Source organism: Sabethes cyaneus, chromosome 1 (assembly GCF_943734655.1).
Source record: "Sabethes cyaneus chromosome 1, idSabCyanKW18_F2, whole genome shotgun sequence".
Lineage (NCBI taxonomy): Eukaryota > Metazoa > Arthropoda > Insecta > Diptera > Culicidae > Sabethes > Sabethes cyaneus.
In genome coordinates, this window is record NC_071353.1 from 61,884,937 (window position 1) to 62,029,115 (window position 144,179).

General features: G+C 39.5%; 6 protein-coding genes across 11 annotated transcripts in view; 4 read left to right on the top strand and 2 right to left on the bottom strand.

Annotated features, from left to right (window-relative positions):
• The window catches only part of LOC128734997 (uncharacterized), a 21,895-nt gene extending 17,365 nt beyond the window's left edge, over positions 1-4,530 (top strand). Inside the window, exons 7-9 of one of the 2 annotated variants that reach the window (XM_053829447.1) lie at positions 1-907; positions 1,412-3,000; positions 4,334-4,530. The exon at positions 1-907 is cut by the window's left edge and continues 562 nt beyond it. In XM_053829447.1, coding sequence (XP_053685422.1) covers positions 1-907; positions 1,412-3,000; positions 4,334-4,380 — 2,543 coding nt within the window. In that variant the 3' untranslated portion in view covers positions 4,381-4,530. The remainder of the gene's footprint in view (positions 908-1,411; positions 3,001-4,333) is intronic. The other variant, XM_053829455.1, reaches the window with a different exon arrangement.
• A 4,098-nt stretch (positions 4,531-8,628) lies between these two features.
• On the bottom strand, positions 8,629-16,461 carry LOC128744109 (ER membrane protein complex subunit 1). Its single transcript, XM_053840934.1, has 6 exons — positions 16,259-16,461; positions 15,093-16,204; positions 10,601-11,410; positions 10,381-10,533; positions 10,151-10,321; positions 8,629-10,089 (listed from the first exon to the last, which is right to left on the bottom strand). Exons 1-6 carry the CDS (start codon positions 16,372-16,374, stop codon positions 9,695-9,697), a joined length of 2,757 nt encoding a protein of 918 aa, XP_053696909.1. The 5' UTR covers positions 16,375-16,461; the 3' UTR covers positions 8,629-9,694.
• A 2,923-nt stretch (positions 16,462-19,384) lies between these two features.
• On the bottom strand, positions 19,385-48,201 carry LOC128742162 (zinc finger protein 675-like). Of its 3 annotated transcripts, XM_053838428.1 has the most exons (7): positions 48,154-48,201; positions 47,122-48,086; positions 47,017-47,067; positions 26,854-26,991; positions 26,586-26,789; positions 24,125-24,434; positions 20,022-20,087 (listed from the first exon to the last, which is right to left on the bottom strand). In XM_053838428.1, the coding sequence occupies exons 2-6, from the start codon at positions 48,078-48,080 to the stop codon at positions 24,152-24,154; spliced, it is 1,635 nt and encodes a 544-aa protein (XP_053694403.1). In that variant the 5' UTR covers positions 48,081-48,086; positions 48,154-48,201; the 3' UTR covers positions 20,022-20,087; positions 24,125-24,151. The 3 variants fall into 3 exon arrangements, with proteins under 3 accessions (XP_053694386.1, XP_053694394.1, XP_053694403.1); XM_053838411.1 differs by lacking the exon at positions 24,125-24,434 and having other exon boundaries at positions 19,385-20,087; XM_053838419.1 differs by lacking the exons at positions 24,125-24,434; positions 26,586-26,789; positions 26,854-26,991 and having other exon boundaries at positions 19,385-20,087.
• Positions 48,202-53,770: 5,569 nt separating this feature from the next.
• On the top strand, positions 53,771-75,319 carry LOC128733971 (uncharacterized). 3 transcript variants are annotated; one of them, XM_053827909.1, is made up of 4 exons: positions 53,771-53,889; positions 58,611-58,848; positions 70,050-70,218; positions 72,072-75,319. In XM_053827909.1, the coding sequence occupies exon 4, from the start codon at positions 72,688-72,690 to the stop codon at positions 73,825-73,827; it is 1,140 nt and encodes a 379-aa protein (XP_053683884.1). In that variant the 5' UTR covers positions 53,771-53,889; positions 58,611-58,848; positions 70,050-70,218; positions 72,072-72,687; the 3' UTR covers positions 73,828-75,319. The 3 variants fall into 3 exon arrangements, with proteins under 3 accessions (XP_053683884.1, XP_053683875.1, XP_053683893.1); XM_053827900.1 differs by lacking the exon at positions 58,611-58,848; XM_053827918.1 differs by lacking the exons at positions 53,771-53,889; positions 58,611-58,848 and adding an exon at positions 54,050-54,153.
• On the top strand, positions 65,177-68,726 carry LOC128745748 (uncharacterized). Its single transcript, XM_053842824.1, has 3 exons — positions 65,177-65,225; positions 65,267-66,777; positions 68,697-68,726. The coding sequence occupies exons 1-3, from the start codon at positions 65,177-65,179 to the stop codon at positions 68,724-68,726; spliced, it is 1,590 nt and encodes a 529-aa protein (XP_053698799.1).
• An 8,546-nt stretch (positions 75,320-83,865) lies between the features above and the next one.
• LOC128734473 (5'-3' exoribonuclease 2 homolog) lies at positions 83,866-114,653 on the top strand. The gene is made up of 4 exons (XM_053828732.1): positions 83,866-84,084; positions 84,341-86,276; positions 98,781-99,251; positions 113,817-114,653. Exons 1-4 carry the CDS (start codon positions 84,010-84,012, stop codon positions 114,320-114,322), a joined length of 2,988 nt encoding a protein of 995 aa, XP_053684707.1. The 5' UTR covers positions 83,866-84,009; the 3' UTR covers positions 114,323-114,653.
• The last annotated feature ends 29,526 nt before the right edge of the window (positions 114,654-144,179 follow it).

Below are 144,179 nucleotides of genomic sequence, written 5' to 3' on the forward strand. Positions count from 1 at the left end.
AGGCACAAATTATTCACAATCATCCACCGCCAAGTCAGGTGAAAAGAACCACAGTTACAAAGGATGATACACAAACAAATTCAGAAGACCAAAATCACTCTCAAAGCCATTCGACTAATTCAAATGGTGATCAAAATCGGACTATTCCTGAAACCGATGGTATAACAGATTACAAATTTATTGAAGAAGGTTCGAATAAAATTCTTATATGCCGAGGATACCGCTACTGGTACACGTGGATACGCAAAGATGGGAGCATTTACTATAGATGTGCTGAGGTTAAAAGGCTTCAATGTCCCATGGGTACACTATTACTATCCAATGGAAAACTTGTGCGGGCGAATGACCACTGCCATAATCATGCCCCCAGTCAAGATGAAGCAGAGGAAGAATTTCTTGGATTCCCGGTAGATACACAATCTTCAGTAGTAGTCCAAGAAGATGACCCATTAGAGCAACATCCTCCTCTTCCAATACCTTCTGATGGAGACGATGATTATAAAATAGTAAAAACATCACGCGGTGAATCGCTGATTTACCGTGGATATCGTTATTGGGCGAAAAATCGACTGGCAAACGGAATCATTTCACTATGTTGCACTCGAAAAAAGATGAAAAAATGTCCTGCAATGTTACGGCTTCTCACCAATGGTCGCATAATAGATCCTGTAGGAGTCGGTCATACACATTCGCCAAATTGTGATGGCAGCGGCATGCCTGAGCTTTCTGTATCGTCAACTCTAGTACAGGCATCACCTATGCAACCGATTAAACTTTCAACCCCAAAAGAACAAGTTAAATCGAAGATGTCTTCGCAAGTAACGCCCAAGCTTCCAGCATTATCATTCAACGAAGAATCCGAGGATGAGGCCGAGCAGGGTGATGAATCGCTTATTGGATCAAGAAGGCAAGTATTTTAGGTCAATCTAAAGGAACTAGACGAAAAAAAAACATTTTTCGCTTTTCTCAAAAGGTAGATTTAAAAATTATTACTATTATTATTGCACATAACTTATAGTTAGCGTTCTTACGACACCAAAACATAAATGTATCGACGCAGTGATGCCCAACGCTGGGTAATTACTTACTCCAAACCAGTTGTTAAAGATAATTGTTTTAATGTTGTAAGAACGCTACGTGTTATGTTGTATGTTGCATGATAATAGTGTCGATATTTCTTAAGTTAGTTCATAACCGTAGAAAATCTTGGTATTGGTATTGATTTATTAAAGGGTAGTTTTAAATATTGATGTTCATATACCACTTCGTAGTAAAAGCTTGAAAGTTATGCTCAATGATAAATTGAGAACCAAATGCCGGTCATGTTCAAACTTTGAATGCTGTTGCGAAAATATGTTATATATTTGTGCCATGTTATATGTTATCGATAATTCTTTATATTTTCTTATAGATATATCTTTATGAAAAGCTCATCTCAACGGAATTTCATCGTATTTGAAGGCTTTGTGTACGACTTTGAGCATAAGCAACATGATGGTTGCGTGTTTTATCGATGTAAGACTAACGAAGCTTGTCCAGCTTCTTTAATGCTACTTACAAACGGTCGTGTAATGAACTTGGATGATTCTTTGCATATGCACGAGAAACCTGATCTTTCTAATCTACGAGAGGTGGGACGAGGTTCTAAGGAATTCAAAATTGTGCAGAACAAAAATGGAAGTAACATTTTAGTGCATCGTGGTCATAGATATACTACTCCTCGAGCAAAAACCGATGGAGCTGGTATTTGGTACTGTCACACTTACGTGCCATCGATTAATCGTCGTTGTTATGTTCCCATTGAACTGCTTCCAAATGGTCGAGTTGCGCCAGTGAGCGAAAAACAGCATCACCATTCAGCACCGTTCAAAACCAAACAGGAAATGTCAGCCTCTCAATCTACTGACGCGAAGAACACCAGTGTCATCATAAAAACTGAAAACGTAGATTCTGACAGTAAAAGTGATAATCGTATGCTTCTACTAGGAGGACATCGATACACCTATGCCCACGAAAGAGACGATGGAGCTGTGCTTTGGAAGTGCGCAAAAAGCTCATGCAACGCTTCTATGTATCGTCTTACAGATGGCCAAGTAGTGAAAGGGCCTGATCACAATCATGACAAATTAGGAACTTCAGACTCCCCTAGAGGTCACAAACGTAAACATGCTGAACTTGAAACCAAACCAAAAACATCTAGTCCAATTGTCTCCGGGGGTGATTCTAATACTGGATCGCCAGTAAAAGCTGATCCACATGGAAAACATCCTTACATAGGTCAATCAATCACACACGACGGTTACAGGTATACTTTCTATTTAACAAGAAAAGACGGCTCCGAACACTGGAGATGTTGTCGTCGAGTCCCATTGAAATGCCGGGGAGGTATTTTTAAACAAACTGACGGCACTCTAATTCCAACAAATGATGAGGGCCACTCCCATCCACCTGGAGAACATGATTCCGATGAAACGGGATTGAAACTATATACACTCCCAGAAGATGTATCACAGGATTCAATTGACTCTCAGGAACCCGAAGAAGCTACGGATTCTGTTTCTTATCTGGAAGATGAAGGTTCCTATGATTATGAATTGGTTGACGTTAAAGGTAAAAAAAGAGGGTTTTATTTGATTCATAAGGGAGCAATGTTCGTGGCCGGTCACACGAGAAGAGATCGTGCACGGTATTATCGTTGTCGGACGGTTGGTTGCAAAGTAGCGATGTTATTGCATAGGAATGGACTACTCGTTCGGACTAATGAGCACACACACGACTGTCAGAATGCTGTAAAAACTGACGATGCCGACAAGACTGATGCTGATGATCATGACGAGGAGCAGATTGAATCTACCAACAGTAAAAAGCAGCGGATCGCGGAGGAAATTGAAGAAGACGAAGAAGATGATGATGATGATAACGATAACGAGAACATGGGAGAGTTACCTGAAGTAGCTCCGCAAAAAGTGATCGAAGATGACCATGTCACGAACGGCAGTGGTAAGTTGAAGTATAAACTAAACTGTTTAAAGTAGACTTTGAAAGCGAAACAACGAAAAGCTGGTACTGGTTCGTATTTCATTATACTGGATACCAAGTTAAATTTTTAAAAGCTATTACCGTGCAAGCACCATATTCAAAACATTGCCTAATTCCGAACAGTTGCAAATGTTTCATAAATATTGACAAAATTCTAGCTATTTAAACAATTCAATCACTACATCTGATGATTTTCTTTTTATTAAAATGGTTCAAATAGCTAAAGTGTTGTCAATATTTAAGAAAAATTTGCAACTGTTCAGAATTAGGCACTGTTTTGAATATTGTTGTTGGTATGGATCGCCTAGCTGAAATTCTTTCGAAAAAATTATCGCACCACAGCAACCCATTTCAACCAACTACTTCAAAATATTTCCGTTACCACCGTCTCTGAACGTCAACCAAGTTAGCAGCACCATCTTCTACGCCGATATACGGGACCACCAAACTTAGCTAACAGTATGCCCTTTAGGTCCAGTTTAATCATTCGACTTGAATCTGCCGTTCTAACGGACCAGAAAGAATAATGAAAGTACTGGTGAGATCGTTTTAAAACTAATTTTTTTTAAGTTGTTTTATGCAACTACATGGACGCAATAAGTAAATTTATTTACTTTATTATTGCTTCCTTTTGTTGTTTAACAAATTAATTGGTATATTCTATCATGTCTTTGGTAGCGTTATGGTTGGTATATTTGATCTATTTTGGAGAGCAAAATAAGGCGCTACACCCATCCGGAATATCACTTAACCATTATTAGCAGAGATACTCGCTATGAAAACAAAGTTAAAATTACTCAGAGATGGTTGGTACGAGACGTCCCGGTTTCTTCATCACCTTGTTGATTTAGAAATGCATCTCTGTATGAATAAATTATTCACACAAGATTCAATTCGTATAATCGTCTTAGCGGCAATACTTCACAATTGGCCTGACCGATTAAACATTTGCGATATATCATTGATATTTTGCAAATGTTAACACTGACGAAAATAATTTGAAGTATTTCTATGATTAGAAATAATTAAAATTATTTCCAGGAATCCTTAATTGTGGCTGTGATGGTATTAATAAGATAAGATAAGATAAGATGAATGGTAAAAAATCAGTTTGTATTGGGGATTAAAGTTACAGTAATAAAATTTTTTGAATTTGACACGCTATAGTTTGACCAACGTTGAGCAACATTATTTTTCGCATTTACAGTACAGCTTATGTTTGGTATTTCAAAATCTAATCAAGCCAGCGTACCATTTAGTGAAAGTTGAATATCTAATTTTTTCTTTTTATTAGCAGATGATGTCGTGGTTGAAGTTAAGGAGGAACCTGTTGATACATGATAGGCTCATCCGTACCAAGGTAGTAACGCATTTCAATAGTTATATGTACGTAGAACTGCTGTTGTTCTTATTTAATAGGTAAGTATTTATCCAATACCTTCTTGTATTTAAATTATATGCAAAGTCGATGTATTTCATGTATTCGAAGCAACAGCAATAGTGTAAAGAAAAAGTGAAAAAAAAAGATTTCGCAAAATACTTGAATGATTTATTTTTTATGAACCTATTTGAAGAATACAATAAAGATTTCGTCTCTATAGATTGAAGTAATGTAATATTGACGACTCCTGAACTCAAGATATCGCTGTCGCTGCAAGCACAGATTTTCTTCCAGAACCATACAATGAGCTACGCATGGTAGTTTGCTCCATACATACCCTGTTCCTAATCAATTATTTATCCACCGCCTTGAAAGTCTTATCTCAAAAATCGACAATGCTCGGTGTCACCCAAGAATATTTCGGAAAATTGAAAAACTTTTTAATATAACTGAAAGGCAAGCTATTAACTTGCCATCATTTAACCCTTAAATGCGCACGCTGAAAAAATTCATTTATAAAGAAAACTTGCTTATCTAAAGGCGGTGAACATAATTTACTCTGGGGATGTTTTTCACTATGTTGTTTTAAAGCAACATTGCGCATTTAAGGGTTAACCATATTGGCTTCAAATTGTACGCAGATGACAGTCTTACCGTTGTCGTTGGACATAGTAGAAGGTTCGCATATACACATCAAAGGACGATACTACTATACAGACTATGCAGAGACTATAGATTGTAGAGGCGACAAGGCACTCAAAAACCGCCAAATTTTGAATCAATGCGGGGAGTACCATTGTTATAGCTTAGATTACTAAAGGAACTAGATATGCCAGTCTTTGATTCTCTCAGGTATAACATAGCATAGCATAGTTTGACCGCCCGTGTGTTGCCCGCGATTGATTAAGATCAGCTGGAAATGCACAAAGAACCCTCAAATGATGCCCGGGAGTAGCATTCCATTTTCAGTGTGAGTCTTTGATTTTCTCAGGTATGACTAAAAAGTGTGCCATCAGCACTATTTACTCAATGAGGTTTAAAAAGGTGTGGAAGAAGAAGACATTTGGTGGTATCTTCTCAGGTGTCTGATAGTACCGTATCTTCTAAGGTACTCAGCAGATTTCCCTATTCGTAAAAAAAAGATGGTTGCGATCACTAACATTTATAATCAGTAGTAATTCCCTTAGGATGAGAGATGGCGTTAGTAATATCATCCTTTGCTGTGTATATACCTCCTTCAATGCCCAGTCTTGAGTTTTGGAGTCTTCGACCTTTGGTCTTGGAGACCAAAAATACTCTATCTAGAAGACTGGCAACTTTGCTGAAAGTCGAGAGACAGTAACAGAACTAATACGTATACTAGTGTGTGTCTATTAAGATATGGATGTACACAAACACGTATGCAATGCATTGCCACGCCCGCACACCCACATCTTTTCCCACCAATACATGTACAGGCAGTTTAAACTTTTGTTGGGAGGGGTGCGCTGTTACTTATGTTACTTGTCATTTGTATAGGCGCGAGCAAGAGATGCCAGTCTTCTTGATGGAATGTTGGTTAGACGTATGAGGGCCCTCGCTGAAGCTGTTTGCAATAGAATATTTATCAATAATAATAAATTCCAAACACCAGAGCAAGGTTAGTTAAGAGAGGTTTTCTGATGTTCAAATTTGTTTATCACCCCCGCTGAATTACCCTTGACGATCATCGAAATTTTCAAAGCGAAAACTGTTGAATGTGTATAAACAACGTCGATGGTTGCTAACCACACGCTCCGCGCACGTCTGTTCTACAAACTCTGAAAACTAGATCACCTATTTTAACTCACCTTGCACGTTAGTTACTTATTCAGCCGAGAGCCAGGGTGGTTCTTGCCGTATCAAGAATTCCTCTCCATTCTACTCGGTCCTGGGCTACTCGTCGCCAATTCGTTGCGCGTCTCGACACACGCAAGTCGGCTTCAACCTGGTCGTGCCATCGTGCACGTTGAGCCCCTCTATTCCTTGTGCCGGTAGGGTTCTTGAAGAGAACGGATTTCACTACACAGTCGTCTGGCATCCTTGCGAAGTGGCCGGCCCACCGTAGTCTCCCAACTTTCACCAGGTGTACGATGGGAATCTCTCCAAGCAGTGCCTGTAGCTCGTGATTCATACGTCTCCGCCACTCTCCGCTTTCCGTTTGCACTCCGCCAAAAATAGTCCGCAACACCTTTCATTCGAAAACGGCAAGTGCACGTATGTCTTCCGTAAGCAAAGTTACCGTTTTAAGTCCGTAGAGGACTACCGGTCTTATTAGCGTTTTGTACATCGTCAGCTTTGTGCGGCTTCGTATGCTCTTAGATCGAAACGTCTTGCGAAGGGAAAAGTAGGCTCGATTTCCAGCTTGAATGCGTCGTTGGATCTCCTTACTCGCATTATTGTCGGCGGTGACCAGAGATCCCAAATATACGAACTCATCAACCACTTCCAGTTCATCGTCAATAGTCACTGTCCGTGGGAGGCAAACGTTACTTTCTCGGGAGCCTCTTCCTACCATATATTTGGTTTTTGACGCATTAATTTGTAACCCTATCCTCCTAGCCTCCGTTTTTAGTCTGGCGTAGATTGCCTCCGCCGTCCCACGGTTTCTAGTAATGATGTCGAGGTTGTCTGCAAAGGCTAGGAGTTGGCTACTCTTGCTGAAGATCGTTCCTCTCGTTTCGATGCCCGCTCGCCGGATCACACCTTCAATAGCGATATTGAATAACATACAGGACAGTCCATCCCCTTGTCGCAACCCGCTGCGCGATTCGAAAGGACTTGAGTGTTCCCGAAACGCGCACGTGACACATCACTCGTTCCAGAGTAGCTTTGATCAGCCGCGTCAGTTTGTCCGGAAAGCCGCACTCGTGCATTATCTGCTATGGCTGTTCGCGTTCAACGGTATCATATGCCGCTTTGAAATCCACGAAAATATGATGCGTTGGCACGTTGTACTCTCGACATTTCTGAAGGATTTGTCGGAGAGTAAAAATTTGATCCGTAGTAGCACGGTCCCCCATAAAGCCCGCCTGATACTGCCCTCCGAATTCTCTTGCTATTGGGGATAGACGACGCAACAAAATCTGGGAGAGCACCTTGTAGGCGGCGTTGACCAGCGTAATACCGCGGTAGTTACAGCAGTCTAGCCGGTCGCCCTTTTTGTAGATGGGACAGACTACGCCTTCCATCCACTCCTCCGGTAGTTTCTCTTCTTCTCAGATACTTGAAATCAGCCAGTGAAGTGCCGTTGCTAGCGGTTCTTGGCCATTTTTGTAGAGTTCAGCCGGGAGTCGGTCCTTTCCGGCGGCTCTATTATTCTTCAGCAGACTGATTTCTCGCCGGATCTCTTCGAGATCGGGAGCCGGTACGCTGTTGTCATTTGTAGGTACTCCGAGATTAACTTCCATTGCGTCTCCTGCTGCTATATCGCCGTTGAGGTGCTCATCGAAGAACTGGTTCCACCTGTCGACCACCTCGCGCTCGTTTGTGATTAGATCCCCTCCCTCGTCCCTACACATGTCAGGTTTTGGTGTGTGGGGTTCGCGAGTTTGGTTCACCTTCTCGTAAAACTTGCGGGTGTCATTAGCCCGGAATAGTTGTTCTAGCTCCTCACGATCTGTCCTCCTTCTGGCGCTTTTTCCTCCTCAGGATCGTGGTCAACTCATTCCTCGCTCGTCGATACTTCTCGGCCAAATTCTCTTTCGTGGATATGCTCAGTTAGTTTTCCCAAGCTCTTTTTTCCTCTCTATCGCTTCTTGGCATTCCCCGTCAAACCAATCATTTCGTGCACTCGAGGTTTCCACACCTAGCACCGCGGTTGCGGCCTCGTTGACGGCCGAGCGTATCCTACTCCATCCGTTTTCGAGGTTCGAAGCATCTAGCTCCACAGAGGAAGGCAGAGCTTCATCCAGTACGCGCGCGTAGTTCTCAGCAGCTCGCGGGTTGTCTAGTTGCCGAATGTTTAGCCGAGGAGGGCGACTTTGTCGTAAGGTATAGCACCTTGCACCAGAGTAAAGTTTAATCCTATCACAAAGGTTCGATTTTCATTTCCTATTTCACGTGAAACTATTCATATCCCAGCTGTCAAGGACAAAGAATTTACAAGCTCAACATTTTTAAATACCTGGTTTGTTAGTTGTTTTATGTTCTTATTTTCAATAAAAGAAGTTATTTCTTAATCTAGTCACCTTTATTTTCCTACGTAATTCTTTTGAATTTTTATTAAAGATATTCTGCGTGCTGACTTTCGTCACTTTCGGAGATTTGACTATTATGAAGTATTCCACCACGCACACATATAAAGATTTTTTAGCATTAGCTGGGGCCCTCGCTGAGGTTGTTTGCAGTAGGAATAATATCAACAACATCAAATTTCAAACTCCTGGATCCTCTCCTCCACTCTTTGCTCCCCTCTCATTCCTATATAAACCAGCCCCAGCTAATGTCATTCTCGTTAGTGACGAAATCGCGAATTACTTCACTGCCGGTGGAAGCATAACTGTCCCATGTTACATTTGGTCATTTTCGACATTTTGTTGTCTAACGTTATAATTCTATATATATTTGAAGTTGTGAAAACCAATGAAATTTTGAAACTTAGGATTCATTTTAAATATCTCCGAATCACTTCAAAATTAGCTTCAATCAGCATCAGCGAAGCAGGGTGCAATAAATTCATCTTGACGACGGCCATTAATATTTTATTTATACTTTTCTATAAACAATTGGGCAAAAGACTAGCAAACTCGCTAAAAAATTAATTGAAATTGATTCACAATTTCGATTCCCTTAACATGTTGTTATTGAGTCTACATTTTTTGAAAAAATCACCAGCTCGCTTGTAAGGTTCATTAGAAAAACGAATCAAGTCGTTTCGTGTTTAAAACGGTTGTAGAGAAACTCCGTAATATTTATTTGTTCCGACGATGTCGGGTCCTGGTCATGGCGAAGACAACAAGGCGCCCGCTCAACTTTCATTCTTATGACTGCATGAGTAATCCACGTCTTCCAGCAGCAAAAATTAATACTTAAATCGAAAATACATTCGAAGCAGTATTGCATAGCTAAACAGTTACCGTGGTGTGGTGATCAAATGTGGATTTTTGTACTATACCATAGGATAGAAAGGGTTGAGATCTCTTAGTGCAATTAAGGGCAGTAAAACGAAATATAGTTTAAAAGAAAAAATCACCCAAGAAATAAATTATGTAATTTTCCTAATAGAAACAAACATTTTCTAAATTTTACAATTATTCATTTCCATGCTTGCTTGATGGCTTTTTTCGATGCGAAAAGTTTTACTATGTAAGATGTGCTTGTAAGAATGACTAGCACTACAGTTATTAGAAAATAGTCAAAGTCTTCTTTTAAAAGATCAAAGGTTTTCGAAGGAGCTACTCGCGTAACAAAAATATCTAAACCGTGAGCAAAGACGAGACAGGAGCTTTCTAGTCCGGAAGGCGCAGTGTAGATTCCTTTTAAATTGCTAATTGATTGGTTGTAATTAATGATAATCTCATGAGGCATTGGTAGTTCAGGCATGTACGGGATGATACCTTCTTCCCGGGCCTTCTCCGGTGAAGTTATTGGACGACGAGGGTCCAACAATGCCCAAGACATTTCAGCAATTGCACCAGTACTAAGGCCAACTAAAATGTTGAAACAACGGGAAGCTTATAGATGAATACACGAAAAATCTGATTTACTCACTTAGAATATGTTTGCTTGTGATGCCTTTTTCAGTGATTGTCTCTTTCATTGAAGCTACCGCAACTGGGAGGATGTAGGTTTGTCTTTCCACCAATGGCAGAGGTGGAGCATCTAGTGAACTCCAAACGGTACTGTTTGCTTGTGTTTTGCCCTCATACAATTCTAAAGAAGCTGAAACAATAGGAATTGCTATAGTTTCAAAAACTAGCTAAGGGTTTAAAAATTCTTACAAACTTCCGTTCGACGCACTTTATCGTTGTAATAAGCATAAACAAGCCAATTTTCCGAGTGAACCATGTGCAATGGCGGTCGAACACGCTTGTGAGACATGGAAAATACGATTGATCCAGAAACGACATCTAATAGATGAATGTTCATAATATCTGTAAGAAACAAAAAGAATCTATTGTTTTGACTTTTTTTGATGAAGTAGACGAAGGCAAGACTTACATTTGTGGATATTATCAGGTCCATGAGTTGCTACGGCAACCAAATTTGGGTTGTTATATTTATAAAGGACCGATCGATCAGCCAGCACTCGTCCTTGGGAATGCACGTGTTCAATTGGATTTTTACCTTCAATTGCCACAATTTTCTGCCCATTGTTTAATCCTCCAAGATTTACAGTCCATATCGGAGTGGTACTAAGTTTATTGTTATGAAATTCAATTAAATATCCATAAATAGTTGCCTTCTCTTGTTCTGCACTGAAAATGTAAAAATTATGGGCGTATTTTGCGGAACTATCTGGAACAACATGAGCATCATTTTTTTCGTCCAAAATCAATAATCCTTTCAAAAAATCTGGTCCAGTTTGATGCAATAGAGATATTTGGTGAATCTTATAGGGCAACTGAATGATTCCACCGTTTACAGGTTGTCCAGTAATAGGGTTGAATTGGTAGAGGATTCCATTTTTCGTTTGTCTGTGCCTGCCGAGTACCACGCATTGGGCGGCCAAAGGGTAGAAACGAGATGTTCTTTGTACCAGCAATTTTATGCTTTGATCGTTAGCAAAATTGGTTACTTCTGGCATGTACCGCACCCAGTGTTGCTTGCCGCTCACATTATCGATACCGAAAATTTTACCACTAGTTGTAACAACAATGAGCATTTTATGCAATCCAAAATCATCTCGAACAAGGCCAGCTTTTTGTGCTTTAGATGGTGCTGGGCCCAACCCAAGTACATGAAGGACCAAATTCTTCACGTGACCAATTTGACTGGCGATTCGTCGCTGGAGAGCGCCTAGCACGTCCCCTAAATATAGGTTGGCAATTTTGGAAAGGGATAAAGAGATTAAAATTTAAGCATTTTTGAATGACAGTAGAGCAATTCCAAGTGAAATGAGTAGATGGTACAACTTGTATTCTGTGAAGGAAATCACTCTTTTTTCACAGATCGATTGATCATTAGGGCTTAAGACCCAGACCCAATGCATATGGATTGCCGCAACGTAGTAAAATCTGTATGCATTGTGCCTGGGCCTTTAAGACTTAGTCGATCAATTGGACTTTCAAAAAAAGTACGCTAATGTTTTTATTTCTTCAATAAAGTTTGAATTAAATTAAATTGAAATTTCAGGTCTTTTCTATTCCATGATTTTTTTTTGTTGAAAATACTCAAAGTGAAGAATAGATCTCTACGATAGAGTAATCATTATAAAATACGGGTTTGAGGAAAATTTTTGGAAACGTTCTCCACTATTTGAATAAATTAGCAGCACATATAATTAATATTATGCCAGTCTTCATTTAAAACAAAATGCTTTAGTTCACCGACTAGTAGGGATTATCTCTTAGTTGAGTTCGGGCGAGCGGTAGCGAGTAAGATCAGCATATACCCAACATCTGTGCGGGTTAAAAGCAGCGAATATTTTCGGTCAAATATAACATTTGCTCATTCGTATTTCAGACATTTGTGATTCGACCCTGAGATCTATTATGCCATTTGTTATTTCGACCATTTGTGTTTCTGCCATTCTTAGGTAATCCTTCGATAGATCATTACACTGGCCCCGTAATCTTCCTGTACTCTAACAGCCGGCTGCGAAGTTTGTCGATAAAGAAGGGTAATATCTAATGACGAAACGATGGTTCTACAATTGATGAAGGGACGGTAGGGAAAGAAATGAAAATTTTTTGGTGAAGGTGGGGAAGAGCGGAAAGGAAGGGGGGGGGGGGGGGGTATTGGTAGCTATGCTTGACAAGTAGTCATTTTGACTCCCACCTTTTGTCCAATACTGGAAGGTGCATGAGTCGAACCAAGCTGTAATCTAAGATTACAACCGGATTCGAACCCACAACACCCGCCAGGGCATGTGATTCGCTGGTACTTGTGCCCACGGTTTTGCTTTTTTAGGTAATCCTTCGAAACAGACTGTTTAATCTTTCTAACTGAAATATCAAGAAATATTTATTAGAAGACTTTTATTAGAGTGGCAAAATGAATGTTTATAGTGCCTGTCTAATAAATAATTCTTGATAAAATAAAGAAAATATCGTGTAGGTACATAGAAACTAATATTTTTGTGGATGGAACATTACGACAAACATATGAAAAGGGAGTAATTTCATAGAACAATAAATTTTGACGAACTAGACAAAAAATTTCGAAGATTCTTAATTGTAGAAAGTTAGTCACTAAGAGCATTTTATTTTAATTTTTTAGCGCAAAGAGGGTCTGAAAAAACAGCAAGAAATATCTATACCTTCCATGCTGCGCATCCAAGAATAAAAATAATGCTGGTAAAATTAATCCTAGCGACCAATGCCGTGTAGGGAGTTAGCAGAAAACCCGATGTACGGAATCAAAAAAATCCGATCATTGTAAGCGAACAACCTACTGGTAAAAACGCTAAAATACGTCGCGGTGAGAAGTGAAATCCGCGTCCTAAAAATTCACCGAAAAATGCGTTTGCAATCAGATTAAATCCTCGGAAGTAAGACTCCTCTCGTTACTGTCGCGCTTACTGCTTGTGTCGAATCCAGAAATGGCCGATCAAGACCCTGTAAGCAAAGAGGAGTTGATGGCTTGACTACGGGATCGTCATATTGGATTTCCATCAAGAACAACTGCTCCTGTATTGGCTTTGTACAACCCTGACAGAGAGACCGAATTACATTGTGATGCCAGTGCTGATGCCAGGAGGGATGCTACTACCGAAACAGGATGATGGGAAACATCCTGTCATATCGCATAAGTCTCACAACGGACTAGATGGCTGAGAAAAATGAGGAAAAGCCCTTACGTAATTATTGCACGGCCCCATAAAGCTAAATTATACAATAGTGCATTTTACAACTAAAACTGCATTTATCATTACATTACATTTTACACATAGAACTAACATGTAAGCAGCTGATGAAAGATTCAATATCCAATGGAGAAAAATGTTCGTTACAAAAAGCGCTTTAGTTCAAAATGAACTAAGGGATTTTATAGTGTTTAAAAGAGGAGCAATTTAAAAAAAGGTAAGTAATGTAGTATCGTAACCATCGCAGAAACACTTGTAGCGTCATTACCACCGCAATACAATAAACTGAAAAATACTGCAATAGCGTATCAGGGCAGTGATCGGCACGGATGTGCTATATTTCGTCTATTTCGTGTCTACTATACTACAGTAATCATATGTGCTAATTTATTTAAATAAATGAAATTTGAAAAAAAAAAAAAATTTCTCTAAAACCGTATTTTGGGAAGATTGCTTCATTCTTCATTATTTTTCTTATGACTTTGAGTATTCTACGGAAAAAAATTAAAACTCGTAAGGCCTAGTAATGTCAGGTAAGACTTGCAATTTTAATTTTATAGTTTTTTTTAACATTAAAGTTTACACTTAATTATTTCCTTCATTGAAGACTTTTTGAAAGGTACGTTTTTTACGTATTTCATTTGGAAATGCTCAGTATAGTTTACAACTATGTAAATAAAAATATTAAAAACATGCTTTGGTTAGTGTGCTTTAAACCTTGACGTCATTGATAATAAGTGATAATAGTTTGAATTATTTTGATATAAAATATTTGGATTGCGCTACTTTTTTCATTCGATTACCATATTTTCTATTCTATTTTCTATTTCCATTTATTTAATATGAGTAAAGGATTTCCATCAAAAGGATTCCTGCTTTCATCAAATTCAACAACCATAAAACATAAAATATTCATTTCACAAACAAAAATAATCACTTCAGATTGTATTTTTCGAATATAAAACTGTAGATTGTTTTCGTATGAAATCGGAACATGTTAATGTGCTTTTGCAGATTTTGCGCAGTTTGCAGAGAAGTGCAATCGTCGCCAAGTTTTCCCCTCTTGTAAGGACATTTAGGATGATACTTTGATCTACTGGATACATTGTTTAGGGTTCTCAACGATATAAAACCCTTCACTAGAATTATTTGTTTTACAATGATTAAATAGAAACATGTGAATAAGAAATGATTATTAGTACCTATCTGTCGTGAATAAAATTAGTAATGGAATTTGATCGTGAAAAATTTTCTTTCATTCAATTTTCATTTTCAATTCCAATAAGCCGCATTTTAAAACTTTGGTCATCCTAATTATGTATTTGATTTAACGAATCTTGCATTTTGATCGTGCAGATCGTGATTTTGTATGTATGTATAACTCACTGAACTCTGCAAACACCCTATCCCTTAACAAGTTCGTGGTATGCATTTTTTATACTATGTATTTCAAAGTATTAGGAAGACAATTTCATATAAAAAATAAGAAATACAACGCACAGTAAATGAAAAATAAAACTACAATACACAAATACTAAATACAACATGGCAACAAAATACAAACAGAGTATTAACTCACATTCCAAACCTTCGTCTTCTGTTAGATATCATAAAATGGAAACAAATGATTAAGATACGCCTTTTAGCCCCGTAAAAATGTCATTTTTAATTATGAAAGTCACGTACCGTTTTTGTTGTTTAGCTCCTCTTCAATTGCTCCTTCAGCATCGGATAAAGTTAGGTCAAGAAAATCGGCTGTTTCCACGCTGGCCAAAGCTTCCTCACGCGTCCATTTGATTTTGGCCGCCTGTATCAAAGTAAGCGCACCATCCTCACTGGACAGCAACAATCTACATGCAAGTTGACCACGATTTTTACTGCTTTCCGAGCTTGTTTTGCAGCGTACAGCAGTTAATTTTGGACATCCCAATGTGTCAGGATAATCTGAGACAAAATTTATCGCGTCGTATGGACTGCCGTCGGCTACTTTTGTAGCTGATAATTTCAATGTATTTTGTGTACGGTTTACTGAGGCGTGCAGAAGCAACTGGTCACCGTCGAGAATGCTGTCATCGACAAGCACCGTATCCTCTAATTGCAATTGCATCTGACGTTCCGATGTTAACCAGTATAACTGATGATCTTGAACAATACCCGGAATGCCATGGAGAGGTGTAGGAGAACCCATTGCGAGGGACTTTAAGGGTCTGGCAATAATTTGTGCATTATCCGACAATAAGTCTATTGCCATGATTTGATCTTGTAATGCACAAGCATAAAAAGGAGCAACAAGAACACATTTTTCATCGCGAATCCAGGCGGCTGATATGCGGGAAGTAGTCTGTTTTACTTGTTGGCCACTGGTTGCGATGTATTCTGTTACTTCAATGTGAGAACCCAAAACGGGAACAACATGGTACAAATTTATTTCATTTTTAAACCATTGACCCCTTTCAGCTTTTTCTGGAGACGTTGGCAATATTGACCATTCCCATTCCAGTGCACCGGTATTCGGATTCCAACCTCGAATCAGGGTAGGGCTGACTCCAGACACAGTTATAATATCCGATGCTCTGCTAAAACGATTTCCAGTAGATTGTATTTCGAATCCTTGTGCTGGAACATGCAACAATTTAATGTCCCCTCGAGAACCTTTTTCTAGTACCTGACGCCACAAAATCTCGCCTGTCTTGGCACTAATCGCTGCTAAAACATTACTTTCTGTGGCTACTACTATTCGATCCATAGAACCTGAATCAAAAGTGCCATATTTCAATTTACCAACATAATGCTGCAACCTAGAATTAATTTAATGAGCAAAGCATAGTCTATTATAGCTGACGGGAACATACCAGTCGAATTTTCCTATTTGGTCTTCGTAGAGACAAAGTACTGCATGCGAATTCAACAGGAGGTATAATAGACACTTGGTCCATATATTGTTGAAACGGGTTATGCGGAAATTCATAACTTACAAATAAAAATGATCACGCGATTTTGCCGGATGCACGAAAAATCGGGAAACTCTAGTGATTTTTCAATTTTTTGACAACTCGTAAACGCTGCTGACATGACAATGACAACCTTTGTGTTATCATTAGCAATAAATAAAAAACTAAAACGGCGAAAAGGGCGAAACTCAATCGCGAATAATAAGAGGACGCAGCCATATTTTGTAAAGTCATGTTTGAACATTACGTAACGTCCATTTTAGCTCGCTTACCCGCTTAGGCGCGTCCGGCAGAAATCGAACAAAAATCTGGCAGCGAAAAACTTTCTGCCACACATTGAGCTTGCTGACGTTTATCATACGCACACATCGACGCGCGGTTTGTTGTTGCTGTTGTTAGATTTTACATTGATTTTACACGTTTGTTTTTATCCCCCAGGTATACCCCGGTAAAAAAACATACGTAAACGATAAGTTTTTGTAGCCTTTTGCACTGGGCTTAGCAAGATCTATTATGCCGGATTTCTGGCCGCCGTCACCCGTCACCCGTGAAAACTAGCAGAAATGCAACATGCGATTCGGGCAGAAATTTTCACCCAGGTTTTCTGCTGGATTTGTCCGATTTCTGCCAGAGGTTTCGAATAAAAACCGGTTTTGTACCGATTCAGCTTTCCCTCCTTTTTTGACCACCGATTAAACAGATTAAAAATGTTCAGATTAAAGGTCATACTAACGGGGGTACGCGGTAGTTCACTTTGTAATGACGGCCTAGGACAGGACGTGCCAAGTGTCAACCGCGACGTTGACCCAAAATTGACCCGATTTGTGATTGGCTGAAAGCAACGAGCAACCGTTGACTGGAAAATATAACGCGGTATCGCTTTCAGTGTTGCTGAAACTCATTAGTGGGAATACGACAATAAGTTCCGAATTTTGATTTCTTTTGTATTCTGTAGTTCTATCTTCTATGCTTGGTTCTACATTAGTTTTGTTTGTACACGAATGTTAATTTTTAAAATGAAATGCATAACATGATTTTGGTCGCATAAACTGTGGCGTATTCGGGAGCTGTTCTTCGGCAAACGCAGTTCCTAAAATAATATGTGCAGGCAACAGTGGGGCAGAGTGTAACGAAGAATATTCAATCGGGATGGGTGTAATAATAAGAAGAAGAGTAAGAAGCCAGTTGGCACGTCCTGTCCTAGGTTCCAAGTTGTCGCCGTCCATGGATGTTTAGTCCGCTAAATTTTGACAATTTTACACCCCTGGTGAAAACTAGCAGAAACAAGGGAATGCTCCATTAACAAGAGCAGCGAGTACAACATCGAACAATGAAACTTGATGTTTTGCTTTTTTCTTTTTTTCTCGCTATGTTACTGCATTGAAAATTGACACTTTTGGAAGCGCGATGTTATCCTCTGTCAAATATTGTGCTTTGCAAGAAATCTTTTCATTCTCGGAAAGTTCATAGCAAGCTGTCAAAATAATTCTGTATTGAGCGAAGCTGACGAATTTTCGTTAATTGAATATCGATATTTTTCACATATCGATACGTATACTCAGCTGAGAGCATAATCAGCAAAAATGCTCGCATCACGTGACGATCTGCATTTTACATTTGTTTTATAACACTCCGTTTGACTTGTTTTATAACGTGTTAACATTTACAAAGCTGTTATATGCATGTCGCAATCAACTATTTCGAAAAAAAACTATCGAGATTTCGTTCACGAATATCGGTACCAGTTATATCGATACATTATCGCCCAATGCTGACCTCGCCAAATATTGAAGGATGTGCTTTTGTCCAGAGCTGCCATACAAATAGATTAATTTCTATTGTTTAGATATTTGCATTTGCAATTTGTACTTCTTAAATTTTGTTACTATATTTACACATATTTTTATACTTATGATATTCAATGAATTTATATAATACATATTTTTGAATGTAAGATGCTAAAAGACGTTTTTTATGTAGTTTTAGTTGCTAAAGCATCAGTAACAATTGCACATATAAACCAAAAAATATTTGGCCACCTTTCCTTGTTCTCGTTGCGGTGATGTACGATGCGGGTTACCGCCGCAACAGGATGAAAATTTATGTAAATAACCGCAATACATAGCGAGGGATAGCACAGCGCATCCCCTCGAGCAGAAATGACACATCCGATTCAGGCAGAAATTTCGTCTCGGTTTTTCTGCCGGATTTCTGTTCGATTTCTGCCAGAGATTTCGAATAAAAACCGGTTTTGTACCAAATCAGCTTTCCCTCCTTTTTTGGAGGGTAGCAGCAGCGGACTGTAGCAGCACGAAGCGTGCAATAAACAGGTTAACAATTAAATTATACCTGCTTTGTCATGTTCCATATTATTCTCTTACCTTTCGCCCAAAACTGCAAAACTGATAAACCGGATAAACCGCTTTTCTCCTGCCTCAAACTGTCACATTTGACATAAATAGAATCGAGCGAAAAATGAAGACTGGTTCTGTTCGATTTCTGCCAGGCATCCGAAATTTTCGTAAGCGTCAAACAGCTAACGCTCGACACTTTGATAAGCCTTTTCAGTACTGCTGTCGAGAGCATAATGGTCGAACTGGTCGAACCTCGAGCATAATCGACCAATAGGGTGTATGTATAGTTACTATATAATATATATAGTAACTATAGGTGTATGTATATTGTTGCATACCTCACAAGGAGAAGTGATAGATAATATTTACAAAAAAGTGTCCAAGACTGGTCACATTTTCTCCCCGATACCGAAGAGTGTATAATACGTAGAACAAAAGATGTTTTCGTTTTTCTTTCATTTCTTTTCGGTGCTTATGTACCACTGTATCAGTAACATGTCGCAAGACTGGTAGCAAGAAAAAAATGGTATATGCCTTGAAATTTTTATCGCCAACCAGTACATTTTATACGTCCCTGGGTAGACATATTTAGATAGATAAATTGCATATTTCTTGTGGTGATATATAATAAATAATGTAAAACATTCTTACGATTTTCCTGTTTTTTCTCGGTATAGTTTTATGGACAATCAAGAATGGTCATTGGCTCCTGAAGGTCATAATCTCTATTGCTAATAGTAATAATGCGGGTTCCGTTTGCAGCCGTTGTAATTGTTGACTCATGGGGAGATGGAATATCGTCTGGTTCTATACCAGCCTTTATTCTTTGCAGCTTTTTTTCCTGCTCCTGTTGCTCCTTCATGGCAGTCAGTTCATCTGGGTGTCTATTTTTCCGATGTGTATAAAAATTAGTGGAACTAGCAAATGTACGATCGCAAAAATTACATTTGTAATTATGTTTTTCTTTTCCGTGTTTTGTACTAATGTGAACTGTTAATGATCGCTTGTGCTTAAATGTGCTGCCGCATTTTCCACAATAGAAAGGCCTTTCTTCCTGGTGATGAGTAATTTTGTGGCGTCTTAGAAGCGATTGTTTTTTCGTCGTATAACTGCATTGATCACATTGCACATTCTCCTTAGAATGCAATTGCATGTGAACTTTAAGACAGCGATTGTTCATAAGCCACTTAGAACATTCAGGACATTGCATTAATCCTTTTTCTCGTGGTTGATGTATCGTGAGCATGTGCTCTTTGAGTCCAGAGCTAGTAGCGAATTTGTTGGCGCAAATCTCACATACGTGTGAGATCCTTGGAGATTGCGGATTGACATGCACATTTTTCTTGTGTGCGGAAAGACCACCAGGAGTGTCGTATCTGTAAATAAAAAAATAGTATACCAATTCGACAACTTAGCAGTTCTGAATTTAAAAAAAATCCTACAAAAAGTTTTGTTGCCTGAAAAATGACTTGTTGATTTTTTTACTCGATTGGACACCATTTAGTAACTAATCAGAGCGGCCGAAACCTCTCATATGTAAATTTTCATGACGATCGGTTTAGTGGTTCAGTAGTAGCTGAGAGTTTCGAGTTTTTCACATACAATAAAGTAACCCGTTACCGCCCTTCTTTGCTATTCCACTGAAATAGAGCTCGTCGGTACAGAAGCAGTATCCGTACTCGAGAAAACTTTCATTTAAAATTTTTTACTTTTTCCGCTTTGTACAACAACCTTTCACACCCTGGTACGCCATTGAGGTATAGTAAATCTGATGCCACTAAAAACTTCTCGTGCTTGAAAACTATGCTAATTTTTTTGCAATGACCGGTTTAGTATTCTTTATATAATCCTGTCCTAGCGGTAAACACAAGTTAACTCCTTGACTCACTTTAATTTAAGAGCTTCGACCATCGAGGACGGATAGGATACGTTCAGCCATTTCACAGACAACCTGACGCGATTGATCAAAGCTATTCTAAAGCCAAATATGTAGTCAGAAGAGCCTCCAGAGAAAAAGTTCGCCTCCATCGAAAATGACTTGACGACGATGAGCTCGAAGTGGTAGATGAATTCGTATATTCCGAATCTCTTGTTGCCGTGAACAATAATAAAGAGTAAAAAGCTTTAACGACATGTTCAAGTTGTGCCTATTTTTGTCTCCGCAAAACGTTTCGATCGAGGAGCATTCGCCGCCAGACAAATTGACGGTGTACAGAACGCTCATTAGACGGGTAGTCGTTTAGGAACTCGAGACTGTACCTTGCTTACGTACACTTGTCGCGTTTGAACGAAATGTTTTGCGGACTATTATTGGTGAAGTATAAACGAAAAGCGGAGAGTGGCGCGTGTGAAGCATGAGTAGCTGCTAGCAGTCTCATCGACATCTGACAAACGTCGGGCGGCTATGGCGGACCGACCACGGCGCAAAGACGCCGGACGACTGTGCAGCAAAACCTGTTCTCTTCAAAAACCCCATCGGCATTAAGAATAGAATACCTCGGTGTACACCTTGATGAAAAACTCTCGTTCCGTAGAAATTTGGGATTTATATTCCGAGTCACCAATGAATTTCGGGATCCTTATTGCCTGCGCGCTCTGTACTATTCTCTTGTGCGATCGGTAATTGAATACCCAAGTGACATTTTTGTGGTATAATAGCTTATTAAACTATTGTTCAGCTGATTCACGTGGAACAAGTGCTTGATAAGCTATTATACAACAAAAATGTTACTTGGGTATGCAGCCGTGGTGTGGAGCCCTTACACAGGTTCACAGGTATGTGGTCGTCCAGATTGGAAGCCATTCAGCACAAATTTATTCGATATGCGCTTAAGTATTTCCCATGGAGAAGCACATATAATCTGCCTCCGTACCAAGATCACTGTCGTTTGTAGAAAATGGACACATTGGAGAGAAGACGAAAAATTGAAAAGGTCATATTAACTGGGAAGGTTTTAGTTGGTGAATTGGATTGCCTCGTCATCTTAGCTCAAATCAACGTCAGTGCCATCCCACGCCCGCTTCGAAATACTTGCTTGCTTAGGTGGCTTGCCGTCCTAAGACAAAGCCTTTTGAACAAAATTTCTCCATGTAACTCGGTTGAGGGCTACCGCTCTCCAATTCCTCGGACACCGAGTACTCTCCGCCAGATCTCGCTCCACCTGGTCTAACCGTCTTGCTCGCTGCGCTCCTGGTCGTCTTGTTCCTACCGGATTTGAGGCGAACACCATCTTTGCAGGGTAGTTATCCGGCATTCTTGCCACACGCCCTGCCCATCGTATCCGTCCAGCTTTAGCCACCTTCTGAATACTGGGTTCGCCATAGAGCTGTGCGAGTTCATGGTTCATCCTCCGCCTCCATACTCCGTTCTCCTGTACGCCGCCGAAGATCGTTCTTAGCACTCGTCGTTCGAAAACTCCGAGCACTCGCAGGTCCTCCTCGAGCATTGTCTATGTTTCATGCCCGTAGAGAACAACCGGTCTAATAAGCGTCTTGCACAGGGTGCACTTTGTACGAGGACATAGTCTGCTCGACCGCAACTGCTTGTGGAGCCCATAGTAAGCATGACTTCCGCTGATAATACGCCTCCGAATCTCACGGCTGGTATCATTGTCCGTTACCAGTGAGCCAAGGTAGACAAATTCATCGACTACCTCAAACTCATCGCCGTCGATCAATATACTACTGCCCAAGCGGTGTCGTTCGGCCTCGATTCCGCTGGCCAGCATGTACTTTGTTTTAGACGTATTTACCTTAAACCCAATCTTTTCTGCTTCGCGCTTTAGTCTGGTGTACTGTTCAGCTACCGCCACAGATGTTCTGCCGATAATATCCATGTCATCGGCAAAGCAGACGAATTGACTAGATTTGTTGAAAATCGTGCCCCGCGTGTTGATATCCGCTCGGTTCATAATACCTTGTAGCGCTATGTTGAACAGCAGACATGAAAGACCATCACCTTGACGAAGCCCTCTGTGTGATTCGAATGAACTTGATAATCCACCCGAAATCCGAACACAGCATTGTGTACCATCCATCGTAGATTTAATCAGTTTGATGAGCTTCCTGGGGAAGCTGTTCTCGTCCATGATTTTCCATAGCTCTTTCCGGTCGATGGTATCATATGCGGCTTTAAAGTCAACGAATAAATGATGCATGGAAACTCTGTATTCACGGCCCTTTTGGAGGATTTGCCGCAGTGTAAATATTTGATCCGCTGTAGACCGACCTTCGGCGAAGCCGGCTTGATAAGTTCCCACAAATCTATTCGCAATTGGTGATAGACGGCGGAAAATGATTTTATAGGCGGCATTGAGAACGGTGATCGCTCGATAGTTCTCACAGTCCAACTTGTCGCCCTTTTTATAGATCGGGCAGATAACCTCATCTTTCCACTCCTCCGGTAGCTGTTCCGTATCCCAAATTCTAACAATTAGTTGGTGCAGACAAACGGTCAGTTTTTCTGGTCCCATTTTAATAAGCTCCGCTCCGATGCCATCTTTTCCAGCTGACTTGTTGTTCTTTAGCTGCATGATGGCCTCCTTAACTTCGCCTATCGTTGAGGCTGGCACCTCTTCCCCGTTTGTTGCACCGTCGAAATCGCTTTCCCCGCCGCCATGGCTCTCCGCCTGGGCGCCATTCAGGTGTTCGTCGAAGTGCTGCTTCCACCTATTGGTCACCTCACGATTGTCCGTCAGAATACTGCCAGTCTGATCCCGACACATTTCGGCTCGCGGCACAAAGCCTTTGCGGGATCCGTTCAGTTTCTGGTAGAACTTTCGCGTTTCCTGAGAACGATGCACCTGCTCCAACTCTGCATATTCCTGCTTTTCCACGTAGCGCTTTTTCTCCCGAAAGATTTGGTTTCGCTGCATCTTCCTCTGTTTGTGTCTTTCCACGTTCTGTCGTGTGGCACTGCGTATCTTGGCCGCCTGCGCAGCGTTCTCCTCCTCCATCACTCTCCTACATTCATCGTCAAACCAATCGTTCCGCTGATTTCGGGCCACATGCCCGATGGAGCTCTCCGCTACACTGCTGATGGCTGTTTTGATAGTGTTCCAACAGTCCTCGAGAGGGGCTTCGTCCAGCTCGTCCTCTTCCAGCAATGCAGCTTCGAGTGAATGCGCGTAATTTGCGGCGACGTCTGGCTGCTTCAGCCGCGCGATATCTAACCGAGACTGGCGTCGGTACCGAATGTTGTTCACAATGAAGAGTCTTGGGCGCATCTTAACCATCACTAGGTAGTGATCCGAGTCAACGTTAGCGCTTCGATAGGATCTGACGTCGATAATGTCTGAGAAGTGCCGACTGTCGAATAAAACGTGGTCGATCTTTGATTCTGTCTGATTTGGTGACCTCCAGGTGTACTTATGATGGATTCTGTGCTGGAAAAAGGTACTATGTACGGCCATACTCTTGGAGGAGGCAAAGTCGATAAGTCTTAGGCCATTTCATTGGTCCGCTGGTGTGCACTGAACCTTCCAATCACCGGTTTGTATTCCTCCTCCTGGCCGACCTGAGCATTGAAATCCCCGATGACGATCTTGATATCATGTCTTGGGCAGCGGTCGTATTCACTCTCCAACTGCGCGTAGAACTCATCCTTGTCGTCATCGGTACTTCTGAGGTGAGTGCTGTGCACGTTGATGATGCTTATATTGAAGAATCGGCCCTTGATTCTCAACCTGCACATTCGAGGATGATGTTTTTTTACCAGGGTATAACTGGGGGAAAACAAAAACAAACGTGTAAAATCAATGTAAAATCTAATAACAGCAACAATAAATCGCGCGTCGATGTGTGCGTACGGTAAACGTTAGCAAGGTCAGTTAGCAATCCTTATAGCATAGCACAGACAACCGTACACACCATGGGTGGCTGATATGATGTACCCGTAAGTACACCATACACCTGGCCATGTCCTTACGATTGTAGAAATGGGTACGTTCGTCGAACACCTACTTATAGGATGCGCAAAAACTCACGCAATCTTCATATAGATGTTCATGTACCCAATAATATACGATATGAATATAATATGAATATATAAGCGTAAAAATACAATGAAATGGAGCATAAATGAGAAATAGAATAATCTCACCAGCAATCCGTGGAATGAAATATAATTGCGTCATTTGAGTTTCCACCAGTGCATCTAATATCCAATAATTTATTTTTCATTGTGATATCCATGTGCATTATTTAAACTTGTCACGGCCAAAGTTTTCACTGTACAGTAGGAGGTGCTTGATGGGCTAAAACGAAACAAATCGTTAGAATACCATATTAGGGTTACCTGGCCGTGTGGCTCACCCGTCTGCCCAAAATAGCAGTTTTGAAATCAGGCAGCCGGGAACCTCGCACCTCCTAGCTTAGTTACTCAATAGAGCATTACCGGGTATGGCCGCGTGGAGGCGCTAGGTAGGGGCTTGAGATGACAAAAGCTATGTTGGTCGCTTTCGTGTTTGCCTTCCCCATTTCATACCCGCCAGTTTTAATTATATTATTGCCGAAATATTATTGGATTTATATGTAACAGGTCCGCAGCTGATTGTGTCTACGATACTAATGCCATAACTAGTATCCAGCTTTTTACGCGCTATAATGGAGGACGCTATAAATTGTGTTCGTAGTATGCGTACAATCTTTTTGACAACTCTGCATACATCAAAACTGGGCACTCTTCTCCTGTACGGCAGTGTCGCTCTTTCTTTCGTTTACGCAAAAGTGGGAGAGCAATAGTTTTGTTTACATTTTACACATTTTTGCTCTCCTTCTTTGGCGTAAACGAAAGAAAGAGCACGGTAGTGTTGCAAGAGAAGAGTGCCAGATTTGATGTATGCAGAGTTGTCAAAAAGATTGTTCGCATATTACGAACACAATTTATAGCGGCCACCATTATAGCGCGTAAAAAGCTGGATACTCACCCGGTTTTATATCTATACCTATAAAAATAGATTTCTGTGTCTGTCCCATGTTCCTTCGAAAACTACTGAACCGATCGGCGTGAAAATTTGCATATAGGGGTTTTTGGGGCCAGGGAAGGTTCTTATAATGGTTAGAGACCCTTCCCTTCCACTAAGAGGGGGGGGGCTGCCATACAAATGAAACTCAAATTTCTGCATAACTCGAGAACTAATCAAGCAAATGGAACCAAATTTAGCATGCGGGTGTTTTTATAGGCAATTTTTTTTCTATGGTGAATTGAGACCCCTCCTTGAGGTAGGAATTTTTTTATGATGGTTTGAGACCCCTCACCCCTGTGGAAGGGGGATAAGGACTCTCATACGAATAAAACAGAAATTTTTGCGTAACTCAAAAACTAATCGAACTCTAGAAATTTTAGACTCATAAAACATTAGTCAATAACAAGACCACCAAAAACTATCAGTAGTAACATTAGATAATTCAGCGCGAGACGGCCACAGACCGCGAATGTTGCCGGCGACCTACCGTCGGAAGCGCCGGCCACTGCGGGAGGGCAGCCCCCCGTAAAGATCACCTCTATCTAGGTTTATTTATTTTCCTAGATCTACTGACCTCTATTACTTTCCTTCAGTTGGGTCACCTCTGCGAAATGGTACTTTCTACGAAAAGATTTTCCGTGAAAAGGTACATACCGCGTAAGGTTTTTCGCGAAATGGTATTCTGCGAAACTCTATATTCCGCGTTATGGCCAACCGAGAATGGGGCGAGATGTTTTCTGCTTTGCTGTGGGGAAAATTTGACTATTAAAACACCCATGAACTCCCCAGAAGCTTGCAAAACTCGAGTTTGTAACAAAGGTCACCCGAGATTCACGATTTATGTACAATACAGTTTAATTTGTGGCAATATGAAGTTTGTCGGGTCAGCTAATGTATAATATATCTTACGTTTTACCACAAGTAGGACACGTATAAACAGCTCGCTCTTCAGGTGCTTTATGCAAGTTTAAGTGGACGTGAAGTGCACGTTTCCAGCAAAATCGTTTCGGACAGTGATGGCATGCGTATGGTTTTTGATCCTCTGGTAAATGTGTCTGTCGATGTGAAATAAGAAATCTTGGTCTCGTGACCATATAACCGCAAATATCACACCTGCAAGTTATTCAAAATTATAGAATGTCCGTAAGTTTAAATAAGCATTTAAAATAGTTATTACTTAAAAGCTTCTGGTTGAATATGACGTGCCATATGCATTATAATTGCTGGATACCGTAATAACTTCGTTTGACAGCAGATAACATGTCCCTCTTGATTGTGAATAGTTTTCTGGTGTGAAAATAAATCTGGAAAGGTTCTGAAATAAAATAAAATAATGCTATGTACTTTTAGTTTCAATGATCTATTTATATCCAGCCAGTCGCCTAATAGCGTACAAAACTCTATGCCGGGTCCTTTTGTGGTTTCATCATTAGAGTATCAGGGAGACCTCAAGCACCAGTTCTACCTGACGAGACAGCCAATGTCGCCCATGGTGGCGTTCTGGTCCTGCGTGGACTTTACGAACTGACTCTGAGATTTCGCTTAGGCCGGAATGACATATTTTAAATATAATAGGCCGCATAAATAAAATAGTTTGCTTTACTTTTTCCAAAAGGTTTTCACGGCAAAAACAAAGTAAACTGTTTTGTTCATACGAGCTAATGATGATGATGACGATGATAATAATAATGATGATCGCAGCACGACCTGGGCGTTCGCGGTAGTCGACAGAAGCTTTAAACCATAGAGTCGCACCCGCCTCCCAACCCTCGAGACCAAAGTGCTAGTGCGCAGTATTTATAACGGGAATCCGTTACCAAACAGCAAAAACCGACTGCTTAAAATATTATTATTGCGAATTAAATGTAATATATACCACTGACGAACTGACATGACACATAGAAGCAAATTCTTCAAAAACCACCGTCCTACACATTTTGCTTGCACACTAGTGCCCTCTGTTATGCATGTTGCGGAGTAGCTTGCATTTGCCAGGGTTTTATACTGTAGGTTTTTTACATTTGCAGGGTTTTATACTGTAGGTTTTTTACATTTGTATGGTTTTATACTGGAAACTCGAAGCAACACTCGAGCACCACGGTGTGGACATGTTGCGAAACATGCTTTTTTGAAAAATAAGTTGTTTTTGAATGGACGATGGAATTAACGCGAGTGTCTCGTCTGTTTGTCTGTGTATATACTTTCAAAATTAACAAAATTTTCGCATCTGCTACCTTAGCATTACTATCATTGTAGAATGCTTCTTCGGTATCCAAACCGGATATGATATCTCGCTTATGTACCCTTACTAACCCGAAGCCCCGGACCGACCCAATTAATCCGACACTTTTGGAGATACCGTGGACCCCCGTTCGTTTGAACGATTCCTCATGCAAACGATGGGTCCAATATTTCGAGGTATTAGAAATTCTCATATTTTCAACCAATCAAGTACAAAAGTTCCAATGTTTGAAGACCTCGTGCCATTAGTGGCCCCATTTCAGCGGTAATTACTCAATAAACTTTCGTGTGGAATTTCTTTGAAACAACCCTGTACTCATTAATTAACTGGTGATTTTTAGGGTGTGAACCATTTCGTGAAATTTTAAACTTTTTACTTAAAATTTGACAATTCGATAGTTATTTCCTCTTCTGTCGAAAATAACCCTGCTCACAAGCATCAAATAGGAGCAAATGAACATCAAAAATTCATCCAATTCCAACCCGGACTGAACAAATAAATTCGCTACAGATACCAGCTAACTGGCACCTTTATCTTATTTGCTTTGCGTTGACAAGGGCTAACATCACTGCGGGCTCAGGAGTCGTGGGCCCTAGAGTGACTATATATAGAGTGGCGACAATGTCAAAATTGGAATGATAATTATCTGTCAGTTTCATTCCAATCGAGCAGACGACCCGAGGGGCAAGACACTGTCGAAAATATATTACTTTTCCCTATGGAAATATTTTTCCAACCTTAATATATTGACCTTTCCCACCCATAATATAACCGAAAGCCCTATAAAGTTACATTTATTTATACATTTATAGGGTTTTAATAGAGCCTAATATATTAATATTATGATAATATTATGAAGTGTCTTGCCCCTCGAGACGACCAATCCAACGCGTATGTGGGAAAGAGAAAGAAAATACGCATTGCATACTTTTAGGATGACATGTCGCCACTCTGTATACAGTCACTCTAAGCAGTGGGCCCCACTGACAGCTGAAGAGCTAACTTGTGTGAAGAGTGGCGAATATATGATATCTCGTTTACGCTAACATGTTGGCATCGAAAACATGGCCGGCCTGCCAGCTACTTGACAGAAACATATCTTCATCCTCATCTTAGATTCTCTCATTGAGCAAAACAACAATCAAACTGTCAAATATGAAATGGTTCGCATTCTGAACTGATTTTAACCACTTGAGGCGAAATACAAATTTCGCGAAATGGTTCACAGCCTTAATAATTGAAAAACGTAAAAACAACAAATGAAGATAGAATTAACAAAAGGGCGAATGTCGCAAGCGTAAGCAAACCGAGTGAGGGTTGATTTTCCTATGCTGGTCCAGCAAAAAATAACTCTCACTCGTTTTGTTTACATTTGCGACATTCGCCCTTTTGTTAATTCTATCTAGAAATATTCTTTATATGGATTAAAGAAAAATATAAGGCCATACTCAGGAAAAACATTTAGTGGGATTGACCTGCGATTATTTTTAAGATGGGAGCATTTAGCTACATATTTTTTTCTGACTTTTTGGAATAAAAACGTTTTTGAATTCTTCATCGATAGTAAAGCAAGAAAAAGAGAAAATCTGATATAAGGTTTCGCACGGGCGAACATAACCTCACTTCTTTGACGTCTATCAGTGGTTTGTTTACATGGACTTAACGGCAAGTCAGAAAAGCACAAAAACTGCCATTTCGAGTACTGAGTAGTTTGGAGGGCGACACTGCTGGATAATACGCTTTTAAAACGTTCAACTTCCATTTATGCATATCGCGTTCACCTAACAAATAGTAAACAAACCACGAGTGGATGTCAAATGGGTGAATTGCGTTCATTCCGGTTCATTAGTGACGTCACCTTGCAAAACCTTATTTAACTCAAACTGTGAGAAACGATGAAAAGGCATATGGGACTGATATACGATTATAGGCAGCAGCCTTTGATGAAAAAATTAGTTGACCACCGTATTTTGATCGAACGTTTGTTTACAAGCTAGCATTAGTTAGAAATGGCAACTATGTATTCCGTAATAATAAAATTTATTACGAGAATAGAATATCCGCTGGAAACATGTGGATATTTTTAATTTTTCAATTCCCAGTAGTAGTTGTCTATGCTGTTTGTGCATTTTTTTTCTTTGGAAGAGTAAACTCCATGGCTTTAGATAACGCGTAATTCCGTCTGCTGCTGTTAGCCCTCTAATGCCATGTAATATACTGTGAAAGCACCAGTCGCCGCGCATGTTTATGGCGCCGTGCATTAAGTGATATTTTCATCAATTTCGTCGAATTGAGGCCAAAACTTCTAATTCTATACATACAGTTCTGTTGTCGCAACAAACCGACATGTATTCATTTGCGTGAATAATTTCAATTTGCAAATACAGGGTAACTTCGATATAACGTACCCTCGATACAACGTCACTCGATGTAACGTACAATTTACCTCGATATAACGTACCGTATTTAATGTTTCATTTACAATAATTTAAATACCCTGTCAATCTTACAGATTCACAATAGTCATCTAGTGCCTCGGTAAAGGTTCCTGAGTTCCAATCCGGGCATTTCACAGCACAGTGCTGCCGAGTTGCAAAAACGCTACCGTTGCTATTACGTAAAAAATGCATAATTTTTCAAAACTGTGTCTTTGGAGATTATTATTAAAATACAGCGCATCTTATTACACTATTAGTGTGACCGGGAATCTACCCATTAGGGTGATACAAACTTTTGCTTTTTTTTTGACGTAGGACTACGTCTTTGTTTACTATATTGGGACTGGGTAGCACTTTGTGAAAACGAAAATAGAAGTGTAACGTTTTAATGAAAGATTTCAAATGCTAATAACTACTAAACTACTGAACGAAACTAAACATATGTCGTTGGATAGATAAAATGACCAGCAATTTTATAGGGGGGTAAGAGAGCAATTTTAAGGAGGGTGTAAGAGGGGGGGGGGCTCCTATACAAATGATACACAAATTTCCTCAAAACTCGAGAACTAATCAAGCACATGGAACCAAATTTGGCATATGGGGGTTTCAGAAGGCAGGATTTTTTCTACGGTGTACTGAGACCTCTTCCCTTTCTAAGAGGGGGCCCCCATATAAATGAGAAACAAATTTCCTCAAAACACGAGAACTAATCATGTAAATGGAACCAAATTTGGAATGTAGGGGTTTCAGAAGGCAAGAATTTTTTCTATGGTAAATTGAGACCCCTCCCCTCTTTAGGAGGAGGGCTCCTATACAAATAATATACAAATTTCCTCATAACTCGATTACTAATCAAACAAATGGAACCAAATTTAACATGTGGGGGTTTTTGGGGGTAAGATGTTTTTCTATGGTGTACTGAGACCCCTTGTTATTCTAAGAGGGGGGGCTCCCATACAAATGAAATACAAATTTCCTCATAACTCTAGAACTAATCAAGCAAATGGAACCAAATTTGGCATGTGGGGGTTTTTGGAGGCATGAATTTATTTATTTTATGATGGTTTGAGACCCCTCACTCCAGTGGTAGGAAGATGAGGACTCTCATACATATAATACAGAAATTGGTCATTCATTACCATTTCAACCTTTATGATGCACACAAGTGATTTTTAAAAGAAATCTCTATGTCTCAAAGGTTGCAGGCGTTGTACTTATGAACCCCCGTCCACGTATTTTCAGAGCCACCATTCACTTAAACAATGGCAGTCACAGATTCTTATAAACATACATATGCCAGAAATGCAGTTTACATTAGTCTTTGATGATCTAATATAGTTCTACGTCATTCTTTCGTACAACCCTTAGGGCTGTATACCTTGTAGTTTTTAATTTAAATCCGATGAAATTAAATCTGATGAGTTGAAAATCAGCAACTTTGTTGAATAACTATCTATCTCCTAGTGTTTGCGAAATATGATTTCTATGAAAAGAGTAAGTATACAGGATTGTATACAGGAAAAAACACGAAAAAGGTTGCTACACCCTTCTAGATGGATTATACTATCATTATTTATTAAACATAATCAAGCAGTAACAAAATAAAGTAATATGAGCTATATTTTTGAGTTCTTTTTGTATGCTACGATATAACGTACATTTTGATTTTCAAAACTTCCCCTATATCGATGAAAATATCACCTAGTGCGCGACGACTTTGACGACTTTAAAATTTGACAGTTCGATGGGTTTTCGAAAATAACCCTGCTCGGGAGCATGGTTAGTTTTAACCGTTTTGACCAAGGTTTTGACAGTTCGATGGTTCACATCGAATGAGATGAGCCAATGAGATATGCACAGGTGAGGAAGAGAGCTTCGACGTGTTTCACTGATTTTTTTACATTGATATGGATGCTTATCGCATAATAAATTTGTTCAAACAAACCGAGTTGAAATGATATGAATTTTATCTATCAAATAAAAGCAAATGAACATCAAAAATTCATTCAATTTTAATTCGGACAGAATTAATTTGATAGAATTTGATAGATAAAACACAGAGAACAGACTACCAGGTAATTGACAAAAAGTGTGTAAAATGTTTTTATGTAATCTACGAGAAATCTTTCAATAGAGCACCCCTCGAGCAGTAAGTGGCAAACTAAATCTTGATGTCGCTGCCGTCACTGCTATGTAACTCCAGCACAAAGAAATATTAATAAAGGTACATGGATATTTTTTGATGCGTTTGGCAAACTATTTCTGGAGGGCGCTACCGACAGATTTTACACACAAAAAAACGATTACTTCCTTCGAGCCTGTTAATCTGTTCTCTGTGGATAAAATTTATCTCATTTCATTTCGGGTTGAATAAACAAGTTTGTTATATGTTAAACATCCATACATTGGTGAAAAAAAATTCCAGGAAAAATCAGTGAAACACATCGAAGCTCTTTCCTCACCTGTGGCATATCTCATTGGCTCTCAGAACTTGGTTGAAACCGTTAAAACTAACCATGCTCCCGAGCAGGGTGATTTTGGAAAAACCATCGTACTGTCAAATTTCATTTTTCATTTTCATTTTTTAATAGGGAGTTGATAGATCGGAAAGTAGTGGATAGCTGAGGTAAAGCTGAGAATAGCGATGAATATAAAAACAGATTGAGATTGCAGCGTATAGATGATACAGATACCGTGTAGTTCTCTTATCGAAATGGTGTTGGGGAAACATACCCTACCTTTACCTTCTTCTTCTTCTTCTTCTTCAGCAGCATAGAGCCGGGGTGGCTCGTGCTGTTTTAAGCACTCGTCTCCATTCAACTCGGTCTTGGGCCACTCGTCGCCAATTTCCTAGTCGTCTCAGAAGTCGCAAATCGCTTTCGAACTGGTCGAGCCATCGTGTACGTTGGGCCCCCCGTTCCTGGTGCCGGTGGGGTTGTTGAAGAGGACTATTTTCGTCGCACTGTTGTCCGGCATCCTTACGACGTGTCCGGCCCACCGTAGCCTGCTAACTTTCGCTAGATGTACGATGGGAGTCTCCCCAAGCAGTGCCTGTAGCTCGTGATTCATACGCCTCCGCCACTCTCCGCTTTCAGTTTGTACTCCGCCAAATATCGTCCGCAGCTCTTTCCGCTCAAACACGGCAAGGGCGCGTATGTCCTCCGTAAGCAGCGTCACGGCTTCAAGTCCATAAAGAACTACCGATCTAATAATGGTTTTGTACATTGTTAGCTTCGTGCGGCGGCGTATGCTTCCTGATCGTAGCGTTTTACGAAGGGCAATGTAGGCCCGATTTCCCGCTTTTATGCGCCGCTCGATCTCCTTACTAGTGTTGTCCGCGGTCACCAGCGATCCCAAATACACGAACTCCTCTACCACTTCTAGTTCGTCGCCGTCAACGGTTACCGTCCGTGGGAGGCGCGCATTTGTTTCCTTTGAGCCTCTTCCTTTCATGTATTTGGTCTTCGACGCATTTATTTTCAGCATAATTCTCCTAGACTCCGTTTTCAGTCTGGTGTAGAATGCCTCCGCCGTCGCAAAGTTCCTGGCAATGATATCGAAGTCATCTGCAAAGCCTAGAAGTGGGCTACTCTTGGTAAAAATCGTGCCTCTCGTTTCGATGCCCGCTCGTCGGATCACCCCCTCAAGAGCGATGTTGAACAGCATGCAGGATAGACCGTCACCTTGTCTCAACCCTCGTCGCGTCTCGAAGGGACTCGAGAGTGTCCCAGAGATGCGTACGAAACACATCACTCGATCCAATGTGGCTCTGATCAGTCGCGTCAGTTTGTCCGGAAACCGTATTCGTGCATTATCTGCCATAGCTTGTCTCGATCGACTGTATCGTATGCTGCTTTGAAATCAATAAAGATGTAATGCGTGGGCACGTTGTACTCCCGACATTTCTGCAAGATCTGTCGGATAGTAAAAATTTGGTCCGTAGTTGCGCGAGCCCCCATGAAACCCGCCTGATAATTCCCTACGAAACCTTGTGCTATCGGTGACAGCCGGCGTAACAGGGTCTGGGAGAGTACCTTATAGGCGGCGTTTACCAGCGTAATACCACGATAGTTGCAGCAGTCCAGCCGATCACCTTTTATGTAGATGGGACAAACCACTCCTTCCATCCATTCCTCTGGTAGCTTTTCCTCCTCCAAATCCTCGAAATAACCCAGTGTAGAGCCTTTGCTAGCGTTTCTCCGCCATGTTTATAAGGCTCTGCCGGTAGGCGGTCCTTCCCAGCGGCTTTATTGGTCTTCAGCAGCCTTATTTCTCGTTTGACTTCTTGGAGATCAGGTGCTAGGACATCACTATCTTCCATGAGCGCTCCTAGATTAATTTCCGTTCCGCCTCCTTCTGCGACTTCGCCATTGAGGTTTTCATCGAAGAACTGCTTCCACCTGTCGACCACCTCGCGCTCGTTTGTAATTAGATTCCCTTCCTCGTCCCTACACAAGTCAGGTTTCGGTGTGTAGCCCTTCCGAGTTTGGTTTCCTTTTGGCGCTTTTTTCTCCTCAGGATCGTGGTCAACTGGTTCCTAGCTCGTCGGTATTTGGGCAGGTTCTCTTTAGTGGCATTACTTAGATAATTTTTCCAAGCATTTTTTTTTCTCCTTCACCGCTTGTTGGCATTCCCCATCAAACTAATCATTTTGTGTACTCCGAGGCTCAATACCTAGTGCGGTAGCGGCCTCTCCGATGGCCGAGCGTATTCTGCCCCAACCGTCTTCGAGTGCCTCATTCAGTACTCGCGCGTAGTTCTCGGCAGCTTGTGGGTTATCTAGCTGCCTGATGTTCAGCCGAGGAGGGCGGCTTTGACGTGTCCGGTATACGGTGGACAGCTTTGAGCGCACATGTACTGCTACTAGGTAATGGTCAGAATCAATATCCGCACACCGACGGGAGCGTACGTTCGTGATGTTACAGAAAAACCGGCCCTCTATGAGAACGTGGTTAATTTGGTTCATTGTACGTTGGTCAGGTGATCTCCAGGTGGCTTTGTGGATATCCTTGTGCGGGAAAAAGGTACTTCGGATCACCAGGCCTCGGGAAGCTGCGAAGTTTATACATTTACCTACATACCGGAGGATAACTATGATACTCCCTACAAGGTGTGTGAAACTTCACGCTCCGACTGGGAGAGGGGAGTTTCTATGGTTCGTCAAGGCTCAACGATATTTTTCACGGATGGCTCAAAAATTGGTTCAAAAACTGGTGCTGGAATCTATGGCCCTGGAACAAAAATATCAGTGGCTATGGGACTATGGCCAACTGTGTTTCAGGCGGAGATCTTTGCAATAATTGAATGTGTGAATGTTTGCTTGAGAAGAAGATATAAGCATGCAAATATATGCATTTTCTCTGACAGTCAAGCAGCATTGAAAGCGATAAGCGCTTGCAAATGCACATCAAAAATAGTCTGGGATTGCATTCTTTCATTACGGCAGCTATGCCAAATGAATACAGTAAATCTATACTGGGTTCCAGGGCATTGTGGCATTGAAGGCAATGAAATAGCAGACGAGCTAGCAAAAGCGGGCTCCAATTCGGAATTCATCGGTCCGGAGCCTTTTTGCGGTATATCAAAATGCACAATCAAAATGGAACTTAAACGCTGGGAAGAACAAAAGGTGACGGCCAATTGGATGGCTGTCAGAGGTTGTAACCAGTCAAAAAGATTCATTAATCCAAACGTAAAAACTACTAAAAAGCTCATAGAGCTCAACAAGAGAGCTCTGTGTACATACACCGGCCTAGTAACAGGGCACTGTCCGAGTAGACATCATTTAAAGAACATGGGTCGTGTTGAAAATGATGTCTGTCGCTTCTGCAATCTTGAAAGCGAAACGTCGGAGCACCTGCTCTGCAGTTGTAGTGCGCTTTACACGAGCAGAGCTAAATTTCTTGACAAGAGATGCTTATCTCCTAGTGAAATTCGGTCTGCCAATCCCGGGAAGGTTATCGGTTTCATAAACCATATTATACCTGACTGGGAGCGTGCAGGAGCAAATGACTAGTTGTCTATAATGGCAATTGGCTTGCATGGCACGTACGGTAAACAGGGATATACTACAAAAGTTCAAATTAATGGACAAAGTAGTCAAATCCCATTCTAAAAAAAAAAAAAAAAAAAATACATACCTGATATACCTGCTATATAGCGTACCTGGAGAGGTCTTCGCTACCAACCTCCGTTTGCCGGTCCTATTTTGTAAATTTGTATCTATTCCGGTACTCTTCCTTCCTTCCTTCCTGTCTGTCTGTCTTTTGCGTTCTAGTTCTAGTGTACTTGGGCTGGTTGCTTTGGCGTCCTCGAACATCTTAGAGCGGAGTCTGACTTTGTATGTAATTAGAATCCTTCAAAAGTCTCAGATTCGAACTGCGAAAGTCGCATTTTGTCGTCACTGCTCTCGCTATCGGAATTGTTGCTGGTGGGGAGCTGAGCATTGCTTGTAGCTGCTTTTTTGATTATCAGATACATTCTGTTTCTTTTTCATACTGCAGATTGCCATTTCGCTCAGTTGGTCTGGGTGTAGAAAACATCTTACATCGGAGTTTTTCAGAAACGGCATGATGCTCATTACAACATGATCTATTTGTGATTCGCCCTTTTTGTTGAACCACTTGACTCTGACAGATTTTGAATTAGCGAAGGTGAGGTAGTTTTTCAATTTCAGACAGTGGAGCAAGAATTTTAGCTGTAATCTATTTTGATTCGGTTGACTATGCATCAGGTTTGGACCTATCCATTGTTTATCATCTTCAGTGATCTAAAAATAAAAAATAAGAAAACTTATCCAATTTAATTTTACTATGTGTATTTTAGTCGTATTTTAGTGTATTCAAGTCGTAGGCGAAATACGTATCTGTCATTGAATAAAATACACATAGTAAAATTAAATTGGATAAGTTTTCTTATTTTTTATTTTTAGGTTTCGTATTCTACTAAGACGCTCCAAAAACTTCAATCTTCAGTGATGCCCTCACTTCCCATGTGCGCATTGAAATCGCTTAGTATTGCTATTCTGTTACGTAGTTCTGACGGTAATTCGGATAGTACCTCGAACTCGCCATTGTTCGCTCTTGTTACAGGTCTAACATACGCTGCTATGAACAGAATATTTTCATTTTCGAAGTTGTGTAAATAAGAGCTGGAGTTAGCGCTTAGTTTATGAAACCGATTTGCTTTGAAAATGTTCTTTGATATAATTATTGCTGTCCCACCCCGCTCTCTTGCACGAGACAGCTCTTTTTCATTTACGTTCAACCAGAAGTAGTTAGATGTTTCCATTGTGCAATTTGGCATGCGAGTTTCTTGGAGCGCAGCAATTTGTATTCCCTATTGTCTCAGAACACTGTCGATTGCCTCTCTTTTTTGTTCCGTTAAACATCCCCTTGTCACCAACAACTTTGAAGTGTTTTGCGGATCTTGGGAATCTGATACTGTCGATGTCGTTGTTCGATTACTGATTTGCGATGCATTTATCCTGGGGAATCTTTGCCAATTAGAGATCTGATTATCCGGGGCGTCGTACCCTCGATTTAGTACTTGGTCAGTTCTCTCTGATGGTACAGGGTTGCCACATGCACAGATTATTCTGTGTTTAACAGATATTTGAAAGAAATCTCCTGTACAGAATCTATATGCACAGAATGCAGATTTTCGCCAAATTACACAGATTAAACAGATTTTTGAGCTTTTACATGAGAGTGAAAGAGACGGAAACAGTCAGCAAAATGACTCTCTATCTCTTTCACTCTCATTGTTTTGCATTAGACAGATTTTTGCACAGATATTTTTCCTTGCCGTACAGCTTGTCAGATTTTTCCAACAAAAAACACAGAATTATATGTGGCATCCCTGCTGATGGATCACAGTGTAAGCGAAGGACCTGGACAACACTGTCGTAGTGATTTCGCCCATTTGAGTTCCTGGTATTTAACGGAAGCCTATAGGCAACTCTGATTACGCCGTTTGCTGTACCGTTTTCGTTGAATTTTATGATGTTACCCCTCTCGTTATAGAGGTCAAACCTTTCATTGAATATTTTGGTAACAGCTATGATAGATTCCACTCCTCCCCATTCCACTGCATTTTTAAGATAATCCGTGAATCTGTCAATTTTCACTGTTATTTGTTCTATCGATTCTGTCGGTATCTCTTCCCATAGTGTCGCTTGAAGGAGTATTTGAAAATCTTCCTTGTGGGCCCGAATGTGTTGGGCAACTAATTTCCTTAGCTCTGAGACCCTTGCGTAATGGTCAGCCGATTTTCCATCCGAACGGAACAGATGACATGCTACTGCAGAGAATAAGCAGTGGCCATCAATCTTACTAACACTTTTCCGCCGTTATATTCTATCACTTCCATTTTGGATTGCTCACTGCTTCCACTTTACTTGACCTTAACTAAGCATCGAGTAATTAATTACCGTCAAACGGGGTAACTTGCAACAGTTCTCAACTATTAGTGCAAGTAAAAACTTATCTGTAGTACATTTGAGGATATTTAATTAATACAAAGTTATTACGTCTAGGATAGAACAATTTCACATATTGAGAAAAAATATGCGATCAATATTGGCTGTTGTAGAATTTTTTAACCAATTTGTTGCTAGTAACCCCTTAAACGTGGTAACTTACAACAAGCAATATTTTTTTGGAAATTGAACGAATTTAATGATTTGAATGAGTTTCTTTTGACTTGAATAAGGACTGTATCGAAAAGGCTTTAGCAACATCTATTCGTGAATAAAAATGAAATACGATTATTTCAATTTTTGTTTTCGGTTTATTGAAGATCACTACGGCTTGAAACAATGACATGGCTTACATTAGTCAAAATATTAGGTTCTAAAGAATGAGCGCACTTTTGATGAAACTCCTCCCAGCAAATTCTGCACACTAGCTTTTGTGCATTTCCTGGATGCTGCTGTTCAATTTTTCTTGCATTCCTCCATGATTTGGGAAACTGTTCCTTCCCTCCTGAAGATCCTCTTCACAATGACCAGTAATGTTCAATTCGTCAGAGCTCTGGACAATTTGGTGGATTGATGTTTTTCTCGACGAATTGGATATTATTGTCTGAAAAGCACTGTAGTACCGGCTAAGCGATGCCAACTTCGATTAAAAGAGAGGGGGAGATTGTTCCTGTTTGTAGAGGAGCCACAATATTTTTTACAATATATTCATCTTTGTAAATTTGAGCATTTATGGCACACTTTGTGAAGAAAATACGCATCGCAGACCACAAGTACAAAAAGCATGCCATACTAAAACCTTATGTCCAAACTTTTCCAGCGTAATCGTACTGTCGGTATCGTCCACCACCTCGTCCGCCGATTTCGTGTAGAATTTCGACCCAGGAATCGCTTTTGAATCCTGGTTGACGTAAGTTTCGTCATCTATATAGATGCACTTGTTGCCATTGTTTATTATCCGTTTATAGTTACCTGCCCTGATTTAGGATCGAGATTGTTAGTCTCCGGATTTATTAGATACCTAATGATTCTTGTATGTCTTTACGGAGTTCCTGACCTTGATCCACTGAATTATCGCAATGCTCCTTTTAAGTATTTTAGCCAAACAAGACGTTGTTAGCAACCGGTGTCGTTTAATATGAGTTATTACTTCAGAATCTACCGGGGGCTAACTGGAACCAGGTTTTCTTCCGGACCAAGGCAGATCCTTCAAGGATAACTCTTCTTTATTTATCGATGATATTTTTACGCTTGTGTGGTGCACTTTAAACCGTTTTGCGATTTGGTTTATAAAAAACACCGTTTTCAGTGCACCAAGTGTGCAGATTTTTTTTTCTGATTTCAAAATCAATCCGAGGCATAGCGAAAAGTAAAAAAATAATCGAAACAAATCTATTGCACAACTCTTTTTAGACATTTAAACAAACTTTTTCTTGCACGCACATAAAAATAACTTCACCCATTTTTGAGTAAAATCATTTTAAAAGTTGCTAATTACTTTTCGATACAGTCCTTATGCAACTGATAATCCGACTTGCGATTTTTAATGCTTTTGCTATGAATATACGCATAAACGTCCTATGTTACGTTGGTGAAAATAATTTATGAGGCCCGTAACGGAAAATTACGAATTAAACTTTTTATATTATTCACGCAATTGATATTCCATGTCTGGATCCATAGAACTGCCTTCTTTACGGACCATTCACATATTACGTAACGCACTTAGGGGAGCGCGAGTTGCGTAACTCATTACACGTCGTATATCCACTATGCAAAATCACGTCATGAAGTCGAGTGGGGGAGTTGAAAATCATCGATATCTTGGTTACGTAATGTATGAATGTTCATTACGTTACGAGTGATCGTAATTAGACACTAATAAGTATAAATAAAAGAGTTAGAGAAAATGCTCCCATACGATTTAAACGGGAAAAGCAAAGTAAACTGTTTTATTCATACGGACTACTGTCATATAGTATAGTCGTGAAGTTAACGGAACACAGCTTTTTATATCCAGCAGCTGTTGCAAGTTACCCCGTTTGAGTGCTTGTTTTACGAATAATGTGGTAACAAGCAGGATAAACAAAATTAGTAATCATAAATCAATTATTTTGTTTCCTTATTATTCATTTTACTATAAAAATGTATGTTAAGCTTCTTTTATTTGAAGTGCTTGTGGGCGACACAAACGTTTTACAAACGAAAAATTGACGATGAGTTTGACGTCATCTTGTGCGATTTTTTACAAATCACAAAAACAGCAAAAAATCACCATAACAGTATCCAAGGCTTCTTAAATCTGTTAACAACAAGTCTCGGTGAATGATATAGATTAAAAATTGAAGTAAGAGATCAAAAAGTACAATAAATTGGATCGATATAGCGTTGTTGCATGTTATCCCGCTGTTGCAAGTTACCCGTTTGACGGTATATAATTAGTTTAAACATCATAATTAGATATATTAATTATAATTAGATTATATTAACACATAATGGTAGTCTTACATAGTGAGAAAAAAAAAGGAGTGGAGGGAAGGGAAGGATCCTACAGTAGGTTAGTGATACAGGACTGTCAATTTTACTATAAGAGAGGTACAAAGTAGGTAGTAAAGTGAGAAAAAAAGAGGTGGGTAGGGTTTAGTTTCAGTTGTTCCTGAACCCCTGAACGGATCTGGGGTGACATTGCGATTCTCGTTTCGAGTGATTTTGGTTCGTTTCGACCACGTTAAACAAATGGGCGAAACGAACTAAAATCACTCGAAACGAGAATCGCAATGTCACCCCTGATTTAAATATCAAATTTGTTCAGTTCCGCTTAACGCGACACATACTACACATAAAGCTAAATTATGCAATACTAAATACTACACTAAATTAAACTAGATTACATTCTAAACACGGACTAAAAACTAAGCAACTGTTGAAGGACTCGTCGAACCACCTGGGGATGGGAAAAAACCATCGTATCTGACTGTCAAATTTTAACCAAAAAGTTAAAAATTTCGCGAAATGGTTCACAGCCTTAAACATGCACGGCGACTGGTGCTTTCCCTTTCACGATACCTACATTCAAACTTTTCTGAAAACAGAATCCCATATTCATTTTGCAATTTTGCAAGTTATTTTTAATTTTTAATGTAGTTTTTACCAATAATTAATTCACTATTTAAGTTGTTTGATTTCTGCTATTAAACAAATAATTGTTTGACACCTTCGAACACATTTCCTCTATTACAATAAAAGCGATCGATTTTTATTTGATTTATAAAGGGAGTGTTAAGAATTAGTCTGCCGAATTTTAATAATTGTTATTCTTATTCAACTATATAAACACATTTCTAATTGGGCTTAAAAAGATCATCAAAAATTTCGATAAGTCGTTCACAATTAATTGACTAAGTTAACATTTTAGTTAACGGCTAGCTCGTTAATTTTTAAATACAGTCAACCAAAAAAGTATTCGGACAGCAGCGCATAAAAAAAGCAAAGTCGTGGGCTTAAACCGTCATCAGACATTACCCTTCTTTATCGACAGACTTCGCAGCCGGCTGTTTAGAGTACAGGAAAATTACGAGGCCAGTGTAACGATCCTACTGATTCTATCAAGCAAGCACCGTCTAGCCGAGATTCGAACATGCGACGACTGGTTTGTTAGATCAGCATCGTACCTCGAAGCTAAGTAGGCGGTCTACCCATACATTTTTCTAATTTAATTCTAAAGTAATTTTGCGCAGTATTTTTGCAAAGAATGGAACCACATATTTTTTAAAACAATGTTTAACTAAAGCATATTTAGATGCACAACAAAAATTCGGGGAAAAGCTTTCCGTTTTGAAGATAGAGTAGTTTGAATTGGCTAAAAATGCAGCCAAAAAAGTATTCGGCCAGTTATGGGGACATAAACGACCAAAAATTTTGAAAAAATCATTTTTTTCAGATTTTGATTTTGCAGTCTTTTCTGCTTATTTTGATACTAAATTTGTAATGATCCGACCACGGCACATAAGAAGGGCTCCATATAAAGTAGCGGCCAAAATTGCCGAATGTAAAATTTCACATTTTAACACATGCTTAAACGCGGTTTTGTAGTAAATTGTCTATATTTTTATGATTCGCGAATAAAATTTTTATAGAAAAAAAATATCATGTAGAAATAAGCCGCCAAAGTTGCCCATTTCAAAAGTTTGAAAAATAAGTCTTTAAAATGAAAGTCAAAAAATTAAATACTTATCGCGGATGTAAATATTATTGTTATATATCATTTTAAAACTGATATCTTAACCTATTAAAAAATGAAATAAAAACAGATTTAAACTCAATGAGATTCGCTATAAGCTACTTATAATAAAAATGAAGTTCTCATAAATTTTAATTAATAAAACAACTCTTGTCGCCGCAGTTTCTTATAGTGCGTCTGAAAGCTCGAAGTATGTTGTATCAAAATATGAATTAAAAGTTTGCTATAATTTGACGTTTTCCGAAAAAAAATAATTTTAAAATTGTCATATTTTTAGCAAATCTTTAAAATTTTAAGTACCCTTCCAACAAATTTGATTATCTTTGTTACTAAATTTATTTAGTATCTGAAGAGAGTTTCAATGAGAAAATGGGAGAATCCCCGCGAGCAAGAAAATTTTTTTTTGTCAAGGAAATATTCATATCGGAAACATTTGATCATTTTTCCCCAAATCACCCTAAATGTGAGTTCTTATAAGTTGAAATCATTTCTTTTGTAACAAAAATAATCTAGAATTAATTTGAAACTAAAAAATAATTTTGGCCAAAAATCGCAATTTTCCGACTATTGTGCACGGGAAGTGGCCGAAAAATGATCATACACATAAGCATTCCAGTGCGGCGTGGAACAACTTCGGCGGAATAAAACGCCGCTCCTGGAAAACCACGATTTTCAAACTTTATGCACCTTTTTCTCAGAAACTGGAACAAACTTTTTTTTTTATTTGTTGTTAATAGTTGGGCAAAGACCATATACCTTCGAGGTTTGTAAACGAAACACAGCCAGAGAAAAAAGAAAAAGAGGCAACATTTTATTTTTTAGCCATCTTTTCATCTTCTTGAACTTATGATAGTGAACCCGGAGAAGTGCTCAGCAATCACATTTTCCCGTAAAGAAAGATCCGATCCTGTTTCGTTATACGCTCGAGGGCACAGTAATTGAGCGTGTTTCGCATATTAAAGACTTGGGCGTTATCTTAGATTCGCAGTTAACGTACAAACATCATATCTCGTATGTTGTCGCTAAAGCCTCAAGGTCCTTAGGCTTTATCTTTAGGATCGCGAAAAATTTTTCTGACATATACTGCCTCAAATCGCTATACTGTTCGCTGGTGCGGTCAGTTCTGGAATACTGTTCGTCTGTTTGGAATCCTAACTACAACAACAGCGCTGAAAGAATCGAGTCCGTTCAGCGTCGATTTCTTAGATTCGCTTTGCAAAAATTGCCATGGAGAAACCCGTTCCATCTTCCTAGCTATGACAGCCGCTGTCAACTGATCGATCTAGAACCTCTCCGTGTTCGTCGGGCTGGCACCAGAGCACTGTTTATCGCGGATAGCTTACAAGAGAGAATTGACTGCCCCGCGCTGCTGGAACAGATTAACATGATAAATGTTCTACCACGAGCGTTGCGGAACACAGCAATGTTGAGATTGCCACCTCGTCGCACTAACTTATTCGCAGATTCACTCGCTTTTTTCGGGAGAAGTAAACTTCGAAGAAGATACAGTTATTTTAAGATCTGTTTGTATACGTTTGATAGAATTTTACTCACTTAATTCGACTTGACTATTTTTATGTTAACTTGACAATCATTGGGGCCAAATTGAGCCCGTTGATTAGTAATAATAACAAATAAAGTTATAAAAGTCTTTGCCAAGCTACTACCAACCAGACAAAACAAGTTTGTTCCAATACGTGGTGTAATTTCTGAAAAAAAGGTACATAAAGTTTGAAAATCGTGATTTTTTAGGAGCGGCGTTTTATTCCGTCGAGGTTGTTCCACGCCGCACTGGATGGAACGCTTATGTGTATGATCGTTTTTCGGCCACTTCCCGTTGTCGGATCATTACAAATTTAGTATCAAAATAAACGGAAAAGACTGCAGCATCAAAATAAAAATGAAATAAAAAAAATTGATTTCTTCAAAATTTTCAATGTCAAATGTCCTTTCTCGCTCAACTACTACCTTGTAAGACCATATACATTCTTGATGACCTGTTTTAATCTGTTTGGGATAAAATTAACAATTTTTCGAATATCGCTCTGTGAATTGCTGACCATTTTTTTACAAAAGCTCGGGTAAAGTCATTTTGATTAAAAAACGAATGATTTCTCATTATAGAAATGAAATTATCTAAAAAGATGTTCAAAAGGGTTCAAATCTAGACTGGATACTGATGTTTCGATAGCACTAGGACAATTGTATGGTGCCTACCGCTTACAATTATCAACAGTATGTTTAGATTCAACATCCCGGTACAATATGTATGTACCACACAATTACAATTTTGCTTTAATTTCGCCTAAAATTGTTCAGATAATTGAGTTTACACTTAGTTCAATCCAAAAATATATATCTGTACTACCTTGGAGCATTCCATGCACCCCAGCAAGGTATGACACTAGCATTGCTTGTTTACATGCTGACGAGTGATTTTCCTTTTGTAGCCCTTCTTTTAGTTATTCCTGCAAAAGGGTTATTGGTGTCATACCTTCTTGGGGTGTACTAATGTACGTGCATTTGATAGCTTCCGTTCAATCTAAGCACAGTTAAATAAACCGCTAACTGATAGGTGCTGATAGTTTTTGTGAAAAACATAAAACTTCCAACAAAAATAAGTGGGGCAGCGAAGAACAAAAAGATAACAACAAAATCGGGATAGGTACTACGACGATTGTATAACATTTCGCCGAATACCATTTCGCGGAAAACCAATTCGCGGATGACCATAACGCGGAATATACTGTTTCGCGGAAAGTACCATTTCGCGGAAAACATTTTTGCGGACAGTACTATTTCGCGGAAAAAATTTTCGCCGAAAGTACTATTTGGCGGAGAACCACCAGAATTCGGTTTGGAACCCGCAAAAAGCGGCTTTGCCGCTTTGTATTCAACGAAAGTTAAATCGATGCGAGGATTAGGAAAAACTAACTAGAGGTCAGTAGACCTAGAAAAACGAATAGACCTAGACAGATGTGATCTCTGCGGGGGGGCTGCCCCCCCGCAGTGGCCGGCGCTTCCGACGGCAGGTCACCGGCGAACACTCGCCGTTGCCTGCGGCCGGCTCGCCCTGAATCATCTAGGAAACGTTTGCTACTAACATGGTTTTCCGCGAAACAATATTTTCCGCCAAATGGTTTTCCGCGAAATGGTTCTTTCCGCCAAAAGGTTTTCCGCGGAATAGTATTTTCCGCGAAAGGGTTTTCGGCGTTTTGGTACTTTCCGCGAAATGGTATTCCGCGAAACGGTACTCCGCGATATGGTCTTCGGCGAAATGTTATACAACCACTACGACAGTATTCAGCTTCTGCATTAAAGTGCACATATATATAATAAATTATAGTGATCGAGTTGCATTTTCATTTTGAATTTATAAAACTATAAGATTCCAACTTTTGTAAAAATTAGTGTGAACAGTCAAAATAGGAATAGAGTTTGTATTTGATTGGAGTTCAATCTACGATAACAGCTTTCATGTATGAGTAGTTGTGGTTCGAGCAACAATCGTGTGGATGAATGGTGTCGCACTATTATAATAGTTACATGAAAATCATTTTTTCTAGCAGAAGCTTGCGTAAGCAAACATTTTCCATTTCAATCCACTTATTAACTACGCATACGCCACGTAGAGGAAATTGCTTTTCAAGAACTGACAAATTATCACTGAGCTGTGAAAATGTTGCTATAGGCGACATTTCTGATTAATTCTTTTGAAAACGACTTTATCAAATAATAATCAACGGAAGTTATGAAAAATGAGCCTTTAAAGTTTTTAGTGTGTTGTTCTCCGTCTTTCTTAGTTCTCTCGTTGAAAATTCCTGATTTAACAATATGATAGGGTAATCAAAGAGTTATTATTGTTAGGGTTACTATTAATTTTTTAAGATAATGGCCAGTAACCATCTTTTTAAATATTAAAAAAAAATATGAATGCTTACTTGAAGCGCTTGGGCCTGCCTTCGCAAAAATCACATAATAGATTATAGAACCTGCAAAAGCTGTCATATTAATGAACATATTTTTTTTTAATATGTAATACTTACCTATTTATCATTTGCATCAATTCTTTTCCTTTCACAGTTACTAACCCATCCTGAATGATTTTTGCAGGAAATCTCTCCATTGTTTCTGCTGCAGGCCATTCTTCATTGTCAGAGTCGCGAGCAGGGAATTCATTTTCACTGTCGCCCTCGCCTAGTTCATCGCTAATAACATTTACCACTTTTGTTAGTTTTTGCTGCACATTTATGACCACTGGTTTCGCTTGTTCAGCTTTAGCAGTAGCCGTAGGAATTACTCGTGCTAATGTTTCAACTTTTTCTAGTTCGAGACTTTTAGCGACATGTTGCTTAGTACTGTTTTGATGACATTCAGGGTATTTTTGTACATTTAGATCTGCATGATTTACACGAATTTTGTCATAACTTTTATCAAGTTGACTTTTTTTCTGGCATTTTTTACTCCGCGTATTGATTGTGTCATTTCTGCGAGTATTCCGCCTAATTTCAAATGCCTCAACTAGAGACGATTCTTGCTCTTGTTGCGTATTAATCCGTCGGGTTTGTTCAGCTTCATCAGCCAAAAAAGTCGTAGATTCCGTTTTTACTAGTATAAACGAATCGTTAGTCGTGCGGGACGGAACCAATTGAATAGTAGCATACTCTTCAGCTGCTTTTTGATCATACTCCGAATCACGCTGCAAATTTGTCATACGTCCAGTCTCGGTTTGTTTTAGATTTGCTTCAATAATATATTTCGAATAGCAATCTCTTAATATTTTTTGTTGGATCTCGTTGATTTTTGTGTGAAACCGGTGAAATGAATCCAATTGCTGTGAGCACATCCAGCAGATTGCTTTCGGCAGGTCATCTTCTGAAGTTACCATGAGGTACAAATACCGATTAATTTTTCTCACATATTCTGTCGCTTCTCCATGCATGGTGTAGAGGTTCACCAAATCAAACGTATTATATCCACAAAGTCGACAACAAGGATTTACCATTTTGATCTATATGAAATTATTTTTACTACCAATAATATAACAGTAGAAAAAAATACCTAAAATGTGATAATACCTATTATATTCATAATAATATAATTACATAGGATTAAAACTAAGAAATAATGTTTAGGAAAAGTTTGTAAATAAATATCAGAGCAGGGATGCCACATATAATTCTATGTTTTTTGTTGGAAAAATCTGACAATCTGTACGGCGAGGTAAAATATCTGTGCAAAAATCTGTCCAATGCAAAACAATGAGAGTGAAAGAGATAGAGAGTCATTTTGCTGTCTATTTCCGTCTCTTTCACTCTCATGTAAAAGCTCAAAAATCTGTTTAATCTGTATAATTTGGCGAAAATCTGTATTCTATGCATACAGATTCTGTACAGGCGATTTCTTTCAAATATCTGTTAAACACAGAATAATCTGTGCATGTGGCAACCCTGTATCAGAGTTGTCTCAGGCTCAGCTAGAATCAATGAGGTTTAAAAAGGTGTGGCAGATGAAGACATTTGATGGTATTAGTAGCGAAAAATCAGAAAACGACGTCAAACTACAAAAACAAACCGCGTCGGACAATGGGGTTTGTTTTTGGAGTTTAACGTCACGCTTCATCGTGACTGGTCGATTTACGATTTCATCCACACCATAATGAAATTTCTTCATTGCACTAACACCACTTAACCAACATTGCCACACCTGTTTATATCACATTGAGCTAGAATGAGAGTGGCAGGGGCGACATGTCATCCAAATCCCAAATGTATGCATAGCAATGAGGTTAAAAAAGGTGTGGCAAATGAAGACATTTCTCGCGTAACTTTTCAAAAGGACCTAAGTAACAATGAGAGATTCTCTTTGTGCCTCTTCTCTTTCACCTCCCACGGCAATGCAAATACACTTTGAAACACCAGCTTTGCATGAATCGGTTACTAGCGTCACTATTAGTATTAGTAGCGAAAAATCAGGAAACGACGTCAAACTACAAAAACAAACCGCGTCGGACAATGGGGTTTGTTTTTGTAGTTTGACGTCACGCTTCATCGTGATTGGTCGATTTACGATTCCATCCACACCATGACGAAATTTCTTCATTGCACTAACACCACTAACACCACTTAACCAACATTGCCACACCTGTATGTATCACATTGATGCAATAGTGCTTTCCAGTTATTAGAGTGACTATATACAGAGTGGCGACAAGTCATCCCAAATGTATGCAATGCGGTTTTTTCAAGGTTTTTCTTTCTCTTTCCTGCATACGCGTTGGATAGGTCGTCTGCTCGATTGGAATGACACTGACAGATAATTCTGGCTTTAGTTTTCAAAAGGTCGCATAATGCATGTAAAAGGGTTGATTATGCATCCTTCTGAAAACTAAAGCCAGAATTATCATTCCAATTTTGACATTGTCGCCACTCTGTATATAGTCACTCTACCAGTTAAGTGTGTATTGGTGCTTGAAAATGAGGCAAACAACAACAGTAAACAAAAGAGATCGTCTTCCGCTGGCTTAAATACCAGCAAATTTTCAAAATATGTGCTTGAATTTGGAACAGGATGGAAATTTTGACAGAAATATGTGCTCTGCAGAGTGGCAAACGGAGAAACATAACTAGTAATCACTATTTTTCGGTTTGTTCCTCCAGCATCAGCTGTTCCCCAAAATGAGGTAAACATCATGTATATACACGCGTATTTCGTGTTCGCTAGTGTGGGTGCTTCAGCTGTCAGAAAGCTTTATGCGAATTTTCTTTCTCTTTCCTGCATACGCGATAGGTCGTCTGCTCGATTGTAGAGTGACTAGATACAGAGGGGCCTATGCTGCTCCAGCAAAAAATAACTCTCGCTCGGTCTGTTTGGCAGTTGGCTTATCCGCCCTTTTCAAATGTATAACATTTGTCGACATATCCCAAGTAACCATAAGCATTAATCTAAAACCGTATATTGGAAATAATTCTGCATCCCAAGTGCCAAACTTTTGTATATTAGCAATCTTAATGCTTATAAAACGTATATTAACATTGTTGATGCATAGAAGCATTAACGTAAATCAGCATTAAAGAAAGCAATATATGCGCATATAACGTAACAATATAATGCATTTAGTCAATTGCATTAAAACGAGCCGTAAGTGTTGATGAACGGCTTGTACTTGACTTCTTATTTTGCTATTCTGCGGCCACTATTTGTGCCCTCTTCCATCTGACGGTTGCCGTCTTTTTCTACCCTATTGGTAATGCAGGACAAGTAGCTATGATATGAGAGGGAATATCACCAAGATTTAAATGCGACTAATTTCACCTCACTCAATCACATCCGCTATGGTTTAGATAGCAAAGGTGCAAGCAAACGAATGAGGTTGCATGACTAACTCCCGGTTCGAGCCCTGTCTAGGTGGTAAGATTATTCAGCATTTCCAAAAATGGTTTCTGTTTATCCTGCTCCCCTTGAGATGCAGCAAAAAAATCGCTTGCTTTTTTAGTTTTTTAAATCCCGACCGAATCTATTTTTATTTACCATAACAAGCAAACGATATGCCATCGATACTTTTTCGATACGTCGATAATGTAGACAAAATGACGTTTCGTTTAAGCCTCAAACAAATACTGAGGATGTGAACCATTTCGCGAAATTTTTAACTTTTTGGTTAAAATTTGACAGTTCGATGGTTTTTCGAAAATAACCCTGCTCGGGAGCATGGTTAGTTTTGACCAAGGTTTTGACAGTTCGATGGTTCGCTTCAGAGCCAATGAGATATGCACAGGTGAGGAAGAGAGCTTCGACGTGTTTCACTGATTTTTCGTTGGATTTTTTTGCATTGGTATGGATGCTTATCGCATAATAAATTTGTTCAAACAACCCGGGTTGAAATGAGATGAATTTTATCTATCAAATAAAAGCAAATCAACATCAAAAATTCATCCAATTTCAACTCGAACAGAATAAACAATATTTTCATCCTCACCTTATAGGCTCTCATTGAACAAAAAAAACTATCAATATGTCAAATATGAAATGGTTCGCATTCTGAACTGATTTTAACCACTCGAGGAGAAATAACCATCAAACTGTCAAATTTTAACTAAAAAGTTAAAAATTTCGCGAAATGGTTCACAGCCTGATAATGCATATTGGATGCTTGTGGCGTAGCATTTTAACAACCCGCTATTTCGCCTTTTTAGCATTATGTGAGTTCTACAGAAGTATATGAAGAAAAATATGCCTTTAATCATAGTTCTGTATGCTTATACAATGTTGTCCAAGGACTAGTGTTTAGTGCTTACTGGTTACTTGGGATGTCGACATGTCATCCCAAATTTATGCAATGCGATTTTTCTTTCTCTTTCCTGCATACGGGTTGGATCTCACTCTACTTGACTCATATACCTTGACTCATACGTACCAAAACGTATAGGTCTTCACAGAAAAATATTTAATCCCAAATATGCTTACTTTTGATTCATAATCGGACTTCCGTGCGGGAAGTCAATTTTAGGTAAAAGCGAATTACCTACCCAGATAACACAAAATCGTAATAGAAAGTTCATATTAAATCGTTTTCATGTCAATTTCACATTGGAATTGTATAATGATTAGAGTATGTCAAATCGAAGTGAACAATAAGTTGTTTTGCAGTCGTGCGTGTCTTCATATACAATTCATGACTGTGAATTATAAAGCAGTATAGACGATTGCAATATTTGATTATATCTTAATCATATATTCAGGAGTATTTAGTTGCGTGTTATAAAAACTACGCAAAAAAGAATTACAAATAATTGTCAAAGCTTTCGCACGTATATCGCCTCCACTTTGGTACATATATGTTCTTATATGGCGTGAAATATAACTTTTTCGTTCAGATATGATTTCGTATATCTCAGTTGCAATCGAGATATACAAACCAAATGGTTTACTGGGTTTCTACAGAAATCGCTGTAAAATTTTAGTTTTTTTAATTGATATATATATATATATATATATATCAATTTTCGTTATTTTTCGTTATATTCCAAGCAATAAGTGCGCCGAAGAGACCGAAACGATTTAGTGCAAAATAGCACTTTTATGAGCGATATCGCACTTTGGATGGTACAATTTTCATTGCAATTGACAATATATATATATATATATATATATATATATATATATATATATATATATATATATATATATATATATATATATATATATATATATATATATATATATATATATATATATATATATATATATATTAATGTATGTTTTTATACTTTTAGGAACTGTATTTCTCGCCACGAGACGTTAAAAATGGCAAGAAGAATCCGTCGGGATTGCTATATGACAGGTTCCACAACCGGAACAAGAAAAGGTGCCTGAAAAAAAAGAAAACTTAGAAACACGTCAACTCAAAAAGGAAGTTCTGGAGCTATCAGCAACAGGTAATTATATATAAAATATATCAAAAATTTGATTTATAGCTTATCTGTATAATTGTTTACTATAATTCATATTTATATTTCAAACTAATAATTCCTATTAATATATTATTGATATATAATATACTTGTTAATATTTCTCCTCTGAAGATAAAACACTTTTGTTCACGGTTTGTCACGTCTTTGCACTTATAGAAATCGCTTGTTTTGATGCGGATAGAAACTGGTTGCGGAACAATATAGCTCCCTGGGAAGAAGTGATACGCCGCTGGAATGATACCTTTTTTGTGAGGTACAGATCGGTCCTCACAGATAACAGCTCATCTCGAAGTAGTGTAATGGAACAATGGCCAAGGATATGCGATCCAAACGGATATTTGCTGGTAAGAACATTTTACAATTGTTTCTTTATTTAGTATACTTGGAAAGTTGAAAGTTTACTCGTTTGTAAACTTACCAGAGTAAACGCAAACGAGAATTAAAAATGTACTCAAATCAACGGCACTTACTTTTGTTAATTTTATCTAGAATTCTATACCTTGTTTTAAAGCGTTTGCAAGATTAGCCTTATCGGATTAACTATACGTTACGATTTTTTTGCGTGCAGATTTTGGCTAAAGCCGAAGAGTTCTGTCATCGGTTTCAGCCAAAGCATAATGCAATAAGACCACACTAGAGTGACTATATACAGAGTGGCGACAATGTCAAAATTGGAATGACAATTATCTGTCAGTGTCATTCCAATCGAGCAGACGACCTATCCAACGCGTATGCAGGAAAGAGAAAGAAAAACCTTGGAAAACCCGCATTGCATACATTTGGGATGACTTGTCGCCACTCTGTATATAGTCACTCTAGACCACACATAAATGGTGCAACATTATTTTTTTATCGTTGCTCTACATCAAACCAGAAAAATTTTTGCTTTCCGTTTTTTTGCGGCTTGGAGCCAGGGATACCAGACTTGCAGATTTGTCTGCAAATTCCAGATTTTTGGAACGGTCTTGCAGATCATTATAAATTTGCAGATATTTGCAGTTTTTCTGACTTTTATTGTTTTGGTGCAGATTTTTGTTCGAAGCTCTTTAAACTTTCACAGACTTCCTAAAAAAATGTGCAGATTTTCGCAGATTATTTTCAAACCAGAAAATTCGAGAAGCCGGAAAACTGCTCGATTTTTTCGGTTTTCGAGCAGTTGCAGACATTTTTTTAGAAAATATGGCATCTCTGCTTGGAGCAGCAATACGAGCAATGCCAATCGAGAAGTCTTCCGAGATTCAGAGGATATTAATTTCAATGACATCGCAACCTAGGCTAAATTGGCATTATCTTGTTTGTTTTATTTTAGTTTCAAATTCTTGGTAGTGATGAAGATTGCGGGTAGGTAATGTTTCAAATAATTACTTTAATATTCTTTCAACAATTTGATTTTCTGTTGTGGTTTTAGTTCGTTTTCTTCGCTTCGCATACATCTTGAGATGTATGTTTTCGAGTGGTTTGCCAGCTCAGGGTATTCTAATACGTATAGTGTCCTATTTTGATTGTACTTGACACATATAGGATGTGCTCCGGATCTTTTTCATCACAGTGGTCACACAGTTTTCGTTTGGTTCCCATCCCCATTATTAGAACCTTCCATCCTTAGTGAGTGTGTGTCCGCGGATCTGGTTCTGTTAAAGGTTATTGTTTCATCTGATAGTGTAAACCAAAGCCGTGGGGCTTCAACCGTCATTAGTAATTACCCTTCTTTATCGACAGACTCGAAGAGTACATGAAAATTAGGGGGTGGGTCAGTGCAACGATACTTACTTACTTAATCAGCTCCAGGCCGTAGTTTCCTCTGCTGTACGAAGAAGTCGTCTCCATTCTACTCGGTCCATGGCCGCAATTCGCCAGCCACGTAGTCTACGTAGGGTCCGCAGGTCGCCTTCCACTTGATCGATCCATCTTGCTCGCTGCGCGCCCCGCCGTCTCGTTCCAGTCGGATCGTTATTGAGAACTTTTTTAACCGGGCAGTCGTCCGACATCCTCACGACATGCCCAGCCCATCGCAGGCGACCGATTTTTGCAGTGGCAGCGATGGGTGGTTCCCTAAGCAGCTGATGCAATTCATGGTTCATTCGCCTCCTCCACGTTCCGTCTTCCATCTGCACTCCGCCGTAGATGGTGCGCAACACCTTCCGTTCGAAAACACTAAGGGCGCGTTGGTCCTCCACGAGCATAGTCCATGTCTCATGGCCGTAAAGGACTACCGGTCTAATCAGCGTCTTGTAGATTGTTAACTTCGTGCGGTGGCGAATTTTGTTCGATCGCAGCGTCCTACGGAGTCCAAAGTAGGCACGATTTCCTGCCATAATGCGTCTTTGTATTTCTCTGCTGGTGTCGTTGTCTGCGGTAACCAGTGAGCCCAGATACACGAACTCTTCTACCACCTCGATTTCATCACCTTCTAAATGAATTCGGGGAGGGAGGTCAGCATTCACTTCTTTAGAACCTCTTCCTTTCATGTATTTTGTTTTCGATACATTAATGACAAGTCCTATCCGTTTGGCTTCAGCTTTCAGTCCGATGTACGTTTCCGCCATCCTCTCAAAGGTACGTGTAATGATGTCAACGTCGTCAGCGAAACCAAGAAGCTGGACGGACTTCGTGAATATCGTGCCACTCGTGTCTATACCCGCTCTTCTTATCACACCCTCCAAAGCGATGTTAAACAGCAAACATGAAAGCCCATCACCTTGCCGTAACCCTCTTCGAGATCCAAAGGGACTCGAGACTGCCCCTGATACTCGAACAACACACATTACTCGATCCATCGTCGCCTTGACCAATCGCGTTAGTTTATCCGGAAATCCGTAGTAGTGCATAATCTGCCATAGCTGATCTCGATCGATCGTGTCGTACGCCGATTTGAAGTCGATGAATAAATGATGCGTGGGCACGTTGTATTCGCGACATTTCTGCAACACTTGCCGAAGCGCGAAAATCTGGTCCGTGGTGGCACGGGCACCCGTGAATCCCGCTTGATATTGCCCCACGAACTCCTTTGCAAATGGTGATAGTCGACGACATAAAAGTTGGGAGAGTACCTTGTAGGCGGCGTTCAACAGTGTGATTGCGCGGTAATTGCAACAATCCAACTTGTCGCCCTTTTTGTAGATCGGACACACGATGCCTTCCGTCCACTCCTCCGGTAGTAGCTCATCCTCCCAAATCTTGACAATGACCCAGTGCAGCGCTCTAGCCAGTGCGTCACCACCGTATTTCAGCAGCTCGCCGGGTAGCTGATCAGCCCCAGCCGCTTTATTGTTCTTCAGCCGACCGATCTCTTCTGCTACCTCCTGGAGGTCAGGGGCTGGTATTCTGTCGTCTTCTGCACGTGCTCCAAGATCTATTGCCATATCGTCACCTCCATGTTCAGCTACATCGCTGTTAAGGTGCTCGTCATAATACTGCTTCCACCTCTCGATCACCTCACGTTCGTTCGTGAGAAGATTACCGTCTGAGTCTCGACACATATCGGCCTGCGGCACATGGCCTTTGCGCGAGCGGTTTAACTTCTCGTAGAACCTCCGTTTATCGTTACCACGGTACAGTTCTTCCATCGCCTCGCGATCCCGATCTTCCTGTTGGCGCTTTTTCCTCCGGAAGACTGAGTTTTGCCTGTTCCGTGCTTGTTTATATCGATCCACATTCGCCCTCGTACGGTATTGCAGCATCCTCGCACGTGCTGCATTCTTCTCCTGCACTAATTGCTCGCATTCGCCGTCGAACCAATCGTTTCTTCGGTTCGGATTCATTGTACCTAGTGCCGCTAGTGCAGTGCTACCGATGGCGGTCTTAATGCCTTTCCAACCATCTTCAAGAGTTGCTGCGCCAAGTTGCTCTTCCGTTGGTAGCGCTGCTTCCAGCTGCCGCGCGTATTCCTGGGCAACTCCGGTGACTCGTAGCTGCTCGATGTTGGGTCGCGGCGTACGACTTCGACGCGTGTTATGCACCGTCGAGAGTCTTGAGCGCATGCAAACTGCAACTAGGAAATGATCCGAATCTATATTCGCACTGCGGTAGGTGCGAACGTTTATAACATCAGAGAAGAATTTACCGTCGATTAGAATATGGTCAATTTGGTTTTCTATTCGTTGGTCTGGTGATCTCCAGGTGGCCTTGTGGATATCTTTGCGGGGGAAGAAGGTACTTCGGACTACCATTCCGCGGGAAGCTGCAAAATTTACGCATCGTTGGCCGTTGTCGTTCGTTGCGGCATGCAGGCTGTTTGGCCCGATTACCGGTCTATATATAGCTTCCCGTCCTACCTGCGCGTTCATGTCACCGATGACGATTTTCACGTCCCGTCGCGGACAGCCATCATACACCTGCTCCAGCTGCGCGTAGAACGCCTCCTTCTCGTCATCGGGTCTCCCTTCGTGTGGGCAATGCACATTGATGATACTGTAATTGAAGAAACGGCCCTTAATCCTCAACTTGCACATCCTTGCGTTGATCGGTTGCCAACCAATCACACGCTGGCGCATCTTTCCCAGTACTATAAAGCCGGTTCCCAGCTCGTTGGTGGTGCCACAGCTCTGGTAGAAAGTAGCCGCTCGATGCCCGCTTTTCCATACCTTCTGTCCTATCCAGCAAAGTTCCTGCAGTGCTACGACTTCGAAGTTTCGGGGATGTAATTCATCATATATTATCCTATCGCAACCCGGGAAGCCGAGCGATTTGCAATTCCATGTCCCGAGTTTCCAATCGTAGTCCTTATTTCGTCGCGTGGGTCGACGCCGATTGTTCCGATCCCTATTTTCTTCTTCGTTGTTGGTAACTTTTAGTTTTCCAGGGCGGCTTGTTGGGCCTGCCCCTAACCCCCTGTCTCGCCGGAGGACCATCGTGCACAGCACTGTTTAGAGTCCCTGCTGGCATAAGCACGAGTATAATAATCAGCCGCCCCTAACATGGAGAACAGACGCTGTTTGAGCCGCGCCTCCTTGGTGAACAGACGCTCGTGTTTGACGAAGCATTTCCTCTACCGCCATGCTATGGTTACCGCGCCAGTATTCGCGTCGCACCTCCTCACTTCGCTATTGTCAGATTGACAACATTGCCCAGGCTACGCCGCATTTGGTATCATATGACTCGTGGAGGCGTGAGGCGGGAGCTTGTGAGGACCAGAGCTGTGTTTGACGCTCCTTCCAGGTTGTCAACTCACCATTTGAAGCCCAGTCAGTGCAACGATCGTACTTGACTATTTAACAAGCACCGCCTAGCCAAGAACATACGACGACTGGCTTGTAAGACCGGCATCGTACCTCGAAGTTAACTGGGCGGTTCATCTGTGGTGAGTGTTAGGTTTTTGCACCGAATGTTGGGAACTGGTTCGTTTATTATCTCATACCATTTTCCTTTTGTGTTAGATATTGCTTGTTACTGCCTTTGCCGGTTTTTCTATATATGTATCTTTTCTTTGCCAGTTCCTAGTTACAAAGCATCCGAACTCGGTATTTATTGGATGTGTATTGGACGGTCATTCGCCCCAAAATAGTAAATTTATTTTAATATCAGTAACTTGTTTTAAATTAATTCTATTCATTTAGTGTTTTTAAGGAACTTGATTAGTTTCGTCTCTGCGAACTACTGGTTGCCTAAAATTTCTTCTATTCTGCCGCTTAGACCGCACTTTGAGCGGTGGCTGTCATAGGCTTGGCAATTGACAAGGATATGTGGAAAAGTTAATGACTCCCCGTACGTCGAACACACGCTACTTTCTCCCCTGAACAAGTGCTGATGAGTAAGATTTGTATGTCCTATATGTAATCGACTGAGTGCTCTTTGCTCTGTTGGTCCCCATCGGTCAGGCCATGGTAAGTTGTGTGTTTAATTAAATTTAAGAAACTGGGACTATTATGCCACTGCTCTTCCCATTGATGTCGGATTGTCGTTTTGCATGTACGGATTAAGTCCACTGGGTATCCGGTATGGAATCTTGTCGTTGTTGCTTCCTGCTTTGGCAAGTTGGTCAGCCAGTTCGTTACCAGCAATTCCGATATGTGCAGGGATCCAGCATAGTGCTGTTGATTAATTGGATCTTCCTTTCCTCCTAGTGCTTGAAGAATGCTCGCAGAATCGGTGAAGATGACGGTGTTGTGATGCTCTGTCATCACGTTGTTCAGTGCAAAAAGGATCGCCATGGCTTCGGCAGAGAAAATAGAACATTCCATCGGGAGTTTCCTGGCCACTGATTTTGATTCACCGAAACCAACGCTATGAGGTTAGATATGTATCTGTTCCCCTACCACACCGGAAGGCGAACTGTTGGTTCAGATGATGGTTACTTTCAAGGTAATGTACTAATCTTCTATTTACCATGCGCTTCATGGTTTTGCTGAAACAGCTTAACAGCGTAATTGGACGTTGGTTTCCTAGTTTTCGTGGATTTTTGCCAGGTTTTTGGAGAGGTACAATGATTCCTTCTTTCCACGAAGCAGAGATTGATCCGGTGTGCCATATATGCTATATAGCATTTTCTGCCTAGCTCATACGGCATCATGTACGTTAATGTTCCATCAAGGAAAGGATTTTCTTCCGATTTTTCCAGATATCATTGGGATGGAATGTTCGGCTGCATATATTATGTGGTTGCCCTATTCTGCAACAGAAAATTGTTGTTCTCGAGGTATACGTTCAACAAGAATGCTCTCGTATTCTTTTCAGTTAGCTTGATCGTGTATCCGACGCTTACGTGTTTGCTATATCGGTATGATATCCGGTAGCTTCATGGTTGTCGGATAGTGATCGCTCGTGTGTCTGTCTTCCCAAGTAACCAAAAGTTCCGATAAAAGGGGATTTTTTGGCTTAATCAGCCAACGAAATGATTATGAATAGAACTCTATTCAACTTCATTTTTAAGTAATTAACCGTACTTTCAAGTTCGTATTTTATGATTAAACTTCGAAGGGAATACAAAGTAACTTCTAACAGAACTAGAAAGTTCGCAAAAAGTATACTTAAGTCGCTATATAGAACACTGTTCAGCCCAAAAAGAAACTCCGATAATTTTAGAAATAAAAAAAAGATTGGGGGAATATTTTCCCACTTCTTCCTGTTTTGCAGATTCATGACATTTCTCATTAACTAAGGGGCATTTAATTTCGGTTAATAACCGACTGTTTTTTTTTAATATTAATTTATTGTTACTTACCACACACCAACAACCAAAATCTCGGGGATTTGAACTCGAGTACTTCTTTTCGGTGACTTAGACGCATACCACTGCTCCGTTGCTGGAATATGTGATTTGCATCGTTTTTACTCGATGCTAATTTCTCATTTATCACAGCCCCGAAACGACCTTACACTTAATAACAACTCATTGGCAAAATTCATGTCACTAGCGGCGTCAGAGATGGTGCAATGCATTAGGATAGGCTTGCAACGCGGAACGCTCGGGTTCAAATCCAGCAGCGGTCGGTGGTAGTTAGGCTTTTTTTATATGGTCTATCTTAATCGCATGACCGACGCAACCGACTTTACAAAATATATATTACTCTTGTTGACTTTTTCGGTGAGAAATAAGAACTAAAATGTTTTCAGCGGACGTTTCGACTTACTATGCTTCAGTCATTTACTACGCCTAAAACATGACTTTACAACACTTTACAAAAGTTAGGATGAGGCGGAGGAAGAAAATAGAAAAGTATAAAAATAGAACTAAAAGTGCTGTTTTACAAACTTTTGCCAAAGTTTCTTTAGAAGCTGCTTAGCGCTCTATGCAGCGAACTTAAGGCAGCTTTGAGTTCGGTTAATTACAAGTAAAGCTGCTATAGCTATAGCTATAGATCCATAGACATAAAGCTTGTTAACCTTCCTTAGACACCATTATCCGAACTCTAAGTTACTTTCAAGTTATATGTTGAACTTTCAAGTTGCTATAGATATTAGCGGTACTTTAATGAGAATGAAGTTCGGTTTACAAATGTAGTGTCTGGTTGTTCAGCAAGAAAGTTCTGCGGAACTAAATTTGAACCAAATATGAACTTTCAAGTTTGTTTCTTAAGTAAAATTCGAACTTTTGGTTGCTTGGGTTCTTCTACCTTCCATATTAATTTCGGATCGAGCTCCGGTGATATAATGGTGAGGTTAATTGCGGAGGTTGTTCCGCTTCTTGGGTCTAGCCTAATGATCTCCTGTGTTGAGGATGATTGAATTATGGTTGGCAACAAAGTCCTCAATAATACTTCCTTTGGCGTCTACTTTGCTATTGCCCCACAACGGACGGTGGGCATTAAAGTCACCAAGAAGTACAAACGGGGGAGGTAGCTCGGTGATCAGATTTTCCAGCTCTGATGCTAATTCTCGAGGTGGCATATGACATGGTATGTATACTGATGCGTATGTGGCTTCCACAGGGACTTAACGCGAGCGGTAATTACTTGTAGATATGTTCTTAATTTGAGATATTTCTGTGGCGTTTTTTGGTGAACAGCGAGTCCTACAACATCTTTTGTGAGGGAGAGTTCGGACCAGGGTGAATTGACCACTTGTATTCAGCTTGATGAAACCTGTTCATTAGATCAGTGCGCGAGAGGTGGGTTTCTTGTATTGCAATTACCAGTGGCAGATGTTTCGAGACAATTAATTGTAACTCTGCGCTTGAAGGCCGTTTACATTCCATTGAAGAGCGATACATTGTCGATCACATTTTCTTGGTTTCCTTTGGGATTTGTTATCCTGTCGTCCGTATCACGTTCACGACTAGGGGCGCTATGTGCGTCGCTAGAGTGATGGTCGCTTTGATTGTTGTTTGCGGTAGTTTTGTTTTCGAGTCCTTCAGTCGACGATTCGCTAAGCCGCTGGCTATAGTGATGTGTAATTGGAATTGTATTACCTTTTCGTCTTCTATTGGTTATATTTGTTGGAGTTTCTGAAAGAATTGCTCTGCCTTCAGCTTCTGTTCCAGTTGCGATATTTGAAGTACTTGCCTGAAAGTGCAAGTCTCCCACAACAGCAGCCGCCGAGGACGCATCAGTCAAACACCCCTATTCTGTATTTCAAACGAATCTTTATTTCGTTCGACTTGTTCCGAGAGATGTTTGCTCATTTGATTTTGCTGGCGGAAATTTCGTTTGAAATACCAATCCGTTCGAAATATAGAATAGCGGTGAAAACTGGAACGGCCCCGGTCGGAGCCAGTACAGGGACGTGCTTTGGTTTATACAAATTATTGGAGATGTTGGCGTTGTCGAGATGGTTATCCGGTGTGGTGAGTTGGTGACAGGTGTAATGAGCATTACTTGGTTTATTTTTTAATTCCGTCCGTTCGCGATGCGATGGAGCCATGGATTTGCGATGTAACCATGGCGATGGCATTAGAGATGAGTTCTGACGTCTAGATAAAGAACGGTCTGGTCGGTAGCTATCTAATCGGATGTCGGATCTAATCGGAGAGAGAGACTTCCATTTCAGAACCGAAGATACCCAAGTAACCAAGAGTTCGAATAATGGTGTCTAACAAGGGTTAAACAGCTTTATGTATATCAATCTATAACTTGCTAAGCAGCGTCACTTTTAAGTAATTAACCGAACTTTTAAGCTGTCTTGGGTCCACTGCATAGAACGCTAAGCAGCTTCGAAATAAACTGTCAAAAACTAAGAAAAAACAAATTTAGCAGCACTTCTATGTTCTATTTTTATATTTCTACCTAACTTCTATATTCGTTGCATTTGCCTGCTGTTGGGTTTGAACCCGGGTGTTCCGCGTTATAAACCTATACCGATCCACTGCGTCACCTTTGTCGTATACAAGCGATGTGAATTTTGCCAATGAGTTGTTAAGTAAAAGTTCGTTTTAGAACTTGCAGCAGCTTTATGCAGCGCGAGTTAATTATAGAACATAAAATTTGGAACCAGGCAATTAACTATAGTAGTGAGATACCGACAGCATATGCTACACAACACAACACAATAATGAAGAGCATTACATTCTAATTTATATTTGTAATTAGAAATGTGCGAGGATTAAATTTATTCAAGTGAAATAAAAATAATTAATCTCCAATAGTTTCAGGTTCTGCTGGTTTGATCACCAGAAATATAAACAAAAAAGCAGCACGCAGAACTTGTTAGCAACTAAAGTTACTTCAGAACTTCATGTAGCATCCTAATAGCTTTGAAGTATCTATGAAGTACTCGCAGCACTTCTTAATGCATTTAGTTCCACGTATACTTGATATACACTACTAATCAGCAAGAAAGTTCCATGGAACTGAATCTGAACTAATTATGAACTTTCGAGTTCGCGTGTCAAGTAATATTCGAACTTTTGGTCGCTTGGGTATACATCAGTGATGTATCATTTGTCAATCGTTTTGGGTTTATTTTGTTATGATCATTCTTATTAACGATCTTTTCCTTCGCACCTGTAGCTTGTGTTTCGGTTCCTGGGTTCTCGGCGTCAGGAGTGATAAATGTTTGTTTTTTGCTTGCTGGTGGTTTTGCTTGTTGAGATTTCGTGGATCGGTTTGGTTTAACTGCTTATTTTTTCGTAGAAACACAAGTCTTCTTTCCACAGGTGATGTCACTGATAGGGTGCGTGTCTAGTATGCTAGCAAGCTCTCCGTTTTTGGTAGCAAGTTCGGCTTCTAATTGTTCTACCTTAGCGATTAAGTCTGGGATGGTACCGTATTGTTTGGTGGCGGTCAGTCTTGTGGTTTCATCTTCAGAGTGGATTCCAAATCTCTGATTCGTTCATCTCTATGAGCAATTTTACGATCTCGCTTTTGGATTTCGCTTAATAGGGCGTCGATTTTCGCATCCTTTTTACCCTACTCCGTTAAGACGTGATCGAGTTTAGCCGACACATTAGCTGGTAACCACATTAGCCATCGATTTTGCGTTATGTTGTTCGTAAGCTCGTGTTGCGTCTGGGTAGGAGATTCCCGCGTCCACATGTTGGATTTTCTCTTCCTTTACATATGAAGGGCATTTTCGACTAGATAATTGATGGTCATTCGATTTGCATCGTTTGCAGTATGCTTTCGATGTACATGGTTCACTTTAAGCCGTTCATGTTGAGCTGAACAGTTACCGCAGCTAGGTGAGGGTTGTTGACAACGAACACGGGAAATAGAAAGATACGACCGGCGTGAGAATGTGTCGATAAAAGTCGCGGATTAAATTGCTACAAAAGTGAAGTTCACCCGTTTTTACACCACCGAAAATCGTTCCATCGCGATCCGGAGAGTCCGTATTATTTCGGGTCATGTTATCCCGTTTGTGCGATCGAAAACAATTTGTTTATTGCTGATCGAAATTTTGCCTTCACTAGACTGCTATTTCTTTATCGCTATTGCGCTATTGTCCCGCATAACACCAACAGACGAGACTCGCTCACTAGTGCCTCACACACGCGCATAGAATCTGTGGATTTTCACTGTTCCATCTCACACACGAGACACGACACAATGTCGAGCGTTCAACGTACACCGCCAGCTGCTAAGAATACGAATACTCCGTTGACAAACAAACGACTGCGGACTGACGAATGTGATGCAAATGCTTATCCGATCACACTAGAAGGTATGTTGCGGACAATGATGCAGCAATTTTCGGAAACGAGACAGCTGATCGATACGGTACGAACTGAAATTAGGGATGTCAACAGCAAAATTGACTCCGTTAAAGCTGATTTGATGGATGAAATTAAATTGGTAAAAAACGAATGTGCAGTGAAATTTCAGCAACATGACAATGCACTTGATCAGCTTAACGCAAGGGTGGATAATATGACGCAACAGTTTGGAGCTTTACAAAATCGAAACGAGCTCATTGTAAGCGGAATTCCTTTCAAAAACGGTGAAAATTTACATTCGACGTTAGAGGCAATAGGACGACATCTAGCAGTGAACGACACGGCCACCACGTTGGCGCAAATCAGGCGTTTGAAATCCGGCAACAAATCGGACAGCGATGGGCTAATCGTTGTGGAATTTCCGCTGAAGACCACAAGGGACGAGTTCGACAGTGCATACTTGCGGAAACGAGACCTTAAGCTACGACACATTGGACTGGACTCAGATCGTCGTGTGTACATCAACGAGAACCTCTCCATCGAAACGCGTAAACTCAAATCGGCTGCACTTCATCGAAAGAAGGCGGGAAAGCTGGTATCAGTTTACACTAAACAAGGTGTCGTCTACGTCAAGATTGCAGCTGGTGGACCACCCATAGCCATTCAGTCCGAGAATGAGCTGGATAAATATTCGTAACTATGTACATTCGTTCATTTTTGTAGTAATGTTTAAGTAGTATTTTTTGTATTCTTGTGAGTTGACTAGAAAATTGTATGTTAAACATTTTTAATTCCCGTTCCTCCATAATTATGCAGCCCTCTAGAAATTGCTTCCCATACTATATTTGATGCCTCCCTCTTTTAACCACACCTCAACGAACATTCCTAGAGCAGTGCTGAACGCTGTTCTATCACCTGGGAAGCTGAACATCTGTCACGGAAATTCCCAAAGCCTTTGTGCACGTAACTGTAGTAAGCTTGATGAGGTTCGAGACATCTTATGGGACTCTAAGGTTGAAATTGCGTGTTTCACTGAATCTTGGCTTAATTCGAAGATAAGCGATCGCAGCATCGGTGTTACAGGCTATGGCGTTGTGAGGAATGACAGAACATATAAGCGTGGTGGAGGTATCGCAGTTTACTACAGGGAGTATTTAACCTGTTCTAAAGTTTTTGGCACAACGCTTGCAGAAGATGCAACGGATAAAACTGAATGTCTGGCATTGGAGTTTCGAGTGGCGGGTCGGAAAATTCTACTGATAGTCATCTACAATCCTCCGGAAAACGACTGCTCGTCTTTCCTGGAGGAAAAGTTGTCTAATCTTGCTGTACGCTACGACAATATCTTTCTGGTGGGGGATTTCAACACTAACATGCTTCAGCCTAGTAGCAAACGTGCGCTTTTCAAATCGGTGCTCAGTACCTTTTCTTTGGCATCCGTTAGTGAAGAACCAACATTTTTCTATGATGGAGGATGCTCGCAGCTCGATCTTTTCCTTACCACTAGAAACGAGAAGGTCTTGCGATTCGGACAAGTCAGCTTTCCTGCACTGTCGCAGCACGATTTAATTTTTGCGTCATTGGACTTTGACATCTCACCACCCTCCAGCCTGTGTTTTTACCGAGACTACGTCAACTTCGATGCTTATGTCCTGGAAAACGAAATTTTGGCTATCCCCTGGAACCGGTTCTATGCGATGGAAACCCCGAGCGACTGCCTGGATTTTTTCAATGCGCATATCAAAAGAGTGCATGAAACATGCATCCCTCTTCGTGTCAGTACCAGTCGCCGTAAGAACAACCCTTGGTTTTCTGATAGCGTTCGTCAGAGCTTGCTCGAGCGTGACTTGGCGTACAAGGACTGGTTGCAAGCTCCAACACATTTGAAGGACGTGAAGCGGCAGCGATACAAAGTGCTAAGAAATCGTGCTAACACGAAAATCGCGCAAGCCAAACAGCAGTATCTGCATCGTTTTCTAGACAGCAGAGCTTCATCGAAAACCCTATGGCAGCGAGTGAAGAGTCTTGGAGTTGGCAAGGATAAACAGCATAATCCCTGCGAGTTCGATCCAGATGAAGTGAATCGTACCTTCTTAGCTAACTTCACGAACAGTACTCACCGCAGACCAACACCAGAGAGTTCAGCACCAGCATCGTTGCACAGTTTCTCCTTTCAGCAAGTACATTACTGGGAAGTCGTGAACGCTATCTGGGACATTAAGTCTAACGCCGTTGGGATGGACGATTTACCAATTAATTTTGTGAAGATCATCTTACCGTTAGTTGTGCAGCACATTACATATTTATTTAATATGTTTATCGAACGGTCCACCTTTCCTGACTCCTGGAAACACGCGAAAGTCATACCGCTGAAGAAAAAAGCGCACCTGAACGATATCACTAATCTAAGACCAATAAGCATCCTCTGCGCGTTGTCAAAAGTGTTTGAGAAGCTTCTCAAGCAGCAAATGACATCTTACATGGAAGACAGTGGCTTACTGACGGACTACCAGGCTGGTTTCCGCAAAGGACAGAGCATCAAAACCGCAGTTCTAAAAGTGTACGATGATCTAGGAGCCATTGTTGATAAGAAAGGTGCGGGTATACTGTTGATGCTCGATTTTTCGAAGGCCTTCGATACCATTCCGCACAGCAAACTACTAGCCAAGCTATATACGCAATTCAACTTCTCTTCTGTTGCCGTGAGTCTGATAGAATCGTACCTGTTTGAAAGAAGACAGACTGTGTTTTGTGGTGGTTGCTGCTCCCGTAGTGTGGAAGTACCATCTGGAGTACCTCAAGGCTCAGTACTCGGCCCTCTACTATTCTGCTGTCATATCAATGATCTACCGACTGTGTTGAAGCACTGCTCTATTCAGATTTACGCCGATGATGTACAACTCTACGTCGGCGGACGTGGTCCCTGTGCACATGAGTTAGTCAGAATGATGAATGATGATCTCGAACGTGTTGCGGATTGGTCTCGACGGAATAAACTCTTTGTGAATCCTGCTAAGAGCAAAGCACTATTCATCACAATCAGACGTCGAAGAGCTGGAAGTATCGTTTCACCAGTGCCTGGACTTCTTCTCGATGGTCAGAGTATCCCGTGGTCAGAAAGCGCCAGCAACCTGGGATTTATTTTTCAATGCGATCTGCAGTGGGATGGTTTGATAACACAACAATGTGGTAAAATCTATGCTAGCCTCCGAACGCTTTACTGTTGTACTTCCTCTGCATCGACTGCCGTTAAGCTGACGCTTTTTAAATCCTTGATCCTGCCGCATTTTCTATTTGGCGATGTCCTCCTCATCCGGCCCAGCGCAAGCTCCTTCGATCGATTACGTGTGGCACTAAACTGCTGTGTGAGATACGTGTATGGACTGAGCCGCTACGATCACGTGAGCCACCTGCAACAGAACCTCATTGGATGTCCGATAAAAAAACTTCTACGCTCATAGATCGTGCGTCTTTCTGTGGAATCTGCTAAAAACTCAGGCCCCCAGTATTCTTCATCAGAAACTGATCCAAACTCGTGGACGCCGGTTGCAAAACCTTGTGGTACCAGCCAACAACACTGCATGTTACGCTGCTTCACTGTTCGTTCGAGGTGTGGTAAGCTGGAACTCGCTACCGCCCGAAGTAAAACGTTCATCATCGGAGGCAATGTTCAAGAGAGGCTGCATAAATTTTTGGAACCGTATAAACTAAAATATGACAAGACAATGTAATTATCGTAAATTAGTGTTAATTAGTTAATTAAATTATTATAATGATGTACCTTTTATTAGAACCGGAAGTAGCAATTTCAAAAAAGATATTAATCTTACGCTACTGGACAATAAACAAGTAAACACGTGTCTGTCCGAATTCGAAGCAGGAATAACAGAGTAATGGAGAAGGGTAGTATAGTCATGTTTTGCACCTCATCCACCCAAAGTTGATGTGTTGGGGGACCCAAGGAACATTTTTGTTGTATAGCAGCTTATCATGCGCTTGCTCCATTGGTTTTAGCTCTACAATAGTTGAATAAGCTACCCTTAAACAAAAATGTTCGTTGGGGATCACTGTGCCCTCGAGAGTTAGTATAATTGTCGGGGTGCTTATCCGATCATCCCCCATGCTACTTCGTTTCGTTATTCTTTATTTATTTATTTATTTTTTATGGCGGTTACCCCTTGTTCCTTCAGATTTGTTTTGATGACTTCTGCTGAATAGAGAACAAAGGATATTCACCACAAAAGCACTCGCTAACTATTGTTCGAATCTCTAGCGGAGCGTCCACGAATACGACCGCACACGCCGAATGACAGATACGAACTGAATAATATTGCAGTTGATTTTGGTGGAATACACTTGGAGATATCTTTGACTTTGAGTGTTATTAGTTCTGTTCTGCTTTTGATCATCAATTGTCCTGTTTCGGTATGAATAACATGTATTGATGTGGTTTTCAGGTATCATGGAGATTTGAAGAACTATTTTGAAGTGTTTGCAGTTATTGAAGATTGGTGTGGGCTGCGGATCCGTAAACTTGGGCGCCGTATTTCATTTACTTCTGATGATAGTATTTCCTATTGTAATATTTTGATACTCACACCATCTGTATATTGATTTCTAGGTTAAGCTCGTCTGTACCTGTATTTTCTAGATGTAACGGTTAGCTTTTGACGTAGGACTACGTCTTTATTTACTATACTGGGACTGGGTAGCACTTTCTGAAAACGAAAATAAAAGTGTAACGTTTGAATGATAGATTTCAAATGATAACTATTAAACTACTGAACGAAACTGAACAATTTATATGTCGTTGGCTAGATAAAATGACCAGCGATTTTATGAAGGGGATGAGAGACCAATTTTTTGGTGGGCGTAAGACGGGGGACTACCATACAAATTAAACACAAATTTACTAAAAACTGAAGAAGTAATCAAGCAAATGGAACCAAACTTGGCATGTGGGGATTTTAGAAGGTGGGATTTTTTTATGGTGTATTGATACCTGTTTCCTTTCTAAGAGGGGAGCTCCCATGCAAATGAAATACAAATTTGCTCATAACTCTAGAACTAATCGAGCAAATGGAATCAAATTTGGCATGTGGGGTTTTTTGGGGTCAGGAATTTTTCCTGTGGTGATACATTCGGGGGAATGATTTTGTAGGAAATGATGCTTTTTGGGGAATAGAATTCTGGGAAATGGGTTTCTGGGGAATGGTATAGAATCTAGTATAATTGATAGCTTATAGTACAAATTGATTGCGAAGATTTCACGAGCGATTTCAAACATGATGTAGATTGACACTGATACAGGTTCCAACACCCAATGTGGTTGAGAAAAGCCCTCGAACTACTATTGGACGTTTTCTGTGCCTAATAAACACCAAACAGATCACGTGACTAGCCACGCGCTGTTGTTAATTAAGAGTGTGCCAAAATGAGATGGAAATACAGTGGACCCCTGTTCGTTTGAACGATTCCTCATGCAAACTAACGGGGTTACTTTTTAATTTGAATAACTGGTAACCCGAAATATGCTGAAACCTTTGTGAACTGGCTGCCCTGCTCTTTGTTATTGTTTTGGTGGTTTGTTTTAGTTGGCAGTTGCAAGTGCGAATATTGCATTTTCCGATCGGATTTCTATCTTAATCGTTAGGAAAACGAAATGTGAAACCGATTAAACACGCTAGGTCAGTACAAACAAATCGTGTTTATGTGCATTGTCCGCATAAACAAATGATGTCATGTTGAGAATGACATTTGAACCATTTTTAATTTGCACGTCGTGCAAACCAACGGGGTTCAAATTAAAAAGTGTTCAGATTAAAAATGGTCAAACGAACGGGGGTCCACGGTATATAGCGTTAAACCGATAAGCGCCGATTCTTTCGATGTATTCGACAGAGCCTGAGTGTCAACTGAAATTAGTGTTTAAATATTTTAAATATAATAATTTTACCTGGATTTCCATTTTTAGGTTGATGCAGATTTTGCCAACATACTCAGTGATGCAAACACGTCTTGCCTATTTACGGAATGGGAAAATTATGCTGATTCTTTTCTTGAATATGTGAAACACTCCACTATAAAAGACAAATTTTGTATAAATCTTTTATACCAGCTGGAATCCGAGAACTTACAAACAGGTAGTATCATACACAGACAAACAGACATAACACTCACTGTCCATTTTTTCGCACGCTGAAGCAGTCATTGCAAATTTGGTATTGGCTGAGAATGTCTCCATATTCGCCAAAGTGGTGCTTTTTTACGAACAGAGGGAAAAACCACTTATAAAATAATTGTTAGTTTACACACTTAAAAAAAAGTACCGAGTTCGGTAAAATATCGTAAATTTTACCGAACTCTGAGCAGCAGAACGTTCGGTAAAAAATTTTTATGATGCCAAACATTCGCGATGACGGCATTGAAAAAGATTTCGTAGGCTGCTCGCACTTACAGAAAATCTCATGCCGAACTGTCAACGTGTGCGTGATGACAAAAGCAAAAATACTTCCATTTCTTTTTTTCTCACGCAAAACCCTGAACAATATCAGTAACGCCGTCATAGCGAATTACTAATGATCCGTAAACGTCGATTGGCACCATCGAATTTTGCCGAACGTTCAGCTGCTCAGAGTTCGGTAAAAAAAATTAAGTATGTAAGCGATACCCCTGTTGTAAGTTAAAATTTAAAAAGATTGATTATGGATGGATCCAGTGTTCAAGCAAAATGTTCATAATGAGTTAACGGGAAACTAGCAGTCATTAACTTTTCGTCGGAGAGCCCAATTTCGGAAGCAGTTTTGAGCCCAAAAGCGGGATTCTGTTCATGAAAATGTAAATATTGCATTCTTCTGCACAATCTGACCAGAGTGAATATATTTTCATGGACAGAATGTTTGTTTCAAACAAAAAAACTGCTTTCGGAATTGGCAGAATCAATGCCGACTAATTTCACCTTAAAGTTAAAGAGTTCTGGTTGTTTGTCTGTGACCATACGTTGTTTATAGACCATTTCATATATGACAAGCGACAAGGTAACGTGCTGATATTAATCACATCCCTGGCACGAACGTCATTCTCATACATTTTTCTTGAAGCCGTTTGAGCCAGGCTTGCTGGCTCGATTTTGACAGCATCTGTAAGAATTACGCAATCATATAGGGTTTTATGGTTCAGAAAATATGTTGCATGCAGGATGTAGATAATGAACGATGTTCGTTTTATTGTGCTATCGGCAACATAAGATAGGAAAAATTCTGACTTTTTATAGTCTTATTTTTTACGATAAACAAAAAAAGGGAAACAACACGCTGCTTTCATCATACTGCGCAGCATTAAATACAAGCGTTGTCTCGTTTAAATTTTGTTTCAAAATTTGTTGTCTACCTCTATTACCACCACTATCGGAGGCGGCTTCAGCTGACAACTGTCGTGACAGGGATGTGATATTAATATTGCGCTTTCCCATACTGGCACCACATCCCTGTCACGACAGTTGTCAGCTGAAGCCGCCTCCGATAGTGGTGGTAATAGAGGTAGACAACAAATTTTGAAACAAAATTTAAACGAGACAACGCTTGTATTTAATGCTGCGCAGTATGATGAAAGCAGCGTGTTGTTTCCCTTTTTTTGTTTATCGTAAAAAATAAGACTATAAAAAGTCAGAATTTTTCCTATCTTATGTTGCCGATAGCACAATAAAACGAACATCGTTCATTATCTACATCCTGCATGCAACATATTTTCTGAACCATAAAACCCTATATGATTGCGTAATTCTTACAGATGCTGTCAAAATCGAGCCAGCAAGCCTGGCTCAAACGGCTTCAAGAAAAATGTATGAGAATGACGTTCGTGCCAGGGATGTGACTGGCACTTAGACAATCCGCAGATGACCCCACGGGTAAGCAATACCAATATCAGCAATATTGTCAGTTCGTAAAATGGTCTATTGCTCTACATACAATCGAAATAATTATGTTTTTGTTTACAGATTACCGTCATTATATCGTTGCATCATTGTTCCACGCTGTTATAAAACCGGTGAGAAACTCTGCCAATAAATTACCGACTATAGTTCAAGCACAGAACGACGTATGTACTCTAGTTTCATGCAACGAGGAGTACGCAGATGCAACTGCAAAGCTGCGCGAAAATACACAGAAAGTGAAAGATTCTCTGCCCCCGCGAATTTTCATCATCAAGAATACTGACCAAATTACATTTTCCGTGGTTTACAATGGACTAGAATATATATTGCCGTCATTTCTTCGTCTTGTTGATGTAGCGTTGAAACTCACATTCGTTTTGGACCTGCCGTTCACAGAGAGTGCAGTATTATTTTGGGGTTTTATTTCCCGCTATTTTTATAAAATAGTCTTTCGAAAACACGCACAAAACAAACAAATCTTACTGTTAGAGCAATTTCTCCAAAACAGGCAGAATGAACATTGTATGAATTAAGATAATCTGTGATAGTCATGGCACCTATCATAGGACTATATATTTTATCCGCTGTGTGCAGCTCATTCAGTTTAAAATAACAAGTGCTATATGCATAAACACCCGTTTATTGATACACTAGTCTATCAAAAACACGAATACTGACGATGGAAGACGGTCTGGTATGCTTCAAATGTGATGACGTTTTTCATCAAGCCGAAACATATTTCGAACATCTTACTGGAATTCACGGATCGTTGCCATATTCTACTTACCATTGTACAGTGTGCGTACCCCGCACTGTTTTCCAGTCGATATATTCATTTAAACGACATATGTTAAAACAGCATTCTACATCGTTCAAAAACTTCAAATTGACTGAACAACAGGATCTGTTTATTCAGAAAAGTAGTGCCATCATCGCTGAACAACCTGGTCCATCATCAGTAACATTAAGCCCAGTAAATGTACAAACGTTAGAAATATCTGCCGACAATGAAGAAGAAATTATGGAAATCAGGAATACGCTCAGGCAAAATTTTTTAAATTTTACTCTAAATCTTTACGCTAAAAAAATATTACCACGAAAGCAAGTTTTAAATTTACAACAATCGACTACATCAAATATTGTAGGACCTATAATAAATGCCTTTGAACAGGTTAGTCAACTTACAGGTAGTCCAAATGTTAAAAATTTGCTATGGGATTTGAAAGATCCATTCGAATTTATTAGGACAGAGCACAGGTTTAACTCAAAGTTGAAAAGTTTAGAATTAACAGAAGAACCACGTGTATTAAAATATGTGGACAAAGACGGTAACGGACAAGTAAAAGGTTGTCTCACACCAATCAAATTTCAAATAAAAAAACTGTTTGAAACGAAGAGTAATCTGAGTATTACACTTGATAATATGAATACTTTGGAGTCCCATCAAAATATTTCGAGTTTGATTAATGGGTATGCATGGAAGACTATAAAAAGCGAGTACAAAGATAAATTAGTTATACCATTTCATCTATTTTCGGATGACGTCGAGATTAATGATGCAATTGGTGCTCATTCCGGTGTACAAAAAGTGTGCGGTTTATATTATAACTTCCCTACTATGCCCACATATTTAAATTCTCGTCTGGCTAATATTTTTGTAGCTGGCTTCCTTAAAAGTAATGCTATTTCACAGTTAGGACCATCAGAATCGCTAAAGGAGTTGATAGATATATTTGTAGATTTAGAAACAAATGGTTTAAATCTAAAACTAAAGGGAAAAACAGTTAAAGTATATTTTGTTCTAGTTAGCTTTTTGTGAGATAACCTCGGAATTAACGTTCTTTCAGGGTTTGCTCCATCATTCAGTTCGATGTTTTTCTGTCGTTTTTGTAAAACTAATAAGTATAACGCTCAAATACAAATTATAATAGATGACACGTTGATAAGAACTGTCGAAAATTACAATGAAGATAAACATAGAGACTTCAAGGAAACAGGAATCAAAGAACCGTCAGATTTAAATAAGCTTACTTGTTTTCATGTTGTAAACAACCAAGTGGTTGATATCATGCATGATTTTTTTTCGCATGGCATTTGCAATTATGATTTGGCTATCATTTTAGAATACATGATTGTAAAATTGAAAATTTCGCTCAAAAAAATTAATCACTGTATTCAAGTCTTCGATTTTGGACCCACGGAAAATAGAAATAAGTTTCGTAAAATTACAAGGCAGCACATATCTAAAGTAGCTTTCAAGATGACTGCTCGCGAGATGATGATGTTTATTCATTACTTCCCGCTGCTTTTTGGTACACTTTTTCCTTTAAAAGATAAGGTTTGGGATTTTGCTTGCTCATTAGTAGAATTGGTTGATTCAATACTGTTACCTAGGTATACAACAGAAATTCTAGATGCTTTGCAGGAACAAATTGTATATCATCATACCTTATATTTAAAACTTTTTAAAACTAAATTAAAACCCAAATATCATATAGCGTTACATTATGTACAATCAATCAAACATGTAGGTCATATCCGCTATATTTGGTGCTTCAGATTTGAAGCATTTCATCAAATATTCAAACAATATTGTAGAAACATAACGTCCCGTGTTAATATTTGTCTAACCCTTTGCATTAAAGCTGGTTTAGTATTTGCAAATAATTTGAAAGACAATAATTTCATTCCACCCATTATAAAATACACCAAAACTAGGAAAATTATTGCTTCCGAACTTAGAAATTTTTCATTACTTGAAAACATTTATAAACTTCCTACTTTAAATATATCTACTTGTAATTTAGTAACATACAAAGGGACAGAATATCGATTGGGATATTTTTTAACAATTTCATCGATCAACATGAACAATGGACAACTCATGGTAATTTTAGAACTGATAATATGCGGCGAAGAATTGTTTATATCATGCAAAGAATGGTTGATTCAGGGCTATATACATACTCTTTGTTCTTTTGAAATCATGGGATAGCCTTTCCAGATATGTTATATGCAAAGCAGAAGAATTTGATGGACCCCCAATACATGTGTACAAAATTAACAATAAACAGTTAATAAGATTAAAAAAATATTATTAGGTTACGTACAGGACTATTTGGAGAAATGTCTGAACATTTCAAAATGAAATAAATCTGTGACTTCGAAACAGCGGCTATCTATAGATATGCTTATTTGTAACAGCAGAAGAAACCACTAAGAAACATATTGTTCGATATTATATAATATAACCAACTTATGTTATTTTATAAGAAAAGAAAACAATTCCAAAATGTAACATTCTTGTTAAATTATAGGTAATATATATATACATATTGTATATATATATATATATATATATATATATATATATATATATATATATATATATATGTTGACATAAATGATTGTTTGTTATTTGAATTGTGAGATAATGAGAAATTGGTCTAATTTAGTTTTATGACCATTCACGTTATATTTACTCCGAATGAATCAATTAAATCTTGCAATAAATGAATGTGGTGCAGCTGGAAGTATACTTGCAGGTGCACCACATTTATTTATTGCAAAAGATTCGCTTGTTTCATTCGGAGTAAGTAAAACATGAATGATCATAAAAACTATAAAATTTATAGTTGAGATGACTACGCTCGTGGTTATTTCAACAATAGCTAATAACGTCATTTTTACCATGAAATTGTCACGACAACCAACTCGTCACGTTCATTGCGTGTCGCAACCTTTCGTTGCGTCGCACCAATACATCCAACTGCAGCGATAGTACGCACCTTTCGTGTACCACTCTTGTTCGCACGACATGTATGACGTGCCGCCGGCGTGCGTCGGGATCGTGTTGAAACGTCAGTGGAGATCAAAGATAAACAAGATCGAAAATTGAAATATGCCCGCGAGTGAAGCAGCGAGTTTAGTTTTTGGCTATTTTCCATAAATAATAGTATATATAAAACTTATAACTAATATCACAGTGGTAGAACTTACAACTAGTATTACGGTGATTAAGTTTATAAATAATAGTACGATTTAAAAGGCTATAAAAGAGTTAGTACGGTCAACCAGCGTAGCATTTAGCTGCTGTTCGGGAATCAAATTGCTGAAAAACAGTGTTGATAAAATATAGCAAAAAACAAGCATAAAACACGGAAAACAGTATTGACACACCGATTGCGTAGCGAAGTACTGAAGGGACACTAAACGTAAGTTTCTCTTATGTCTACGGCTAACAATACTTACTATATACATAAAAACATACAAAGAACTTAGCGATATGAATAACAAAAAAACAAATCTAATCAATTGTGTTATACAAAATTTTATAATCTCGTACCATAGGAATTTTTTAACGCTGCTGTTAAATACACGTTATTAAATCGGAAAACCGTCTTCTTTTTCGTTGAATATCGCAACATATTAAAAAATTCGTTTAATATCGCGATCGGGGAGGCTCTAATTATGCCACCAAAGGCAAAACGAAGTATGAGTTGTGTTGTGTGCCGGGATCCGGATAATAGCCGGATGGTTTGCTGCGACGAATGTGGATTATGGTTCCATTTCGAGTGTGTGGATGTGAATGAGGACGTCGAGGAGAAAGATTGGAGTTGTTCTGAGTGTGTGGCTAAACGGTCAACTCAAATCCCATCGGTCATCATCACAAATCCTGCAACGGAAGGAACAGATTCCAGGTCGAAAGGCGAACAGGAGCAAGCTAAGCAACTTAGTGAATTCCAGAAGAAGCTGGACCAGATGCAGGCAAGATTCGAGAAACAGCAGCGGGCGTACCAGGTGCTGCTTGAACAGAAGGATCGTGAGTTACTTTCCATGGTTGAAAAACTCAAGTACCAGTTCGAGCGTCGTATGGAAGCAAGAGAGCGGGAGATACGAGAGGAGTTGAACGTTAACACCACTCCACCGATTTTGAATTCGACGATAGTAAGAAGTTCAAGTAGCCAGTCATCGAATGAGGTACAAGCGGCAATGGTCAGGCTGGAAAGGCAGCTTGCAGATATGTCGGAGAAGCAGGATCAGCAAGCCAGGGCTCTAGAGGAGCGAATAAGGGCAATGGAAGTGAACAGAAGCGGTCAAATCTCTCCGGCGATGATCACAACGAGCTCAGCCAAAGTCAACTGGCCGCGCGACATGCAGTGTCAAAGGAGCTGCCTTCGTTTTCGGGGAATCCGGAAGAGTGGCCTCTCTTTATATCGACGTACGAGAGCAGTACAAGGATGTGTGGGTTCAGCGATGAGGAAAACCTGCTTCGACTTCAGCGCAGTTTAAAGGGAAGAGCTCTTGAGACCGTTCGAAGCCGGTTACTGCATCCAGTGGGACTCGCAGGTGTCATCAAGACACTGCGAATGCTATATGGACGACCGGAGGTTATCGTCCACTCGCTAGTCTGCAAGATTCGGGAAATGGCAGCGCCGAAGACGGAGAATCTAGAAACTCTGATCGATTTTGGTGTTGCAGTCCAGAACATGTGTGCAACTATCATAGCATGTGGGTTGAACGAGCATCTATGTAACGTGGCACTCCTTCAAGAACTTGTCGAGAGACTGCCGCCAACTGTGAAGCTCGACTGGGCCAGACATCGTCAAACGTTAAAGACAGTGACACTGGAGGATTTCAGCAAATGGTTAGAGACACTAGTGGAGGCGGCGTGCGTTGTAACGATTCCGTCAACAGTCTGTGCCTACGTTAGCAAGCCTGAAAGACGTATGAGGAAGGACGAAGTTTACGTTCACCTTCAATCCAGCTCCAACCGGTCATCGTCGGCATCGACGACTTGTACGGAGTCCTCTAGGAATACATCGAAATCAGCTGGAAAACAGTGTGTGATATGCCAAGGAGGATGTGTCAGTGTGGGATCGTGTAGGAAATTCCAAAGACTTGATATCGGAGCAAGATGGGCAGTGCTGAAGCAGAATAAGTTGTGCCGGAAATGTCTGTCCAAGCATTTCGGAGCGTGCGCAGTCAAGCGAGCTTGCGGAAGAAATGGCTGTTCATATATGCATCACGAGCTGCTTCATGATGATTCACGATACCAGAAAGTGGAAAATTCCCAAATATCGGACTCCCATGTCACACCAGAAACACCTATCGAACAGTGCAATACTCACGTCAGTTACGATAGTAAGATTCTTTTCCGCTATCTTCCAGTCATTCTTCACGGACGAGGAAAGTCCGTTCGTACATTCGCTCTCCTGGACGAAGGTTCATCAGTAACGTTGATGGAGCACAGTTTGATGAACGAGCTGGATCTTGAAGGCAATTCGTATCCGTTGTGTCTAGGTTGGACGGGAGATTATCAACGACAGGAGATGAATTCCGTGATGCTATCGCTGGAGATTTCTGGTGCGCGTGATGCGAAGACATATCGGATGCCGAAAGTGCATACGGTAGAGAGTCTTGATCTACCACAGCAAACGTTGATGACTGCGGAACTAGCATCAAACTATCAGCACTTGGAAGGCGTACCGGCGGATTCCTATCGCAACGTTCAGCCACGGATACTCATCGGGATGGACAACTGCCGCTTGGGTCACGCGTTAGACAGCAGGGAAGGTGGGAAAAACGAACCAATCGCTGCTAGAACACGGCTAGGATGGACAGTGTTCGGACCATGCCCCAAAGCAACTAAAGCTGTGACAAACTTCACAAAGAAAGTCCCAATGCACCACCAACTCACCCGTACATTCACCGACGAAGTACTGGGAAACATGCTCACTGAAATCGAGCTTCTCGATAACTCCCGATCTCTGACGGAATTACCGCTAGACGACGAGTTTTCCCCAACGCTCATCCCGAATAACTTCTGGGTCGAGTCGTCAGACGGTTCAAAGCCCCCGATTGCGTACGACGATAGTACGAGCCAAACCGATTACCGTAGGAGTCATCGTAGACATGATGTCACCAGGGAACTGCTGGCCGAAAAGTTGTGTGGTTCACGAAACCTAGTCCAAAAATGGACAGATTCGTCTCGTCTAGTGCAAACAGCATCTGGAGTTCTGGGGAAGGCCAGCCGAAAAGACCGCAGCTTTGGACATCGGTGCAAGCGTGAGTACTTCTGATTAATGACTTCGAAGCACTGCGGGGGAGTGTCGCAACCTTTCGTTGCGTCGCACCAATACATCCAACTGCAGCGATAGTACGCACCTTTCGTGTACCACTCTTGTTCGCACGACATGTATGACGTGCCGCCGGCGTGCGTCGGGATCGTGTTGAAACGTCAGTGGAGATCAAAGATAAACAAGATCGAAAATTGAAATATGCCCGCGAGTGAAGCAGCGAGTTTAGTTTTTGGCTATTTTCCATAAATAATAGTATATATAAAACTTATAACTAATATCACAGTGGTAGAACTTACAACTAGTATTACGGTGATTAAGTTTATAAATAATAGTACGATTTAAAAGGCTATAAAAGAGTTAGTACGGTCAACCAGCGTAGCATTTAGCTGCTGTTCGGGAATCAAATTGCTGAAAAACAGTGTTGATACTTACTTTACTTTAGTGGCAACGGTCCGTTACCGATCCTGCGCCGAACGAATTATAGTCCTCCAGTACCGTCGGTCCTGGGCTGCCGTTCTCCAATCCCCACGAACACCAGCTGAACGTGCATCGTCTTCGACAGCACACACCCACCGGGTGCGGGGTCTGCCTCGGAGTCTACGGCCTCTTCCTGGTTCTCTGCTGAAAATAGTTTTGGCTACTCTTTCATCGGGCATTCTGGCCACGTGTCCAGCCCACCGCAGCCTGCCACATTGCACTACCTTCACTATATCAGCATATTTGTATACTTGGTACAGCTCGTGATTCATGCGTCTGCGCCACACTCCATTTTCCATTTTGCCACCAAGTATAGATCGCAGAATTTTACGCTCAAAAACCCCAAGCACTCGCCGATCAGCTTCCTTTAGCGTCCATGATTCGTGTCCGTAAAGGGCCACCGGGAGGATTAGTGTTCTGTAGAGCGCCAGTTTTGTGCGAATTTGCAAACTACGGGACTTCAGCTGGCTACGTAATCCGTAGAAAGCCCGATTCGCGGCTGCAACTCGTCGTTTCACTTCGCGGCTTACATCGTTGTCACATGTCACGAGTGTACCAAGGTATATAAATTCCTACACTACTTCATATCGTTTCCCATCTAACTCCACCTCGGCACCAACACCACTTGAGCTCCCACGTTCCCTACCAGCAACCATGTACTTCGTTTTGGCGGTATTAATGGTAAGTCCCAATCTCGCTGCTTCCCTTTTAAAGGGCCTAAAGGCCTCTTCTACTGCTCTACGGTTGATTCCGATGATATCGACGTCATCCGCAAAACCAAGAAGCATGTGAGATTTCGTGATGATAGTTCCATTCCTTTCCACGTTTGCTCTTCGTAATGCACCTTCCAAGGCAATGTTGAATAGCAGGTTCGAGAGTGCGTCCCCTTGCTTCAGTCCATCCAACGTCACGAAAGCAGCTGAGGTCTCACCCGCTATTCTAACGCATGATTTGGATCCATCCAGCGTCGCACGAATCAGCGTAACTAGTTTCGTCGGAAAACCATGTTCTAGCATTATCTGCCACAGCTCATTTCGTTTAACTGAATTGTACGCCGCTTTAAAATCCACAAACAGATGGTGTGTCTGCAAGTTGTACTCCCGGAACTTGTCTAGCAACTGGCGCAGGGTAAACATCTGATCCGTCGTGGAGCGACCCTCACGAAAACCCGCTTGGTACTCGCCGACGAAGGACTCCGCTAACGGTCTCAGTCTGCAGAACAGGATACGGGAAAGCACCTTGTAGGCAGAATTGAGCAATGTAATTCCTCGATAGTTTTTACACTCCATTCGATGTCCCTTTTTGAAAATTGGGCAAATGAGGCCATCCAACCACTCCTCCGGCATTTGTTCTTCCTCCCAGATCCTGACAATGATCCGGTGGATTGCTTCGTACAGCCGCTCGCTCCCCGCTTTTAGAAGTTCAGCCGGGATACCGTCCTTCCCAGCAGCCTTACCGTTTTTCAGCTCACTGATTGCCTTCTTAACCTCTTCCTGTGTTGGTGGCTCCACAGCTTGACCATCGCTTACAATTTCTATCCTGTCCCTGCTGATCTCCTCATTTACCTCTCCATTCAATAGTGTCAGGAAGTGCTCCTTCCACCTGGCTGCTACCGCCGTTTTGTCGGTAAGCAGGTTGCCAGCACTATCATTGCACATCACAGGCATGGCAAAATTCCTGCTTCTCACCGTTTTATAGAAACTCCGTGTGTCGTTGCTGGCGTATCGCTCCTCTGCGCCGGCAAGCTCCTCGTACTCGCGTTTCTTTAGACGATGGATTCTTTTTTCCGTAGCTCTAGTCTCTCTGTATCTCTCTCTGTTTTGACGCGTTGCCGCAGTGAGCATGCGACTCCTGGCCTGGTTCTTTTCGTCTGTCACTCTCTGGCATTCGGCATCAAACCAGCTGTTACGCTGTCTTCCACGCGTCGTGCCTACCACCTCTCTTGCTGTTGTTTGGATGGCACCATGGATGTTCCTCCACAGCCCATTTATATCTTCTTCTTCTACCTGCTGTTCTGCGATTCGCTGGTCAAGCTTCCTGGCGTACTCCACTGCAACGCCGTCTGCCGTTAACCGCTGGATGTTGAAACGCAGCGTCCTTTCAGTGCGAGCTTTCGCCGTGTTCGACAGCCTTGCGCGAATCTTACTCACTACGAGATAGTGGTCAGAGTCGATATTTGGTCCACGAAAAGACCGTACATCGATAACATCCGAAAAGTGTCGGCCGTCAATCAAGACATGATCGATCTGAGAGCTAGAGTCTCCATTTGGATGCCTCCAGGTTTGTTTCCGAATATTCAAACGTGGAAAGTAGGTGCTACAGATGGCCATCCCTCTGGCCGCGGCAAAATTTATGAGCCTCAGACCGTTATCATTGGTCGACAGATGCAGGCTATGTCTTCCAATAACTGGACGGAAGAATTCCTCCCTCCCGATCTGCGCGTTTGCATCTCCGATGATGATTTTCACGTCGTGTTTTGGGCACTCTCCATAGGTCCTCTCAAGCTTGTCGTAAAACTCATCTTTAGCATCATCGGATTTATCATTTGTCGGTGCGTATAAGTTGATTAGGCTATAGTTGAAGAATTTGCCCTTAATCCTCAACACGCATATACGGTCATCTACGGGCCTCCACCGGATAACTCGTTGCTTTTGTTTTCCCAACACTACGAAACCGACTCCATGTTCAGCTTTCTTACCGCCACTGTAGTAGATGTGGTACTTAAAAGAAGTGCCTGCAATAGGGTCTACTGCACGGAACTCCCTTTCTCCGGAATTTGGCCACCGAACTTCCTGAATAGCAGCGATCTCCACTCCGAGTTGATGCAGCTCTCGAGCAAGCAAGCCAGCCCGTGCCGGTTCATGGAGAGTTCGGACATTCCAGGTACCAAGTTTCCAATCGTTATCCCTTAATCGTTTCCTTGTCCCTTGCCGTGTCCTATACCGATTGTTCCGTCCTGAATTTCTTTGTTCGTTGTTCGTGGTAATTGAGTTTTCGGTATACTACCTCACCGGGGTCGCGATACCTACATCCCGCTGATGGGTCTGCCATCTTAGGTATAGCTTGCGGGATACAGCATTTCATATTCAGCCGCCCGTTACGAGACAGACGCTGTGTGAGCCGCCCCTCACCTGGAGAACAGGCGCTCTAGTTCGCACCTCCTAGCTTAGCTGCTTCAGTAAGTACATGAAGCATTTCCGGGTAAGGCCATCGACCGTCATCATTTGACTTAGATCTGCGTGGAGGCGCCAGGTGGGAGCTTGAGAGAGCCAGAGCTATGTTTGACGCTCCTTCCAGGTAACTCTCTCCATTTCATACCCAGTGTTGATAAAATATAGCAAAAAACAAGCATAAAACACGGAAAACAGTATTGACACACCGATTGCGTAGCGAAGTACTGAAGGGACACTAAACGTAAGTTTCTCTTATGTCTACGGCTAACAATACTTACTATATACATAAAAACATACAAAGAACTTAGCGATATGAATAACAAAAAAACAAATCTAATCAATTGTGTTATACAAAATTTTATAATCTCGTACCATAGGAATTTTTTAACGCTGCTGTTAAATACACGTTATTAAATCGGAAAACCGTCTTCTTTTTCGTTGAATATCGCAACATTGCGTGTTTAAGATGACTATTTTCTTGTCAGCAATACCATACAAAACCTGGTCATGATAACAAATGCATTGTTATGATGACAATTTTATAGTTTTAAATTATAGTTGTCACATTCATTCATGGTCATTTTTACCATAAAATTGTCACTGCAACCAGCTAGTTCCGTTTGATTTTTGTCCAAGATGACTATTTTCTTGTCAGTAAAACCATACAAAAAGAGGTTAAGATAACTAAAGCATTGTAATGACGACAATTTTATGGTATACAGATTATAGTTACCCCTACTATGCGTGGTCAACCGTACCATGCGTGCATTGTCCAAGCTTATAGTCGAAATAACCATGAAAATGTTGTCTAGACCAGTTTTCCCAGTCGGTTGAAAACCACCATACTTTTCTGGTCAAGCTTGCCCCTAAAATGGTAGAATTTACCATGAAATTTTTCTGAGTGTACGATAAAAAATGTTTTCATCTGCCACACCTTTTTAAACCTCATTGACACCGCTGATCGTTTCACGCTTTTTGGCAGAGATGCCAGTCTTCTAACTGGAGTGTTTAGCACTTTTAGCATCATCATCAGGCATGAAATGGCTGCATTCTGGTTTCATTTTAGTTCGTATGTGTGCGTGTCAAAGTGAGTCAAAAATGTCAACGCGTCCACTTTGATGGATTGTACATTTTACAATTCGTAGTTCGGTCTATTTAGTTAGTGTCCGTACCGTACAAAACTTGAATAAATAGTTGATTGAAGGTTGTTTTAGCAAAAGTTTACAAAAATTATTATTCGTAAGCCCGCTTAGAAAAACTTTTAGCAGTATGGGAGTACCAGCATTTTTTCGCTGGTTATCAAGAAAGTATCCCTCTGTCATTGTAGAATGCGTGGAACAAAAGGTAAAGATAACTTTTAGCATTATCTTCATTTGCCATAATAAAGTTTGCGATAAGTCATACAAACAGGAAAAATTTTCCTTTATATTTTTGGCTCTATTCAACTGAAAAGTTTGAATTAAATAAAAATTGTTTCCCTCTGGGCAATCGAATCTAACCTTATTTGTGTGAAGAAAGAAAAAAACAAACACATGCATTCGGTATACATGCGCCGTGTTTTGGTTGCTGATTCAATTTTTTTTTTTATTTTCATTTGTAGGCTACCGATGATGAAGGTAATGTTCTCTACGATGATATGTCTAAGCAAAATCCCAATAAAGTAGAGTTTGATAACCTGTATTTGGATATGAATGGAATCATCCATCCATGTACACATCCGGAAGACAAACCAGCTCCAAAGGACGAGGATGAAATGATGGTAGCAATATTTGAATGCATTGACCGTCTGATGAATATTGTTCGACCAAGAAAACTACTGTACATGGCCATTGACGGTGTAGCTCCACGGGCTAAAATGAATCAGCAGCGTTCCCGGCGTTTTCGAGCGTCTAAGGACACAGCAGAAAAAGCTGCGGAAATTGCGAAAATACGAGAAGAACTCACGAGTAAAGGATGTATTTTGCCTCCTGAAAAAGAAAAAGGAACTCATTTTGATTCTAACTGTATTACGCCCGGCACTCCTTTTATGGACAGGTTAAGTAAATGCTTGCAATACTACATACATGATCGCATGAATAACAATACAGGTTGGAAGGGACTTAAAATAATTTTGTCTGATGCGAATGTGCCAGGAGAAGGAGAACATAAAATTATGGATTACATTCGGAAACAGCGAGCCCAGCCCGACCATGATCCTAACACCCATCATGTGCTGTGTGGGGCAGATGCCGATCTAATTATGCTGGGACTTGCTACTCATGAAACACATTTCACAATTATTAGAGAAGAATTTCTGCCATTTAAGGAACGCCCTTGCGATATTTGCCAGCAAATGGGACATGAAATGAAGGATTGTGCTGGATTACAGTCCGAGCGTGACTTGAGCCGATCACCACCCCCTCCAGGAAAAGAGACACAATTTATTTTTGTTCGATTGAATGTACTAAAGGAATACCTTCAGAAAGAGCTGGAAATGCCGAATCTTCCGTTTACGTATGACTTTGAGCGAGTAATTGACGACTGGGTATTCATGTGTTTTTTTGTCGGAAATGATTTTCTACCCCATTTACCCAGCTTGGAAATTCGCGAGAATGCAATTGATCGTTTAGTTACTCTGTACAAAAAATGTGTTTATAAAACTAAAGGTTACCTGACAGATTCCGGCAGTGTCACGTTAGATCGGGTAGAACTAATTATGACTGATTTGGGATACGCTGAGGATGAAATTTTCCGCAATCGCAAAGTTTCCGAAGATCGCTTTAAGGAACGAAACAAGCGCATGAAATTGCAGAAGGAACGTGAGCAGCGACCCAGTTTTAATCAAATCAATAACTCTCAATTTGCTCCCACGCCGTTAGGAAGAGGGATCACACCTCAGGCGATTGTTAATCCACGACAGGAAGCAGCACATTTTCGTATGCAAGGTTCTAATCAACAGCGTCAAAATAATGTTACTAGCGATCAAAGCCACCGTGGACAAAAACGTAAAGCTGAAGAGCCTATAAATCGCGCAGCTGAAGAAGAGGAGGAGACTCCCGATGAGGTTCGTCTTTGGGAAGACGGTTTTAAAGACCGTTACTATGAGTCCAAATTTGATGTAATGCCCAATAACGTCAAGTTTCGACAGACTGTGGCTTGGGAGTACGTTCGTGGTCTGTGTTGGGTACTTAAATATTATTACCAGGGTTGTGCAAGTTGGGAATGGTACTTTCCATACCATTATGCTCCGTTTGCATCCGATTTTAAAGGGCTTACCAACGTCAATACACATTTCGACATCGGAACTCCATTCAAACCATTGCAGCAGTTAATGGGAGTGTTTCCGGCGGCTAGTAGAAGTCATGTACCAGCGCCGTTTGCCGAGCTGATGGTCGATCCAAAATCACCGATTATTGATTTTTATCCTATCGATTTCCATATTGACTTAAATGGGAAAAAGATGGCCTGGCAAGGAGTGGCACTGTTGCCTTTCGTCGACGAAAAAAGATTATTCAAGGCAACTGATCCAAGAGTGCCGCAGTTGACACTAGAAGAACGTAAGTAAATTAATATTCTGTACTATTCACTATAATGAAATATATTATTGTTGGCAATGTTATAATGAAGGATACTAGTATACTCCATTGGGCATGAAATCGTTTAATATTTTTTAGAATCGGTGGTTCTACAATTGATGGAGGCACGGTAGGGGAAAGTAATGAAAATTTTTTGGTGTGGAGGGGAAAGTTCGGGAAGGTGAGGGGGGGGGGGGGGTTGGTAGCTACCATCTAGCATTGTGATGCACTGGTGTAACTATTTGGCATACTCTCCTATTGGCATTATAATATGAATATAGTTGAACAGAAAGAATGAGTAAATTCTTTTTTGGGTGAAATAATAGAAAAAATCAGATTTAGATGATTTTGAGTAAATAATTGTTAAGTTATTGATAAATCTATAAATTTTTCAATCAACAAAACAATGATTAAAATCAATTAATAAAAATAAATGTATATTTATATATAATATAAATAAAATGAATAAATCAATAATCCAATAAATCTAATACATCGATAGGTATACCTCGTTAGTACGTACCCTCGATAACACGCACGTACATATTGCCTCGATAGTACGTACATTTTCCAGCAACTCTTTACTTGCCTTATTCCAAGCTTCACAAAGGGCAGAACCATTGGTTTAAAGAAAATAACAATGAACTGGTATACCAAGTCAATACCACTAAAATATTTATTTATTAAATTGTATATGCAAATTTGCAAATTTCATGCAATATTAAACTTAATAAAACAATGCTTCAAAGCCTAAATTTGTGGTTCGATAGTACGTACATTTCGATAATACGTACGCTAAACGAAGCAAAGTTGTACGTACTATCGAGGTATTCCTGTAATATGAATCTATAAATCGGCTCCAACTTATCAAAAGGGCATCAAAATAAACATCTAATTTTCACGCAAACGCAAGTACGCGTGCAAATTATGTGGAATTCACATAAATAGTACGACAAAAAGTTGGATGGAATATATTTATATGGTTTAATATTGATTTCTTCTTCAGCAGCCGTCAGCAGCAGACGGGGTGGCTCGTGCTGTTTCAAGCACTCGTCTCCATTCAACTCGGTCTTGGGCCATTCGTCGCCAATTTCCTAGTCGTCTCAGAAGTCGCAAATCGCTTTCGACCTGGTCGAGCCATCGTGCACGTTGGGCCCCCCTGTTCCTGGTGACGGTGGGGTTGTTGAAGAGGACTATTTTCGTCGCACTGTCGTCCGGCATCCTGACGACGTGTCCGGCCCACCGTAGCCTGCTAACTTTCGTTAGATGTACGATGGGAATCTCCCCAAGCAGTGATTCATACGCCTCGTGATTCATACGCCTCCGCCACTCTCCTCGTTCAGTTTGTACTCCGCCAAATATCGTCCGCAGCACTTTCCGCTCGAACACGGCAAGGGCGCGTATGTCTTCTGTGAGCAGAGTCACGTTGGAGCCGCGTGTTTGTTTTTTTTTGAGCCTCTTCCTTTCATGTATTTGGTCTTCGACCTATTTATTTTTAGCCCAATTCTCCTAGACTCCGCTTTCAGTCTGGCGTAGATTGCCTCCGCCGTCGCAAAGTTCCTGGCAATGATGTCGAAGTCATCTGCAAAGCTTAGAAGTTGGCTACTCTTGGTAAAAATCGTGCCTCTTGTTTCGATGCCCGCTCGTCGGATCACCCCCTCAAGAGCGATGTTGAACAGCATGCAGGATAGACCGTCACCTTGTCTCAACCCTCGCCGCGTCTCGAAGGGACTCGAGAGTGTCCCAGAGATGCGTACGAAACACATCACTCGATCCTACGTAGCTCTGATCAGTCGCGTCAGTTTGTCCGGAAAACCGTATTCGTGCATTATCTGCCATAGCTTGTCTCGATCCACTGTATCGTATGCTGCTCTGAAATCAATAAAGATGTGATGCGTGGGCACGTTGTACTCCCGACATTTCTGTCGGATAGTAAAAATTTGGTCCGCAGTTGCGCGAGCCCCCATGAAACCCGCCTGATAATTCCCTACGAAACTTTGTGCTATCGGTGACAGACGGCGTAACAGGATCTTGGAGAGTACCTTGTAGGCGGCGTTTACCAGCGTAATACCACGATAGTTGCAGCAGTCTAGCCGATCACCCTTTTTGTAGATGGGACAAACCACTCTTTCCATCCATTCCTCCGGTAGCTTTTCCTCCTCCCAAATCCTCGAAATAGCCCAGTGTAGAGCCTTTGCTAGCGTTTCTCCGCCATGTTTATAAAGCTCTGTCGGTAGGCGGTCCTTCCCAGCGGCTTTATTGGTTTTTGGAAGCCCGATTTCTCGTTTGACTTCTTGGAGATCAAGTGCTAGGACATAACTATCTTCCATGGGCGCTCCCAGGTTAATTTCCGTTCCGCCTCCTTCTGCGACTTCGCCATTGAGGTGTTCATCGAAGAACTGCTTCCATCTGTCGACCACCTCGCGCTCGTTTGTAATTAGATTCCCTCCCTCGTCCCTACACATGTCAGGTTTTGGTGTGTAGCCCTTCCGAGTTTGGTTCACCTTCTCATAAAACTTGCGGGTGTCATTTGCTCGGAATTGTTGCTCTAATTCTTCACGATCTCTATCCTCCTTTTGGCGCTTTTTCCTCCTCAGGATCGTGATCAACTGGTTCCTAGCTCGTCGGTATTTGGCCAGGTTCTCTCTAGTGGCAAATTTAGATAATTTTTCCAAGCATTTTTTTCTCCTCCACCGCTTGTTGGCATTCCCCATCAAACCAATCATTTTGTGTTTTCCGAGGCTTAATACCTAGTGCCGCGGTAGCGGCCTCTCCGATGGCCGAGCGTATTCTGCCCCAACCGTCTTCGAGGTTTGAAGCACCTAACTCCTCGGAAGAAGGCAGTGCCTCATTCAGTACTCGCGCGAAGTTCTCGGCAGCTTTTGGGTTATCTAGCTGCCTGATGTTCAGCCGAGGAGGGCGGCTTTGACGTGTCCGGTATACGGTGGACAGCTTTGAGCGCACATGTACTGCTACTAGGTAATGGTCAGAATCAATATCCGCACCCCGACGGGAGCGTACGTTCGTGATGTTAGAGAAAAACCGGCCCTCTATGAGAACGTGGTCAATTTGGCTCATTGTACGTTGGTCAGGTGATCTCCAGATGGCTTTGTGGATATCCGCGGCCTCGGGAAGCTGCGAAGATTATACATCGTTGGCTGTTATCGTTTGTGTCGGTGTGCAGGCTATGATCTCCTACCACCGGTTTATACATCTCTTCCCTGCCGACCTGGGCGTTTATATCCCCGATGACGATCTTGATGTCCCGTAGCGAGCAGCTGTCGTACGTTGCCTCCAGCCTCGCGTAGAACGCTTCTTTCTCATCGTCGGGTCTACCTTCGTGCGGGCACGTTAATGATGCTATAATTGAAGAAACGGCCCTTTATCCTCAATACACACATTCTCTCGTTGATCGCCTTCCAATCTATTACGCGATCCTGCATTCCGCCCAACACTACAAAGCCCGTTTCCAGTTCGTTGGTAGCGCCACCGCTCTGGTAAAACTGGGCCTTTCCGCCACAGATTTTCCATACCTTCTCTCCTTTGCGACAGATTTCCTGCAGAGCTACGATGCCGAGTTTGCGAGGTTCAAGCTGCTCAATCAGCACCCGCTCGCAACCTGCGAAATTGAGCGATCTGCAGTTCCAAGTACCGAGTCTCCATTCGTCGTCCTTGTTCCGTCGCCTTGGTCGATGCCGAATATTCCGCTCCGAATATGCTTGAATTTTGCTAGTTGTAATTTAATTTAGGTGTGTAGCCGTGCAGGGGCAACACTACCGAGTCTCGCAAAGGGACTGCCACCTTATAGTGCCGAGACTCACTATACCTCCTTCCCGGTGAGTATAGGACCTTAGTTTCCACCGGGGTTGGTTACCCGATCTTCGCCAAGGTTTCTCGTATTCCGGCTGGTACCACGAGGAGGTCGGGATCGGAGTTGCTGGATAAGAGGTTAACGACCACTACATTCCGCATTATCCAGCCGTTTACCAACCATAATATTGATATGTAAGTGTTTATTTTTTAAGGAGAAATCCTCACTCGGTTTGTTTACATGTTTTCAGTCACGCCTATTTGAAAAGCTGGGGACGAAATCTATCTATAAACCCATAAAAGCACTCTTTTTGCTACCAACGCTATAATAGCCTTATAACACTAGCACTACAAAAGATAAAGCAATGCTTAGTTCAGGATTATTGTAGATTATAAGTAATACAACTGTTCTATATATAACTTTTGAAAATTCTGCTTGGCTGAGGCCATAGAAAGAGTAAAATCGAATCCCAACTGATGTCATCCCTGGTTATCGGTAATGTCATCGAGCTGCATTGCAAAATCGATTATGTAGTGAATTCGTTTCTTAATAGCATTAGCATAGCATAGCATAAACAACCATACATACCATGGGTGGCTGATATTGTGTACCCGTAAGTACACCATACAACTATAGCCATATCCGTACGATTGTAGAAATGGGGTAGTTGAGCACATACTTTATGAGGATGCGTAAAAACTCACGCAATCTTTATAGGTGTTCATGTACCCAGTAATATGCGATATGAATATAATATGAATATATAAGCGTAAAAATGAAATGAAATGGAGCATATATGGGCAAAAATAGAACAATCTCAACAGCAATTCGTCGAATGAAATATAATTGCGTCATTTGAGTTTCCATCAGTGCATGTAATATAAAATAATTGATTTATTTTTCACTCTGATATTCATGTGCATTATTTAAACTTGTCACGGTTAAAGTTTTCACTGTACAGTAGGAAGTGCTTAACGAGCTAAAACAAAACAAATTATTAGAATTATATATCAGGCTTACCTTGCCGTGTGGCTCAGCTGTCTGCCCAAAATCGCAGTTTTGAAATCAGCCAGCCGGGAACTCGCATTACCGGGTATGGCGCATAGAGGCGCTAGTCAGGGGCTTGAGATGGCAAGAGCTATGTTAGTCGCTTTTTTCTTTGCCTTCTCCATTTCATACCCTGTAGTGAATTCGTTTCTTAATATGTATTAATTGTAATCCGTAATAAATCAGTGATACTGGAAGTTTGATAGTAATGTTAGATGAAATAAAACTGCAATTCAAAATTAACATTTTCAGGTAGACCGAAATCCCTACTGATTTTATCTACATTTTGTCAATGCGTTTACATTGGCATTTCCAGCACAATTTTTGTCTCGAATATTTTTGATTGGAATGAAATATTGCTGATATCCGAAGTGATTTGTGATTAGGGCGCAACAAAAGAATAAGACCATTCTCTATTTTTACCTGATTTTATAATTAATACAGTGGTTTACCGATTTTATCTACCCCTCCGAAAATTTTTGGTAGGTACATTTGGCAAGTAGACAAATTTGAGAAAAATAAATTGCACTTAATTAATTTAAATGAATAAAAAATTATTGTATTTCTGTATGGACTCATCACTGCGACCAGTGTCGTTGATCTATTGTGATATCGCCCGGGTATTTGCTGTATAACCTGCACTGCATTTTTGTGCAATAACCGCTATTGAATGAACGATATGCTTATTAAACTTTATGCGTGCGTGGGGTTTATTCTTTTTTAATGCCAGCTCTACTTTACCCACCTTGCTCCTCACTGCCAGTACTGTCTCCAATTACAGCAATCCCTGGTTCGGGTGACCAGTACACTCAACTGTAACAGTGACTTTTTGCACTGTCAAGAGTGCTCTATGGGGGTCATATAGAATTCAGCATGAAAGAAGGGTAATGAGGGGCCTGAGTATAAATCCATGCTAAAGTCACTTGACATCGAATGGCCTGATCCTATTAAGATTCGAACCCACGACCACTAGCTTGTCAACGCAGACTCGGTAACCTTGCGGCTACGCCCCCCCCCCAATTATTGCTGATGTTGATCATTTTCTTCAATTATATATTATTTTAGTGTAATTTTACGCATAGGACTCATTTTATTTGTATCAGCCATTAACAATAATGCATATCAATTCGGCGATTTTATGGAATAATGCATTACGAAATTTAAAATTGTTCCTATTTGATCCAAATTTGATGTAGTTATTCCTTTACAGTAAATTTGAGACCCGTTTTTTTAAATGGTACTTAGGGTTCTCCTTTCCTGTGGTCCTAGTGGTTCTAGTGGTCCCATAAACTATCATTTTTGTCCAAAATCTCAAAAAGGATCATTGTGAAGTATTAAACGCATATTGCGTTACAGAATAATTAGATGTTAATTTGCGTATTTGATACTAGCGTTTTTATACCTATTCTGTACAGAATACACGTGTATAACTACATACCACAGATGCCATGTAGTTAACTATAAAATATAAAGAAATATTCTCTGTTATTTATAAATTCATGAAACCCTCAAAGTTGTCATGCCGCATGGTTGAAATGATAATTTAAAAAAAGGTAGATAAAAACGGGAACAAATGGTAGACAAAATCGGGGGGTACCTAGAATCGGGAGTTGATTAAATAAGGTGTACACATAATCGAAATACCACTGTATTATATTATTTTTGAAGTAAGTCCTTTTTTGAGGTGTTTTAATACATTTAGTGACGCTGGTCGTTTGTTGTACGATATTTCTCGCCGCCTTAAAGCTGAATAAAAAGATGCCGCTAAAAGACAGAGCTGGTCAGCTACGTACAGAACAGCTTAAGCGATAGACTGAACATGTTGAACAACTCTTCCGAGTTTCAAATGTCAAAGACTATCAAAACCAGCAGCGTATGACACCAGCAGCTCGTCGAATTAATCGCATCAACTCGGAGGCGTCATCACGGGATGAAATTGAAGCGGCCATCCAGAGTATGAAATCCAATAGAGCGCCAGGGATACTTTGAGAGTAATATAGAGCAACGTGGTGCCACACCAGTTACCGCAGTCAATTAGGATTTCTTTTTTTAGGGAGAAAATCGATCTGGTGGCAGCATGCTGGATTCCGTGATAGCCGATCATGTATAGACCATATCACAGCGCTCCGCATTATATTGGAGCAGATCAACGAATTCCAGGACTCTCTTCTGCTGGTGTTCATTTACTTACAAGAAGCCACGAAAACATCTGAGGCGCACTTAGACATAGAGAAGTTCCAGATAAGCTAGTCCATCTCATCGAGGCTTAGTACGAGGCGTTCTCATGCAAGGTTTTGCTCAACGGTACCTTGTCCGACTCTATACGGGTTACTACTGACGTGAGACAGAACTGCATTTTATCCCCGCTGCTCTTTCTCATCGTTATGAATGAGATATTAGTTGGAGCAATTGACAGTAGACCAAATCGAGGATTGCCTTGTAATCCTCTCAAGATGGAGCAGCTAAATTAGCTCGAGCTAGCCGACGACATTGTCTTGCTCGCACAACACGCTCAATCCAGATCACTCTACATATGAAACTGAATTTTTAACTCAGGCGTTCAATTCGTACTGTTGTATGCCTGCGAAACGTAGTGCGTTACAGCGGAGACGGTGCCTGCCTGGTGACCTTGCAACTGGATATCCAATGAGGAACTGCATTGTCGATGTCATCAACGGCCGATAGCAACAGAAATTCGTGAACGTAGGTGAAAGTGGATCGGACACACCTTAAGGAAAGGAGCGAAGAGGAATTCGATTGGAATCCGCAAGGACAGCGTAGAAGAGGCAGACGCAGCTTAGCCAACGACATCCGGACTGTAGACGAGTTCTCGTCTACAGTCCGGATGTCGTTGGCGTAACGTAGTTGAGGTAACCGTTGGCAGTGAAGATCTCTGATTTCATCCCTTTGTTCTGCCGGACGCGCGAGCATGGACACATACGTAAGTAATTACGTGGGGGGCTCTGTAGCCGCAAGGTTACCGAGTCTGCTTTGACAAGCGAATGGTCGTGGGTTCGAATCTTAGTAGAATCAGGCCATTCGATGTCAAAGTGACTTTGGCATAGGTTTATTCTCTGGCCCCTCATCACCCTTCCTTCATGCTGAGTTCTACATTATCCCGAAGACGCTTCTTATGGTTAGTATACTGGTATGAGGACCTAATGAGGTAATGGTTTTGAACCTTAGGAGGACTCACCAGTGCTAACTATAACGAGGCGAAACAGATTTGGAATAGTAGGACATGCATCGAAGCATGGGTAAAACCCTCAACACATAAGCACGCATAAAAAAAATAAGCTTATCGTTTACTCAATAACGATAAAGCACAGAAATGCAGTGCAGAATACAGCATACACCCGGGAAACATTACAATAGATCAATAATGTTGTGGTCAAAGTGATAAGCCCATACAAAAAAAAGTAATTACGTTATCCGTTAAATGGCCTAGCAAGGCTAAACCCAACGAGAGTTCGCATCTTTCTTGGTAGATGAAAAACATTCGTTTTTAATTCCCTCCGTGACCTAAAACTTCATCTGGCAATTGGACGTGCCCGGAAAACCACAGCTAATGACAGTTTGACGACGATCACATCAAACGGTTGTCCAATAGTGATTCGTTCAAGGCAGTCTTATGCTTGTCTTTGTTGATACACTTCCCTGCCTGTATCTGTCTTGTTCCACTGATTGCCGTGGTCGCCACTATTTATGATTGAACTCTCGAACCCCCCCCCCCTCCCACAACAACGTTAGAGTCGCCGTGACGAGCAACGAGATGGAAAATTTTAGTCAACATGTTGATTGCCATATTCGGGTTAGTAATATCACGAGTATTCTAGGATTCTAAGCCTACCCATGAGCTATACTGCTACTAACTGACTACTCGCTAGAATGCACGCTACCAATCTCTCCAGCTACCCATGTCAACACGGAAGCCTATCTCGCATGCTTTGTCCACCTTCGTTCCTTAACAGCCATACTCGGTATCTCCGCTGAAGCCATACTCGGTTTTTCTGAATAAGACTTACGCGGCATAGTATTCAAAGGCGATAATACCGCTCAGAATCAGTTTGTGAGAAATATAATAAAAGCGCTAGAGTAGAACTATCGAATAATGGAGCACATGCGATGTAATTGGCGGCTTTGTACTCGTTCGGATTATTCTCGGTAACTACGGTAATTGACTGTTTGTAGCGATTGTCAACTAGCTTTATCGGAATGCTCTTCAAGATAGTCGTCATGCTGAAGCAGTTCTACAACTGAGAAATAAATGCCGTGTTAAGTGCAAACTGTCACTGAAGCAAGGCAAGATGAGATGCTAGCGAGGCTGATAAGCTTCTGTGATAGTATTAAAGCGACAAGATATACGGAAGATTCTTCAGAAGTAACAGATAGTAATGTGTCACCATCACAACCCAACGAAGAACTAACTTATAATGTGAGTAGAAGAGAGGAGACTCCCAGTTGGCTTCGAGGTATGACGCTGGCCTAATAAGCCAGTCGTCGTATGTTCGAATCTCGACTGGGAGAGGCCGTTAGAGTCAATAGGATCGTAGCAACTGGCCCTGCGATTGTCCTGCACTTTAACAGCTGGCTGCGAAGTCTGTCGTATAAAAACAGAAGGTCAAGTTTCGATAACGGAATGTAGCACCTAGGCTTTGCTTTGGTTTTTCCTTTGCTAGAAGAGAGGAGACACGAAGAGAATCTCTCATTTGCAGATACGTGGAAATGAAAAAGTACCCGGGAATTATAATTCATTCGACGGATTGCTGATGAGATTGTTCTATTTTTACCCATATATGCTCCATTTCATTTTATTTTTACACTTATATATCCACTAGCTGACCCGACAAACTTCGTATTGCCACAAATTAAACTGTGTTGTACATAAATCGTGAATCTCGGATGACCTTTGCCACAATCTTGAGTTTTGCAAGTTTCTGGGGAGTTCATGGGTGTTTTAATATACAAATTTTCCTCACAGTAAAGTAGAAAACAACTCCCCCCATTGCTTAGCCTGATAAAATAAAGCGGATAGGATTTACGTATTCGCCATCATTACAAACCATTTCGCCGAATACCATTTTGCGGAACCCCAATTCTCGGTTGACCATAATGCAGAATATAGAGTTTCACAGAATACCATTTCACGAAAAACCTTACGCGGGATGTACCATTTCACGGAAAATCTTTTCGTAGAAAGTACCAATTCGCAGGGGTGACCCAACTGAAGGAAAGTAATAGAGGTCAGTAGATCTAGGAAAAGAAATAAACCTAGAGTTGCCCCCCGCAGTGGCCGGCGCTTCCGACGGCAGGTCGCCGGCAACACTCGCGGCCTGTGGCCGTCTCGCGCTGAATTATCTAATGTTACTATTGATAGTTTTTGGTGGTCTGTTATTGATTAATGTTTTATGAAAGAGCCTAAAATTTCTCGAGTTCGATTAGTTTTTGAGTTACGCAAAAATTTCTGTTTTATTTGTATGATAGTCCTTATCTCCCTACCACAGGGGTGAGGGGTCTCAAACCATCATTAAAAAAATTCCTGTCTCCAAAACCCCCCACATGCCAAACTTGGTTCCATTTGCTTGATGACTTTTCGAGTTATAAGGAAATTTGTATTTCATTTGCATGGGAGCTCCCCCTCATAAAAAGGGAGAGGGGTCCTAATTCATCATAGAAAAAATTCATGCCTCCAAAAACACCCACATGCCAAATATGGTTCCATTTGACTAATTAGTTCTCGAGTTATGAGGAAATTTCTGGCTTTAGTTTTCAGAAGGTCGCATAATGCATGCAAAAGGGTTGATTATGCGACTTTTTGAAAACTAAAGCCAGGTTTGTATTTCATTTGTATAGGAGCCCCCTCTCCTGAAGCGGGGAGACGTTTCAATTCACCATAGAAAACATTCTTGTCTCCAAAAACATCCACATGTCATATTTTGTTCCATTTGCTTGATTAGTTCTCGATTTATGAGGAAATTTGTATTTCATATGTATGGAAACCCCCCCTCTTAAAAGGGAGAGGGGTCATTATTCCCCTCCTAAAGAGGAGAGGGGTCTCAATTCACCATAGAAAAAAAATTGCCTGCAAAAACATCCACATGCTAAATTTGGTTCCATTTGCTTGATTAGTTCTGGAGTTATGAGGAAATTTGTATTTCATTTGTATGGGAGCCCCCCCTCCTAAAAAGGTAAGGGGTCCTAATTCATCATAGAAACAATTCATGCCTCCAAAAACACCCACATTCCAAATATGGTTCCATTTGATTAATTAGTTTTCGAGTTATGAAGAAATTTGTATTTCATGTGTTTCATGTGAGGGGCTTCCTCCCTCTTAAAAGGGAGAGGTCATTATTCCCCTCCTAAAGAGGGGAGGGGTTTCAATTCACCATAGAAAAAAATTACCTACAAAAACACCCACATGCTAAATTTGGTTCCATTTGCTTGATTAGTTCTCGAGTTATGCAGAAATTTGTGTTTCATTTGTATGGGAGTCCCCCCTCTTAGTGGGAGGAGGGGTCTCTAACCATCATAAGAACCTTCCCTGGCCCCAAAAACCCCTTTATGCGAATTTTCGCTCCGATCGGTTCAGTAGTTTTCGATTCTGTAAGGAACATTCGGGCAGACAGACAGAAATCCATTTTTATAGGCATAGATTTGTATGGGAGCCCCTCCTCTTAGTGAGGGGAGGGATCTCTAACCATCATAAGAACCTTCCCTGGCACCAAAAACCCCTACATGCAAATTTTCACTCCGACCGGTTCAGTAGTTTTCGATTCTATAAGGAACATAGAACAGACAGAAATCCATTTTTATAGGCATAGATTTGTATGGGAGCCCCCCCTCTTAGTGGGGGGAGGGATCTTTTACCATCGAGAGAACCTTCCGTAGCACCAAAAACCCCTACATGCAAATTTTCATGCCGATCGGTTCAGTAGTTTTCGATTCTAAAAGGAACATAGGGACAGACAGACAGACAGACAGACAGAAATCCTTTTTTATAGGTATAGATATTATATTCATATCGTATATTACTGGGTACATGAACACAGTTCATGTTTGCAGTAGGAATAATATCAACAACATCCAATTCCAAACTTCCGGATCCTCTCCTCCACTTTTTGCTCCCGTCTAAAACCCTACACATACGAGCCCCAGCTAATGTCATTCTCGTTTAGTGACGAAACCGCAAAATACTTTATGCTTCTTGATTCTAGCATAGTACTGCTTGAATTTTGCATTAGATGTGAAATATAGTGTTTTAGATCAAAAACGCTCCTTGGCTTTAAGCGGACCTTTTCGTGTTTTTTTGAAAAATGCTTTTTTTATATCGTTCGATTTTATTATTCCGTGATTAATTTATTTGTTTTTTTTAATGAATTTATTGGTTTTTGATGTAGCGTACAGGTTAAAAATTCTAGATTTCAAATTTTTCAATGGCAGTGAATTTGCAGGAATTTACCTTATTTATTATTAGACCTATAAAGTCTACTCAATTGTCTATGAAATTGCAATTTTCCATACCAGAGAACAAACATTTTTTTAAATTTTTGGTTAAATAGGTTCATTCGTCATAATTCATTTCAATTCAATATATGTACCTATTGTTACAACGTCTCTTTTAATTTTAGGATTACGGAATGAAAACGGTTTGGCTAGGTTGTATTTATCGCCTGGCCCGGAAACGTACAAGCTGGTAAAAAACATGTATAGTGGTGATGTCGACTATGAGCGTGAAGTTCCCCTTCTGGTAGATTGTGTTCAATGTCTAATAATCCCAACCAAGGAGAATGTGAAACCGGATGGAGTGCTACCATCGCCAATTCCCGGTTTGCATCCGGTGTGCGAGAACAGTGTATTGACAGTCAAATTTCTTGATCCGAAATATGCCGATGGATTCGTTTTTCCCGCTCGAAAGTTAGAGGGAGCCCGCGATCAGCCGAAGGTTTTGGGTGCAAACGAAGGGCCCGTGGTTGGATTTGGCCCACGAACAGATCGTGCTAGGTTGGGCAATGCAGGCCATAGAATGATGAATCACTATACCGGTGCTAACGACAGAGGCGGCGGGATCGGACGAGGTGGAAATAACAACTTCAACAGGGGTGAGTACAGTTTCGCTTCGGCTTGTAACTTCTCGACTGGATGATTTTATCTGTGGTACTTATAACGCAAAGTAGGGGAGCACTTTGAAACGTTGTCAGCAAGCAGTGAATTCTATAAAATACCCGTTCTGACACTGGGTCTCCGCTTTTGTAGCGGTCGTGACAATTTGCTTGTTGACGGTAAAATTTTTGGCTCTTGCGTCGTGATTGTTACTGCCAACCCATCATTTGCGGGGGTATAACCAAGTACTAGAGCACGTTTCGCTGTGTGACGGTTAATTATAATCACTGGACTTTTCAATCGGGTGGTTTTCGAAAGAGGAAAAACGTGCGTTTAGTTTGGAATTTAGTTTTGAGAGTTATTTTTTGCTTAAGATTTATGTACATTGTCATTTGCCGGTGGTAGGTTTCGTAAACTTGTGCTAATCCTTAAAGTTTTAATGTTTATTCGCAATCCAAATGTGTAACATAGTTGAAAACCGAAACATTTGATTGCAAATGTATTGCATTACAATTTACTGAGATAAATTTAAAATGTGTTCCAGTTTCAGTTAATTTTTTTTTTGGAAAAGGCTAGGAACGCATGCAAATTCATTGAGCTTCGATTAAATTAAGCAAGTTTGCAGGCTGCGTGTTAAACGTGTTTGCTAGTTGATTGGGTGATTGAACTCACCCAGTGTCATTGTGTTCACTAGCTAACTAGTTAGTGAGTAGAAATGTTAGTAATGGGTCTATTAACTTAGGAATCGTTTTTTGAAGCACGCTTGATTAGATTTATTTTATTTGTTTTCATGTTCAAGTGAGAAAAAACTGTTGGGGCTTGTGAACAATCACTAAGGTTCCTTTCTTCGTCGCATTAGAACTACCGCATGATTCACATAATTTCAATTTAGGTACTGGACACAAGTTCCCAAAACATTTTAGTTACAGCGTACCCTACCTGGTATCAATAATCTCTCGGTGACCGGATATCCTGCCTCTGCAATTGCAATAACAAAATTCAACATGCTTTTCTCCTCATGCGTACATTTGAAAGTATAGGTTGAATGCCTTTTCGATCATCAGCATAGCTTGATTTCACATCATCTTCTAGTGTAGTTTTTGGAATTCTACGGTACCCCGGAACAAAGATCTTTCTAGTACCGCAATTTATGCTTGGTTCAATGCATTTTCCTAGAAAAACATTATGCAGTTATGATCGATAGTTAAGTTTGCCTTGATCTAAAAGTAGCTCAATATTGTGGTCGTAAATTCGGACAATGTAATTATTTATCAAAACACATTTTATTTCAGGATTTTATTAAATGACACTACCACAATTAACCCTCTAGTGCCCAACCCCGCCAATTGGCGAGTTTGCAGTATTTCTCTTCAAATTGCTATAAAACCCTGTTACTTCATTTTTATATATTAACATACCGTCATACCTTCTCATTATGATTTAATCTATCCATTTAATTACAAATTCTGCAGAAATGTCGCGAGTACAATGTGCCCACGCATCATATTTTCGTGGATTTCAGAGCAGTTGAACGCGAACAGCTATGACAGATAATGCACTAGCACGGTTTTCCGGAAAAATTGACGCGACTGATTAAAGCTACCCTGGAGCGAGTGATGTACTATGTGCGCGTTTCGGGAAACTCTCGAGTCCTTTCGATTCGCGCAGAGGATTGCGGCAAGGGGATGGACTGGCCTGTATGTTATTCACAATCACTATTTAAGGTGTGATCCGGCGAGCGGGCATCGGAACTAGAGGAACAATCTTCAGCAAGAGTAGCCAACATCTAGCTTTCACAGACAATCTCGACATCATTACTAGAAACCTTGGGACGGCGGAGGCAAGCAGGATAGGGTTACAAATCAATGCGTCAAACCCATATATATGTTAGGAAGAGCAACGTTTGCCTCCCATGGACAGTGACTATTGACGGCGATGAAGTGGTGCTTGAGTGGTTGATGAGTTCGCATATTTGGGTTCTCTGGTCACCGCCACAAAATAATACGGGTAAGGAGATACAACGACGCCTTCAAGCTGGAAATCGAACCAACATTTCCTTTCGTAAGACACTTGACTTACTTGGGGCAGTAACTTTGCTTACGGAAGACATACGTGCACTTGCCGTATTTGAACGAACGATGTTGCGGACTATTTTTGTCGGAGTATAAACGGAAAGCGGAAAGTGGCGGAGGCGTATGAATCACGAGTTACAGGCACTACTTGGAAAGATTCCCATCGTACACTTGGCCAAAGTTGGGAGACTACGGTGGGCCGGCCACGTAGCAAGGATGCCGGACGACTGTGCAGTAACATCCCTCGCCGGTACCAGGAATAGAGGGGTCAAACGTGCTAGATGGCTCGACCAGGTTGAAGTCGACTTGCGTGTGTCGAGACGCCCAACGAATTTGCGACGAGTAGGCCAAGAGGAATTCTTGATACGGTAAGAGCCACCCCGGCTCTCAACTGGTAAAGAAGAAGAACCTCTTTTGAAGACAGGGAACCTAAAATCAATAATACCAACAATACAATCGACTTGTCAGACTGTAACTAAAAGCTAAAGAATATCGCCAAATTGTGAACCATTGCCTATGTCGATCAAAAATAACTTTTGATTATCCATAAATTGTACCAGTATACAAAATATCATAAAATTATGACACCATTTGCCGAAATCTGTACGACAATTTTCAAGAACCCCAATTCAAAATTTATTTTGATACGTCACTTCTCAGCATCTGTGGCTCGAGCAACACGTCCAACACTTATTAGGTGGCGTGAAGTTACTTCGCCGATGGCTTTGGCAATGGTATTCCACTAAATTTTCCTTTGAGTGATGTTTTTGGTCACCTTATCTTTATATAAATCCGATTTCATCGTCTGATTTCTGATAAATATCCGAGTTTTCTGGCCGGAACTGCATAAACGCAAACCTATTCGTAAATATGTCAGCAAACATCATATATTTGTTTCTGGCGGGAATATCACCTGAAGTCGAGATTAAATGTTTTTGAATACTCAACTGAAGTGACATATCATATAAGGTACGGGTTTAGAACACAATGTCTCTTTGATTATATGACTAACAATATTAATTGAATCTTCCAACCTTAAAACTGAAAGTCCGCCTATTTTGTTTCTGTACTCAGTTGGAAATGATCGATGAAAGCTTAGATTTATAACCGAAATGCAACATTAACGTGTCATTCTGGTTGAAAACATCGACGTTAGAAATAAAACATTTTTATAACATCCTGTTTCTTGAAACTTATTTATAATTTAAATACAACTGTTTTCTGAATATTTGACTAAAAAACATGTTGCAAGTGTTACTTGGGAAAAAATATATCGATGTGTTTATTTTCTGGTCAATTTATGGTTGGTTATATAATTTGCATTAAAATTTTCATCTCACGTCTAAACACTTTCTGCAATCCAGGAGAAGGTGTCGTACATCGATTGTTGTTTCGTGATATTCATAAATTGGGATATTGGTAGTGAATTTTTCTTGAGTAAGAAGCTGTGTCCAATCCTCAGCCGAGTTAGAACACGCTGATCGTCGGGGTTGATGCAGCCTCGTAGTTTCACATCACGTATTGAGAACCACTGGTTATCCCAAAGCAGTCGAATTGCACGGTTGATTTCTCTCATCGCGTATTCTGCTGGAATTGCTACTAAAATTGGTGTATTATTTCAGGTTTCACCGGTTAATTGGTAAGCTGCAACGTTGTCTTGCACTCCGGCGCACAGTGGGACGGCTTCAAAAATAGTGAGACATAAGTAATAGCATCGAAACCTTAAGACATAGCATAATAGTTGCTTCAGAAAAGTTTCTTCATTCAAAAAGCATTTTCTAGTGGTGAAAAAATATTCGGATATTAGGGTGTCCTTAATCAGGTACAAAAAATATTTTCTCTGTTTTAAGTCAGAAATGATGTCAGTGTTTTGAAGGGTGTCCCTAAGAGTTTGGCTTTATAGCTTCTTTCATGTAAGAGATAGAAATTTTCAGTATTCAACAAAGTTTCTCGAAAATAGTTTAACTACAACTTTTTTGTAGGTAGCAATCATTTCTGACTTAAAATAGAGAAAATATTTTTTGTACCTGATTTGGGACACCTTAATATCCGAATATTTTTTCACCACTAGAAAGTGCTTTTTGAATGAAGAAACTTTTCTGAAGCAACTATTATGCTATGTCTTTAGGTTTCGGATGCTATTCCTTATGTCTCACTATTTTTGAATCCGTCCCACTGTGCGGCGTGGCCCAAGATCTAATAGAATTCTACAGTTTTGTTACGTAGCAATCTTTCTATTAGCTGGATCCACGGGTATGTGGATTTTCCTGCATCGAATGCTGTTAAACAGCTTGCGGAATCCGAAAGAATAATTTTACGGTTATTTTAGGGGGGACCCTTCTCTGGGAAATCGGAAAATCTAATTTTTTTTTTCTCTCGTTGAAAACTTACGGCAAATATGACGAAGTCCATTGCTGTACGAAACTTTGAACGCGTTTTCTCCAAAACCATGTCTCTTTTGCCAGCGGTACGTGTATCTCTGAATCTAGTGGACCGATTTGGTTGAATTTTTTTTTCATGAATTATCTAAATTGATACGTAGCCGTTTTTTGATATCTCAATTTTTCAATTTTTTTATGGGCTTTTAATTCGCGATTTTTGATAAAAAAAAAAATTTTGGAAAAATTGCCACCGTAACAATTTAGGTATTGACCTAAAGCTTTAAAATCATCCTTGAAATGCGTTCTACGATACTCCGTTGGTTCCCGGCACGTACCGCCAGCAAGGAACTATTTTCTAGAGGGCATTCACCATACTGTTCCTGTTGTACTTATCTCAGCGAAATGCAACGTACGGGCAACATGACCCTATCCGCTTCATGTCGACAAGCTTTAATGCTGTAGCTGATTTGTTTGATTTTAATATTACCGCAACAACGTTTAAACAACGGCTTCGAAGATGAATATGTTTTTTTGTGTATATCTATACAGCTTGTTTTGTGCTGCTTATTAATCATTACTATTGTCAGATGATGTATTTTATAACAAATAAACAAATAAACAAATACCTACATACTAGCATCCAGCATGCTAATCACTATTCAGGTATCAAAACCAGGAAAAAAATTACGAAAATCTATTATTTTTCGGTCGTCTAGAGTAGGGTCCCCCCTTAAGTCTGCCATAATCACAGTAACTTTGATGAATGACGTATACCAGTGTCTGTATCGTCGATTGACCTCCTGTAATTAGGCCTGAACCATAAAAAAAGCCGGAGCTGTAGCTATAGCGAGAGAAAGAGAGAGCGAAAGAGAGAGAGAGAGAAAGAGAGAGAGAGAAAGAGAAAGAGAAAGAGAAAGAGAGAAAGAAAGAGAGAGACAGAAAGAAAGAGAGAAAGAGAGAGAGCTAAAGAGAGAGCTAAAGAGAGAGAGAGCTAAAGAGAGAGAGAGCTAGAGAGAGAGAGAGAGAGAGAGAGAGAGAGAGAGAGCGAGAGAGAGAGAGCTAAAGAGAGAGATAGATAGATAGATAGATAGATAGATAGATAGATAGATAGATAGATAGATAGATAGATAGATAGATAGATAGATAGAGAGAGAGAGAGAGAGAGAGAGAGACTTAGTTTAATTAGATCGCCAAAGCGTTTATTTGTTGACTTTCAGTAAAAGCACTATGTTTCACTTGGGCCATTGCAAATCATTTTGAAAGTTTTTGTCAATCTGCTGTACGGTTTGTATACAAGCTGCAGCGACGAGACACAACCGTCGCCGTTCGAAATTCTATCGTCGGAGTCGGTCTACCATCCAACAACCGGCTTAGAATATGTTGCTTCATACGACAAGCCTACGGGCAACCAACCCGATTCCATCCAACAGCACCTGCAACCTAGACAGCAACAACGAACGCGATGTCTCATCATTCCTAGGCGTGCTCATATATGGAGCCACATGCTGGAACGGTCTCCCAATAGACGCTAAACTGAAGCCAATTATATCGGCCTTTAAAAACTCTACAAAAAGACTAGTAGCTATAATTGTTTTTTTTTTGTTTTTACTTACTAATAGTTATTAACCCTCTAACGGGTAAGACCGTCTGTAGACGGCCTTCGCTTTTGGAGCTCCAGAGCCGCGTATGAAATTTATTTTTGATTGGCAATATCGAAAATGTGTTCCGAACAGATTTCTTAACATTTTGATACTAATATCATAACATTCTGACCATGCATTCAAAAGTTATCATCTTTCAAAAACAAATATTCCGAAAAATTCCAAAAATAATTAGGGCGCGAATTTTTCCTTTTTTACTTTTGTAGAAAAAAGACATCTAGAACAAAATGATTGACCTAAAAAGTTTTTCTATGAGTAAATTTCATGCATTATTTTAATTTTGTAAATTATCTGAATTGAAAAAATATTTGGGCAGAGCGTTAGACATAAAAAAGGAAAAAGAGAAATTGGACTTTTTCTTACCTGGCGCTCCTCCAGATAATTATTTTTGCATGAAAATCAGAACTTAAGGTTTTTTCGAGTGTACTTTCATGATAAAATAGTCATTAGCTTGATCGCATCGTTTTTACGGTGTTGCCCGTTAGAGGGTTAATTTGTACGTTAATTTAATCATTTGTATCTATTTCCTTCACTGTGTTTTCCTTGACCAGATAAAAAGTTGTAAGCTAAAAGGTTTGCGTGACAAATGAACAGATAAATTTAAAAAAAATTGAAAAAAAGAATAAGTTTTTAGTGAAAAGAACAGTTCAGTTTAGAAACAGTTCCATTAAAGACCCATTTAGATATGATTCTACTCATGAATCATCCATTATCCGATATATATAATACTTCATGCATCGCACATGTTTGTGTTCCTGGCAGAAGTACTGCATTAATTACTTAATAATTGGGTTTTCTCTGCACGTATATTATGTCTTCCATTACATTTATTCCTGAGATAGCGACAGCTCAATGATGTTATCGGATAAACGATGTAAATAGTGCATGTTTTCATTGATCTTCAAATACCATGATTCCATTATTTTGATTTAACCTAGAACAAGATTGTCTCGTAGATAATAATAGGTTCAATTAGGCTTTCACAAGCACTCTTTATCAGAGGTCTTATATCTTTCGTTTCGTGCTTCTACTTCTTTTTACTTTTTCTAGATTTTTTTTTACCAAAAATAACAAAGGATAACTAACGACGAAACATAGGGATTATTTCTGGCTCATCGATTCCGATTCTCTTTCGAGGCTGTTTTCGGGCGGTCGTGAATTTGTGGAAACAGTAGTCCGATCTACATGCGTAGGTGGTTTTGTTGTGATCTTGGCAAACAAAGCAAAGTTCAATTGACGTTGGGTTGGTTTTAAATTACATGTTTATGAGTAATGTATCTATGTCAAAAATGTTTATCAAGCAATCTTTTTCACTGTAAACGGTGCGTGTTATTTTGTGAACAAGGAAACCATAATCGATTTTTTATAACTTTGTTGATCTCATGTAGAATCTAATTCGATTTACACGTTTAGCAGCTTCCAGATTTCCATTAATCTTTACCGTCATATTACCGTGCGTGCTCTGTGGAACTGCGATTAAGTAGCTCTGATTGATATTTCATGTTAAACGGGTTTTCAGCTACTCCGAATGCATAGAAGCTTCAAAGTTTCAAAGAGGTTTATAGTAGGTACCGCTTTTTCGCTTGTGCGTGTACAACAAAGTTGTTGTTGAATTTGGTTTGAAACAAATTCAAGAATGACGATAAATCAGGCATCATTGCTCAATCAATCGTCGTTTTACAAATCCTTGCTTGTAATACAAAATATTATTCAATTATCATACATGAGTAATTCTCGCTGAAACGGGGCCAATACTTTTTTTTATTAATTTATTATATAGTTTATTTAGTTCCTCTGATTAAATAATACATTTAAGCCATTAAGAGTATTACCGTGGACGCACCATACTTGACGCGGGTCCAAAGTTGACGCACTTTTCAGAAATTTTCTATAATAACTTATCTTGACTATTAATATTTCGCAAAAGTGTACCTTTGACACTTTGTTTACACTTATGAAACGCATTCATGCCATAAAAAGCTTTTGATTGGTCATTTATAATTGTAAATAAAAAATAAACAGAAAGGGTGTTTGTCAAATGCGCCATTTTTTTCTTACCTTAGCACAAACGCTAAAGAAACACTCAACTATGTTTTATATTTTTTAACGCGTAAAAGTGCTTTTTTGTTCTAATATCTTCGAAAACTGTTAAAACTTAAGTATTATTAATATATTGTATACGTTATTCGAACTGTAAAAGCTTTTTAGCTTATTTCTGGACAAAAATGTTTTGCGTCAAATTAGGCTCTTAGTGTTCCTTATTATTTACAGAGTAAGATATAAAAAGTATGTCATCTATTCCGACACTAAATATCTCGTAAGTCACCAAGAAAGATATTTGTTCAACAGTTTACCGTCCCATTAGGTGTTACAGAGGCCACAGTTCGTCGGAAAAAGCTGCAGAAAACACTTTCCCAGGGCAAACATATGGTTTTAGCGTTGGAGAGGAGGTCCTATAAACTGTAAATGACTTGTTTTGCTTATGCGTAAAATCAAGTTCCCCAAACGGGTAGGGCAATCAAAAATATTGGTTTAGGTTAAATTAGGACACTTTTTTCGTTTGTCTGACCGATCCAACCCCGCAGTTACTGCAGTTTCCGGTAAGTGGCTAATTTAGTTTTTCCTGCGACACCCTGAATCTTGATACTTTCCTAGCTGTCATTCAAAACAATGTATAACTGTTTTAGGAAAGTCATTTCCAGAATTTTCATTGTTAAGCACAAATTATGCCAGATTTTTGAATAGCCTGGTTGTGTTTGCAATATAAACATATCGGCTGAGGGCTGTCCCAATTCTCCCAACGTTTTCGCAAAAACTGGGGTGAAATATATCCACACAAATAACGAAAACCTTGTGAAACTATTTAAAATAATGCGCAGTTATCTAAAATACAAAATACATCGTCGTTTTTGTTAAATTATACTAATTTTTCAAGTGCGTCAAATAAGGAACATTTCGCGTCAAATAAGGCACGTTGCAAAATTCATGCGTCAATTTAGGAACCCCGAGCGTCTCACAAAAAATTGACAAAATATAAAGAATTCAATGCATATTTACTGTTTGTTTATTTTTTACATATTCTTTGCTAGTCTAACTATTACTGTGCAAAACCTTGACTTTATTGGCCAAACCGTCATTTTGTAATTAATGTTTAAAATTGAAAATTTCTTAACCGCGTCAAATTTGGTGCTTGCACGGTACTTATTCTATTAAATTTAAAACGAAATCTAGCTCACTCACATCGATCCTGTTTGTAACATTAGCATTTACAATGTTGATGTACTTAATATTTTTAAAATATTGTTTTTAGTCTCTCTTGACATGCGGTGTAGTATTGGTCGGAAGATCATCGAAGGAGAGCCTTTGCCATCCCCCGAGCGCCGTCGTCAACCTCCGTTGCCTGTATGTCCAAGCCGCCGTTACTCGAGGGCACTCGCAGAATTTATGTTGCAAACTCTCTATATTTATAACACAGTGCTGGCAGAAGTGGTTGCTTGCTCGTCCGTTGACATTCATCAGTCCACGATGTTCGATTTTTTCATTTACCAGCAGATTGAGATCAATGCGCTGGTTTGTCGATAACTCTCTCGATGCTATGTTCGTCCAGATTCGCTTCCAATTCTGCCCTGGATGGTTTCTTTCCACCCGTGATTGCTCGATTTGCCAAGAGTGCTTTGCATTTAATCGCTGGAAGCTGTAGCTTCAAACCACCGTGCTCTCTGTTAAGCGCCAATCGTTGCATTGGAATTCGCACAGGCAGTCCTCGAAATAAGAATTTGCCCATAACCGCCGTTAATTTCTAACTGTTAAACTATTCGTCCGTAACACTTGTTCTAATCGGGTTTTCATTGCTCGGGAGAGTATTTTAAAATCTATGTTGAGTAGTGGACTGCTCGGATGATACGCTCTTGCTGTTCTATCGTCATTCCTCTTTTTAACTAGCATGATTGTGCCAACGGCAAACTCTGCAGGAAGCTCATTCGTCATCGCTTCATAGATAACGAAGGAGAGCTCCCTATATATAACGTCAAAGGTTCGTTAGTAAAACTCCATTGGTAGGCCATCAACTTCTGGGGATTTTCGTTTCTGAGACGAGCTTAAGGTCTTTTTAGTTCATCAATCGTGATCTCTGCTATGGTTGCTCTCATCGTATTCCGGTATTACTCCTCGGATTGAAAATTTTCTTGGCCATTCTGCCTCGTCTCCTCCGCCGTATACAACTGTCTGAAAAATTGGTACATGTGTTGTTCGATCTGCTGGGAACCTTGAATTTGATCTCCTCGCTCGTTTTCCAGCTCCGTGATGGTTGTTTTTTACGTCCTCTATCGCCCAACTGGAAGGTGGATATAGGCTCTCTCCGGCAACAAACGTCTCGTTAATGCGGATGAAATTTTGTGCAAAGCGACGCTGTAGCATTTGCGCTTTTACGCGGTTGATATTCAGAAGCATGTCCGGGTTTTGGTAATATCCATCATACGCATCCATTAACTGTTAACTGTTGTATACAGTTGTTGATGTTCAGCGTTGAAGGTTCTAAAGACGATCCCGCACGTCCTAGCTCTGCTACTCAATACTACAAATTGAAGTATTTCCAGGTATGGCCACGTGGAGGCCCTACGTAGGGGCTTGGGATCGCTAGAGCTATAATGGGCACTTTTTCCTAGTTGCCTTTCCCATTTCACACCTAATAAGTGCCATTTGGGCTCGGTAACAAAACGTGATTTCTAGTTGAGTAATTCTTGCTGAAACGGGGCCACTACTGACACGAGGTCTTATAATATTGGAACTTAAATGCACTTAATTGGTTGAAAATGATTACAAAATAAGAATTACACTTTAGATACCTCGAAATATTTGACCCCTCGTTCGCCAAGGGGCCTATCAGTTTAAAAATATGACTTTTTAGTAAACCTTGAGATCTATATCATGTAATATTTCATAAATTTGCATTGAAACAAATAACAAATTGCCCAGTTCTGTAAAGAAGAATAACAGGGCTTTCAAATGGAGTAAATTTTTTTAGCGGCTATCTTGGATTTGGCCGCCATGTTGGGTTTTATCAAAATACTGCCGTTTTCGCTTTGATCCCCCGTATCGATTTCAATTTTAAAACCTCTATTGGAAAGCTGACAAAAAAATGCTACAAGTAACATCCATCAAATTAGGTGTGCATTGGCAAGTTTTCAAGTAATTAAATATTTTGAATGTTGCTAGATAAATGGCTCAATTGTGTTATGCGAACAAAAAATTGACCGGGGTATATTCAAAATGGAAAGTTTTAAAAAGATATGAAAGTAAATTAAATTATCTCGTGTTTGGCTCATCGTTTTTTAATTCGAACGCATGGCAAAGTAGGAGATATTCAAATGTAAAAGTCAGTTTAGAAACCGATTTAAACCGGTAAAAAGAACCTTTGTTATATCATCTCATTTGTCATTTGAGATAGAAATCGACACGCCTTCGAAACTTAACTCAACTTTTTGATAACACTTTGTTAGATATCATCAATATCAAGTGTATCTAATAAATTTGTAGAACATTTGAAAGCACTTAAAAAATCGTGTGCAAAGTTAAATATTGAGTAGAAATGATATTTGAAGGAGGATCCTACACTGGAATATCGAAAAACTCCTACTTTTGCATTTTTGGGAGGCTTATATTTTCAGGAATGTTGTGCTAAAGCATTTTTGGATATCTGAATTTTTTATTTTTTTTATAAGAAGTATTATTTTTAGAAAAATATAAAAACTGGAATCGTTTTGGGTATCGTTTTATGAAAACACCAAAAGCAATGATTTTAAAATTGTGCAAAAGTTCGGATTTTATTAAATTATTTTTCTAGAAAACTTATTTTAGCTACAATTTTTATTAAAAGGCTTTTAATAAAAGCTTATTAACATACCATTCATTTGCTATCAACATTATTAAAATCGGTCGAGTAATTCGAATATTATGAAAAAAAAGCCTTGGGCTTAAGCGTCTTTCTAAGATTTGATTCTTCTTTATCGACAGACTTCACCGCCTAGAGTACACACTCTTAAATGCTTACTTACTTACTTAATTGGCCTAACGTCTTATGACAAGGCCTGCGCAGTATAATTTCTCCATCTGTTTCGGTCCATGGCAACTGATCTCCAGTTCCGCGGGCACCCAGTGCTCGCCAGATCTCGCTCCACCTGGTCTTGCCACCTCGCTCGCTGTGCCCCTCTTCGTCTTGTTCCTACCGGATTTGATGCGAAAACCATTTTTGCAGGATAGTTGTCCGGCATTCTAGCAACATGTCCTGCCCAACGTATCCGTCCAGCTTTAACCACTTTCTGAATACTTGGTTCGCCGTAGAGACGCGCGAGCTCGTGGTTCATTCTTCGCCTCCATACACCGTTCTCTTGCACTCCGCCAAAGATGGTTCTTAGCACCCGCCGTTCGAAAACTCCGAGTGCTCGTAGGTCCTCTTCTAGCAATGTCCACGTTTCGTGCCCGTAGAGGACAACCGGTCTAATTAGCGTTTTGTACAGTGTGCACTTTGTACGGGGGCTCAGATTGTTCGACCGCAAGTGTTTGTGGAGTCTGTAGTAGGCCCGACTTCCGCTGATAATACGTCTTTTAATCTCACGGCTGGTATTGTTGTCCTCTGTTGCCAGCGAGCCAAGGTATACGAACTCGTCGACTACCTCGAACTCATCCCCGTCGATTACCACGGTGCTGCTCAAGCGAGCCCTGTCGCGCTCGGTCCCGCCCGCCAGCATATACTTCGTTTTACACTCTTAAATGATTCTTCCTGTAAATAGGTCGGATTTAGTTAAAGCTAGGTTGAAACTACTCAAAATGCCCTTAAAGTGTACAACCTCAAACTTTGGGTAAAAATTTCAATCAATTTTGGCTACTTGCTACCTATAATTGAATTAATCTCTATGACAAATAACGCACTTTTAAGTTCATACTACCAATTTTTGTTGTTGAAAAACTACTCAAAATCTGAGTTTGTACACTTTAGGGGATTTTGAGTAGTTTCAACCTAGCTTTAACTAAATCCGACCTATTTACACGTAAAATCATTTAAGAGTGCAGGGCAGTTACGGGGCTAGTGCAACAATCCTACTGACTCTATCAAGCAACGCCTAGCCAAGAATATTTTGATTTTTTTAGAAAAAGGTATAATGGCAAGGATGATCATTTTGGTCCCACTCTAAGTCAGGAGGGGACCCTAAGCGCCAAATAAAATTATATGGGACTAAATTTTCGGCTCTTGCAACTGACTTTGTACTGACTGAAACCCTGGTTTCAAGAAAACGGCGATGAAGTTTTTATTCGTTGTGCAACTGCTGTCAATATTCGCGGTACGAATAGATTCTTTTGTCAATTTTAGGAAATTTACCAAATGGTTTCATACACATATCCTCTAAATGTTTTTCCTAACAATCGAAATAATCAGTAAAAACTTCGGTTTTTTAAGTCGTAAAACTCCTACCCCCGTAACTGTTCGCTATATAGTTCTGATACGCTATAATCTTTTTTCAGCCTGACACTGAACGGAGGTTTTTTCCTATTTTTCCCTGTCTGAACCAATTTATATCCCCAAGCGGTCCTAGTGTAACATGGCATTGGTTTGAATGGAAAATCCTGCGAGAGAGAGTTTTAATGCGCCTGCATTAAGCCTCTCGAAATCAATTTGCAATTTATTGTCTGGTTTTTAACATTTTCTTTCATTTTTTCTCTCATTGCGCGCTATTATTCTCCCTCAAGTGTCATTTTGTCGAATCCCTCCGCCTGTGCGCACCCTGAGCAACTTGCATTCGTTTATAATTCACGCCACACTGTACGATGCTTACCTATGTGTATAGTTGGGTTGGTAAAAAACTTTATCCACCATATGCATTTCTGCTGGCAAGCAATGGCCCAAAAAGTACTTTGCTATTCATCAACGAATACGTAGCACTAGAATATGTACGAGAGGGATGAAAAGTACCATATTGACAGTTGACGTTCGATATAAGTACGATTTAGGCGTACCAATCCGCGAGCGTTTGAGTTCCCATAAATGGCGGAAGAGAACAGTGGTGAGAGGGTGTAATTATATCGCTTTATAAAAGCCAAATCGATAGTAGAATCATATGAAGTTTGGTGATAATTGTGAACTTCCGTTAGCAACAATAGCGAATCGAAAATCGATGAAATATGAATGGCGTAACCGACTTCTATATTTAGAGGGCTATAGTCACCAGGTTTATCAGAACATTGCAAACAAAAGAAAATTCTCAGAAATAAATAAGGTCCGCTTCGAAAAAGTTCTGCCTTAGCCCCCTTTAAACCGCTTTTAGCTCCATCAAAGGATAGATGCATGTATAAGCGTGTCCAGATTATATATACTTCAACCATTGCAATTATGTTTCGTTCGTTCGTTTGTTTTTATGACGACTAATCCCGGAAACACATGTTTTATATTTTTACAGGCGGAAATAATGCCGTTGCCGGGAATAGCAGGACAGGAGAAACCAGCTCGTTTGACGGTGGCAGCAACAATTCGAACAGGAATTCTGCATATCCTCCCAATGTCAATCGTAGTAGTGGCAGCGGAGGAAGCTCTGGTATGAGCGTATTCGAGCAGTTAAGTAGCCGAATCAATCAGTACCAGCAAGAGGTAATGAGTGAGATTTCACGAAATGCGAATAATTCAGGCGTGATGCTGCCAAACCCGTTTGCTAATCAGATTCGATATGATTACAACTCAGCGAATAATTCTAACGGTGGTGGTTATCGAAATCGTGGTTACAATCATAGCCAACAGAGGGGTAGAAACACCCATGGAAATTTTCATGGGGGTAATCAATTCCAACAGAGAAATCAAGGGGGCGTAGGGGCTCATAGAAACAATAATTTTAATCAAGGAAGCGGGAATAACAATCGTTTTGGATCAAATAATTCTAATCGGTTTAACAACAGCAGACGAAATTACTAGATATAGTTGTTCAACCACAAAAGAATGCCAGTGAATGATTAGCATAAATACGATGCTATAATTTCACATAGTGCGTTTTTTCCGTTTTTATAAGAAACCAACCTGCCGCTAAATATGCCCTATAAGACAGTTTAGTACATTGCAATAAGTAGTAGTTTCACAAAAGTGGGACACATTTATCAGAAAAAAAAAACAAATTTTCAGCTACATTACAGTGACTCCTAATAAATGAAAGTTTAATTAGAACTGCTAGATAATATTGGCGAATGTCAAAATGAATCATGTTTACGCATAATTTACTTTGTGAAAAAAGAATAAAGAAGCAAAATTGTCCAGGTCTTACTACAATGACTATATTATTCACTAAAGCGATCCGATTTCCGAAATTGATTTCAATCAATTGGTTTTATAAGAAGAAACACGAAGATAGTAGAGAATTTAATGGAAATTTTTCTCGGATTTTTCTCGGGTTGTAGAATCTTAACTACTAAGAGGCTAAAAAAAACTCTTGATTATTTGAATTACGCTTATGTTAGCTGATTTCTAATTTATTGTTAGAGTCAAACCGCAAAATAAGATCAAATAAGCAAAAGCAATAAGGATCATAGGTACATATACAACTTATTTTGCACATGACTCTGCCAAAATTAACTTACATTTCAAAAGGATTTATAGAAATCTAAATACATCGTTGCAAAAGTCTAAGCACAAGGTATTGTTCTGGAAAATTTCGAACTGATTGCTTGAAAAATAATAAAGTAAAAGGCATTTACCTAAGGACAAAAATGTTGTCAAAGTTGGGCCATGTTGTACAGGTTGGACCACCGCTGAAAATTCGAGATATACGTATTGAAGTTCTATATAGAGTCAAGAAAAGAATGAATTCCGTGAAAGACGGCGAATATATTTCCTGTGCGTTTACCCATTGCGGACGGGACGGCGTGTGGGAAGCGTATCAAGTTGTTCAAGGTGCGAATGAATTGATCAACGGCGATGTCAACGTCAGGAGAAAATAACAAAGAACAAAATCAGTTCTGCGCAAGTCTAAATCGTCGACAGAGATTGCTAAATAAAACTGCAGGTGGAAGCATAACTGTCCCATGTTACATTTGGTCATTTTCGACAGGTTGTTGTCTAACTTTATAATTATATATGTACCTATTTTTATAATATGAATCGAAAATACGGTGTTTATACTAGAAACACTCGAAAAAATTTGAGGACAATTTGTCCCACTGGAAAAATGGACGCATATTTATCTCGCTGCATATACCTTTTCATATAAAATGTTTTCAAGTTGTATACAAAATTTAGTGAAGTTTTTCAACATTATCTCAAAGAGGGACAAATAATTACATCAAAACTAAATTTTTTTAGAAAAATCCCTACGATAAAACTGAACCTTGTCGTGGTGTAGGGCTTTTTAACTAATCAGTAAATGAACAGCGGTCACGTTTACTTCTGAATGTGGGTATATATCAAAATACTTTTGTGATTTCAAGTGGGACTCGGGGTAAAAATTTACCAAATGTGATTGTTGCGTTGTTCAGAAAGTGCTTTTATTCCGTTTAAGAATAAGGCCAGCATGGGGATCTCTGACAATAGATGAAGTTTTCTGGGATTCATCCTTATTTATCACAACTGTCACAAATATCTCCGAAAAATGTCGGATTGATTGAGTTGATCGGGGGCTTAGGGTTAGTAATGGGATGTAAGCGGGATACCAGATCCGATTGGATGCCGAAGGACCATTCTGTAATGATTACGGGTAATAGCACTTCTTAGGTAGCAGATGGGAAAATTAGGTCAATTCGTGTCGCGTGTTCGAGTTTCGGCTAGGCGGTGCTGCTAGATAGAGTAGGATTTTTGCACTGGCCCCGTGGCTGTCCTGAGCTCTGATGGCCGCCCGCGGGCTCTGTCGATGGGAAGGGGTCGAGTCTTAAAGAGACGTTTAAGCCCAGAGCTTTACAGCACTTTGGTCTCGAGGGTTGGAAGGCGGGCGAGTCTTATTTTGAAGCTTCTGTCGACTACCGCGAACGTCCAGCTTGTGCTGCGCTCAATTTACTTTGTATCGTGGGAATGCACTGTGAATACTAAGGGGATGAAAGATTAAATTTGCCCTGATAAGTTGATAACCACTAATGCTCCGAAATTTGTCTTACCTATTGGTTCATTTGTGGTTGTTTGTGTTGGAAAACTGAAAGCGGGCGCGCGGTTGAAGACCGGTGTCAGGCGGGGCTGACGAATTCTCCACTTCTTCACTATACCACATATTGCAACTCGAGTGGTACAAAAAGTCCAAAGCACATTTACAAATTCGATCTATTATTTTTCTTCTCATCATCATAATTATCATCATCATCGTCATCATCATCATTATATTTAAAATATGACATTCCGGCCTTTGGCAGAGAGATCTTAGAGTCAGTTCGTGGAGTCCGCGCAGGGCCGAAACGCCTCCGCCTGCGGGTATAGGCGTGACGGCTATGCTTGGGGCTCTACCTGTGTTTTAGTGGGCGCCAGTGCCTGTCTCGTCAGGTAGAACTGATGTTTGAGGTCTCCCTGACACTTTGTTGACAACACAAAAGGGCCCAGCGCAGAGTTTTATACGCTATTAAGCGACCAGTTGGATAACCCGAAAAAAAGGAAAAACTAAAATTTTTTAGAAAAATCAGTTTTTACCTTTGTTATACTATATAACAAAGGTTTAGAAATTGGTCGAAAAACGCGAAATAGAACCAAGGCCCGGAGGGCCAAGTGTCTTATACCAATCGATAGGGTTCGACGAATTGAGCAATGTCTGTATGTGTGTGTGTGTATGTATGTGTGTGCAGCTCATTTTCTATCGCCTGTTTCTCGGAGATGGCTGAACCGATTCATCCGCTATTACTTTTGTTTGAAAGGTATTTATGCCTAGTATTTCACCAATTCAGTTGTTTCGTGGTACGACGTTTCGTTTAAAAGTTATAGGCAAAAATGTGAAAACAACGTGACACGTTTTTTTCCGGAACTACACAACCAATTTGAATGATCTTAGTACCAAATGAAAGCTCTTGCTATCGCTAAACTTTCTACCAAGTTTCATCAAAAACAAATATGCAGTTTAAAAGTTACGCTTAAAAAACCAGTTTTGACAAGGTCCAAATGATCGCCTGTTTCTCAGAAATGGCCAAACCGATTTATGCGTTATTTTTAAAGTTATTTTTGCGTTTCATTTAAAGGGTAATACAGCCGGATAGATCACTATTGAATTGTTTTTTGATTGGACGTTTAGTTGGAAAGTTATGAGCAACCGTATACACCACACCAAAATTAACTATAATTTATAATGATTTTAACCAAGTTAATTTGCCTAATTTCAATTATTTTAATGTCAAACGAGAGGTTTTGACACTACGAATATATATGCAAAATTTCACAAGAATTGGTTTTTCCGGTCTAAAGATATTAACCCTCGAACACTCGCGCTAACTTTTGTAACACAGTTACTCGCGCGCACAATAGCCCAAAATCAAAGAAAACGTGCGCGGTAGATTTTTGACTAGGAAAACTTGGTTTTAAGTTTATCAAACATTTGGAAGAGTTTTTTGAAATTGAATGCTCTATCGTCTGGTAGCATTTGAATTTTGACTAATCCCCCTAAAAGTAAAATAAAAAAAATATTTTTCTTCAGTTTCAATATAACACATTGATGTGTTCTGCAAAGTTTTAGAGCATATTATTACAAGAAATTTTGCTGAAGACAGTAACCTTCTATCTCTTCAGCGACGATAGAGAAATCTTATTTATTGTAAATGCACTTGTAAAATGAGTTTTTCTATTTCGGCTCTTTTTGTAATTGTTGTATGACTTTTTATTTATTACAAAGTTGTACAAATAGTAAAAATACACAACTTCACTGAATGTAGTATACCTCTATGTCTGCTTGTTTAGGATCTGTAGAACTTTGATTATAAAAACACCCTAATTTTGACTCCAAATTATTCGACTACCAACAGACGGCTACATTTTAAACATTTTACATTTGCTGATAGTTTTGCTGCATACAGACATCATTTTTCTATATGAAGAAACGAGATAAAATGTCAGTTGGGGCCAATTGCGGTACACCTCACATGCTGCTTGCTTCGGGTCTGTGATTTTCTGTCGGTTTATGCTGATCTGTTTTCCTTACAATTTAAAGTATTAATGCGTCGAATAATTCTGACATTTTACTCATAACAAGTTTATTGAAGAATATACGTTAGTTAAACAATGATTTGTAACTTTATAACAATATGGCATTCAAAAACCTACACATGTTGTTCAAAATACAGCAGCGTGAGTAACCGAAGGTTAATAAAAATTGATGAAATTTATTCAAGAAAACTTTATTGATGTGAACCAAATAGAATGGCTTTACAGGAAATTATGCATAGTTCGAAAACCTATAAATTAGACCTTTACTACGCAATGTATATGTTAAAGAATAATATTTCTTCTTACAACTTAATTTTACTTGCACTTACCCACATTAGTGACAACTTACTCAGCAATTTCATGAGAAAAGGAACTATCAAAATTTATAAGTGCTGCCAATAGATGAATTATTTTCCGAAGACTTGTCGATTTCTATCTCAAATAGCAAGTAAGACCGTATAACAAAGGTTCCTTTCACCACTAGGTGGATTAAATCAGGTTTTTTACCTTTGTTATACTAGATAACAAAGGTTTAGAAATTGGTCGAAAAACACGAAATTGATCCGAGGCCCGTAGGGCCGAATCACATATACCAATCGATAGAGCTCGACGAACTGAGCAATGTCTGTGTGTGTGTGTGTATGTGTGTGTGCAGCTCATTTTCTATCGCCTGTTTCTCGAAAGTGGCTGAACCGATATGACCGCTATTACTTTTGTTTGAAAGGTATTATTGCCTAGTATATCACTATTAAATTGCTTTGCGGTCCGACCGACGTTTCGTTTAAAAGTTATGAGTAATAATGTGAAAACTACGTGACACGCGTTTCTCCGGAACTACGCAACCAATTTTAACGATCTTACTACCAAACAAAAGCTCTTACTATTACTAAATTTTTTACCAAGTTTGATTGAAAACGGACAAGCAGTTTAAAAGTTAGCCTTAAAAAACCACTTTTGATAAGGTTCAAATGATCGCCTGTTTCTCAGAGATGGCCAACCCGATTTATGCGCTATTAGTTTCATTTGGCAGGTAATATAGCCGGATAGATCACTATTGAATGGTTTTTTGATTGGACGTTTAATTTGAAAGTTATGAGCAATCGTATATACCACACCAAAATTAACAATAAATCATAATGATTTTAACCAAGATAATTTACCTAATTTCAATTATTTTAATATCAAACGAGAGGATTTGACACTACGAATATATATGCAAAATTTCATAAGAATTGGTTTTACCGGTCTAAAGATATTAATCCTCGAACTCTTGCGCCAACTTTTGCAACACAGTTACTCGCGCGCACAATAGCCCAAAACCAAAGAAAACGTGCGCACTAGAGTTTTGACTAGGAAAACTTGGTTTTAAATTTACCGAACCTTTGGAAGAGTTTCTTGAAATTGAATGCTCTATCATCTGGTAGAATTTAAATTTTGATTAATCCCCCTAAAAGTGGAATAAAAAAAATACTTTTCTTCAGTTTCAATATAACACATTGATGTGTTCTACAAGTTTTAGAGCATATTATTATAAGAAATTTTGCTGAAGACTGTAACCTTTTATCTCTTCAAAGAAGACAGAAAAATCTTATGAAAATAGTATACCTCTATGTTTGCTTGTTTAGGAACTGTAGAACTTTGATTATAAAAATACCCTGATTTTAATCCCGAATTACTCGACTACCAACTGACGGATACATTTTAAACATTTTACATTTGCTGATAGTTTTGCTACATACAGACACCATTTTTCCATATGAAGTAACGTGAAAAAAATCCAGTTGGAGCCAATAGCGGCACACCTCACATGCTGCTTGCTTCGTTTCTGTGCTGTCGGTTTATGCTGATCTATTTTTCTAACAATTTAAAGTATTATTGCTTTGAATAATTCAGACATTTTGCTCATAACAAGTTTATTTAAGAATATACGTTAGTTAAACAACGATTGATCAATATGGCATTCAAAAACCTACACATGTTGTTCAGAATACAACAGCGTAAGTAACCGAAGGTTAATAAAAATTGGTGAAATTTTTTCAAGAAAACTTTATTGATGTGAATCGAATAGAATGGCATTACAGGAAATTATGCATAGTTCAAAAACCTATAAACTAGACCTTTACTACGCAATGTATATGTTAAAGAATAATATTTCTTCTTACAACTTACTTTTACTTGCACTTACCCACATTAGTAACAACTTACTCAGCAATTTCATGAGAAAAAGAACTATCAAAATTTGTAAGTGCTTCTATTTTGTTCAAATTTTGTAAGCTTATTCAATTTCCAAAATTCGTATGTAAGCCAACGCACAATGCAACGTTAACTAATTATGATGAATTATGTTCCGAAGACGTGTCGATTTCTATCTCAAATAGCAAGTAAGACCTATAACAAAGGTTCCTTTCACCACTAGGTGGATTAAATCAGGTTTTTATTGTTTAATGTGGTTTTAACCAGTTGGTCATTCACCAAATCAGTTTTTCAACTTTGAGTGCGATTTTTTCATTTTCGTGTTTTGTAACATGGGACAGATATGCTTCCAGCGGCAGTAAATGTAATATCAAAAGTGAAGTGATCGGCATCAAGGGTGATAATAGCTTCAGTCACCTCGGCAAAATCGAGCTAATTAGTTCATTAGCAAGCATCAGAACTAACAAGCAGGGCTGTCCTGCACTCAGTGCACCTATTTTGCTTATTTAACTGTAACACCTCATCCAAGCAAAATTTCGCGAATATTATTTATTGGGCATTAATAGAGTCAGTTATTATCCATAAGACTGCTAAACTAAGTATTACTCTATCTTAAGTATTTACGGCTGACATGGCTCACGATCAGCCGTAAATACTTAAGATAGAGTCTCCCATTGTCAACCATTGTCCTTTACACCTTAATTGTGACAGGATATTTGACTAGCACCAAATCAAATATGGGTCATACAACAATAATCCTTATCAATGGACGCTCCCAGTTCACACTGAGTGGTGCGCAGAGAGCGCTATTGGTGCTCCACCCAGTGTGAACTGAGAGTGCGCCGTAAATACATAAGATAGAGCAATACGTAGTTCAGCAATCTTATGGACAATATGGACTTTATAAATGTCCCATAAATAACATTTTCGAATTTTGCTTGGTTGAGGTGTTACAGTTAAATAAGCAAAATAGGTGCACTGAGTTCAGGACAGTCCTGCTAACAAGTGGTTATTTCTGTTTAGCACTGGATTAATTTGTGTCAGGCCGTGGAAACAACAACCGTCTAAATCAGTGGTGGCCACGGTATAAGCATTATGCGGGTCAAATCAGATCTCCTCATTAGATCCGCGGGCCGGAATGACTTCTGACATTGATAAATTTACCCTATAGTTCCAGTCCACCATCTATCAAATCAGTCCGCAGGTCGCAAGGATCATATCTAAGGGTCGCGTGCCACAGTTTGGCCATCACTGGTCTAAATGAGGTACTCATGGTAACTACAATCACGTGGTCCAAACAATTCAATGCAATCTATAACAACAAAACAAGTTTTGTGACGTACTTTCCGATCGATTGTTTTTACTGTATGATACAGGCGTGCCTTTGACACGAGGGAGAATTTGGCTAAGTATCGACAAACCCGCAATGAGTTGACCACGGTCCTGAAGAAGAAAAAGCGTAAGCAGCAGGACAGAAATCGTAAAAGCTAGAACAAAACTAATCCGGGCTAATAAGACGTGTAAATTCTATGAGACAGAGAAACAATCTCGTAAAGGCTACGCACCGAAGCCTGATATGTGTAGGGACAAGGAGCAAACCCTGGTCACAAATTATAACTGCGTGCCGGCTGGCGATTTCGAAGTGATTCGGCGAAAACTCTACAAAATAGACAAAGACTAGACTAGCAACGGCACTTCGTTGGATAATTTAAAGGATTTGGGAGGGAAAGAAACTACCGGCAGAATAAATGGAAGGTGTGATTTGTCCCATCTATAAAAAGAGTGGGCGATCGACACGATTGCTCTAATTGCTACGGTATTACGCTGTCTACTAAATCCTCTCCATAAAATTTTCACTCCGACAAATCCTTCTGAAATGTCAGGAGTATAACGTGACTACGCATCATATTTTTTTATTTCAGGGCAGCATACTATACAATCAAGCGCGAACAGCTATGACAGATAATGTACGAGAACAGTTTTCCGGACAAACTGACGCGGTTGATCTAAACTGCTCTGGAACGTGTGTTATGCCACTCGCGTGTTTCGGGGACACTATCTCGTACCTTCGAGTCGCGCAGAAGCTTACGGCAATGGGATGAACTGTTCTGTATGTTATTCAACATTATAACCGGATTGGCTCCGATTATAGCTTGCAGCTTGCCACAGATCTTCCAGCTTGGGTAAAGAGACACGTTACACAACTTTTCCTTCATGCCTTGTCCGGATCTGTTTGGATGCTATCAACACCTTTGATTCATTAATTTCTTCTGCCATCCCCTTCATCGATTGCAAACACCACCGTTATAAAAATTATTATATGTCTGACTTCATCAAAAGTCAAGATAAAACACGAAGCACACACGAGGTAACATATAAAAACAGTAGTACACGTAAGCTATTTGCTATATATTATTGATATAATAAAGATATAGTTGGTAGCAGATTGATATCGTTTTACATAACTACGTTCTCTAAAAACAACATTCAAAAGCCACCTGCAAATCAAAAATACTACAAACGCACTTCGGTCTTCTTATACTTTTGAACTGAATCAACCATGATCGTAATTAGCTTTGATTTTTTTAATTTTCCAAAGTTATGGTGTAAGGAAGAATGTTTAGTTGGATGCTGCACAGCACAGCAAAATAGATGATAATGTATGCAGTTACGAAGAAACAGAAAAAAACGGACTCATGAAAAGATAATAAAATTAAATCAGGAATCCGAAAGGTCAAACAGATTTGACCGGAAAAGCACATAAGAATGACGGAAAACGAAAAATATTTCGATAATATTTTTACTCTAAATATTTATTTTACAAATGAAGCTCTCCCCGTCAGACCTTCAGTTTTGTTATTGACCGGACTGTGGTTGCTATCTAGCAGCTTGTATTTCGTTATTATGCACACCTGCTTGTTGAATGCCTTCTACACGAACGATTCACTGTACCTACTGTTTTTTCATTTGATACATGATTGAATACGTTAATCATATAAGCCGAGTTTCAATTGATTTGGTTCAAATGGTGTTTTTCTTTAGCTAAAATAATTAGCATATTTTTTATAAGCTTATAATTGCTCTGACTAGTTGACTGAGACGTTCATTTAGGATTATATACCCTCTTTTGCGTTAGTTTCAAAACCAATAGACTAGTGTTGGCGGTTGTGTGGTTAATGTGTCTTTTCCTGAATTGTGTTCAATTTCGAATGATACTGTGGTGATAGTAAAACTCCAGTCCAACTCTGCATTTGCCCTATGTGTGATTACGATACCTACGTGTTAAATACAAAAATAATTATGAATATAGAAAAATTGTAGGTAACCTGAGCTATACTTTTACGAAATCACAGTATTTTTGTGGAAAAATACTAGGAAATGTGAAAAAAGTAGATTGTACGACATTAAAACACATCGTGAAAAAATTGCGTCAAACATCAAAGGTTCAGATAGCGTTCATATTGCTGCGTTTCTTTTTAGTTTTTGTTGCTTAATAATTGCTTTTGTGGAACTCCACGAGAAAATATAACACGTACAACGCAACATTTCTGCACCTTCACTGGGAATGAAGGGTTTTACCGTCAGGATATTTAATAACGTTCAGTGATTAATATGTACGTTTGATAATATTTGCGATCTCAGCACATGATTTTTCATTTATTCTGTTCTTTGAATCTTTGCATTAATGATTGTATATCCAATTGTTACATGTGATGTGATCTATTGCGATATTATCGTTTTATGTTTCTCGTACTTTTGTTTTCAGTATTTTGTACACTTTACATATTTTGCGTAATTTAGCTTTTAAGGAGCGATTTGTTTATCATACATTTATCCTCTTCTTCTATCTGTAAATCTATGAAAAGATTGCCATAAATTATTTTTTCTCTGTGATGTTTCCTTTTAAATGTGTCTTTCAACTATTACGTGATTACTTGAGGGAATGTAATGCCATATTTCACTGGTTTTTACTAACAACGTTCAATCACCTGTCCATTAGATTATTTTGCACTGGATTAATGTTCGCTATTTACAATATTATGTTTAATGATAAATAATATTATAATAATGTTCTGCGCCACGTGATGTTTTTCTAGATGGGGAATAATTATCGGGTAATTACAGTTCCATAATGTATTATCGAAAAGTAATTGTATCCAGTATACTGTAACATACGGTGTTAGATTGTCGGGGCTGAAACTGCTATGTTGCCACCCGAAGTCGGTTGTACATCTGTCGCAACCAAACGATGAGTGTTTTTTTGTCATGAAAATGTACAGGATTTCCCTTATTGTTTTAATTAGCTCGAGAGAAAAGTGCATTTGTTCATACAAGCACGCTTTCTACGCTCAAACGTTTATTTACTGCGGAACATAAAGGGGTAAAAGAAACGCTCTCATGTAACGGGACTGTACAGACTGTCCACGGTTTGAATTATTTAAGTACACCCACATGATTTTTGGGTGAGAATGGAAATGATATTTATGTGAAAATCATGTTGAAATGTGATAATAAAAGTTTGACATAGATTTCGGTTTATTGCATTGAATGCTCCTATCACTTGTACAAAGTTCATTGTTTTCAAACCGGAATCGATCAATAGAACGAAATTGATGTTACTATTCAATAATTTTTTACCCTTAAGGGGGGGCCCTCCTCTGGAAAGTCGAAAAAATTCGAGGGCCCCCCCTTAAGGGAAACAAAATCAATGAATAGTAGCATCAATTTCGTTCTATTGATCGATTGAGTAATTTTTCGCATTTTAAAAAATCTCTACGTAACAATTTAGGTATTGACCTAAAGCTTCAGAATCATCCTTGAAATCTCGAAATCTTGAAATCTCCGATACTCCGTTCTATTCCCGGAACGTACCGCCAACAAGGAACTGTTTTCTAGAGAGCGTCTACGCGCCCACCTGTCACCAGCATAATAATCACTATTCTGGTATCCAAAAAATACAAAATATATCTTCAAATATACTTTAATCAAAACACCTCAACACTTAACTATAATTCTAGCATCCTAAAAAAACTTACCGTCATCCGGGGGTACTTGCAACACCGGGGTTACTTGCAACACGTTGGCGCATCGCGCTTTTTTTCCATTACATTGTTTTGCTTGTTTTTATACGATTGGAAACTAATTTCACTTTCAGAGTTGGAAAAATGGATGTGCAAATTTGCGTCAGTTCATTGACATGGAATTATTTTTTATTGTTTGGTTCCTGTACACAATAAGTGCATCATATAAGCTAACAAATAGCAACTTTGAGCTTTGTTTATATTTTGAACTTGGAGAAGAAACGATGAATTCGTGTTGTTACTTCCAATATGGCGCGGCTTGCAGCACTTGTAAAAATGAAAATTATGGTAATAGACAGTATGTACAAAGTAAGTTTGCATCTGTACGATGTTATTTTGTCTACCACCATCTCCAGAAAAATTGAAATTGTGAAAAATTCCACGCGCCTTGAAACGGCAATTTGGAGTTCGCCGAAATGCTGCATTTTCACCGAATATCTTTAAAAAAGCGATAGACGAAATTGGGAAACAAAAAACGCCTCCAGTATCTCTTGTTTTACTACAAATACATTCAAAATTTCTTAAAATAGTCATTCGCGGTTTGAAATCAGATATAAAATCATAAGAAACGCCAAATCAGAAAAGTGTTGCAAGTAACCTCGTTTACTGGGTAACTTGCAACACCCCTATTTTCGATTCATTCTACAGATTCATTTAGTTTATATTTTTTCTCATAATCATAAATCAAAAGTACTCACCACTATACAAGTTTTGGCTACTTACACTTGGACCTAAACGGTATACTTCGAAAGTTATACTAAGTCAAAGTTCAAAAGTGTTGCAAGTATCTCCGGATGACGGTACGAAAATCTATTATTTTTCGACCTTCCAGAGTAGGGTCCCCCCTTAAAATAATCATGGTTTCTCATGAACCATTGCTCAATTTTGGAATCATTGTCATCTTGTAAAAATTTATTTTGTTCATATGTCAAGCATGGATTATCACTAGGGGGAAGTCCCCCATCGCCGGAAGCTCCCAATATTAGACACTTCTGACTTTCATAGTTCAAATGGTGCACCTTAGTAGCTAATATGATAAAATCAATCGACAAAACAAATTCTTTCATTAAATATTTTGCAAGCTCCATAGTTCATTTTTCCACAAAGTTATTCAAATTGCTAAAAAATATAAATTGTACTCAGTGATTCCCGTCACCCAGTACCGGACACCGAGCCGTCCCCCAAGACCGGATTGCAAAATGCTTTGCTTGGTTCAATCAAAATCTTGAATGAAATTAAGATTTTGCAAAAAAAGATGTTGAGAAGAAAGAAAACATCACTTTTACCAAATCGGTTATGTTAAATATGAAAAAAGCAAGGAAACCAGTTGATGATCAATTTTTCGAGGATAACAGACGGCAAAAAACGCACAACGCTACGCAAAAAACCATTGACTTTTATGCAAAGCAATTTTTCAAACATTTTATGCAAGCAATAAGAGATTTTAAACATTTTGACAAGTATTTTTCAGAGTTATGAGTCCTGAATTGGCTTATTTTATGATTTCTATTTAGTGTCCGGTAATGGGAGACACAATTTTTAGTAATGATTTTTATCGATTTCTCATTTGGCTTCTAAAATGGTTCATTAGTGATGCAAGTACGTGTAACCTATTTTTATTGGAAAATAGTATTCTAAATTACTCTTTCAGTTAATAAAAACTGAAGTAATGCTAAGTGTTGATTTTATATACGTCAAAATCCTTAGATGTCCGGTACTGGGGGATTTCCTCCTACAGGAATACCTCGATATGAGAAGATGTATCATTTCAAAAAAATGTCTTGTATCGAATTTGTCTTAGGATATCAAAACATGATTTTTTCAAAAAACTTTTGCATTAGCAGTTGCTAATTTTGCTTATGATCTGTGTTGTGTGATTACGTATGATCGCTTAGTTGGTTTCGAGGTACGTGGTCTAACAAATCAATAGTCGCATTGATATTTTGGAAACGGTGGTTTTACAATTGATGGAGGGACGGTAGGGGAAAGTTATGAATTTTTTTCTGAGGTGGTGGAGAAAGAAGTTGAGGAGGGGGGTTTTTGGTAGCTACGCTTAACAGGTTGTCGTTTTGTCCAGCGCCTCTGCGGCAGTGTTGCCTCATATTCATCTGTACTGGAAGGGGCAAAAATCTTTTTCATCTGTACTTTTTCTTCCAAAAATCTGTACCAAAATCTGGACCATTAAAAATATATCAAAAATGCACGAGTCTCAAATCATTTATTTGTTTGATGATGTTTGCATATATCTCTTGTAAACTTAGACATAAATGAAGTAATTTGCGGTTTCGTCACTAAACGAGAATGACATTAGCTGGGGCTCGTATATGTTGGGTTCAGAGGGGAGTAAAGAGTGGAGGACAGGATCCGGGAGTTTGGAATTTGATGTTGTTGGTATTATTCCTACTGCAAACAGCTTCAGCGAGGGCCACAGGAAATGACAAAAATCTTTATATGTGTGTGAGGTGGAATGCTCCATACGTTTTGTTTTGTTTTCATTCATACTAAGAATTGCTTCTCTATTGATTTCAAGAAACAGCACTGAGAAAAAAGTATGAGCTTTTAGCACTCAGAAAAATCTGTACCTATCTGTACTTTTTGACAAAAATCTGCAATCTGCACCATACAGAATCTGTACCCAAAAATTCGAAAAAATCTGGACTTTTCCAGATAAATCTGTACATGTGGCAACACTGCTCTGCGGTTCAAAGGTACACGGGTACCAGCGAGCGACATGCCCTGGCGGGTGTTGTGGGTTCAAGTCCGGTTATACTCTTAGATTATAGCTTGGTTCGACCCATGCACCTTCCAGCATTGGACAAAAGGTAGCAGTCATAACGACAACTTGTTAAGTACAGCTTAACTAACTAAGTGAACTCTCACTCGGCTCGTTTATATTTTGGAATTAGGCCCTTCTCATTTGTTGGTCTTGAAATGTTTCGCAGTGTTATCAGGTATCTAGTTTTTTCTTAGTCTAATATTTCCAGATCTACCTATAAGCAAAAGAAAATAAATGAGTCTTTCCTTTAAAAAGGAGGTACTACCGTAAATCATGGGGAGGACCATTCAGCACCAAATTTAGGAGTTTTGCTTCCTAACCTAAAACAAACAATCTGACAAAATTTGGTTCAAATCCGTTAAGGTCGATTACACGGTTATCGGATACTGAGGCTTATCGCGTGCTCTGCGTTTACTGGCAATTCTGTGCGTTTTTCTAGCAAAGCGCAAAAGAGGAATTAATTTGCTCTCTCTCTCTCTCTCTCTCTCTCTCTCTCTCTCTCTCTCTCTCTCTCGCTCTGTCGGATGTTACCTTCTTCGAAAAGCGGAGAACTTTTTTTCTTTTGCAGTGCTTTGCTGCTTTGCTCCACCCCTGAATGAGCATCATTTTTGTTTCATCTTTCTTTTTTGGCAGGGCACTACCGAATGCATAACTATGCATTTTTTACTTTTGAGGTCCCACTTGCTCCGGGACACCTTATTCATATGGATCGCGCAGTTTTCAATGATTTTTATAGGATGTATTTTATTACAAAAATAAAAAAAGAAAACAAAGTTCCCAAGACTGTAGAATACCCGTTGTATGTATGTATGGGGACTATCTTAGCAGAACAACCGTTTATAGCAATGGGCCTACCTTGACAACGAGAATTGTACAAACATAACGATTGATCACGTTTACCAGCTCCTGTATGAAGAGCCAAAATGAAATCGGTCGGCAAGTAACATCACTTGCACGTACCAGGGGTATTTAAGAAACTCCATCCAGAAAGTAGATCACATGAGTCAATCGTTAAGTAAGCCCTCCTAATGCATAATGACCCCAATAGGTGGGGAGAAGAACCCGCTCATTATACACAATGTGTTGTTAGCCGGGCCAAGGTTAACCTTAGAAAGTTGACCACTTCATGCTCCCTAAGTACACTGTAAAAACTGTAAAACACCCGTTATGCCAGAAATCAGGAATAATGAAAAATATGCGAAAGTTCAAGTGCACTTACTGACATTAATTGACGTAATTTCAAAGCATAGTTTCCTTCATGATTTCTGCTTCGGCTTGAACATTTCATTGCTTGGGCAAATACGACTTCCTATCAATTCCATGTGGTGTGTTTGACATCGATTGCGGGCTTTTTGTGGCTAAAAAGGTGGGGGAAATGACTATAAATTTTAATATTCTATAAACCTAGCTATAAACAGATTTCTCACAGAAGAGGCTGTACAACTTTAGAGCTAATTTGGTAGAAAAAAATTTGTTATCGGCCTATTTTTTGTTAACAATTCATGCGGGGAATCTGTGTGATCGAATAATTTTTAACCTAGTTTTAAGTACCGCCATCCAGGGTAAGATTGTGCCACGGGGGTGAGATTGTGCCCTAAACCAAAAATGTTTATTTGTAAAAATTTATTATATCTATAGAAACTGGTGACCTAAATTCAAAATGATGATGAACATAACATATTTATTCATAACTTAGAATGGAACACAGATAATATTAGCAAACTATTCAGCCTAAACAGGGTTTCAAAGTTCGCGATCAAAAATACGCGGAAATAACGCTTGTAAAAAATGTCCCGTATAAATCAACTCAAACAGAAAATCGCATCAACTTGCTATCTTGAAGGTATATAAACTAATCATTTACAATGTATTGAAAGGTTATTATGCGTTGGATAAGTTTTGATTACGAAAATAATATTTTTCGAAACTTTGTACTTTTCGAGGTTCACGGGGGTGAGATTGTGCTAAGCCATAATGATCGATCCAATTTGTGGATTTCACATACACAACAAAAATACGTCAATATTCACCAGCACACTCACATTCTTTACTATTGAGCACAATATTTTGACAGATTAGATTGCATCATCCATTTTGGAGCAAACAGCATCATAGGTCTGCTAAATAATTTAAACTAATTTTTACTTTTTCTCTGGAAATTTCAGATACTTTGAACACTCTAATATAAGAAGAATATATTACACCGTGTATAAACTGCCAGTTTTAAGGAGGGGGAGGGGGTGGGATAGGCCACATGTTCTGCGGCCGCGGGTTCTCGAACGAAGAAATGGTTACTTTTGTTAAATGATCAAAAAGGTATGCCCTCTTAGGATACAACCCTTCATATATCTCGCTCTTGTTAACCCTAGAAACACTACTGGCTATATAAAGGCTGTCCATTGACTACGAACTCATTTTTAGTTATCTCAGACCTCTCTGGGTTATTTTCGTTCATACTTTTTGCGTAATGCGTTGTTTTTGGCCGACCCCCTGCCCCTAATAGTCCATTTAGTTCATGGACGGCCCCATGCGAACTACTTTATACTGATATTTATGTGTATTGTTTATAAACATGCTAATGTTCGCTGTTTAGGTTTTTAGCCTGACTATGTTTTTGGCACAATGTCACCCCCTAGAAGAGGTGAGATTGTGCCAAAGTTCATGCACTTCCAGTAAAATTAGGTTTCATTGTAACTAAACCATCTCTACGGTAGTTGTTAATTAAACAATTTAGTATTGACAGGTTTGAAATCAACTTAGTTCCTAAATTGTGGGTATACTGAGCTAAAGAACAAAACCCGATTTAATCCACCTAGTGGTGAAAGGAACCTTTGTTATACGGTCTTACTTGCTATTTGAGATTGAAATCGACACGTCTTCGAAACATAATTCATCTATTGGTTATCGTTGCGTGGTGCGTTGGTTTTCATTAAATTTTTGGAAATTTAATAAGTTTACAAAATTTGAACAAAATAGCAGCACCTATAAATTTTGATAGATCCTTTTTTCATGAAATTATTGAGTAAGGGTAAGCTGGTTGTTTCTAATTTGAGTAAGTGCAAGTAAAAGCAAGTTATAAGAGGAAATATTATTCTTTAACATATACATTGCGTAGTAAAAGTCTAGTTCATAGGTTTTTGAACTACGCATAAATTTCTGTAACGCCATTAGTTTTGATTGACATCAATAAAGTTTTCTTGAATAAATTTCATCAATATCTATTAACCTTCGATTACTCACGCTGTTGCATTTTGTACAACACGTGTAGGTTTTTGAATGCCATATTGTTATAAAGTTACAAATCTCTGCTTAACTAACGTATGTTCTTCAATTACCTTGTTATGAGCAAAATGTCATAATTATGCATTAATACTTTAAATTGTTGGGCAAATAGATCAGCATAAACTGACATCACAGAAACGAAGCAATCAGCATGTGAGTTGTACCGCGATTGGCCCTGGAAGTTTCTCTCGTTTCTTCATATGTAAAAATGGTGTCTGTATGCAGCAACATAATTAGCAAATATAAAATGTTTAAAATGTATCTGTTGGTAGTCGAGTCATTCGGGGTCAACATTAAGGCTTTTTTTTAATCAAAGTTCTACAGTACCTAAACAAACAAACATAGAGGTATACTAAATTAATCAAAGTTGTGTATTTTTACTATTTATACAATTTTGTAATACATGAAAAAGGAATGCAACAATTACAAAAAGAGCTAAAATAGAAAAAACTGATCTTACAAATTCATATACAATGAATAAGATTTTTCTCTCTTCGCTTAATAGATAGAAGGTTACTGTATTCAACAAAATTTCTTGTAATAATATGTTCTAAAACTTTGCAGAACACATCAATGTGTTATATTGAAACTGAAGAAAAATAATTTTTTTATTTCACTTATAGGGGGATTAATCAAAATTTAAATTGCACCAGACGATAGAACTTTCAATTTCAAGAAATTCTTCCGAAGGTTCCATAAACCTAAAACCAAGTTTTCCCAGTCAAAATTCTAATGCGCATGTCTTTTTGGCTTTGGACCATTGTGCGCACGAGTAACCGAATTACAAAAGTCGGCGCGAGTGTTGGAGGGTTAATATCTTTTGATCGGCAAAACCGATTCTTCTGAAATTTTGCAGATATATTTGTAGCATTAAAATCTCTAATTTGATGCCAAAATAATTCAAACTAGATAAATCATCTTAGATGAAATCGTAATAAATTATTGTAAATTTTAATGTGTTGTATTCAATTGATCATAACTCTCAAATTAAACGTCCAATCAAAAAACAAATCAATAGTGATCTATTAGGTTATGTTACCTGTCAAATGAGACTAATAGCGTCTAAATCGCTTTAGTCATTTCTAAGAAACAGGCGATAATTATTACCTTGTCAAAACAGGTTTTTTAAGCATAACTTTTGTTTGTTTTCAATAAAATTTATCCGAAAAATTTAGTGTTAACAAGAGCTTTCATTCGATACCAAGATCGTTGAAATCGGTCATTTGGGTACGGAGAAAATCGTGTCACGTAATTTTTACTTTTTTACTTATAACTTTTAAACGAAATGTCGGACCTCGAAACAATTCAATAGTGATATACTAGGCAATAATACCTTTCAAACAAAAGTAATAGCGAACAAATCGGTTCAGCCATCTCCGAGAAACAGGCGATAGAAAAGTTGCGCTCCGCACATACATACACACATACACACACACACACACACACACACAGACATTGCTCAGTTCGTCGAACCCTGTCGATTGGTTGTGGCTCGGCCCTCCGGGCCTCCGAGAAACAGGCGATAGAAAAGTTGCGCCCGCACATACATACACACAGACATTGCTCAGTTCGTCGAACCCTATCGATTGGTATATGTGGCTCGGCCCTCCGGGCCTCGGATCAATTTCGTGTTTTTCGACCAATTCCTAAACCTTTGTTATAGTATAACAAAGGTAAAAAGCGTATATTTTTACCTTTGTTATACTATAACAAAGGTTTAGGAATTGGTCGAAAAACACGAAATTGATCCGAGGCCCGGAGGGCCGAGCCACATATACCAATCGATAGGGTTCGACGAACTGAGCAATGTCTGTGTGTATGTATGTGCGGGCGCAACTTTTCTATCGCCTGTTTCTCGGAGATGGCTGAACCGATTTGTTCGCAATTACTTTTGTTTGAAAGGTATTATTGCCCAGTATATCACTATTGAATTGTTTGGAGGTCCGACATTTCGTTTAAAAGTCATAAGTAAAAACGTGAAAATTACGTGACACGATTTTCTCCGGAACCAAATGACTGATTTCAACGATCTTGGTATCGAATGAAAGCTCTTGTTAATGCTAAATTTTTCGGGTAAATTTTATTGAAAACAAACAAGTAGTTTAAAAGCTATCCTTAAAAAACCTGTTTTGACAAGGTAAGAATTATCGCCTGTTTCTTAGAAATGGCTAAACCGACTTAGGCGCTTTTAGTCTCATTTGAAAGGTAACATAGCCTAATAGATCACTATTGATTTGTTTTTTGATTGGACGTTTAATTTGAAAATTATGAGCAATTGAATACAACACATTAAAATTTACAATAATTTATAACTATTTCATCTAAGATGATTTATCTAGTTTGAATTATTTTTGCATCAAATTAGAGATTGTAATGCTGCAAATATATCTGCAAAATTTCAGAAGAATTGGTTTTGCCGATCAAAAGATATTAACCCTCCAACACTCGCGCCAACTTTTGTAATACGGTTACTCGCGCGCACAATGACCCAAAGCCAAAAAGACATGCGCACTAGAGTTTTGACTGGGAAAACTTGGTTTTAGGTTTATCGAACCTTTGGGAGAATTTCTTGAAATTGAAAGTTTTATCGTCTGGTGCAATTTTGATTAATCCCCCTAAAAGTGAAATAAAAAAAATATTTTTCTTCAGTTTCAATATAACACATTGATGTGTTCTGCAAAGTTTCAGAGCATATTATTACAAGAAATTTTGCTGAAGACAGTAACCATCTATCTCTTCAGCGAAGCTAGAAAAATCTTATTTATTGTATATGAATTTGTGAAATCAGTTTTTCATTTTAGCTCTTTTCGTAATTGTTGTACGACTTTTTCATGTATTACAAAGTTGCACAAATAGTAAAAATACATAACTTTTCTGAATGGTATACTATATTCTACTATATATCTACGTTTGCTTGTTTAGGAACTGTAGAACTTTGATAATAAAAAATACCCTAATTTTGACCCCGAATTACTCGACTACCAACAGACGGATACATTTTAAACATTTTACATTATTGCTGATTGTTTTGATGCATATAGACACCATTTTTCCATATGAAGAAACGAGAGAAAATTCCAGTTGGGCCAATTCCGGTACACCTCATATGCTGATGCTTCATTTCTGTGATGTCAGTTTATGCTGATCTATTTTGTCAACAATTTAAAGTATTAATGCATTGACTAATTATGACATTTTGCTCATAACAAGTTTATTGAAGAATATACGTTAGTTACACAACGATTTGTAACTTTATAACAATATGGCGTTCGAAAACCTACACGTGTTATACAAAATACAACAGCGTGAGTAGCCGAAGGTTAATAAAAATTGATGAAATTTATTCTGGAAAACTTTATTGGTGTGAATCAAATAGGCATTACAGGAAATTATGCATAGTTCAAAAATCTATAAACTAGACCTTTACTACGCAATGTATATGTTAAAGAATAATATTTGCTCTTACAACTTACTTTTACTTGCACTTACTCAAATTATTAACAACTTACTTATCTTTATTCAGCACTTTCATGAAAAAAAGAACTATCAAAATTTATAAGTGATCATATTTTGTTCAAATTTTGCAAACTTATTCAATTTTGAAAAATTTTATGTAAAGCAACGCAGTACGTAACGTTAACCAATAGATGAATTATACTCCGAAGATGTGTCGATTTCTATCTCAAATAGCAAGTAAGACCGTATAACAAAGGTTCCTTTCACCACTAGGTGGATTAAATCGGGTTTTTGGCACAATCTCGCCCCGGATGACGGTACAAATTAAAATGCTCATTTCGATTTAATTGAATTATCAATAAATTTGGTTTATCAAATTTAATCAACTTTTTTCTTCCGTCTATAATCCCGACATCTTACGTTTTCATTCGAACGATGAAAGGGGCCATCCAGATACCACGCGGACAGAAAAATATCAATTTTCAACTCCCCTCCTCCCCTATTTGTCAACGTGAACTTTTTTCTGATGTAAAATTCAACAAAAATGCATGGTGCTAAATTCTACTTGATTTATTCAGTAATTATCAAAATAAATTATGGAAAAAGCTTACGTAAAAAGGAAACATGCCTATTAATGTTATCCAGCCTAAATTTTCTGTTCATAGTGATACTGCGAAATATCTCGACTACAAGAGAAAACCCGTTTCAGCTTAACTTTTGCTTGACTTTCATCAGGGGGGTTTTCAGTAAACCCTCTGCAGCAGTATTTTACAAATGGGGGATCGCTACAAATTTAGTTCGCAGCAAAAGAGGACTTTAATTTAGTGGAAATTAGCTTATTCGCTATTCATTATTCATTCGCTAAACCACGAACACACTATTTGTTAGCTAGTTATCGGTTAGATTAGTAGTTAACGGTTCTCACCTCTTATTTTGGAAAGTTACAGTTCTATTGGACTAGCCTGATAGAAGTACTTTTATCAGGTGATTATTACATAGAAATAGTACCCGTTAAAGTGATATGTATCAATCGTTTAAATGATGGTAGTTCGTGATAGTAGTTTCCTATCGTAGCGTTCTTTAAAACTTTTCTTGCTTAATTTTATGTTCTACCCTGTTCTGCCGGTTACTGGAAAGTATGCCACCCTATTAAGTGTCTGTATGGATTTAGGACCACGGATACACAACCGTCGAGAAATGTGTTCGCTGCTGCCAGTTGGCAAGCATTGTTCGGTCATATGCAGGCAAATGAATATCCTATGTGTAGCACGAAAAATATCAGCAGCAACCATGGCACATACTCTCATCAATTGTTTTTCCTCCACTGATTGTTCGATCATAAGTGGCCACTTGAGATTTTGTTTTTCAAGGAGATTCCTTTCTTCTCATCGCTGCTTCCACTTTGCTATGGTAGCTTTCCGTTAAAAAAAAAAGTATTCCGTTCAATGGCTACCGCACTCTATATGATTTCTCTCAGCACTGTCAGCAGAACAACGGGATTTGGGCCTATCCACAAACAGTATTGCGGACTGGAAGCAAAAACGGCTAAACATTGGCGTCGTAGTAGATCCGATTTGTTCGCAAAGCCTAAAATATTTGAGTTCATGTAGAACACTGATAATACATTCATTATGTTTGGGAACGTTATAGGTCATGTACACATATTTATAAAAAAAATCGGTAAAATTATTTTGAAATCTCAACAGTTGAAATTCCGATGATTTGAAACTTCAAATATGTATATCTGTATAGCTTCAACTTCAACTTTTGACCAAACAAACAAAAGCACACCCGAAAAGAATTTTTTGTTCGACGTAGCAACAACGCGCAAAAGTTTCGTTTGTGTCGGACGACGTCTGTCCGCCATCGTGCGACAAATTATTACTGGGCAGCTTCCGTGTTACTTATTCTTATTCTTATTCTTATTAACACCATCACAGCCACAATAAAGGATTCCTGGAAATAATTTTAATTATTTCTAATCATAGAAATATTTCAAATTATTTTCTTGTCTGTATTGACATTTGCAAAACATCTAAGATGTATTACAAAAGTCAAAACGGCCAGGCCAAATAATTTTAATTATTTCTAATTATAGAAATATTTCAAATTATTTTCTTGTCTGTATTGACATTTGCAAAACATCTAAGATGTATTACAAAAGTCAAAACGACCAGGCCAACCGGCCGTGTGAAGTATTGCCGCAAAGACGATTATACTAAATGAATTTTGTGTGAATAAATTATTCACTCTAACTCAACAGGGAAAGAAGAGTCGGGGACGTCTCGTACCAACCGATTCTGATTATTTGCAATTTTAATTTCGTTGGGAGTATTTAGCTAGTAAAGTTTAAATAATACTCCGGACCCTCGGGGATGGGGCACGTACATTTACTTACTTACCCTTGGTAAATACCTAGGTTATAGGTCGCTCTTGTAATTGTACTTTCTTCTGAAATTAGAAAACGTTTAAACGTTTCACCATACTATTACTTGATGTTTCAGTTCTGTTTTTTAGAATATGGAATATTTATCAATAATCTCATAACAACATAACACTATACTTTCAAACTATTATTTCAAGACTTGTGCACTTAAATGAATTTGGGCAATTCAAACTGAAACTCGCCAATAGACTAATGAAAATTTATAAACAATAAATAACTTAAGCATAACACCATGACTACCCAAGTAACAATTTGGGTTTTATTACACTCTTACGATGGCATTTAAGGCCAAAATTGGTCATGAAAACCGCCATAAGAGTACAATAAAACTCACATTGTTGCTTGGGTACAAACGTCATGTATTTACTGTTACTATAATCGTCAACTCCTTCACATTATGTTGCTTAGTTACGCGCTTGGTAACGTAATCTATACCTATAAATAAGGATTTCTGTCTGTCTGTCTGTCTGTCCGTATGTTCCTTATAGAATCGAAAACTACTGAACCAATCGGCATGAAAATATGCATGTAGGGGTTTTTTGGGGCCAGGAAAGGTTTTAGTGATGGTTAGAAACCCCTCCCCCCATTAAGAGGGGGGCTCCGATACAAATGAAACACAAATTTCTCCATAACTCGACAACTAATCAAGCAAACAGAACAAAATTTGGCATGTGGGTGTTTTCGGTGACAAGAATTTATTCTATGGTAAATTGAGACCCCTCCCCTCTTTATAAGGGGAATTATAACTCCTCTCCTCTTTAAAAGGGGGGGCTTCCATACAAATTTCCTCATAACTCGAGAACTAATCACGCAAATGGAACCAAATTTGGCATGTGAAGGTTTTCGAGGGCAAGAATATTTTCTATAGTAAATTAGGACCCCTCCCCACTTTAAAAGGGGGGGCTCCTGTACCAAAGAAACACAATTTTCCTCATAACTCGAGAAGTAATTAAGCAAATGGAACCAAATTTGGCATGTGGGTGTTTTTGGAGACAAAAATTTTTTCTATGATGAATTGGGACCCCTACCCGTTTTAGGAGGGGAGGATCCTATACACATGAAATACAAATTTCCTCATAACTGAAGAACTAATCAAGCAAATGGAACAAAATTTAGCATGTGAAAAATTTCGAGGGCAAGAATATTTTCTATGGTGAATTAGGACCCCTCCCAACTTTAAGAGGGGGGGCTCCTATACAAACGAAATACAAATTACCTCATAACTCGAGAACTAATCAAGCAAATGGAACAAAATTTGGCATGTGGGTGTTTTTGGAGACAAAATTTTTTTCTATGATGAATTGAAACCCCTCCCCACTTTAAGAGGGGGGGCTCCTATACAAAGGAAATGCAAATTTCCTCACAACTCGAGAATTAATCAAGCAAATGGAACCTAATTTGGCATGTGCAAGTTTTCTAGGGCATGAATATATTCTATAGTGAATTAGAACCCCTCCCCACTTTAAGAGGGGGGGCTCCTATACAAACGAAATACAAATTTCCTCATAACTCGAGAACTAATCAAGCAAATGGAACCAAATTTGGCACGTGGGTGTTTTTGGAGACAAAAATTTTTTCTATGATGGATCGGGACCCCTACCCACTTTAGGAGGGGGGGCTCCTATACAAATGAAATTCAAATTTCCGCATAACTCGAGAACTAATCAAGCAAATAGAACCAAATTGGGCATGTGGAGGTTTTTGGAGGCAAAAATATTTTCTATGGTGAATTAGGACTCCTCCCAACTTTAAGAGGGGGTGCTTCTACACAAATGAAATACAAATTTCCTCATAATTCGAGAACTAATCAAGCAAATGGAACCATATTTGGCATGTGGGTGTTTTTGGAGGCAACCATTTTTTCTATGCTGAATTAGGACCCCTTACCTTTTTAAGAGGGGGGGCTCTCATACAAACGAAATACAAATTTCCTCATAACTCTAGAACTAATCAAGCAAATGGAACCAAATTTATCATGTGGGTGTTTTTGTAGGCAAGAATATTTTCTATGGTATATTTTCTATGGATTTCCTCACTTTAAGAGGGGGGGGGGGCTCCTATACAAATAAAAAACAAATTTCCTCATAACTCGAGAACTAATCAAGCAAATGGAACCAAATTTGGCATGTGGGAGATTTTGGAGTCTTGAATTTATTTGACGATAGTTAGAGACCTCTCACCCCTGTGGTAGGGGGACGTGGACTCTCATACAAATAAAACAGAAATTTTTGCGAAACTCAAAAACTAATCGAACTCGAGAAATTCGAGACTCTTCCATAAAACATTTGTCAATACAAGACCACAAAAACTATCTATAGTAACACTAGATCATTCAGGACGAGACGGTCGCGAGTGTTGCCGGTGACCCGCCGTCGGAAGCGCCGCCCACTGGGGGGCTTGCAAAACTCGAGATTGTGACAAAGATCATCCGAGATTCATGATTTATGTACAACACAGGTTAATTTGTGGCAATACGAAGTTTGTCGGGTCAGCTAGTCTATACCTATAAAGAAGGATTTCTGTCTGTCTGTCTGTCCGTATGTTCCTTATAGAATCGAAAACTACTGAACCAATCGGCATGAAAATATGCATGTAGAGGGTTTTTGGGGCCAGGAAAGGTTTTAGTGATGGTTAGAAACCCCTCCCCCCACTAAGAGGGGGGGCTCCCATACAAATGAAACACAAATTTCTGCATAACTCGACAACTAATCAAGCAAATAGAACAAAATTTGGCATGTGGGTGTTTTCGGTGACAAGAATTTATTCTATGGTAAATTGAGACCCCTCCCCTCTTTATAAGGGGAATTACAACTCCTCTCCTCTTTAAAAGGGGGGGCTTCCATACCAATTTCCTCATAACTCGAGAACTAATCAAGCAAATGGAACCAAATTTGGCATGTGGTTGTTTTTGGAGACAAAAATTTTTTCTATGATGAATTGGGACCCCTCCCCGTTTTAGGAGGGGGGATCCTATACACATGAAATACAAATTTCCTCATAACTGAAGAACTAATCAAGCAAACGGAACAAAATTTGGCATGTGAAAGTTTTCGAGGGCAAGAATATTTTTTATAGTAAATTAGGACCCCTCCTCACTTTAAGAGGGGGGGCTCCTGTACCAAAGAAACACAATTTTTCTCATAACTCGAGAAGTAATTAAGCAAATGGAACCAAATTTGGCATGTGGTTGTTTTTGGAGACGAAAATTTTTTCTATGATGAATTGGGACCCCTCCCCGTTTTAGGAGGGGGGGATCCTATACAAACGAAATACAAATTTCCTCATAACTGAAGAACTAATCAAGCAAATGGAACAAAATTTGGCATGTGAAAGTTTTCGAGGGCAAGAATATTTTCTATGGTGAATAAGGACCCCTTCCCACTTTAAGAGGGGGGGCTCCTATACAAACGAAATACAAATTTCCTCATAACTCGAGAACTAATCAAGCAAATGGAACAAAATTTGGCACGTGGGTGTTTTTGGAGACAAAATTTTTTTCTATGATGAACTGGGACCCCTCCCCACTTTAGGAAGGGGGGCTCCTATACAAATGAAATGCAAATTTCCTCATAACTCGAGAATTAATCAAGCAAATGGAACCAAATTTGGCATGTGAAAGTTTTATAGGGCATGAATATTTTCTATGGTGAATTAGAACCCCTCCCCACTTTAAGAGGGGGGGCTCCTATACAAACGAAATACAAATTTCCACATAACTCGAGAACTAACTCGAGCAAATGGAACAAAATTTGGCACGTGGGTGTTTTTGGAGACAAAAATTTTTTCTATGATGAACTGGGACCCCTCCTCACTTTAGGAGGGGGGGCTCCTATACAAATGAAATACAAATTTCCTCATTACTCGAGAGCTAATCAAGCAAATGAAACCAAATTTGGCATGTGAAAGTTTTCGAGGGCAATAAAATTTTCTATGGTGAATTAGGACCTCTCCCAACTTTAAGAGGGGGGGCTGCTATACAAACGAAATACAAATTGCCTCATAACTCGAGAACTAATCAAGCAAATGGAACCAAATTTGGCACGTGGGTGTTTTTGGAGACAAAATTTTTTCTATGATGAATTGGGACCCCTACCCACTTTAGGAGGGGGGGCTCCCATACAAATGAAATTCAAAATTCCTCATAACTCGAGAACTAATCAAGCAAATAGAACCAAACTTGGCATGTGGAGGTTTCTGGAGGCAAAAATATTTTCTATGGTGAATTAGGACCCCTCCCAACTTTAAGAGGGGGTGCTTCTACACAAATGAAATACAAATTTCCTCATAATTCGAGAACTAATCAAGCAAATGGAACCATATTTGGCATGTGGGTGTTTTTGGAGGCAACCATTTTTTCTATGATGATTTAGGACCCCTTACCTTTTTAAGAGGGGGGGCTCTCATACAAACAAAATACAAATTTCCTCATAACTCTAGAACTAATCAAGCAAATGGAACCAAATTTATCATGTGGGTGTTTTTATAGGCAAGAATATTTTCTATGGTATATTTTCTATGGATTTCCCCACTTTAAGAGGGGGGGGCTCCTATACAAATGAAAAACAAATTTCCTCATAACTCGAGAACTAATCAAGTAAATGAAACCAAATTTGACATGTAAGTGGTTTTGGACGCAAGATTTTTTTCTATGGTGAATTGAGACCCCTCTCTTCTTTAGAAAGCGAGTTATGGCCCATCTCCCCTTTAAGAGGGTAAGCTTCCATACAAATGAAATGCAAATTTCCTCTTATCTCGAGAACTAATCAATCAAATGGAACCAAATTTGGCATGTGGGAGTTTTAGATGGCAGAAATTTTTTCTATGGTGAATTACGACCCCTTCCCCTTTTAAGAGGGGAGCTCCCATACAAATGAAATTCAAATTTCCTTATAACTTGAGAACTAATCAAGCAAATGGAAGCAAATTTGGCATGTGGGAGATTTTGGAGTCTTGAATTTATTTGACGATAGTTAGAGACCTCTCACCCCTGTGGTAGGGGGATATGGACTCTCATACAAATAAAACAGAAATTTTTGCGAAACTCAAAAACTAATCGAACTCGAAAAATTCGAGACTCTTCCATAAAACATTAGTCAATACAAGACCACAAAAACTATCTATAGTAACACTAGATCATTCAGGACGAGACGGTCGCGAGTGTTGCCGGTGACCCGCCGTCGGAAGCGCCGCCCACTGGGGGGCTTGCAAAACTCGAGATTGTGACAAAGATCATCCGAGATTCATGATTTATGTACAACACAGGTTAATTTGTGGCAATACGAAGTTTGTCGGGTCAGCTAGTATATTATATATCGAAAATATCGTCATATTGTTACTATTTCCCATTCCCCTGCCCATCCCTTATAACTAAAAAAATCATTTTTCCTTTCACTAAATTTCACTAAACCTCTTTAATTACTCAAATTCCATACATACCAGAAATACCTGTAACCACCCACTTACAAAACACCAGTAAATCTTCCAATCCTTATCCAACTCGAAATCATCGGTAGCAGAGACCTCCCCTTTTCAATTTTCACCATCTACAACTCCGTTCAGTATAGGGATGCTTTGCCCGTTTTACCGAAACCGGTTTTACCGGTATTACTGGGCTATTTGTCAATACCGAATTACCGGTTTTTTCACGATCGAAACCCGTTATTTTCGGTATTTTTTGTATGATCGAATAACAATCCAAGAAACTTGTAAAACTTTTAAATTATAGGGCGAACTAAATTTCATGATGGAAGGTTCTACAAATAATATCTCAATTATGTAATTCTTCCTAAGAGAAAGCTCCGAAATACCCCACCGCTGTCAGCATAGAGCCGGAGTGCCTTGCGCTTTTCAAGCAATCGTCTCCATTCAACTCGGTCCACTCCATGGGCCACTTGTTGCCAATTTCGCAGACGTCTAAGAAGTCACAAGTCGCTTTTGATCTGACCGAGCCATCTTGTTGAGCCGAGCTTGTTGAGAACCGCTTTTGTCCTACTGACTTTAGCCAGCTTACGATAGCAATCTCTCCAAGAAGAGCTCCAAGAAGCAGCTCGTGATTCATAAAACGTTTCCGCCACTCTCCGCTTTAAGTTTGTACTCCACCAAATATCATCCGCTGCATCTTCTGGTCAAATACGACAAGGGTGCATATTTCCACCGATTTTATGCTTGAATGCGCCAATTAAGAATATTGCGCAATACAAGAAATGTGCGATATACAGTGAAGCTGTTCAGAAAATCTTCAGTGAAAATTCACGGATTACTCAAGAGAAATGTCAGACCACACAACGGAAAAAGAATTTGTTCGGTTGCTAGTATAAACTGGAATAAAAATTTGCTTAGTTAGAATAACCTGTTGGCAGGGCTAAGCCAATTATACGGGCTCTAATCATCGCGTCGAACATCTCTGTCCGATCTAAGAAACAAGCATACGCTTTACTTAAGCAA

Bases quoted from the DNA above. Each gene is read 5' to 3' on its own strand.
- LOC128734473 (XM_053828732.1), top strand. From the start codon at position 84,010: ATGGGAGTACCAGCATTTTTTCGCTGGTTATCAAGAAAGTATCCCTCT. The intron at 84,085-84,340 runs GTAAAGATAACT...TTTCATTTGTAG, and splicing joins TAGAATGCGTGGAACAAAAG to GCTACCGATGATGAAGGTAA. The intron at 99,252-113,816 runs GTGAGTACAGTT...ATATTTTTACAG, and splicing joins AAATAACAACTTCAACAGGG to GCGGAAATAATGCCGTTGCC.
- LOC128744109 (XM_053840934.1), bottom strand. From the start codon at position 16,374: ATGAATTTCCGCATAACCCGTTTCAACAATATATGGACCAAGTGTCTA. The intron at 16,205-16,258 runs GTATGTTCCCGT...AATTAATTCTAG, and splicing joins CAAATAGGAAAATTCGACTG to GTTGCAGCATTATGTTGGTA. The intron at 10,090-10,150 runs GTGAGTAAATCA...TCAACATTTTAG, and splicing joins CACAAGCAAACATATTCTAA to TTGGCCTTAGTACTGGTGCA.
- LOC128733971 (XM_053827909.1), top strand. From the start codon at position 72,688: ATGGAAGACGGTCTGGTATGCTTCAAATGTGATGACGTTTTTCATCAA.
- LOC128745748 (XM_053842824.1), top strand. From the start codon at position 65,177: ATGACAGAACATATAAGCGTGGTGGAGGTATCGCAGTTTACTACAGGG. The intron at 65,226-65,266 runs GTATTTAACCTG...CAACGCTTGCAG, and splicing joins ATCGCAGTTTACTACAGGGA to AAGATGCAACGGATAAAACT. The intron at 66,778-68,696 runs GTGAGTCTGATA...ATTGATTTCTAG, and splicing joins TCAACTTCTCTTCTGTTGCC to GTTAAGCTCGTCTGTACCTG.
- LOC128742162 (XM_053838411.1), bottom strand. From the start codon at position 48,080: ATGGTAAATCCTTGTTGTCGACTTTGTGGATATAATACGTTTGATTTG. The intron at 47,068-47,121 runs GTAAGTATTACA...CAGCTTTTGCAG, and splicing joins TTGATGCAAATGATAAATAG to GTTCTATAATCTATTATGTG. The intron at 26,992-47,016 runs GTAAGCATTCAT...ATTTTATTTCAG, and splicing joins GGCAGGCCCAAGCGCTTCAA to AACCTTTCCAGATTTATTTT.